The sequence below is a fragment of the Poecile atricapillus genome, chromosome Z (assembly GCF_030490865.1).
Source record: "Poecile atricapillus isolate bPoeAtr1 chromosome Z, bPoeAtr1.hap1, whole genome shotgun sequence".
Taxonomy (NCBI): Eukaryota; Metazoa; Chordata; class Aves; order Passeriformes; family Paridae; genus Poecile; species Poecile atricapillus.
This window is the reverse complement of record NC_081289.1, coordinates 78397797-78541975: the sequence shown is the minus strand read 5'-3', so window position 1 is coordinate 78541975 and position 144179 is coordinate 78397797. Positions and strand designations below refer to the sequence as shown.

The window sequence follows — 144179 nt, the reverse complement described above, 5'->3', positions numbered from 1 at the left end:
AGAACATCTTGCTACCACCAAACTCTTTGTGGTGAGTGCACCTATAATCCTTTGGAGGAGGGATGTTCTAACACAATGGGGAATCCACCTAGAGACGGATTTTTGGTTGGGGCCATTGAGCAGCACAGCACCCTTCAATTAACCTGGAAGACTGATAACCCCATATGAGTGGATCAATGGCCCCTTGCTGAAGAAAAATTGGCTGTGCTCCATTCTCTAGTAGCAGAACAGCCTGAAAAGGTAACAACATAACACCCACCACCAGTTCCTGGAATACCTCCATTTTTATCATCAGAAAGCACAACAACAAGTGGCGGCTTGTACATGACTTCAGGAGTCATGGAGGTCACGGGCGCTCTCCAACCAGGCCTCCCCTCACCAACCATAATTCCTAGGGACTGGCATTTAGCCACCATTGACCTGAAGGACGGTTTTTTTGATATACCATCACATCCAGATGATGCCCCTGGTTTTGCTTTTTCTGTACCAATCATCAATAGACAAGCTCCTCTTTGGAGGTATCACTGGACTGTACTGCCCCAAGGCATGAAAAACTGTCCTACCATCTGTCAGTGGTTTGCTGCCAAAGTGTTAACACTGGTTTGTGAGATTCACCTAGAGGTCGTGATTTACCACTACATGGACGACATTCTCCTTGCTGCTGAAGGCATCATAGCACTGGATGCGGTGTTAAAGACCACCATCGCTGCCCCCATTGGAGGCATTGGAGGAGAAAATCCAGCGGATTGCACACTGGAGGTACTTGGGGTTCCAAATTCCTTCCCAAACCATACAGCTACAGCCCTTGCAGCTTAACAAGAACCCACAGACATTACATGATATGCAAAGACTTCTTGGAACTATCAACTGGGTGGAGGAATTCAGTAGATCCCAGCAAAAAACATCAAACCATGCTTGCAGCCGCTGGACAAGGATCCACCAGAGGGACCCCCAAGTGCACCCGAGAACAAGAACCACCATTTGACAGCTTCTACACCCAGACCGGACAGCTCTGCAGAAGATGATTGATGAGAAGCTTCTGTTCACCTTCCTCAACCTTCCTCATGGTTTCAGAGCATGCTCCTTGCAGGTGGCTGGGTAGTCACACAGCCAAAGCAGAACCTATGGGTAATCTTGACTAAAGCCATAAAACAGGATACCCTATGCCTGTCAGTTGCTAGCCGTGATGACCCCTTTTTCACTTGCCTAGTGGGGTTGCCTATGAATGTGTGGCTGATAACTGAGGATGCCATCTGTAGTATGCAAGCTGATGAGGCAAATGGGAGCACAGCCCTGTCGATACCTGGGACTACTGGACCCAGAAGCTCCTACATGCACCACTCAAACCTCAGGAGCTAGAAATTCTTGGCTCTGTAAGAATGGATTTTTGCATTAAATTTTACTATAGAATGTTGCGGCTGGCCCAGGGGTCAGCCCAACCTCTGGCTGCAGCAGACTTCCCAGATAGGGGTCCCGCAAGGAGCAGCCATCCAGGGCTAAGAGGGTGTCCGGTCCGGTGTTTCCTCATTTGCCTCATGACCGTCACAACAACAGAGACTAAGACCCCAAAGACCCCAAGGGACTTTGTACAGGGGTTCTGACCTGGTTGAGGTGGATGCTGGCCAAGCAATTATTTGCAGGTGTGCTTGCTGTGTTACCATGGTACACTGCCTTCATTCCTGCTGGTGAGCAGGGACTTGTGAAGAGCGGCCTGTTCTGTACCTTGCACTTGCTTCCCAAAGCAATGGGTCTCATCACAATAGCCTATGGATTTCTAACCTACCTCTTGGCCAACTGTCCCTCGCTTTGAAACAGACTATAAAAGTTCACTAAATTACTTTCTTGGAGAGACATCTCCCCATGGAAGAAGACACTGATGCCCCTGTCTCGTCCATTGGTAGCTATACCCCCCCCCCCCCTTCTTTCTCTCTCTATTTTGTCTCTTTATGCCTCTCTCTCTCTCTTGATCTCCCTCTCATCTATCGCATAGCCTATGTTGTTGGCACTAAAATAAAGAGGCATTATTGCTGTTGTGATTTAACTGAAATCCCTTGATGTCCTTTTTGCACTCTGAGATCAAACAAACCTCTCACAACTCCTGCTTGTCTTAGCGGATCATGACAGGGTCCCAGGCAGTTTCCAGCCAGGGGTAACCCATATGAGCTCGGCCTGAGGCTTCAAGCAATCAGCTCTTTTAGATGTGATTCCAGCTCAGCTCAGCTCACTCATGGGTTACCCCAGCTGATGGGTAGACGAGAGACGGGAGGCCGTCTAGCATTCCGCAGAGTCCTTTATTGGCAGGCTTCTGCGACGGGGGTCAGTGACGGCCACATCCACTGAACTGGGCAAAAGCTGGGGTTTTTATAGGGTAGGGGAGAATTGGGAAAAGGACCAATGGTTTAAGATTGGAGTAAAATGACCAATAGTTTACAAGGAGATAACATGGAGTCCCGAAGCAAGAAGGGGTCCACAATTTGGTCACCATGACTAAGTAGTTTTGTTTTATCTTAGGGAACAGACCTCCAAGGCGGAAGCCTTTTGGAGGACTGGCCGTCCTCTATAACTGCCCTCTCTGTGTTTAGTAAAAAGGCTTCTCCAATAGCTCTTTCAAAGCAATGGAGAAGGCACGAGAACATAACTAATACAATAATGATCACAATAAAAATCCACAAAATTCCCTTAACTGAAAATGACACCCATTCTGCTAGTCCCCATTGACCGAGAAAGTCATTGACCCAGTCTGGGTTGTTTTCTACTTTTGAGTCTTTCACTAGTTCCTTCACTTTCTGGATGTTTGTGTGAATGGATTTTGAGCATGAAGAGAGGTTGAAGCAGCACATCCCTTCAAAGTCTTGGCAGCCATGTCCTTGGTAGTAGGAAGTCAATCACAGCTCAATTTTGTAGGGATGCATGTTTTCCTCATCTTTTAAAAGATCACTCAGGACAGTAGATGTCCCGTTAGCCTGTTTGCTAAGTCAACACCCCAGGTAATTTATCACACCAAGGGCTTTAGCTGCAGCTACGCATGAATGGTAAGAATAGGGAGACAGCAGCTCTCTTTGGTTTGTTCCAATTGTACAATTTAGGATCACAATTTTCATCAAATTCAGTGTAGGATCTCTTTTGACATTTTAATTCGCATTCTTGTTTCCAATTATGTACTAAGGTGATATTTGGAGTGAAGGTAGAAAGTTTGTCAAGACTACAGGGACCCCCCTGGAGGCACAAGGGGTTCCCAGCCCATAGTCGGTCACCACAGATAAGAAACATTCTCTGGGGCAACACTTTGGGGTGGAGAGAGGACACAGAGAGTATGCGACAGGTATAATTACACCAGTCTGGGTAATTATAGGCTTTGTTAATTGGTGATGTCTTTTCTGTGTGTGTTTTTTGTCTGGTCAACCTCTGGCCAATGTTGGCTTGGTTGTTTAAAGTAAAATTTGACACAGTATGTTGCTTTGGAGAACCCCAGCAGGTCCAGTTCTTGGGGTTCCTCTGGAGCGTTTGGCAACGTTTTTGTCCACTTGTCCCAAGTATCTACTGGACTGGGCCTCTAGCCTGTGGTGAAGAGGAGCTCTGAATTATAGATGGGTCAGTCATCTGCTGGGAATCCCTACCAGCCATCAAGGGAATCCCCACCAGACACATGGAAAGTGGGTTGTCAATGCTACTCATGGATAGGCACATGTTATCTTGTTTCAGTGTCCTTGCTAAGGTCACCCAAACATTATGGTTAAGCTGTGCGCTAATCCAGCCGAAGGCGTGCAGCACAGCAAAGAGCATCCAGGCAGCAGTGAGGACAGCACCAACGGAGATAATTTTCATCTTTGGACAGGGATGGGGCTTCTGGTAGGGAATATCAGCAAAATTTGTTACCTTTATGGCAGGAGGGGAGGTTTAGGTTTTTCTCCCTCATCCCTTTCCTCCATTCCTTCCCCCACCCCACTTTTTTTTGTTGTTGCTGTTGGTTTTTTGTTTGTTTTGTTGGTTTGGTTTTTTTTGGTTGGCTTTGTTTGGTTTTGGGGTTTTTTTGTGGTTTTGTTGGGTTTTTTTTTGGTTAGCTTGTTTTGGTTTTGGGGTTTTTTTGTCGTTTTGTTGGTTTTTTCTTTGCTTTTTTTGTGTGTTTTTTTTCCTGGGGGGCAGAATAGATATGAGGTTAGGGGGTTTTGGCAAGGGTTGAAGGAGGGAAACAATAGGGTTTTCTAGGGAAAAAGGGGTAACAACATGTAATTTTGGCAGTTTGGGCACATTGCGAAATAGCCTTTGCTTGATCTTTTGAGAGCTTGAACATTCTGATGCGAGCAGGTACATTTTGATGATAAAATGCATGTGACAACTTTGCCTGAGCAAAGATGTCAGGGACGCTAGAATTTTCTATTGACACGACCAATGCATCCGCCTTCTTGTTCCCCTCTGTGATGGCACCTGGCAGGTTGTCCTGGGTTGATTATGATGTTAAATTGTATCCCCATTCGTCCACCTAACCCAGACACAGGTTTTGTATTCCTAAAATTTCATCTAAGAGTAAAAGTGAGTGGAAAAGAAGCACCGAGTCTGTTATCAGAGACTGTACTTGCTCCCCCCTGCCCTGCATTGGGAGTTTTGACTACAGCACAGACAGACAACAAGAGACAGATCACCTTGGCTTTCCAACTAGCCAGAGCAGAGAGGTCTTCCTGGACTGTTTTCTTTCCCTTTTTCTGAAACAAATCGAACCTGCTTTGGACTGGGGACTCGGGGGAGCACCGGGAGCTTGCACCCGTGAACTACTGGGAGCCCAGCCTGGGCAGCAGCATTTTCCAGCGCCAGAGGGACTGATAACAGAGCGAACACCCACAGGAAAGAGACCCTCTGAAGTTTGTCATCTCTTCTGAAGGGCGAGTGGTTTTGTAATTTGATATCATTCATTTTTGTGCTGGGTAGTGCTGTGCCTGTGAAATAAACAGGTTTTTTCCACTTCTCTCAGAGAAATCTCTTCCTGAACTGGTTGGGGGGTGGGAGAAAAGGGCCACATGGGTTTGCTTCCCGGGGGGAGCCCCAATGGAGGTTTTCTCTCAAATTTGCCCTAAACCAGGACAAATACATTCATTGGCGCCCAGCGCATGGCATGAGAGAGTGGAAAAACCCTGTACTGATTGTACTGAAGTGGCAATTACTTTGTATTGGGAAAAGATAAAGCAGTCCCTAGCCATCCAGCCATGCTGCTTGAATTAATAATGTCTTTTGGGGTGCAGGCCTTCATGTGTTTCTGGTCGCTAAGCTTTTTTGAGGTTTTAATACCTTTATGGTCCCTTGGTTTATTTTCTTATCCACAACTAGCCCCGGTGTTGTCCCTAACACATAGCTTTTACAGTAGAGGGGCACGGACTAGAATAGCTATTGGGCTGGGCCTAGTGATTATGATTTACAAGAAGTTTATTCAGGTGCTGGAGTCTGTTCCAAATATAAAGGATTCATGGGTATGGTTATGCACCCAGTTTGTTGGAGGAGGAGCAGGGAATGAGGCTTTTCAACCTTTCCTTTCCTTCTTCTCCTCTGAATCTGTTACATCACTATTGGAGAGTGTTCAGTTCCCCCTGAATGTTAAAAAGAACATCTTCCTGGCATTTAATCTGGTAAGTTTCCTCTATACAGTCTTCAGCCTCTCTAGAATGAGGGCTGAGGTTTCTAGAGGGACTGATGAGACCCCTGAACCAAGCATGTGAAATCCTGCGTGGGGTGGAGAATGGGAGGATATGGGCCAAATCCTGAAGGAATTTTCTGACCCAATAGTTTGGGACTTTCCGCATGAACAAATTCTGAATCCAGCTGAGGTGGGGAAATACCTGAAAGAGAAGTGTCAGAATGAGTCCAAAGGAAAAAAGATCATTGCAGTAAGCTGGGCCCTGGCATATGCTTATCGTACATTGCTGGATACTGTAGGGCAGCAAACGGGAGGAAGGGGACAGGGAGATAAATCAAGAGTTACCCCAGTTACTCAGGCTGCAGCCGACCTCCCAGTTACAAAGCTGGTAGCTAAACCAGACAGCAAGCCTCAACCAACGGCTGTTGCTACTAGCACAAGAAGTGGAAAGTGCACAGACAAAACCGATCGACCAGTGGATGATGATGATGCAGGAGAAGGACCCTCAACGCCTCCTGACGTAAAACCAAGAGTCACAGCAAATGGCACAAGATCAGAAGCTAATATTGAGTCCTTTTCCTTGAAAGATCTTTGTGGCCTGAGAAAGGACTACACTCGACGACCTGATGAATCTCTCATTAGTTGGTTAGTCCGTCTGTGGGATGCCGCAGGTGAGGCTACAGTTCTGGATGGCACTGAAGCGAGGCATCTGGGGTCACATGATCCAGTTATCGACCAGGAGATGATGAGGGGGGCTAACCCTCGCAGTCTCTGGGCACGGGTCCTTGAAAGTGTAGCCCAAAGATATCTGTGTGTAGATGATCTCTACATGCAGCAAACACAGTGGAAAACCATCGAACAAGGGATCCAACGCCTGAGAGAAATGGCAGTGGCAGAGATTGTTTTTTCAGATGACATACCAACTAAGAATCCAGACTCAGTGCCATGTACATCTGTGATGTGGCGAAAATTGGTACGGCTTGGGCCACAAGAATATGCATCTGCTTTAGCAATGATGAAACGGGATGAAAGGGAGGAGACCATGCTGGATATGGCGAAGAAGCTTCGAGCATACGCAGATGCCGTGCATGGCCCCACACATGCAAGAATCGCAGCTGTGGAAACACGTCTGCAGAAATTAGAAGATAAGATTGAGGAGAATCACAAGAAACTTAGAGATGAGATTAAAGAGGACCTTCTCCAAATCTCAGCAATACAGATCAGAGGTCCTGGCACTCAACGCAGGCGTTCCCCAGATCGGGAGAGAAGGTATACCCCACGAGCTGAGCTGTGGTTCTACCTGCGTGATTGCGGAGAAAACATGAGGAGATGGGATGGGAAATCTACTGCAGCTCTGGCACAACGGGTGTGTGAATTGAAGGAGGAGAAGAGTCACAAAGGAAGTTCCACCAAAAGGGAAGCAGCTCCAGTTGCCCGTAGCTGAACTGCCAAGTATGATGATGATGATGACATGTCCAATCCCCTTGAAGGAACATCCAAGACATATAGCAAAGGAAAGAAGGATTACCAGGCTTAGAGGGGCCCTGCCTCTAGCCAGGTAGAGGCTAGGGAAAATCGTGTTTTTTGGACTGTGTGGATTCGTTGGCCTGGCACATCAGAACCACAGAGATATGAGGCCTTGGTTGACACTGGTGCACAGTGCACGCTAATTCCATCAAGACATGTAGGGGCAGAATCTGTTTCTATTGCTGGCATGACAGTGGGATCACAGGATTTTACCTTGGTGGAAACAGACGTGAGCCTGACTGGAAATGAGTGGAAGAAGCACCCCATTGTGACTGGCCCAGAGGCCCCATGCATTTTGGGCATAGACTACCTCTGAAGTGGGTATTTCAAAGACCCAAAAGGATTCAGGTGAGCATTTGGAATAGCAGCTGTGGAGACAGAGGGTGTCCAGCAACTGAACACCTTGCCTGGACTGTCCAAGAATCCATCTACAGTAGGACTCCTGAAGGTGAAAGAACAGCAAGTACCAATTGCCACCTCGACAGTGCACTGCCGACAATATAGAACAACTCGAGATGCTGTGATCCCCATCCACAAGATGATCAGAGAGCTGGAGAGTCAAGGGGTGGTCAGCAAAACCCACTCACCCTTCAACAGCCCCATCTGGCCTGTGCGTAAATCTGAAGGAGAATGGAGACTGACTGTGGACTATCGTGCATTAAATGAAGTGACTCCACCACTGAGCGCTGCCGTGCCAGACATGCTGGAGCTCCAGTACGAGCTGGAGTCCAAAGCAGCGAAGTGGTACGCCACTATCGACATTGCCAATGCATTTTTCTCAATTCCCCTGGCAGCAGAATGCAGGCCTCAGTTTGCCTTCACGTGGAGGGGAGTGCAATACACCTGGAACAGACTGCCCCAGGGGTGGAAGCACAGCCCCACCATCTGCCATGGACTGATCCAGGCTGCCCTGGAAAAGGGTGAGGCTCCAGAACATCTACAGTACATAGATGACATCATTGTGTGGGGGAACACAGCAGCAGAAGTGTTTGAGAAAGGAGAGAAAATCATCCAGATCCTCCTGGAAGCTGGTTTTGCCATCAAGAAGAGCAAAGTTAAAGGAACAGCTCATGAGATTCAGTTCCTGGGGGTAAAGTGACAAGATGGACGGCGTCAGATTCCTACTGATGTCATCAACAAGATCACAGCAATGTCTCCACCAGCTAATAAGAAGGAAACACAAGCTTTCTTAGGTGCCATAGGGTTTTGGAGAATGCACATTCCTGAATACAGTCAGATTGTGAGCCCTCTTTACCTGGTCACTCGGAAGAAGAATAATTTCCACTGGGGCCCTGAACAACAACAAGCCTTTGCTCAGATCAAACAGGAGATTGCTCATGCAGTAGCCCTTGGCCCAGTCAGGACAGGACCAGATGTGAAGAACGTGCTCTACTCTGCAGCCGGGAGCCATGGTCTGTCCTGGAGCCTTTGGCAGAAGGTGTCTGGTGAGACTCGAGGCTGCCTATGAAGGATTTTGGAGTAGAAGCTATAGAGGGTCCGAAGCCCATTACACCCCAACAGAAAAAGAAATTTTAGCAGCCTATGAAGGAGTCCAAGCTGCCTCAGAGGTGATTGGCACTGAAGCACAACTCCTCCTGGCACCCCGACTACCGGTGTTAGGATGGATGTTAAAAGGAAAGGTTTCTTCCACCCATCATGCAACCAGTGCCACATGGAGCAAGTGGATTGCTCTTATCACGCAGTGCGCCCGTATTGGTAAACTGAATTGCCCTGGGATTTTGGAAATAATTACAAATTGGCCTGAAGGTGAAAATTTTGGTCTCACAGACGAACAAGAGGAAGTGACAAGGCCTGAAGAAGCTCCACCATATAACCAGCTGCCAGCAGAAGAAACACACTACGCTCTGTTCACTGATGGTTCCTGTCGCATCGTAGGGATGAACCGGAAGTGGAAAGCAGCCGTATGGAGCCCCACATGACAGGTTGCAAGGGCCACTGAAGGAGAAGGTGGATCAAGCCAACTTGCGGAACTCAAAGCTGTTCAACTAGCCCTGGACATTGCTGAAAGAGAGAAGTGGCCAAAGTTCTACCTCCATACGGATTCATGGATGGTGGCCAATGCTCTGTGGGGATGGTTGGAGAGGTGGAAAGAGGCTAATTGGCAGCGTAGAGGAAAACCAATTTGGGCAGCTAAAGAGTGGAAAGATATTGCTACCAGGGTAGGGAAATTACCAGTGAAAGTTCGCCACATAGATGCCCATGTCCCCAAGAGTAGAGCTAATGAGGAACACCAAAATAATAAGCAGGTAGATCAGGCTGCAAAGATACAAGTGTCAAAAATAGATTTGGATTGGGAACATAAGGGAGAGTTGTTCCTAGCCCGATGGGCTCATGATGCCTCAGGTCATCAGGGCAGAGATGCCACCTGTAAGTGGGCATGAGACCGAGGGGTGGATTTAACCATGGACAGCATTTCTCAGGTTATTCATGACTGTGAGACATGTGCTGTGATCAAGCAGGCCAAGCGGTTGAAGCCCCTCTGGTACGGTGGGCGGTGGTCCAGATACAAGTATGGGGAGGCCTGGCAGATTGACTACATCACACTGCCCCAAACCCGCCAAGGCAAGCACTATGTGCTCACAATGGTAGAAGCCACCACAGGATGGTTGGAAACCTACCCTGTGCCTCATGCCACTGCCCGGAACACCATCCTGGGACTTGAAAAGCAGGTCCTTTGGAGGCATGGCACCCCTGAGAGGATTGAGTCAGACAATGGGACTCATTTCAAGAACAGCCTTATAAACAGCTGGGCTAGGGAACATGGCATTGAGTGGGTGTACCATATCCCCTACCATGCACCTGCTGCTGGAAAAGTGGAGAGGTACAATGGACTGTTAAAAACCACCTTAAAGGCACTGGGTGGGGGATCTTTTAAAAACTGGGAGCAACATCTAGCAAAGGCCACCTGGTTAGTCAACACCAGAGGTTCCACCAACCGAGCAGGTCCTGCCCAGTCTGAGTCTTTGCATGTAGTAGACGGAGACAAAGTCCCAGTGATACATGTCAGAGGTCTGCTAGGGAAGACAGTTTGGGTCAATTCTACCTCGAGCACAGACAAACCCATTTGTGGGGTTGTCTTTGCTCAAGGACCAGGTTGTACATGGTGGATAATGCAGAGAGATGGAACAACACGATGTGTACCTCACACAGGGAGACCTGATCATTGGGTAAAAGGTTACTGCCATTGTCTGTACATTAAACCACGCAGACATGAAATAGAAGGAAATGTGTAAGTGTTGAAGGTATGAGCAAGTGAAAGATGGTGTTTTGAGTGAATAAAATGAGAGAGTGGGGAATCCTGCAGCTCTCCAGCGTAGGGGTCTGGATTCAGTAGCTTAGTGTGGGGCGTGACAGGGTCATGATGGATATATTGCTTGTATTTTTTTGGGTGGAACGGAGGGGAAGTTTCTATGTATGTAGATGTGTGCAGAGTTGGAATGTTAGTTTTGGCAGTAAGTCGACGATATGGGGATAAGGGGTGGAATGTCCTGGGTTGATTATGATGTTAAATTGTATCCCCATTCGTCCACCTAACCCAGACACAGGTTTTGTATTCCTAAAATTTCATCTAAGAGTAAAAGTGAGTGGAAAAGAAGCACCGAGTCTGTTATCAGAGACTGTACTTGCTCCCCCCCGCCCCGCATTGGGAGTTTTGACTACAGCACAGACAGACAACAAGAGACAGATCGCCTTGGCTTTCCAACTAGCTGGAGCAGAGAGGTCTTCCTGGACTGTTTTCTTTCCCTTTTTCTGAAACGAATCGAACCTGCTCTGGACTGGGGACTCGGGGGAGCACCGGGAGCTTGCACCCGTGGACTACCGGGAGCCCAGCCTGGGCAGCAGCATTTTCCAGTGCCAGAGGGACTGATAACAGAGCAAACACCTACAGGAAAGAGACCCTCTGAAGTTTGTCATCTCTTCTGAAGGGCGAGTGGTTTTGTAATTTGATATCATTCATTTTTGTGCTGGGTAGTGCTGTGCCTGTGAAATAAACAGGTTTTTTCCACTTCTCTCAGAGAAATCTCTTCCTGAACTGGTTGGGGGGTGGGAGAAAAGGGCCACGTGGGTTTGCTTCCCGGGGGGAGCCCCACTGGAGGTCTTCTCTCAAATTTGCCCTAAACCAGGACACAGGTCGATGTGTGACCTCACATGCTACAGTAAGGTTGCTTTCTGTGGGATATTAAACAAGTTAATGCAGAGATCAATTGGTCTAATTTTGGATTGGAAATGTCTTTGAGAAAAGCATGTTCTGCCCTCATAGCTATACCAGCAACATAAGCTGAATCTGTGACCAAATTAAAGGGTTCGTCTTTGAATTTCTCAAAGGCTCTGGCAACAGCTGCTAACTCAGCTGTTTGTGGAGATCCCTCCACTATTTGGACATCAGATCCCCATTTTTGAGTCTTGGGGTCCTTCCAGGTCATTACAGACTTGTGGGATGACCCTTAGCCATCTGTAAAAATGGTTAGAGCTTTGAGAGATGTCCTACTTTAGATTAATTTTGGGGTCAGATTAAAGGCCGCATTAAAAAGTTTGTGCTTTTGTATGTGAATGGAAATTTGGCCTTTATAAGTATCCAGGGTGAACTAGGAGGTTTTCATTAGTCTGGCACAAATGTTCTAGGTCTCCAGTAGTCAGTAGCATGTGAACTCACCCTGCAATAGAGTAGAGGCGAGTTTTGGCCTTTTTAATTAGATGTGCCATGATTGCTTGAAAGGTGGTTGTGGAGGAAGCCCAGTCTGACAGGCATCCTCCCTGGAGATGTACCCCCTAAGATTAGACAAAACTGCCTAGTCATGGTGACTAAACTATGGACCCCTTCCTTTCCTCAGGACCCCATGTTATCTCCCTGTTAAGTACTGGTCATCTTATCCCAGTCTCAGAGCATTGGTCCCCTTCCTAATCCTCCCCTTCCCTATAAAAACCCCAGCTTTTGCCCAGTTCAGTGCTTAGATCATCACTGGCCCCCTTTGCTGAAGCCTGCATTAATGACTTTCTGTGGAATGCCATATGATCTTCCCGTTTCTTGTCTGTGTTGGCTGGGGTAACTGCTGAAGGGAGCTGGCTCGGCTGAACAGAGCTGATCACAGAGCAGAAATCACCTTCTAAAAGAGCTGGTCACCTTGAAGCCTTTGCTCGTGCTCCTAAGGGTTATCCCTGGCTGGAGACTGCCTGGAAACCCTGGATGGTGGCTCCATTCCCGGGATGTCTATGTGAGCTGTTGTGGCAGAAGCTGGGGGTCGGACAGGCCCCCAGGCCCCAGCCGCAACAGGTGGCAATTGTTTTTGTAGGTTGATTGTAAAGATCCATTCAAGTATCAACAGAAGGTCTCTGAGTTGAGGGTCCCATTGGAAAACCAACCCATGGAAACGGGGGGCCTTTCCCAGAATGACAAACTGGAAAGGCAGGTTGGACTCAAAGCGATGGACTTGGCGTGAAGACAGGGTTTCTTGGACTTTGGTGATGGTATCTTGGGCTTCTGGTGTGAGAGTGTGTGGAGAGTCCTGGTCTCCACTGCCACGGAGAAGACTGAACAGGGGGACGAGGTCCTCTGTTGTAATTCCTATCAGGGGACGTATCCAGTTGATGGACCCGCACAAACTGTGTCTTCTCAGGGTTTTTGGGTCGTCTCGGATGGTGAGCTGCTGGGGTACAATGGTTCTTTCACGAATTTGGAGTCTGAGATAAGTCCATGGGCTGGTGTACTGCATTTTGTCCTCATGAATCTTGAATCCTGCTTTTTCTGTGGTCTCAATGGTCTTTTTAACCGCTTTGTCCAAATAAGTTTTTTCTGAGGCACACACCGGGATATCATCCATATTGTGGTGGATGGCTGCATCTGGGAATAGCTTCCGGATGGGGAGCTATTCAGGCCTCGAGAGAGATAAAGCCAATGGTATCTTTTGAGTGGAGCCTCTCTGTTAAGAGAGGGAACGGAGAAGGCAAAGCGGGGGGGGCGTCTTGGGGGTGCGGCGGGATGCTGAAGAAACAGTCCTTGATATCTATGGAGGCAAGAGTCCAGTCCTGAGGCAGCATCAGTGGTGAGGGCAGGCCGGGCTGGAGGGGACCCATGTCTTCAGTGAAGACCGTGGAGAAGTCTCCATCTGTCCTTTCCAGGCTTTTTCAGCACGAAGACCAGGGAATTCCAAGGGCTGGTGGTCTTAATGATGCGGCCCTTGGCAAGCTGCTCTTCAACTAGGGCTTCCAGTGCATACAACTTCACCTTCAAGGGGCCACTGCTCGACCCACACTGGTTCCTTGCATTTCCAAGTGAGCTGAGGGGTAGATGGTGGTGCATGCCCCTCAGTGGCCCCAATCAGAAATTCTGGCTGGAAATGCGTAAGGTAGCCCCCCATTGGGATAGAAGGTCCCTACCCCATAGGGTGATGGGGGCCCTTACCACGAATGGCCAGATGGTTGCCAGCTTGCCTTCAGGTCCTTCAATGATGACATTCTGCTCGCTGCGCATAGACACTGTGACTCCACCAATCCCTGAAATAATGTTTGCTACTGGCTGCAGTTCCCAGTTTGCTGGCTACTCTGAGTAGGCGATGATGGTCAGGTCTGCACCAGCATCCAGCATCCCTGGTCGGTAGATCTTCTCCCCCTTATGGAATAGGCCACACTCGATGGTTGGCTTACTTGAGCCTACAGTCTGTGCCCACACGACTGTGGGATTGAGGAGAAGTCATTCCATGCGGTTCGGTGGGACGAGAAAGGCTTGTGCAATTGGGGTTCTTTGTGAAAAATAAAAGGCTAGGTCCGTTCAGCACAGTTGGACAAAGATATCTTGTCTAGGGTACACTGTTTGTACTTCTGGAAAAACAAACATTTACTTTGGACCATGGAAAGTGTCACCTATAATTAGGATGTCCCAGGGACCATCTTTTGGCCCACAGTTTCCTACATGGTAAACACTTTCATCTGTAAAGTCAATGGACAGTGCAGTTACCAGCTGGCGCCGGGTTCCCATCTGTATCGCTCTATGTATTGGATCTTCCTCGTGTGACCTGCTATCTCCCGGGATGATGCACTGTGATGTTTCCCATCTTCCTGGTCCTGGCTGATCGATGTGAATCTCATAGTTGGGACAGAGCCAGGTGGCTTTTGATTTGTTGTCTCCACACAGGGCCTTACCGTGCTATGCTGGAAGTTTCCCGAGCACTTCTGGTACCCCTGTGGTCTCTGGGGCCTTTGGTAGCAAGGGTGGGTGACCTTTCTGGGCAGTCCTTTATAAAGTGTCCAAATTCTCCACAGTTGAAACAGCTGGCATTATCTTTGGAGGCCACCACTGCAAATGTTCCAGAAACCCCTTCAGCGACGCCTTTAGCAACTGCTTGGGCAACTGTGTTTTCCATGGACAAATGGTGTGTACAGCTTTCCACCATTTGTTCAATGTGTGAACACTTTGTGTCCAGGAGTAAAACCCTCAGAATTGTTTTACATTGTTCGTTAGCATCCTTTATAGCTAATTTACTCCAAAGTTCCTTTTGTGCCTCTATACTCTCTATCTGTTTTCCAAAGCATCCTTTAATGTATCCAAAATTTTAAAAAACTCTCATCTACCCCTTGTTTGATATTAGTGAAATACATCTAATTTCAGGGTAGGGTAGGAGTCATCTGGTATAGGAAGTAATGATGGTTTTGATGAAATAGACACGTCTGCAGTGTATCTTCAGGTAAAGTGTTGGCTTGGTCTGAGGGTTTTTGTAGATCACCTTCTCTGGCTAGTTGTTCAACAGTGAAATTTTGCCTACTTGCATCTTTAGAATAATTGTCAGATAATGTTTTTAAAAGTTTTCTCCAATGCCTTTCCCATAGCATATATTCAGCAGGGGAAAGAAGGCATTGAGCAATATTTTTGACATTGTGTGGTACTAGGGTATGCATGGAGAAGATGGCCTCTAAGTAATTTCTAAAAAAGATGTGCTCCCTGCCTGTGTTGTTTTGCTACCTTATGAAGATTTTTAAGCTCTTTGTTAGTAACAGGCTGCCACACTGTTTTGTTTGTGGCCCCACCCCTCCTCTCTTTTTTATAAGTTACTGGGAAGGCTGAAATCTTTTGAGCCAATTCCTAGTCACCTTCCTGGGTGGCTTCCTTCTGTGTAAGAGGCCATCGATCTTCAGGCTCACTCTTGGAATCTGAGGTGCTGCCACTGTCTTCCTCAGAAGAGAATGCAGGGCGTGCATCTGCTGTGCAATGCCTCCTCGAGTGCACTAAGGGTGCCTGGAGCGGGGCAGCGGGGAACCGGGGGCACGCATCCCGGCCGCGGGGCGGTGGTCCCAACACTGCCATCTGTGCAGCAGGCGCAGGTCTCAGGGGTGGGGGGCGTCGGGTTTTCCGGCACTGCGGCGGCAGAAGCTGTGGCTGCGGCGGCAGGAGCCACAGCGGGGGAAAAACCGCGGGAGGGGAGGAAGCTGCGGGGGGCGGGCCGGGGGAGCCATCCGGGAGCCCGGGGGCCGGCGGCGGACCCACGGGCACGGCGGGCAGGCCGGGTGTCCCCCCCACAACCACCCCACAACCACTGTTGTGCAGCAGCCGGGAGTGGCAGGGTGGCTGCCGGTGGAGAGGCTCCGGGAGGTGGGGAGGAACGGACGGGGGTGCTCCATGCAGCAGCACAAGGTAGGCATAGGGGCCGAACATGGTGGGGTGTTGGGGAATGGGCTCTGTGTTTCCCATCCTGAAGGGGTGGAGTGGGGGTGGGGGAGAGGCAGGCAGGGGTGCACTTTTCCCTGTCCTGGGGGAAGGGAGTGGGGCGGCTGGGGCTGGAGTGGCAGGGGAGAGGCGAGGTGGATCCCACACTACCCCCCACCCAGCGGAGGGGCGAGGGCAGCGGCCACGGCAGTGCTGGGCAGGGGCAGGGCAGATCCTGCACTCCCCAGTTCAGTGAGCGGGGTGGGGGTGGTGGCAAACTCGACAGTGCCCGTAGCAGGGAGAGGGATTGGGGCGGGGGGGGAAGCAGAGGGGCTGGCCCCGCAGAGCCTGCCTGGAGCGGGGTGGGCAGGGGCTGGCCTCCGGAGGAAGCGGGAAGACAGAGAGTAGAGGGGCTTCAGGTAGAAATACTGGTATTGCAGGTTTTAGCTCTGAGGCAGTCAGGGTAATTTGCAAATGTATAGGAGGGCAGTGGTAGAACCAGTTCCCCTGATTCTGGCTTCGAGGTACCCTGATTAATATTTGTATAGGAAAGAAGAGATACAGAGGAGCAAGGGAGTTACAGCCGGAGATTTTAAACCGAGATGTTATAAATGCAATGGCAAAATAAGGTCAATAAAAAGCAATTTATTATAAAACAATTTAAGCACCTGCAACGAAAGAGAAAAACCACAATAAATAGATCAGCGCAGCGCTGGGTGGACAGGGGTCTATACCCAAAGGTATAGGTGTTCCCAAATCCACACTGTATGAGCTGCAGTCCGGGGTTCTTATAGGGGTTTTGTGCCCTGAGGCCAAAACTCCGAGCAGTCACTGTTCAACAAAGTGTCTTGATGGTTGGTTGAATGGATTTCCTGCAACCGGCGAACTGAATCAATAGACAGTGGGGCAGAGTCTCCTCATATGTAAAAAGGTCCTGAGTGTTCCTTGATTTCATCCTGGTTTGGGCCATCAGGATGGAGTGGTTGGCTCCGGGGTTGGAGCCGATGAATATCTCGGCTGGGCTTCTTTCTTTGTCTAGTTTGATTGCTCCCCAACTGTAGCTTGCAAGGCAGGGTGTTCAGGTCTGGTGATGAGTATCTCGTCCGGGCTTGTTTCTTTTGTCCAGCCTGATGGCCCATGTCCTGCTTATTCTTTTAGGTTGATGGGCGCTGGCTAGGATCGTTATCCCGGTGCCTGCTAGAATTGTTATCTCTAGAATGGGTGTTTGCGGCTGGACCTAGGGAGGAATCCTTGGCCACACTATATTTTATATTTTCTCATGTTATTATAACTACAGATATATTTATTTAGGTCTTTACAAATTTTTATTCATAACTACATTTATTACAGTCCCCCGCCTAATACTTCATCACATTAAAAATTTGTATTATTTTATCCAATCCTACAGAGGGAGGAGTGTGAGATTAACCACATTCACCTTCCTCCCAGTCTGATAGCGAATTCCCACAATATTCTTGAGACAGGTTATGTTTATTTTTAAAATTCCTTAAGGCCTTAATTGCGTTTCTGTTCTCCTTTTCCTCCTCTAATTTCATCAGCTTAGAGAGAGGAGTGGGTCTCCCTTGTGCTTTCTCTGGATCAATTGGAAGGGTGGCAATCTGCATTCCTTGCACAACAGAGTGAATTAATCTGATGAAGCAAGGAATTAAACAGGGAAGAAAAATGATTCCGGCAATTGAACAGACTATGAAAAATACTAACTTTTTCCACCAAGCCCCTTGCCCAAATATTTGGTCCCACCAGGAGGCTTGTAGGATTGAATTCCATTTTTGAACTGGCACATGCGCTACCTTCTTTATTTCAGCAGCTAATCCTTTTATCGTTTCTCCATAATCGTCTATTTCCATGCAGTACTCGGACTCGTTGTATCTACCACACACCCCTCCCTCCTCGGCTAGGAAGTAATTGAGAGCTAATCTGTTTTGGTATACAAAAGCTCTCATTTGTGAATGTTGTTTTGCTAGGAGTTCTAGGGCTTCTGAAGTGTGGTTTGAGACTACCTCTACTACAGTTTGTAACCTGATAAGTCTGTTGAGGAGATAAATGGAGGTTCTGTAACCCCAACTGCCATCATTTGCCCAAGTAACGGGCCCATAATATTGAATGATTCTTTCGGCAGGCCATTCTTCCTCTTTCCATTTCTGGTTGCCTCCTGCCATTGGTAGTTCCTGTTTTAATTCCCTCCTTTGTCTATTTAGTGTTTCAAAAAGGGGGGCTCCCAATGATTTACTCTCTGTTCTGGGTAGGGTAAAGAAAAACGGCCGAATTATTCCGAGTGTGCAGGATCCTTTCCATTTTTTAGGTAGCTCGCTATAAGCCTTTTTCCCACATATCCAATATATGCCATCAGGAGCTTCCCAACCCCTGTTGAATTTTGCCGGATCATCCCAGTATTCCTTTAGGCCTTCTAGTGCATGGAAGGGATTGGCCCCAGGGCCAGCATAGTCCAATTATTTCTATCCATTTGCAGTTATTATCTCGGGTGCAACTCCAATAACCCGCGGGTGGTTCAGGTTTCCAAATTTTTGTTTTGCTGTCAGAATTCACCGTGAGTGTGTTTATACATGGAGTATAACCTACTAGATCGGTGAATTCTTTCCCTTCTCTGCTAATGCAGAAAGTCCCAATTATTCTTTGATCTATCACCCACCCCTCGGGTCTTCGTGTTGTTTTGGATAATTTTAAGCCCTTCCATTTTAAGAGTTGTTCTGGGGTGAGTCCTTCTCCCTTCCATGGCCACCTTTCGGCTGATTTCAAACCACCACATATCTAGCAATTTGATAGACCTAATTCCCTGGCAATCTCTTGCATTAGGTCTATGAATAGGTTCTGGTTGGGGTTTGGTAACCCCCAATTGCTGTATTGTTTTTCTAGTTGCTCATAATGTTCACTGAGAGAGTTAAGTCTCTCTTGTTCCAGCCTTCTTTTCTGATTTTCTATTTCTTGCCTCTTTAACTCTAAGGTTAACTGTTTTATTTTGCTTTCAGGATCTAACCCATCCTCATCTCTGGAAAAACAGAATACTTGGTCAAATTGTAAACATACCCGGTCATCACCACTTTTTAACAAATTCAAAATTATTGGTTCATTACTAAAGGAGGACTTTTCTTCGTGTTTTAAATTTTTACCTTCCCAATATAATTTTCCTCCTATAGTACACGTTTTCAAGTTTGCTTTATTGTAACATATAGGATTGATTTTGTAATATGCTACAAAGGTGGATTGTCTTTTTCCTCCGATCCAGACGGTTTTATTACATTGACTACAAATTGAAATTGGAGGAATCCCTCCCACTTCTCTCTTGTACCTGAACTGGGTAGTTTTGGTCTTTTGTCTTTTAGAAGTTTGAAACTGCCCGTCCTTAAAACTTGCCCCTGAGCGGAAACACCAGACCTCCCCCTTTAATCTACAGATATTATACTGAGTGCCGTTGGAAAAACACAGCCCCTTTTGCAGTTCTGGAGGACAGTCAATCATTTGTCCAGTTTCTGTGGCAGTCCAACACTGCTCACACTTCCCCAGGGGACTCTCCCCCGGAAGTACCTCGGGACTCGTTCCCTCGGCCAAGCACACGGCTAGGTTCAGGACTGTCAGGATTCCCCACCATTGCATCCCTCTGCCTCGTCCTTCGCCCGTATAGGAACCTACGGCGGGGATTACCATCTTCTCGGCAGCAGGGACTGTCTTCAGGGGCCCTTGTAGTCCTTAAGGCGTACCTTCTCTTGAAAGTAGCCCACCGAGACGATTTAATTGGGTCTGTCCTACACGGTACTTTAATTGTTTTTCGGCACTCGATTTCTAAAGCCTTGGCTTTGGAATCTAACTGGCCTCTTAACCCCTTTTGGAACAATAGGAACCACTCAGGAGAGTCTAGTTCCAAGGACCCCGCCCGGGTGGCAAGTGTTAAGAAACGGCTAGTCTCCTCCTGTTCTTTCTCTAGACACTTTGTGCGCAATCCTTTAGGTTTGTACCCTCCTAAACAGTGGGCTACCCAAATCTGTTTACAATAAGCACACTCAAAGTGGATAAATGGAAAACAATCACAATCAGGATTAATACAACTTATCTGGTCGTCACTTGTCATTTGTGATGATGCCGGAGTTTGATTTTCAGTTCTCCCAGAGGTGTGGTGACTTTCCACTCGGAGGAGTTGTAATCCGTTACTTTTTTCACTCGAGATGAGTGTGTCCAGCCCCTTTCTGCAGTCCGGACAGCTGTATCTGTGGTCAGGAGGACGAGAAACGGTCCTTCCCAGTGAGAGTTGAGGGGGAGTTCCTTCCAAGCTTTGATCAGGACTTTATCCCCAGGCTGTATTTGGTGTATGGCAAATCCCAGTGTTGTGCTTTGGGGAATCAGTCCTCTTTTCCGCAGATCCTGTAAATTTTTGTTTATAGAAATGAGATATGGTTATCTGCACATCCTCCACCTGAGGGTGTGCTACCGGCATTCCATGTTTATATGGCATCCCATACAACATTTCAAAGGGAGACAGACCTGTCTCAGAGTGTGGCATGGTTCTTATATTCAGTAGCGCAAGGGGAAGACACTTAATCCATGACATCTTTGTTTCAATTATAAGTTTAGGTAGTTGAGATTTCAATGTTTGATTCATTCTTTTTACCTGTCCTGAACTCTGAGGATGCCAAGGGGTGTGATATTGCCATCTGATACCTAGGGCTTCTGAAATTTGTTTAATAATTTTTGACGTGAAGTGTGTTCCTTGGTCTGAATCAATGCAATCTACTATCCCATATCTGGGAATGATTTCTTCTAATAAAATTTTCGACACTGTTTGGGCTTTTGCCCTTGCTCTGGGAAAGGCTTCTACCCAATATGTCAATTTATCCACTATCACTAATAAAAATTTGTATCTACTGATTTTTGGTAGTTCGGTGAAATCCACCTGGATTCTTTCAAATGGCCTGTATGAGAGGGGGCAACCTCCCCAAGCCGTTTGATTAAATTTTGATCGGTTTACTTTTTGGCATATCACACATCCTTGTACCTCCTGTTTGGCGAGTTCAAAGATCTCTTTGCACCCGAAAAATTTTAGAAACTGTTCAGCTAATGCCCGAGTTCCCCAATGAGTCTGTTTGTGTAGTCTTCGCAGTATCCCCCTTGCCATCCCTTTTGGAATTAATTCTCTCCCATCAGGCAACCACTATTTTCCCTTTTCAAAGTTTCCTCCTACCTTTTTGAATTCCTCTATCTCCTTTTCTGAAGGGAGCGTGGGGATTTCTGGTGATTCCTCCGGGGTTATTTCAGGAATACTTACGGTTAACAAAGCCGCTCGTTTTGCCTCTTTGTCTGCCAGGTTGTTACCTCGGGTGTGGAACTGCCATCCCGTTTGGTGTCCTTTTACATGGACAACCGATATTTCTTTCGGTTCTCTGACAGCCTGTAGAATTTGTCGAATGATTTCCCCGTGGATTAACTCTTTTCCTTTCGTATTTATCAGACCTCTTTCTTCCCAAATTTTCCCAAAAGTATGTACTACTCCAAAAGCATACCGTGAATCTGTATAGATGGTCCCCCTCTTTTCTTTCAATCCCCGGAGGGCTCTCAGGAGAGCATAAAGCTCGCAAGCTTGTGCAGACCAGCTTGCTTTCAGGGGGCCTGATTCCACAATGTCTCCTGATATGCCATTCACTATAGCATATCCTGACTTTTCCCTTCAACACCTTTCGAGGATCCATCTATAAACCACTTTTCTCCCCCTTCTAACTCCTGATCTTCTAAATCTGGTCTAACTTTAGTTTGCAATTCCACAGTTTCAATGCAATCGTGTAATAGTTTTTCTGTTGGTTCTCCAAACAGGAACTGCGCAGGATTCTGCGCAGTAGTTGTTCTTAATTCTAAACCAGGCGAACTGATTAAGATGGCTTCATATTTCAGAAGCCTCGAATCAGTCAACCACTTTTCCGCTTTTTGTTGTAAGATATTTCTTACATCATGTGGGGTGTAGACTATCAAGGGAGCTCCGAAAGTTACTTTTTTGCTTCCCCTACCAACAAAGCCACTGCCACAATTGCTTGCAAACAAGTAGGCCAACCCTGACTAACCGGGTCTAAAATTTTCGAGAGAAACCCTATGGGCTTCTTCTTTTCTGCCCACTCCTGGGTCAGAACTCCTTGTGCTGCTTGTCCATTCACATCCACGAATAACTGAAATTCTTTATTGGTATCCGGTAAAGTTAGTACGGGGGCAGTTATGAGGGCATCCTTTAATTTCTGAAAATTAAATTCATCTTGCTCAGTCCATTTCAACCTGTCAGTGTTTAATCTTTCATGCAAAAATTTCACTCTGTCACTGAAACCTTCAATCCATTGTCCGCAATATCCCAAGAGCCCTAAAAATTGCCTAATTTGTCTTTTTGTTTTAGGTGCAGGGAGTGCAAGAATCCCTGCTACCCTCTCAGGGTCTAATTTCTTTTTTCCCTGAGATATCAAATGTCCAAGATATTTTATTTCGGGCTCCGTGAATTGCAGTTTGGATTTCGATACTTTCAACCTCTTTTGTCCCAAAAAGTTTAGCAAGGCAATCGTGCTTCTCCTCATGTTTTCTTCAGTTGTTCCAGCTATCAATAGGTCATCAACATACTGCAGGAGCTTTGTCCCGCCCTCAGGAACAAATTGCGTTAGCAACTGTTCCAAAGCCTGCCCAAAAACGTTCGGGGATTCCACAAACCCCTGAGGGAGGACTGTCCACCTTAGTTGTTGTTATCGGTTTGTGTCTGGGTCTTCCCACTGAAAGGCGAAATAATTTCTACTCTTTTCATCCAGAGGGCAAGTCCAAAAAGCATCTTTTAAATCGATTACACTATACCATACATCTTCAGGTGAGAGCCTGTTCAGTGAAGTGTAAGGATTGGCCACCACCGGGAACCTGGTTCGGGTTCTAGCATTTACAGCTCTGAGGTCTTGAACCAATCGGAAACTGCCATCTGTTTTTCTTACAGCCAGGATGGGGGTGTTATGCTGAGACATACAGGGTTCCAGGGTACCCCCTTTAAGGAGGTCGTCAATTACTTGTTTCAATCCCCTTCTCCCTTCCATCGGGATGGGGTATTGTTTGATCCTTATAGGGTCTTCAGGGTCCTCGATTTCTATTTTAATAGGCTTGATATCTAATTTCCCTATTTCCCCTTTTGAGTGCCACACTCTAGGGTTAATTTCTTCTTCGTCTTTGGGAGTCAGTTTGAATATTTTTACTACTAATTCAGAGTTTTTAACAACTATATTAATTCCTAATGCAACAATCATGTCTCTTCCTAATAAATTATAATCTGCTTCTTCTACAAGCAATAAATTTCCTAAACAAATTTTATTTTCCGATTCTATTTCCACATTCTTTATTACAGATACTTTGAAAGGATCCCCCTTGGCTCCAATTACAAAAACCTTTTCCTTGCTTGTCACACACCCCTCTGGCAATTTTTGCAGAGTACTTCTCTCTGCTCCAGTGTCCACTAAAAAGCTTACCTCTTGCCGCTGGGGACCCACTTTTAATTTTATCAAGGGCTCCTTGGATGTTCTTGTCCCCAAATTAAAGAGCCCCAGACATCCCTAATCTTCTTGAAAAATGTTTACATCTTTTATTCTTTGCCTACAATCCCGCTGAATGTGTCCTACTTTCTTACAGTAGTAACATTCGGGGAGCTCTCTCCGCGGGGTAGGGGCTGCCTTGTGAGTGCCTTTCTGTTTTCTAGGTAGTGTTTTAAACTTACCTTGTGTTTGTTCTTGCTTTTGGACTTCTTTGACCGCAGCTACCAAAACCTTAGCTTGCAGTCTCTGTTTCTCATCCTCCCTTCTCATATATACCTTTTGAGCTTCCCTCAGAAGCTCCTGGAGGCTTTTATCTTGCCACCCGTCAATCTTTTCCAATTTCCTCCTAATGTCTTCCCAGGATTTGGCAACAAATTGTGTTTTTAGTAAGACCTCTCCCACGGGAGAGTTCGGGTCAGTTCCAGAGTAGATCTGAAAACTTCGCCGTAACCTCTCTACCCATTCCGTGGGCAATTCCTCCTTCCCTTGACATTCCCCGAACACTTTACTAATGTTCTGACCTCAGGGAACTGCCTCCCTTATTCCCTGAACAATGATGTTTCTTACATCCATCATGTTTCGTCTGCCCTCTTCCGTCTGGGCATTCCAGCTCGGGCTTACGCTAGGCCATTTCTGGTCACCTGGTGTCCCCTGTGGATTGCGTCGGTCCCAGTCCCTGATACCAGCCTGCTTAATCATTTCTCTTTCCTCTTGATTAAATAGCGATCTCAGGATGGCCATAAGATCATCGTATGTATAAATACTACTTCCTAAAAAGTCATCCAGCCTTTCAGCCACTCCAAAAGGATCGTCCAACAATCGCCCCATCTCCTTTTTAAACGCTCGCACATCCCCGGAGTTAAGGGGAACATTCACAAATCCAATCACTCCCGGGGCTGTCGGTACTTCCCTGAGAGGGAACAGCCGGTGCTCACTCTCACTACTTTCTCCCCACTCCTCGCCCCCCATTTTTGCTTTCAACCGGGTTCTACTTGCAGGAGGGGAACTGGGGTTTGTGGGAGTTTTCCCTTTTGTTGATTGTGGGAACTCTGCCGCCACCCGGTTACCGGGAGGGACCCCTTCTGTTAGATGGGAGGGTCCCGGCTGTGGCGGCCGGACTGGCAATTGCGGATAATGTGTTCCCCAGCCTTGTGCCGGAAAATCCTCTAAAGAGGTCGCGGTGGCTGTGGTATCCGCTGGCGGAGGCAAGGGGAGCGCTGCCGGCACGGCTGCCGACGCCGATTCTTCTGCTCGGGATGTGTACATCCCAGTGGGTTGTTCTTGGGAGCCCGAAGGTGCTGACGGCACCACTTGATCTACAGAAGAGGGCTCCGCCAGTCCATGGTATGGGGGTGGTAAATGGTCAAGAGGTTCCCAGGGTTCAGCTCTCGACCCACGTTTCTCTTTTTGTTTTATCGGGAATAACCCTACTCTGGCAGTTAACCAGAGCCTGGCATATTCCTTCTCCTCGGGGTCCGAGGGGACTTTGCTCTCTATGTAGGTGTCTTGGTTCTAGAAGACAGGTGTCTGCTAGGGAGAGCAGGAACCTCCCTTGGGATGAAAGAATGTAGACCCCCTCCCTCCGAATTATTATAATTTTGAAATCAAGGGGCTTTCAGGCAGAGATCTGGGGATAGGAATAACAGTTCTTTACTAGTATAACCGGGTAAACAAACAAACAATAACTACAGCAATAACAAGAAAACAGAACCAGGGGCCCCGGGACAGCTTTCTCGGCTGAGACGGGATGGAGGAGAGGCTTTGTTTTCACAAACCCCTCGGGCAGTCAGTCCCGGTGCTCCTGCAAGGCTCCGAGGAAACAGTCAGCTGGAACAGCAGGGATGAGTTGAGATCCTGGGCTGGTGGATGAGGTGTATCAGCAGCTCCACGGCGATGCCTGGCAGGACAGTGGGTGCGAGGCCACCAACCAAGAGGGGAGAAGGAGAAGCAGCAGCTCCGCGACCCAGCGCACGAACGTCCTTCTTCCCCGAAGCCGAGGAAAAAAGCCAGCCAAAAACTGTCCCCACCCTCCTTTTTCTGCCCCCTTCCCCGCCACCCTGGGCCCGGCTACTCTTTGTCCTTCGTGAGCACCCTTAAGTACCGGTAGTTAGGTTTCCCAGCACATAATGGGTAAAAATTCCCACCTAACCCTCAACAGTAGGAGAGTAATTCGTTACATGTCCATCTCTCAAATGTGCCTAACACCGGCCAAGTGAGGTGATTCCTCAGCTCCTGTCCTCCCCAGACCTCTGCACAATACTGAATCATTTTCGCCTTGGATTTCTTTTTTCTCTGGGGACAATTCTCCCAATATTTTAACATCCATCCCAAGGGACTTTCCGGTGCGATGTCCAGTGATCCCTCCGCCCAATCAGAGAGACTTTTCCCGGTGTTCTTTTTTTGTATCTTACTCTTCTTTTGTCCCATGTTTATTAAAAATGTCTTGCCTTCTCTATGAGTCCTTTTTATTTCTGCGTTATGTCCGTTCCGCTTTTACCCGAGAAATCAGAGTTCGCTAATACTCACCTCTCAGCTAGCTGAGCCGGAGTCTCTTGTATTTAGCACTCCGATCCTCCTCTGGACCTTTACCTAGGTCCGTTGGCTGAAAGGGTTTACCAATTCCCGAGCCCAACAGGACGTGTCCTTCCCCTTTAGCCCCTTGTGATCAGTCCCCCGAGACGCCCTTTCGTCTCAGGTTTTTACAAGTGTGTAAGAGAGAACTTTCTCACAACAAATCGCTTCCTTTGCGGCCGGCCAATTCCCTCACGGGAGGATGGAAACGCAACCTTGAAGTCCGCACTCGCTCCGTGATCAGATCACGTCTCATACATTCGCCCGATCACCTCGCTCAACCAGTAGTACTTACAGCTATTTTCCTACGTGGATGTCTTCGTGCACAACGTTTTATGAGCAAAACAAGCCGCGGCTTCCTGAAGGCTCCTTGCCTTCCCGAGATCTCTTCTCTGGATCAGTTTCTTTTTATTTTGGTTTTTCTCAGCCTAAATTTAGTTCGGATATCAGAACGAGCTACGGGGGCTCACAACTCACCAGGCTGCCGAAATCAGTGGGGGTACCCAACCTGGAAAGTGAGGTTCCCCGCAGTTTTCTCCGAATCCAAGTCACGGCACCAATCTATTATAAATGCAATGGCAAAATAAGGTCAATAAAAAGCAGTTTTTTATAAAACAATTTAAGCACCTGCAACAAAAGAGAAAAACCACAATAAATAGGTCAGCGCAGCGCTGGGTGGACAGGGGTCTATACCCAAAGGTATAGGTGTTCCCAAATCCACACTGTATGAGCTGCAGTCCGGGGTTTTTATAGGGGTTTTGTGCCCTGAGGCCAAAACTCCGAGCAGTCACTGTTCAACCAAGTGTCTTGATGGTTGGTTGAATGGATTTCCTGGAACCGGCGAACTGAATCAATAGACAGTGGGGCAGAGTCTCCTCATATGTAAAAAGGTCCTGAGTGTTCCTTGATTTCATCCTGGTTTGGGCCATCAGGATGGAGTGGTTGGCTCCGGGTTGGAGCCGATGAATATCTCGGCTGGGCTTCTTTCTTTGTCTAGTTTGATTGCTCCCCAACTGTAGCTTGCAAGGCAGGGTGTTCAGGTTCAGAGATGAGTATCTCATCCGGGCTTGTTTCTTTGTCCAGCCTGATGGCCCATGTCCTGCTTATTCTTTTAGGTTGATGGGCGCCGGCTAGGATCGTTATCCCGGTGCCGGCTAGAATTATCTCTAAAATGGATGTTTGTGGCTGGACCTAGGGAGGAATCCTTGGCCACACTATATTTTATATTTTCTCATGTTATTATAACTACAGATATATTTATTTAGGTCTTTACGAATTTTTATTCATAACTACATTTATTACAGAGAAGATTTTTTTTTCTACTAACTTTGCAATAGTATGAAATAAAGGAATAAAATGAGTTACTGAAAAATCTCCGTTAGCTTGAAAGTCATAAAGTTTGGTCCCTCCTCTGTCCCAGAAAGAGCTGAGGCAGATAGAGTCTCCGTTAAAGTCAGGAAAATGTTTAGAAGTCCAGGTGATAAATGATTTCGGGTTTCTTTTAGAAAGATATCCTTTAGAGAGTTTGAGGTTACCAGCAGAAAGGGTATTTAGAACTTGGGAATATAGGTCTCTCTCAGTATGGGATAGCTGAGACTTTCGTAGCTTTAATCCCATACTGGTAGTCCAGGTCCCAGCCCAGCAGAAAAAAAAAACAACAAACCACAAAAAACCAAAACAAACAAAAAACCCAAAAAAACCCAAAAAAACCCTAAGAAAGTGCACAGAAAAAAGCTGGATATTCAACTTATGATCCTTCAGCCGATGAGGGTCAAAAGAAAAGCTGCTGGGTGGTGATCAGGCCAAATCGTTTGGGAGTATGTTGTCCCAGATGTCAAGTGTGGAGGGTGTTCAGACTGCCTTTTGAGATAGTTCTGCTAAAACACAGAGGCTATCCACTGAGGGAATGGTGAGGCGAAGGCGGGACAGTCCCAGAGAACACTGCTCTCTCCCGGGACACCGCTGCTTGCAAGGGTCCAACACAGGATGTTCGGAACACCACTTGTTGTGGCCGGTCCAGGGGTCTGTCCAACCTCTGGCTGCCACAGACTTCCTGGATAAGGGTCCCGCAAGGAGCAGCCATGCAGAGGTCCCAGGCAGTTTCCAGCCAGGGGTAACCCATATGAGCTCGGCCTGAGGCTTCAAGCAATCAGCTCTTTTAGATGTGATTCCAGCTCAGCTCACTCATGGGTTACCCCAACTGATGCATGGAGAAGAGACGGGAGGACATCTAGCATTCCACAGTGTCCTTTATTGGCAGGCTTCTGCGACGGGGGTCAGTGACGGCCACATCCACTGAACTGGGCAAAAGCTGGGGTTTTTATAGGGAAGGGGAGAATTGGGGAAAGGACCAATGGTTTAAGATTAGAGTAAAATGACCAATAGTTTACAAGGAGATAACATGGGGTCCCAAAGCAGGAAGGGGTCCACAGTTTAATCACCATGACTAAGTAGTTTTGTTTTATCTTAGGGAACAGACCTCCAAGGCAGAAGCCATTTGGAGGACTGGCTTCCCTCCACAATAGAACAAGATGGGATGCCAGTAAATCACCTAAAATTATAAGGGATCCAGCAATTATAAGGGACAGGGCAATTGCCAGGCAGGATGTCTCTCCATATCATCCTACCTACAAAAATCAGAGCCAATGGTGTAATTACACCTCCTCCATCGTTTCGTCCAGTAGTCACCCTTACAACTGTCGCAAAGTGTGTTTCTTATTTGCAGAGACAGAGCATGGCCTGGTATCCCTTGCACATCTGAGTTAAGAAAATTAGGAAATTAAGGTTTTAACTAAAATAGGAGCCGCTTATGAGAAAATTCAAAGTAAAAGGAATGAAAAAGAATTTAAGATAGAAGCAATGTAGGACTAAGTGTGCTTAGTTAAAGTCAAGCCTATACAGGTCCTGCTTGCAAGGGGAATACAATGTAACCAGCAATTGCCAAGATGAAATGAATGGTCCAAGGATACAGATATCATTCCTCTTGTCTGAAGTTGCATTTGTAGAAGGAGATGAGGAGGATGGACTACTGTGAAAAAGAAAGTACCGTGTCTACACCTGCAACCCAGGGATCTGAACTGTGTCCAAGAGAAGCAGGAGAGCTGCCAACAGGACACAGTGGAAAAGTTCAAGCTCGAGGAAAAGGAAGATTTCATTAAAAACACCCCAGATCCATTTCAAAAGAAGAACTGAGGAAGCCCAGAGGGGCATGGAGCACATTAACATACGAGATGAGAGCAGGTGGAGTCAGACAATGAACAGGCGTACTGTGTAATCCTATGCACATGTAATACTTTGGGGAATAAATTGAGAATAAGGGGCAGTGGGGGGTGCGCACATCTTTGGGAGATGACTCTCCTCTTAGGGCACCATTTGTTGGAGGCTAATTTTTCAGAAACGGGACGGGACTGCCGGGTGACACGTCATGAACTTTTATTTCAGGCACCAGTCTCACGTACAGATACAGGAGATGGCACAGGCTCACATCTACCACAAGTAGCTCAAGATCTCTTTGTTACAGAATACGTTTTTCAGCCAATAGCATATTGTTAAACCTTACAGACAATTGTTCTATCCAATCTGTAATTTCTCTCTCCTTGCCTCCTTTGGGCTCAGTTCTCTGTGGGTATAACTTTTCCCTAGTCTCTCAGCCTCCTTTGGGCTGAATTCCTCTGGGATCCTCCCTCGTGGGGAGTCTCACTTATCTCAGTCCTTCGAAGAAAACTCCCGAGCTCGTTAGAATCTTGTTTCTCGTGTTTATTAACAGGAAATTCAGTGTTTTTCTAGATCTTATAACTAAGTATCAGAAACAAGGGCACACACTCTGTATTCCAGACTCCAACACAATCGCTAGAAACACACGTGCACCTTATTCAAACAATGCTTGCTTGTTTGCTTTCTACTAACAATACACAATACTCTGTTATGAAGCTTAAAACTTTCTACTATTTTGGTAAGCATATTTTTCTGCAGTCTTAAGGTCTATCTTGGCCAAGCCTAAAAACTCAACTATTGTTTCATGTCCTTGTATGTTGTATTATTGTATCTTCTTTACTTTCAGGCCTTGCAGCTGCAGCTAGCTCTAAGTTCTCTTTTTTTTCTTGAGGCTTATTTTCATGGCTTCTGAAAGTCTTCGTACCTTTATTGTTTCCCACACATTAAGGCTTCAGTTCCTTGATAAAAAGGTGGCACTGCTGACCAATATTCTGCTTTATGTGTCCTCACAACTTATCTGGTGGAAGTCTGACTGTCCAAGAGCAGTTTCCTTACTTGTCAACCAAATATACCAATGTCCAACAGCTACCAGCAAAACTTCACCCAAACAATTAAATATTGGGAATTCCCTAATGCTCTTTTTGGGGGAATTGACTGTAATTCTGACTGCAGCTGTGTCAATTCTCACTGAATCCAGTGCAGCTTAACCATAACAGACGCCAAAAACCTGTGGAAGAGCATCTAAGTCATAAAGAGCACCTGGAGCCAGGGGGGAATTTCCCTGGAATCTCAGGATGACTCACCATAGGTCAAAGGAGTCAAAGCTGCAAGATGGGCACTGCTGAGACACGCCAACAGTCAAGAGTTACCAGCAGCTGGAACGCAAGAGGAGGATCTGTGTGCTTTTCCTGCAGCTGGGTGCTCGCTCCATTCTCTCCCCTGCACTGGATCTGCATCGGTGTGAGCACAACTGGGCACTAAGGGAACTGAGAACCAGCCTGGAAAATAGAACAGTGAGCATGGCCCCCTGCTTCAAGGATACAGCTGCAGAGCAGCCCAGGGTGGAGGGAGCCTCAGAAGTTACAACTTCTTGTGGGAAGGAGAGGGAGCCTTGGTGAGATTCCCTGGAGCCCTGTCCAGCTGCAACTTGGAAACCTCCAGCCAAGAGGACTCTGCCACATCCCTGCAGAGGTTGTTCCATCAAAGGCTTGTTCCTACTGTAAGAATTGCTTTGTTATGTTGACACAAAACCCCTCCCACTGTTACCTATGTTGTTGCTCCTTGTCTTCTCCATGTGGCTCTTTGTGAGCAGAGATGCTCTGTCCCCTTTGTATCTCTGCTCTAAGTACTGGAATCACTTACATGGAACCTCGTGTTCTCCACGGAGAAAAGAGCCAACTGCTCCAGTCTTCCCTCACAGCACAGGTTCTCCATCCCTTTGATCACTTCTGTCCCTCCTGGACCCTCTCCAGCCTGTAAGAGCAGCAGGGAAGAACAAAGGACTACAGGGAGAACCATCATCCAATTCAGAGGAAGCACAAACTTACGCTCAGTGAATGTGACCTTGGCTGTTACTGGAACAGTTCAGGAGGTGTTTGGAGGAAGCAAGAATGGGAATGGAAAATTAATAATAATAACAATAAAAATAATAAAAGGAAACTGAAATGAAAAAGAGAGAGGAAGAAAATTATCCCTAATGATACTTTTTTCCCAGGAGTTTCTGACAGTGGAGCACTGTTACACGTGGCATCAGAGAAACAGGAGCAATTATTTCTGCAAGGAGGACTTCATCTATTGTGCTAACTCTGTCCTCCACTGCTCAGGCTCTGTTCAGGCTCAGAGGCTTGTTTGTAAGTCATCCAGTTTCCTTCTTTCTAAATGGACTGATGGCACAGTGTTTGTTCCCTCAGACAAAGCAGCAGCTTCTTCCTGGCTGACCTGTGTGAGAAGGGAGCTACTCTATAAATCCCTAATGCCAAAGGACCTCCACCGCTCTCTGTAGCTGTATCACAGTATAAGATGCAATTCTGCTGCAGAGTTTGGATGATGGCTCACAAACTAATGATGCGCCTTCATCTGCTTCAATCTGAACATAAATTATATTGGTCTTATAGAAACAATTTAAAGAGAAAAGCAGTTTAAACTGCTTCTGTACTCTCAGTTGTTTTCTTTCCAAAATGTCAGAGACTTTGCTCTTTTTGAAATAAAAGCAAACACAGGAAGGGTTGTCTGATCCCTCTATACACAGAATGTAGACATTTTCCCTAGCTGAGAAGTAAAAAACATTTACTTTTTGTTGGGGAGGATGAAACAGGGAAACCTTATGAATGTGATTGTTTGGCAGAAGATTCTGAAAATATGAAGTCTAGAATCGAAGTAGAAATGAAAGCCTGCTTTGAGTCATAAGATGCTGAGTACTAGTTACTATGTGACCAAAGAACAATAGCCTAGCCAGCTAGAGGAGAATCCCTGATTGATGAAACAATGTCCTTCTGCTGATAGAGAATCCAAAGGTCAAGAAGCAAGGGAAGAATTTGTAAAGCTTTTAGAGTTTAAAATGCAACACTGTATGTTAATATCATGATTCTTATAGGCAGTAGGTAAATTCTTTAGTGGGTGTATCTCGTAGTGATTGGTTACTGGGAATCAGAATATTCACTATAGAAAAGGATATAATGTATTGTAACAAGAACTTCCTTCTCTTAGCCTTTCCCTGCTCTTACCCCTCTCTTAGTTCCTACCCCACTCTTGTTTTCCCTACTCTTACCCTCTTAGCTTTTCCCTCCCTTACCCTCTTGTTTTTCCCTGCTTTCTCCCTCTTGTTTTTCCCTCTTTCCCCCTCTTGTTCACCCCCTCTCTCCTAAGCCTCCCTAGTTCTCCCCGATCTCTCTCATGCTCTCTTGATCCCTCCCTCCCCATCTTTAACCTCTTCTCTCCTGCTCTCCCCGCACTCTCTCCCCTCCCCCTGACCACGTGGACGCCGAGGCTGGTGGCGGACACGGGTCTCCCCTCTCTTTACCCTTATAATAAATTGCTTATACCTGAACAGCTTGACCCAGGAGAAGTCTCTCACCGCGAGCGAGTGTTTTGCACACCAATAACTTTTCTCTTCATAGATTTTTGAGAATGAAATTAAAGTATTAATACGTCATAATTTGGGGGAGAAACTTTGTTGGGAGAACAAAAGGGTCCATGTTTGCTTGAAGGAAAAAAAGTATGACCTACCTAAACATTTCTCACGTTTGCATGTCCTCAGCTTGGGCTCACCTCTTGAAAATACCATTTCAGCTTTTACTGTGTTGGTCACAAGAACCCATGTCACTGTTTTAGGATGGACATTCTTGTTCTGAGCAGGAAGAGAAGGCTCGTTTTTCAAAAAGTAATCATAAACCAAGCAATTAAAATATACCTTCTACAAAACAATATATCCTTTTAAAAATTTTTGTTGATATCTGAGCTAAACAGAAACTACACAATGAAAAGAAGAAGAAAATTCCAATCCTATAGTTTGCATACAATTTGCTAATTGTGTTGTGTAGTTGTTAATAAGTCGATTACAGGAAGACCATAATTTCTACTGGCACCATTAAAATGGCAGAGCACAAATTGTGTGAGACACTTTGGAATCAGGTCATGGATGTCCTCCAGCAAGCACTGAGCTAGGTTTTGAATTCAATGATTCCGTAGTGATTTGTACCAGCTGAGTAGATTACAGTTGTCTTTTGTAATCTAGCTGTGTCTGCAATTTCCATTTTAATTAATTCTGTCTTAGAGTTTCTTTGATATGCCTTTGTGAAAAATTCAGCTGCCAATCAGTATTAATGCAAAGTTATCACTCTCACCACTGGGTTTCTGGGAATCTTGTATAGTTCTGATGTTTAAATATTCTACTGTTTAAATGCCTAATGTTCTAATGTTTAAATATTCACTCCAGACCTTTCAAGAATCTGCTTTCTTGAAAGGAAGAACCAAGAACACTGAACTAAGCAGTACTAACAAGTACTAATAACTGTTTTGGAAAATCTGTTAATGAACACACACATGCTCTGTCTGGGTTTGATGATGACCCTTATCTTATCTTTTGTGAGGCAGAATAACTCCAATTCTTTGCCAATTTCTTGCATCTTTTCAAATGCAAATAATGTGAATATTCTTGGCTTTCATCACAACTGCAGGGTAAGAAGAGAGAGTAGACAACTCTGATCTTTTCAGTCTGATAAAAACATTGAATAGAAAGGCCATATTCAAAATCTATTATTTAGTTACTAACTTTTACCAGAATCCAGAGGTCAGAGACGGTTTAAAATATGTAACCATTGCTACAGCACCAGAGTAACTTCTGCATAGGTGAGGATGGAGAGATCTCTGCATTCAGTGCTGCCAGGACAAGCCAGCAGGATTTTTTAGGGTTTGTATGCAGAACACGAATTGCCCCAAACTGGGCCAAGGCACACTTCCTAGACAAAGTTCAAGAAGCAGCGATTTGCTTTATTCAACGTGCCGGGTGCACGGGGATCACTCCTCCTAGCAGCGCACGCGTAGGTACACAGCAGATTACATTATATGGCTATACTGTATGCATATTCATTGTTTTCCTTAGGAAAGTGTGGCTATGAAAACTATTTCTTAAAACTCATTACTGTCTTTAGCACATGCAAAGCACAGGCTTTCTCCTCTAGGCATGCTCAGTCTCTTGTGAGCTGTTTCAGCGATTCCTCATTGGTTTTAGCAAGCTCTGTCCTTCATTTTTCCAAGTTCTGTTCCTATTTCTTGCCAAGTTTCATTGTGTGTCTCTAGGCACAGTGCTTTTAACCCTTTCAAATACTCACAGGATGATATAAATAAGCCCTACCTGCAGTCCATGTTTCGCAAGTGTTCTCTCCAGCCTCTGTTCCAGGCGTTCCGGTTCTGGGCCCATGCCGAGCTGTTCCCTCATTACTCCTGTCCGGCCACGCCCGGGATTGGGGACGTCCCGGCGACCGGAGCCAACCAGGTTTTGCACGTGTTCTCTCCAGCCTCTGTTCCAGGCGTTCCGGTTCTGGGCCCATGCCGAGCTGTTCCCTCATTACTCCTGTCCGGCCACGCCCGGGATTGGGGACGTCCCGGCGACCGGAGCCAACCAGGTTTTGCACGTGTTCTCTCCAGCCTCTGTTCCAGGCGTTCCGGTTCTGGGCCCGTGCCGAGCGGTTCCCTCGTTATTCCTGTCCGGCCGTGCCTGGGGTTGGGGACGCCCCGGCGGCCGGAGCCACCGGCCGGGTTTTGCACGTGTTCTTTCCAGCCTCTATTCCAGGTTCTGAAGCGTACCGATTCTGGGTTCCATGACGAACTGTTCCCTTTTACCCCTGTCCTATGACGACCGTAGTCGGAGGCTACCCGGCACGACAGCCGGAGTTAAGGGACTTCCAACATGGCGACCGGAGGCTTCCCGAAGCGGCGGCCGGGAAGGAGGACCTCCCGAAATGGCGATTGGGGCTTATGCAAATCAGCTGCCGAAAAACACCACCTCGGACATAAAACCCGATCTATGGAGCATCGGAACACTGAATAAAGAAACTGAGAGCGATGCCCTGTGGCCAGGATCAAGGGACACTACCCACCAACTCCGCTTTCCTTGCTATGACCGGGAAGAGACTCGCTAGAGGCGACACCCCTGGACTTTCGAGCCAAAGGGGACTCCGGATGTACCCGCGAGGATGGAGATCCCGGCTTGGCCTGCATTGCACCCCGTAGGCAGAGCCGCATTCCTCCTCCTCCGAGTCGCTTCAGGGAGCGCTGGCGGTGTGCGCGCGACCCGTCGGGCCCCCACCCAAAGCTGATTCGAATAAAAGCTTTCAAACAGGAAAAGAAGGTCTCCTGGCCCTGTTTTTATCACAGGACAGAAAATCTAGGCCTGGTTTTGTTGCCTAGCATTTTACATTTAGTACATTCAGATAAAAACTAAATCTAATAGAGTTTAAATTATTATAACACAGATTTAATATAATTAAATACAGCTTATTGCAATTTAAACAAATACAACTTTTGTTTGTGAAAGTGAACCCAGGTAGAGGGTGGAAGTAGTTAGGCCTGAGCAGCAGGCCTCAGCCAAAATTGGCTTATAAGATGAACCCTGGGCTTCATGTGACTAATGATATAAATAAGCCCCACCTGCAGTCCATGTTCCACAAATGTTCTCTCCAGTTCTCTCCAGCCTCTGTTCCAGGTGTTCCGGTTCTGGACCCATGCCGAGCTGTTCCCTCTTTACTCCTGTCCGGCTGTGCCCAGGGTCGGGGACGCCCTGGCGGCCAGAGCCACCGGCCGGGTTTTTGCATGTGTTTCCTTCCAGCTTCTGTTCCAGACGTTCCGGTTCTGGGCCCGTGCCGGGCTGTTCCCTTGTTGCTCCTGTCCGGCCGCGCCCGGGGTTGGGGGTGCCCTGGCACGACAACCGAAGTTAAGGGACTTCCAACATGGCGACTGGAGGCTTCCTGAAGCGTCCGGGAAGGAGGACCTCCCGAAATGGCGATTGGGGGTTATGCAAATCAGCTGCCGAAAAACACCACCTTGGACAAAAAACCCAATCTATGGAGCATCGGAACGCTGAATAAAGAAACTGAGAGCGATGCCCTAAGGTCGGGATCAAGGGACACTACCCACCAACTCCGCTTTCCTCGCCATGACCGCAAAGAGACTCGCTAGAGGTGACACCCCTGGACTTTTGAGCCAAAAGGGGACTCTGGGTTTACCCGCGAGGATGGAGATCCCGGCTTGGCCTGCATTGCACCCCGTAGGCAGAGCCGCATTCCTCCTCCTCCGAGTCGCTTCAGGGAGTGCCGGCGGTGTGCGCGCGACCCGTAGGGCCCCCACCCAAAGCTGATTCGAATAAAGGCTTTAAAACAGGAGAAGAAGGTCTCCTGGCCATTTTTATCAACTAACATCATCAGTATTATTTAGCAAAAAATAGATGACCGAGACGCTTATGCCAGCTGTTTACCACCAAACCAGTGCTTCAGAAACTTACACGTAACCTTGTGTAGCTATCTGCAAGAAATACCTCCTTTTAGGACATTTTCCCAACTGACATGAATAGAGGCTTGTTTGTAGGGTATTTTAGGGGAAATCCTTCCAGACAAGGCCTGGGCTCTGGCAAAGGCCTGGCCTCTTCTGGTCAGGAAGTGTGCCATCAGATCCAGGTGTTCCTGTGCTGAAAATGCAATCAAGTCACTTCGACTTGGTGATTTGGGCCTATAAAAGCTGGACCCACTTTCAGGGTGAATTTGGAGGTCTCAACTACAGGTGGATGCACCCTGTAGGATTTTCTTGGTTGCTGGTGAAGGGTTCTCCAGGTCCTCTCTATGAAATGGAGCTCCACAGCAACCATGGATTCTGGATGATGGTAAAGTGTTTAGGCCATTGGTGATGGATCTTTCTCAATCACTATCCTGTCTCTTGTAATGAGTAATAGTAGTCTTATAGTAGTCTCATAGTAATGAGACCACCTTGATTGTTTTTGCTTGTTGCTAAAGCCAAGCATGTAGTTTTACTGAATGCATCATTTTACTTTTCTTTTGCCATAGTATTCCTAGTAAAATATGACCTTTCTTTTCATTGGTGTCTCTGTCCTTTAAGAAACCCAGTCAATTGGCAGAACAAGGGCCTAAGGCCTACTGGGATCAACATTTCTAAGACATGTTGGAGTTTTTCTGAGGAATGGTTTGTGCTGCTCATTTTTTCAACAACTACAATATCCTGTGTCTGTAGAAAAGAGGAACCTAAGCAAGTATCTTGAGTTTCCTGAAAAGGAAAAAACTGTTGGACAGCAAGCAGATTCCCACAGAGCTAGCAGGATAAAAATCCCAGCAAACTGGAGACACCTTGATGAATGGACTAGTGGGATTATGGGTGACATTTGCCTGTGATGGCAATGTTGCCTTTTTCCCAACCTGGAAATGAAACTTGGGATAATTTTAGTAAGGAGGTAATATAAAAGGGGATCCTTATGAAAGCCTTCAGAGGCAGTTATGGAAAGATGTCCACAAAAGCCCATTCTCTCAGGGATGAGGACATATTGATAGGTTTTAGGCAATCAGCATAATTGATAAAAAGCACCAATTATGGAGGACAAGCAGTGATGCAATTCCCCCCCCAGGTCAAGCTCCTCCTCTGGAGTTCCCCCCCCCACCCCCCCCCACCCCCGTCAGCACTGGCTGTACTTTCTCTATGAAGATATATGACTTTCTCCATGAAAATGTATCTCAAAGAGCTGTTCTTGGCCTTGGTTCCCAGGAAGAACCAAGATAGCCCTGGGGCCTTGTACCCCTGGGGCTTGGAGCTCTGGAAGTTTTTTGACTTTCTGCTTAGGGAAAGGCCATGGAAGAATACTGGGAAAACTAATCACTAATACAATAGGCCACAGAGCTACAAGTATATGTGTGAGGAATATAGAAAACACATAAAAGAAAAAAGGTAAAACCCAAATGTCATCAGCAAGATTCTGGGCATGAGCACATAGGTTCAGATGGTCTCAGCCCTATTTCTGTGTATTTCTGGGAACCAGAGGAATCCTGCTTGAGCCTGTGGGGAGATGGCTTTGGGAAGTAAATGTTAATTCCTTTTTTTCTCTTTGGGGCAGCTTCTGCTCCTAACATCAGCCATGCCTCTCTCCAGCCTGATGCCTCTGATTGTTGCAGCAAAACAATTTATGGTAGATAGAAGGTACTGACACTTCCAGGGACATGGCTTTCTCCAGTGCCAGCTATGAGTGGGAGTCTGAAAAAAAACTTATAAATCACAAATCCATTGGAAGATTCCCTTCTTTTTCAATCTGCCATTAAGCTCTACATTCACTTCTGAATTGTCAGTTATTTGTTAAGGATGGGAAGTTCTCTTTTATGATTTTTTCTAATGTGGTTTGGAATTGTATAAAGGTCTCCTTCATTCACAAACTCCAGACCAAACTGCCTTTGGAATATGACCCATTGGGCAGTTTTTGCCCAGCCATGGTACTTCTAGATAAGAAAGCAAGGGTATTTGCAGCCAAAACCCAATAAAGCATGGGACAGCCAAAACATCCTGAGGAGATGCAGGCCTTCAGCCGTTACTAGAAATCAACAGAGTTCTTGCCAAATGATTATGTATCACTAGTGCAATCTCTTTGCCTGGACAAGAGTCTTGCTCAACCAAAAAAGCAGAAAGGGTGCTCCCAAAGGCCCATCACATCATTTTTATTTTGCTCATCTGGCTTAAGTTTGGAACTAAATGTGCGCCTGTAGTTGAGCCAATAAGAGGGGAAAAAAAAAATATTTAAAAAATAAAAATTAAAAAAAAAATGAGGCTCATGGCAGGGCCATGACATTCCACAAGAGGAATCACTGGTGTACATTTCATGGACCCCTCTCAATCCCGTTCAAGTATTGTGGTCCTGCTTTAAAATAGGCAGGCATGAAACAACTTTGAGAGACAGAGACCAAAATGGCTTGTGGATTTTTTTCTAAGAATCAAGAAAACTACACAAAAGGTGTTGTTTTATAACATTTTAAAATATACTACATAAAAATTATTAATTGCCATAAATAATAATTAAGAAAATAAATGTTTTGGTGTACAAGTAATTTAGAAACACAGAAATGTGAAGATATGTATGCACATTTTCTAAAAATATGAAATTACAGACAAAAAACCACAGACACTGAACTACAATACAAAGGTACAATACAAACTGTACTTTAATTAGCTCTTTTTAGATTGCTAGAGTTTTTCCTTCTGAAGAGAAGCTAGGAGCTAGAAGCTTAAGAAAACTGACATGACCAGGACTCCAATAATTAAATTCCCTGATTTCTTCTGGTGCTGGATAAGACATCCTGGCTGAAAGATCTGACTGAAGGCGAAGAACTGGTTCTGCGTGGTCTGAAACGGAAGGATGTGTTGACTGAAGACCCAGTACCAGTTCTGTTCCCTGCCAGACTGGAGGGCGTGTTGACTGAAGACATGGTAAAAGTTCTGTTTCGTGTCATGCGGGAAGATGCATCCATTGATGACCCAGTATCGGTTCTGGTTGGTATCAGGTTGATGAATGTATCCAGTGATGACCCAATGGCTCTTCTGCTGGGTGTCACATTGACTGTGTTGGCTGAAGACACACTGTAAGTTCTGCCGGGTATCACATGGGAGGATATGTCCATTGATGACCCAAAACCTGTTCTGCCTGGTGTCACACTGGAGGGTATGTTGGTTTCAGACATACTGTAAGTTCTGCCGGGTATCACATGGGAGGATATGTCCATTGATGACCCAAAACCTGTTCTGCCTGGTGTCACACTGGAGGGTATGTTGGTTTCAGACATACTGTAAGTTCTGCCGGGTATCACATGGGAGGATATGTCCATTGATGACCCAAAACCTGTTCTGCCTGGTGTCACACTGGAGGGTATGTTGGTTTCAGACATACTGTAAGTTCTGCCGGGTATCACGTGGGAGGATATGTCCATTGATGACCCAAAACCTGTTCTGCCTGGTGTCACACTGGAGGGTATGTTGGTTTCAGACATACTGTAAGTTCTGCCGGGTATCACGTGGGAGGATATGTCCATTGATGACCCAAAACCTGTTCTGCCTGGTGTCACACTGGAGGGTGTGTTGGTTTCAGACATACTGTAAGTTCTGCCGGGTATCACGTGGGAGGATATGTCCATTGATGACCCAAAACCTGTTCTGCCTGGTGTCACACTGGAGGGTATGTTGGTTTCAGACATACTGTAAGTTCTGCCGGGTATCACGTGGGAGGATATGTCCATTGATGACCCAAAACCTGTTCTGCCTGGTGTCACACTGGAGGGTATGTTGGTTTCAGACATACTGTAAGTTCTGTCGGGTATCACATGGGAGGATATGTCCATTGATGACCCAAAACCTGTTCTGCCTGGTGTCACACTGGAGGGTATGTTGGTTTCAGACATACTGTAAGTTCTGCCGGGTATCACATGGGAGGATATGTCCATTGATGACCCAAAACCTGTTCTGCCTGGTGTCACACTGGAGGGTATGTTGGTTTCAGACATACTGTAAGTTCTGCCGGGTATCACGTGGGAGGATATGTCCATTGATGACCCAAAACCTGTTCTGCCTGGTGTCACACTGGAGGGTATGTTGGTTTCAGACATACTGTAAGTTCTGCTGGGTATCACGTGGGAGGATATGTCCATTGATGACCCAAAACCTGTTCTGCCTGGTGTCACACTGGAGGGTATGTTGGTTTCAGACATACTGTAAGTTCTGCCGGGTATCACGTGGGAGGATATGTCCATTGATGACCCAAAACCTGTTCTGCCTGGTGTCACACTGGAGGGTATGTTGGTTTCAGACATACTGTAAGTTCTGCCGGGTATCACGTGGGAGGATATGTCCATTGATGACCCAAAACCTGTTCTGCCTGGTGTCACACTGGAGGGTATGTTGGTTTCAGACATACTGTAAGTTCTGCTGGGTATCACGTGGGAGGATATGTCCATTGATGACCCAAAACCTGTTCTGCCTGGTGTCACACTGGAGGGTATGTTGGTTTCAGACATACTGTAGGTTCTTCCAGTAACCACACTGGAAGGTATGTTGGATGCAGACACAGTGTAGGTTCTGTAAGGTCTCACACCAGCAGTTGTGTTGCTTCCAGACACAGTGTAAGTTCTGCCGTGTATCACATCGGAGGATAGGTCAGTTTCAGGTTGCAGCAGCCAGAAATCTTGGCCATAACTCTGGTCAAGCTGACTTTTTGGTGCACAGCTAAAATGTTGATGTCTAGGCTCTCTCCATTGTGCTGAAATAAGAAAAAGAATGAAAAACAAGAGAGAATCTGCATTTGCTGTTAAATACACAGTATGTCACAAAGGCACGTATGTGAAGTACTTGTAAATGTTTGGATCTTGTCTTAAGTCCTTATTTGAAACACAGGACACCTGATTATAGATATTAATCTTTAATAGACAAAGGACATTAGCAAAAGTATCCTGCCTTAGGTAGGGTTGGAAAATAATAGCTGTTTATTTGAAGTGCTACAAATACTTACCTAAATGTAATTTACCCTCATAATTATGATTGCTAGGATGTGGTTTTTAATCATGTAAACAAACCTATTCTACAATCTCTCTGTCACTGTTATTGGGGAACATTTGCCCTGTAAGCCACAGAAGGGACTGATTTACTTCTGGACATGTTTCACCATCACTTGAAATCAACACTTACTACTCTTCAAGTATTAGTCAGGCATATTGTTACTGGCAACATTTAAAATAACTAATATTCAAATATGTTGCAATAGTCTGACAAGTTAAAAGGTCACATAACAAGAATACTGAGTAAAAAACAATTTTTTCATAGAAAAGGCACTTTCTTTACCAAATAGCATGTGTGGGGTTGAACTACTGTGTTTTTTAACACCTTGTCCGAAGTTATGTAATGTGATTTATAATATAAGTTTCATATTGTTACCATTTTAAGCTGTGTGATTTCTACTATTTGATTCCAACTGTTACTTGCGTAAGGAAAGCCACATGACAAAGTGAGCCTTTGTACTGGGATACCTGCATTCCTTGGCTATGCCATAGTGTTGGCAAGAGATGGCCAGTTGATTAAAATCAGGTAAGAATTGCAAATACTCCAGTATTTGTTGTAAAAAAGTAGTTTCTGGGAGACATCACAGCTTGGTGTGTTCAGCATTATAAACACTTCCAGCTTAATAAATGTTGTCAGTGCACCCTTCTGGTTTTGTCTGTACTGATATCTCCATTCTTTCATGTCTGCAATCATCTCAATAGATGGGAAATTCTCTTTTGTGGCCTATCTATGTTGGTTTTGCATGGGTCTATTTTTGGTGAGGAGGGAAGAAGCCAGCCATGGAAATGATTTTTCTGTGACGACCTGCTAAAAGCTTCCTCTGTGCCCAGCAAAACCAATCACCAGCTGCCTCTTAGAATAGGCACACTGCTAAGCCAATTAAAAAAGCCAGTAATGCCTCTATGATCACTTATTTATGAAAGACAAAACCTTGGGAACTCCCTTGTTCTTCCTTGGAGGGGTGGGTAGATTCTGGGGCCCTCCCATCTTGGGGCTGGCCATGTGGCCAGGACCATGCGGCCAAGATTCGCATTGCTGGGGCAGCACCATGCAGTTGCACCTAACTCAGCATGGCTTGAAATGAACTTTATTTGTTTAGCTGCTTTTAGCCAGCCATGCTGCGAACAGAAAGGCAAAAGGCTGTGGCAGTGGCTTTTTTTTTCCTTTTCAACGCTCTGCATGAAGAGAGGCTCTGAGTGGAGCCAGCATGGCCCATGTGGTGTCCGTGGGAACCACACGATCAGCAGTGACAGGCATGGTGAGCAATTCCCCAATGTGGAGCCTGGACCGGATCAACCTTTCAACTCTGAAGAACAGCTGAAGAACTCTATAAAACTTTTCAGTTGCTAGAACTTGAGAACAAATAATATTAACACTAATTCTCTCCCAAGTCAGAGAAAAGGTGAAGACCTGTGAGGAGAACAACATGGCAACACTAAGCAAAAAGATGGAGGGGGAGGAGGAGGTGCTCTGGGCCTCAGAGCTGAAATTCTCCTGCAGCCGTGGTGAGGACTATAATACAACAGTCTATTTTGCCATGATTCATGAAGTGTGTGGGGGAATGCAGAATTCACTTGCAGCCTTTGAAAAAAAGGTGCACACGCTGGAGCATGTGGATGCCAAGAAGCTGTGATCTGGTGAGAGACGTGAACAGAGAGAGAGAGACAGAGAACCCTTGCTTCCGGAGAGAGACGAAAAAGACCCTTGCTTTTATACTTAGAACAGCTTAAAACAAAACCCCCATGAACAAAATGGCCCAGGAAAAAAGCAGTTGTGGATGGAATGCTGTCCATGGTAGAGACTCACATTGCAGCAGATTTGGGCAGGGCTGCTACTCTTGAAAATTAGAACCATGTTGGAAAAGTTCACAGAGAACTGTCTCCCATGGGAAAGACCCTATGACATAGCAAAAGAGACTCCTCACCCTAAGCAAATTGAAGAAAGGTTTTTAGAAGTGACAAACTGACTAAAAACCGCATGTTTTTGTCTCCCTGTATTGTCAGTGGGAAGGAAAGAAGGGCTGGACGAAGAGAAAAGTGGTTTTAGTTCTCATTATCCTTTTTTAATTCTGTTAATAGATTTTTCTTTATATATTTGAAAGTTTTGAGCCTGTTTTGCCCTTAAAGTGTTTTCCTCCTAATCCTTATCTCACCTCATGAGCTTTTTAATTGTTCTTTCCCCCTCCTCTGCTCAACTGTGGCAGAGGAGAATAGGTAAATTATTTTTTTGTAATTACACTGGCATTTGCCAGTATCAAACCCACGACATGATCAGATTTTACTTTGCTTACTACCACTGTAGGAACGTTCACACATTCAAAGCAAACCATCCAGTATAAACAGTACTAATAAAAAGCTAAAATTATTTGAGGTCCAGGTTTACTGAACTCTGTTCTACACTATATCCAAGAAAAAAATGCAAGGCAGAGGGTAACAAGAAAAAAAACCCAGTCTGATGAACTTCTACAACTTCAAAGAAAGTAAAGTTTAAAAAGCAAGGAAATGCAACGAAGTGAAATGCTTATTGTTGCAAGGAATGGCTATTACAAAATTGTTAATGGTTTAAAACAGAGAGAAAGGAAAACACCTTTGCTTAAAAAAAATAAAGGAAAAAAAAAAGAAAGGAAGAATTTAAAAATAGTAATAAAAGAAGAAAATCAAAAACCTAACACTGACCCACCTGCCAACAACAATACCCAAAACCAAAAAAATCCAAGTAACCAAGCAACCAAACACAATCAAAAATAAAAATATGCAAGCTAATGGGGATGACTAGAAAAAAGAAACTACAAAAATTTAAGTACAAAAAATTACAAAAAAATATTAATCTGTCTTATAACTTTTTGTTCTAAAAAATGTCTCAGAACATTTCTGTTTGCACTAGTTGTATTGCTCCACTATGTTTAGCTGTAAATATTGCTGTATTTGCCTGCAGAGTCTGTGCAGCATGAAAGGAGATGCTGGCTCTGAACCCACATCCAAATGACTCTAATTGCTTGAAAAGCAGACTCACTGTCAGGAGCAGGGCCACGAGGTGTACTGGTTCCTTGGGGTACAAAGTAAGACTGAAAAGATTCTGCTCGGAGAAAGTAAATTTGATTCGGAGGAAATAAATTTTAAAAATCAATGAAATGCACAGAACTGAAATGGTTGTGGTTTCAAGGAAAGGCTATTACAAAAACGCTAATGGTTTGTGTCCTGGGGTGACTTTATGATACTGGTATCCCCAGTTGTCTGGTTTATGTTATATATTAAGTTCTGCACCTTTAAGACTGGCTTTGAGAGCAAGAGAGGGGGAAGAAGAAGCTCGCAGTTTGTGTTAAGGAAAAACATCACTCCCACACATCCCGCTCTTGGACTGTGGTGTCTGCAGCACGGACAGACAGCGGGACAGAGCTTCTCTCTGGTTTTTAGTTAGCTTTAGCTAGCTGAGGCAGAGGAGTTCCCTGGACCTTTGTTTTTTTCTTTCTTTCTTGGATCTGTGCAAGCCTGCTCTGGACTGAACACCCAGCCAAACCCCGGGAGCTCACGCCTGTGGCCCACCGGGGCCTGGGCCTCGGCACTTTCCAGTGCCAGAGGGACTGATAAGAACCTGAGCGAGCTGACCTACACCACATGAAAAGGACTTTTCTTCCTAGATTTGCCATCCCATCAAACAGCAAGAGGTTTTATTATTTAATATTACTCAATTTCTGTTAAATAAACAGCTTTTTCCACTTCTCTCCAAAGAATTTTTTTTCCTTTCCCGGACCAGTTGGTGGGAAGGGGGTATTTCCCTGGGGAAATCCCCATTTGGAGTTTTCCTCCCTAATTTGCCCTAAACTAGGACAGTTTGCAAGAGAAAGAAAGAATCAAAAAGAGAAGGAGAGAGACAAGGAGAGAGAGAGGCAGGGAGGCAGGGCAGGCAGAAAAGCAGGGAGGCAGACAAGAAGGAAGGAAGGCAGGAAGAAAAGAAGGGCGGAAGGGCGGAAGGAAGGGCGGAAGGAAGGAAGGAAGGGCGGAAGGGCGGAAGGAAGGAGGGAGGGAGGGAAGGAGGGAGGGAGGGAGGGAGGGAGGGAGGGAGGGAGGGAGGGAGGGAGGGAGGGAGGGAGGGAGGGAGGGAGGGAGGGAGGGAGGGAGGGAGGGAGGGAGGGAGGGAGGGAGGGAGGGAGGGAGGGAGGGAGGGAGAGAGGGAGGGAAGGAAGGAAGGAAGTGGCGGAAGGAAGGAAGGAAGGAAGTGGCGGAAGGAAGGAAGGAAGTGGCGGAAGGAAGGAAGGAAGGAAGGAAGGAAGGAAGGAAGGAAGGAAGGAAGGAAGGAAGGAAGGAAGGAAGGAAGGAAGGAAGGAAGGAAGGAAGGAAGGAAGGAAGGAAGGAAGGAAGGAAGGAAGGAAGGAAGGAAGGAAGGAAGGAAGGAAGGAAGGAAGGAAGGAAGGAAGGAAGGAAGGAAGGAAGGAAGGAAGGAAGGAAGGAAGGAAGGAAGGAAGGAAGGAAGGAAGGAAGGAAGTGGCGGAAGGAAGGAAGGAAGTGGCGGAAGGAAGGAAGGAAGTGGCGGAAGGAAGTGGCGGAAGGAAGGAAGTGGCGGAAGGAAGTGCGGAAGGAAGGAAGTGCGGAAGTGCGGAAGTGCGGAAGGAAGGAAGGAAGGAAGGAAGGAAGGAAGGAAGGAAGGAAGGAAGGAAGGAAGGAAGGAAGGAAGGAAGGAAGGAAGGAAGGAAGGAAGGAAGGAAGGAAGGAAGGAAGGAAGGAAGGAAGGAAGGAAGGAAGGAAGGAAGGAAGGAAGGAAGGTTAATTAAAAAACTATGAAACAAACGGCCACCCACTGACCTACCACCACTTCCCAAAACTAATTAAATCCCTTCAACCAACCCCAAACTAAAACCAAAAATATTCAAGCAATATGCAGAAATGGAAAATAAATTGCAATAGTAATATTAATCCCCATGTTAACTTTCACCATCTCCTTTCTCTTCTGAAACAAGCCTCAGAACATTTCCGATAGCATTTATTTTTTTGCTCCATTATATTTACAACAGATTGCTGTATTTACCTACAGAATCTGTGGAGCAAGAATGGAGATGCTGGCTCTGAACTCACATCCAAGTGAATCTAATTGCTTGAAAAGCAGACTTACCATCAGGAGCCAGAGTAGGAGCAGGAGTAGCAGGAGCAGGAGGTATAACACTTGTTTGGGGTGAAACACGAGGTTGAAAAATATCTGTTCAGTAAAAGTAAGTTTTAAAAAGCAAGGAAATACAACAAATCTGTGCAGAAGCTACAAAATCTGTGGAGCAAGAAGGGAGATGCTGGCTGTAAACTCACACGTCCAAATGACTCTAATTCCTTGAAAAGCAGACTCACCGTCAGGAGCCCGTGTAGGAGCAGGAGTAGCAGGAGCAGGAGGTGTAACGGTTGCTTGGGGTGAAACACGAGGTTGAAAAATATCTGTTCAGTAAAAGTAAGTTTTAAAAAGCAAGGAAATACAACAAATCTATGCAGAAGCTACAAAATCTGTGGAGCAAGAAGGGAGATGCTGGCTGTAAACTCACACGTCCAAATGACTCTAATTCCTTGAAAAGCAGACTCACCGTCAGGAGCCCGTGTAGGAGCAGGAGTAGCAGGAGCAGGAGGTGTAACGGTTGCTTGGGGTGAAACACGAGGTTGAAAAATATCTGTTCGGTAAAAATAAGTTTTAAAAAGCAAGGAAATGCACCAAATAGACATGGTTATTGTTTGCAAGGATAGGCTGTTACAAAATGTTTATGACTGATAACAGAGAGGAAAAATAAAAAGCACTTGCTTTAAGAAAATATAAATAAAAGAAAGCAACTAAAAGATGTACTAAGCAAAAAAAAAACCCCAAACACCCACCCACTCACCTGAACTGCTCCCCAAAAACCAAATAATGCCAAGAAACCCAGCATCCAAACCAAAACTAAAACAAAAAATACCGCACTAGGAAATAGGGACTAATAGAAAAAAATGGCAAAAATAATTTTAATCTGTGTGTTAGCTTTCAGCATCCCCTTTCTCTTCTGAAAAAAAGTCTCAGAATATTCCTGTTAACACCAGTTTTAGTGCTCTTTTATGTGTACAAGTAAATATTGCTGTATTTGCTTTAGAAGTTGTGCAGCATGAAGGGAGATGCCGTCTAGGAACCCATATCTGAGTGACTATTTTTGCTTGAAAACCAGACCAACCATCAGGAGGAGGAGCAGGAGTAGGAGGTGTAACGGCTGCTTGGGGTGCAACGCTAACCAGAAAAATATCTGTTCAGAGAAAGTAAGTTTACTTCAGAGAAGGAAAACTTTTAAAAGCAAGGAAATGCACAGAACTGAAATGCTTATGTTTGCAAGGAATAATGACTATAGCAACATTAACGGCTTATAACCTAGAGAAAGGAACAAGTCTTTGGAGGAAAAAAAATAAAGAGTATAAAATAGGAAAAAAATTAAAAGCAGTATTAAAAAAGTCAAAAACCAAACACACACCCAATACTGCTGCTCTGCAAAACCAAAAAATCCAAGCAACCACAGAACCAAGCCCAAACAAAAACCAAAAATACCCAGGAAAATAGGGATCAATAGAAAAAAAATTATGGTAGTAATTTTAATCCCTGTATTAACTTTCACTACCCTCTTTCTCTCCTGAAAAATGTCTCAGAATATTTCTGTTAGCATGAGTTTTAATGCTCTGTTATGTTTACAATTAAATATTGCTGTGTTTGCCTACAGACGCTGTGCAGCATGAAGGGAGATGCTGGCTCTGAACCTATATCCAAGTGACTTTAATTGCTTGAAAAGCAGACTCACCATCACTTTCAGGACCACGAGGTGCAGCAGCTCCTTTGGGCACAAAGTGAGGCCGAAAGGATTCTGTTCAGGGAAAGCAAATTTTCTTCAGAGAAAGTAAAATTTCTAAATGCAGAGCTGAAAGGGTTGTGTTTGCAAGGGAAGGCTCTTACAAAAGTGTTAATGACTTATAACAGAAAAGAAAGGAAAAATGGAAGGAAGGAGGGAAGGAGGTAGGGAAGGCAGGAAGTCAAGAAGGAAGGAAGGGAATTAAACATAATAATATAAAAAAAAAAATCAAAACACAAATAGCCACCACTCCCCAAAACCAAAAACATCCAACCAACCAAGCAACCAAATCCAAACTAAAACTAAAATTGAACTATATCCAAGCAACTAGGGACCAATAGGAAAAAAATCTAACAAACCAGTGTCCATTTTAATCCCTGTGTTAGCTTTTACCATCCCCATTCTGTTCTGAAAAAAGTCTCAGAGTGGCTCTGTTAACACTAATTTTATTGCTCCATTAGGTTTACATTAAGTGTTGCGTTTGCCTACAAAATCTGTGAAGCATGAAGGGAGGTGCTGGGTTTAACCCATATCCAAGCGACTCCAATTGCTTGAAAGGCAGACTTACCATCGCTGTCACGAGCATGAGCAGGAGGTGTTTTGGCTAGTTGGCGGCCAATACGATGCCAAAAAGATTCTATGCAGAGAAAGTAATTTTAAAATTAAGAAGTTTTTAAATTTTAAAGAATTAGGAAATTCACAGCACTGAAATGGTTGTGGTTGCAAGGAAAGGCCATTACAAAAATATTATTGGTTTATAACAGAAAGGAAGGAAAAAATCTTTGGTAAAAAGAAACAAACAAAGAAAGAAATTTAAAACAGCACACCCCCCCCCCCCCAAAAAAAAACCCATAAACCAAAAACACACCCAACCAACACCACCACTCTCCCAAAACAAAATATCCAACCAACCAAGCAATCAAACACAAACTAAAAATATCCAAAGAAATATCCAAGGAAATAAGGAGCAATAAAAAAATATGCAGAACAAATTTTTATCTCTATGCTAGCATTCACCATCCCCTTTCTCTTCTGAGAAAAGTCTCACAATGTCTCTGTTAGCACCAGTTATTCTGTTTCATTATGTTTGCAGTTAAGTCTTGTATTTGCCTACAGAAGTGGTGCAGCATGAAGGGAGATGCTGCCTGGGAACCCACATTCAAGTGATTCTAATTGCTTCAAAGACAGACTTACCATCAGGAGCAGGAGTAGGAGCAGGAGCAGGAGGTGTAGTGGCTGCTTCAGGTTCAAAGCGAACCTGTAACGATTCTGTTCAGAGAAAGTAAATTTTAAAAAACAAGGAAATGCACAGAACTGGAATGGTTATGGTTGCAAGGAAAGGCTGTTACAAAATGTTAATGGTTTATAGCAGAAAGCAAGAAGAAAGACTTTGGTAAAAAGAAAAGAAAAGGGAAGGGAAGGTAATTAATGATAATAACATAACAAATCATAAACCAAACACCCATTTACCCACTGCCAACACTCCCCAAAAGAAGAGGGGAGGGGAGGGGAGGAGAGGGGAGGGGAGGGGAGGGGAGGGGAGGGGAGGGGAGGGGAGGGGAGGGGAGGGGAGGGGAGGGGAGGGGAGGGGAGGGGAGGGGAGGGGAGGGGAGGGGAGGGGAGGGGAGGGGAGGGGAGGGTTTTTTTGATAGAAATCAAAAACCAAACCCACCCACCACTACCACTCTCCAAAACCCACAAAATCCAACCAACTAAACAACCAAACCCAAACTAAAACCAAGAAAAACCCAAGGAAATAGAGTCCAATTAAAAAAAAAAAAAAATGTACTTAGTAATTTTAATCCCTGTGGTTGCTTTCAGTGTCACCTTTCTCTTCTGAAAAATGTCTTAGGACATTTCTGTTTGCACTAATTTTATTGCTCTTTTATGTTAGCAATTAGGTTTTGTTGTATTTCCTACAGAAGCTGTGCAGCATGAATGGAGATGCTGGCTCAGAACTCACGTCCAAGTGACTCTAATTGCTTGAAAAGCAAACTTACCTTTAGAAGCAGGAGCAGAAGGCGTAACAGCTGCTTCAGGTTCAAAGTGAACCCCTGAAGATTCTCTTCCTGTTGTTAATGCTTCAACTCTGGCAGATGCCAGTGAGTAGAGCTCCATAAAACTTACGAGCACATTCTTTAAATAACAGTAAAAGGAATCATTAATGCCAGGCAAGCTCCACTTAAATGACAAATAGGAGACATCCAAATTTGTTACAAAAGACAAAATATTTTTTAGCAGAGACATCACATAGTCAATAGTATATAATAGATAGATAGATAGATAGATAGATAGATAGATAGATAGATAGATAGATAGATAGTATATCTAGTGTATAGATATATATATATACACACACATATGTAATATATAATAGTAGGCAGAATTTCAGTCCCAGGACTTAAATATCAGAAAGGTCTAACACTGGATTTTGTATTTATTCCCAAATCTTAAATATTAATGTCATTTAAGAAAAGGACATGACTCCACACTCTAGTTTAGAACATGCTTTAATGAGATGTTTACAAGCATGCAGTACAGCACTGAGTTCTTGATACAATTTTTTCATTTTATTTCAATACAAGACTCAGTGCAGGTTCCATTTCTGTTCACAAAAAATTACAACACAATTTCAGGCTAATGTTCACACTTTCAAAATTAGTCAATTTACTAATCTTCCCAATCCTCAGCAAAAAAACCTAACTTGACTGTAACAGAAGAAACACTATAAACCTACAAAGCTCAAAAAACATACAATCTGATTGCAATATAACTGGAAAAATGTAGCTGTTCCCATGTATGTAGTGGAAGAATGCCCCTATTTCGTTATACTGATTAGATTGATGATAAAGCTAGCAGGACAAGAGAGCACAAATGATTTGGCAGTACTGGAAACTTTATGTTCACCTCAAATATTCTCAACTAACCCTTGAAATTATTGGTCTTTACAATGGTTAATCACATTTTATTTGTTAATTTCTCCCTTCAGATAATATGAAATTGGTCTTTTGAATGTAAACCTGTGGTATAAACAAAAATCAGCTTAGTACCATCAACAGGAATTCACAAAGATTTTTGCCATTTTCCTTTCCTTGGTTTCACACTGCTGCTTTTCACAATAGATGTTAACACAGCTAAAATCAATCCAGTTACTTCGTTGTGGTGTTGAGGAAACATTAGTGGCAAATTAACGTGTATGGCATCTTCTCTCATCAGAAAGAATCTTGAAAATGTCTTGGTCCTGTGGCTCTAGTCCTAAAAGAGGATTCTTGCCAATTATAAGGCCTTTAATTGAAATGTTCTTGTTACAGACTAAGTCATTTCTAGATGATGTGCCTGCAAACAGCTTCACTGCTTTTAATGACAAGTGTCCCTCAAGTGATTCCTAACTGCATGCCTAAGCCAAGATTGCAGGATTGCCCTCAATACAGTTTGGCATAGAGTAAAATCAAAATCCACTAGGTGATCTCTGGCTATAAAAGGCAAATTTTGTAATAAAACCTCAAAAATGTGCTTGGAAAGGAATCAAACAGAAACTAGAGACAAGGGCAGAGGAGAGAGAGGGGGGAAAAGGGGGAAAGAGAGATGGGGAAAGGGAGAAAGAGGAAAAGGGAATGAGAAAAGGGAGTTCACAGTGACACAGACTGTGAGCCATTAGTGCTGTTTTTATATGTCCTGAGTTACCAAGTGTATCTGATGCTGCCAGGTGAACAAGAACTTTACAATTCTGCCCCTCCAGTGAGCTCCCCAGCATGTACTGTACTATGTTAGTCATACCACAAGCACTTTGTGCAAATATGAAATGCAGCTTTTTGCATTTCTGATTCTCTTCCAGAAAGAAAGAAGGAACAGGCTGCCCTGCAGATGCTTCTGCAATCATTGTGGGGTCAAAAATGATTGTGAGTTGGGATGGGAGCTAAAAAAAAAAAAAAAAAAAAGGAAGCATCCAAGCATCCACTAGCAAATTAGAAAAAGAAGGATTTAATATCTGGTGATTGCCACAATTCCCCCTGTGAAAACATGCCACCTGTGGGACCTTTTGTGCAACTCTAAAATGGATCATCACAGTACTGGGGAAACATTTAAAACTCTACCCTTTGGCAGAAAAGTTCATCTGTGCTAATTAAGCTTCATGGGAATCTCAAGGCATTGCATATTACATATTTCCATATTTTAGTGTGGACATATGATAATGCACACATAATTTATGTCTTTATCACATTGAAATGCATGTATGCATGCAAGAGGGTGACAGTGGGAAAATTCCAGCTTAGAATCTGCCTTTCTTGGGTGTTAGTCTTGTGTATGTTAAGGGGAAAAAGAGAGGGGGATAGAAGGATATTAACTTTCAGGTATATATACTTTTGTGCATGTTTGTATTCCCATCAGTTATTTAACACTGTAACTGTAAAATCAAGAGGTGCCATCATCTCCGAAATAGTGTGTGCAAGTGTATACATGGAAATTGTCTTCCAGCTGTTGACTGCAATAGTTTTGAAGCTTTTTGCTTTCCACATGCTCAGAGCAGTCTGTCTGCCTGTTCTATCTCAGATGCAAAAATTGAAAGAAAATAAAAAAAATATTTAAACAGGATTGGTTTTAGACTCTAACCTGGAATGCCGTAGCCTCTGGCCTGCTGCTCATTGCTTCCTCTGAAAGGGTCTCAAGCTTCAGGCTGGGGAGTAGCGCGGCTGCTGCAGCACCTGATGCCACAACCTGATCTCTGATCTAAAAGGAAAAAAAAAAACCAGTATCACTGGTAATTTGCCTTCAGTCCCACCAGCTGGCATGAACTGGGTCTCCTTGAGCTCCGTGAGTGGACTTGCATTGATCGCTGGACCTAACATCCATGAGTAAAGTACAACTGATTGAATTTTCATTGCAAATAAGTCTCTAATTCACACTTCTGGGAGAGGATGCTGCCAAAAAATAAAAAATAAAAGGACCTTGCCTGGGTCTGAAAAGAGAAGAGCCAAGGATATGGCATGTGTGTATTATATTTACATATTACTCTAAAAATACAGCACTTGCTGCATGACATCCACTTCCAAAGTTTGAAAGAAACCATTATGGTGGTGGTGGCACAAAGGAAATGTTCTACCAGCACAGGTTGCTGTAGGAGAAACACACGGTTTAAGTTCTGTCACTTTCCATAAACATTAAAGGAAAGAGACTTGAAAAAGATATCTGAAAATTAAATTAACAACAGTTTTGGTGAATGCAGAAACTAAAATAGAGAAGAGATTTCCATGTTGCTAGGTATTAAAGGTGTAGTAAGGGAAATTGATACTCCAAGGTAATGAAAATACTTCTTTTGCTCTGTGCTGCTCTAGATTGAAAGCAGTTATAAACCCATCTCCTTTTAGAGATGTAGTTGGAAATAGTTGTTTCTCCTAAATAGTTAATATATACAGCTTAGTTAGACCTTCAAATAGTCCTATACCAGGGTACAATTGTACAAGTCAGAGAGAAAACTCGAGATTGTTATTAAATTTAAAATATGCTTAAAAAAAATACCATGGAAGTTTCTCACCACAGATTATTACTTCCTGCCTTTTCCTATTTATGATGTTTCAGAGGTTAAAATAGGAGGCACAAAGCCGTGTGTTTTACAGCCACCGCGTATGTGACCTCATTATTCACTAGAGGGTTAACTCCACAACAATTGCCGATTTTTTGTGTGTTCCATTAGTCTTCACTTGGCAACCAGAAACAGTGCTCAGTGAGGGAAAGAAAGCGAATTTTGTCATAACTTCTACATTTAGAACAAGTTGTTTGTGTGCTGTGGACTTGCATTTTATCTCACTGTGATTTTTTAAGATGGAAGAAGTTGAAGAGGGGAGACTTCAACTCTGAGGAAAGGAAGTTGCTTTGCAACAATTTCTCCCCTGAGAATAAGCAGTTCTAAGGCTTTGGTGTGTTTGGAAACACAAATCAAAGGGAACACTTCAAATTCTTACCGCATTCAGGGTGGCATCAACAGCTTTCATATGATTAATCATCAACTCTTTGTCTCTATTATAAAAGAAAAATAAAACAAAAAACTAAACAAGAACAATGGAGTAACTTTTTAGAACTGAAGCTCTAACAACGTAGAAATTAATCTGCTATTTCATGGCTGTCACGTCTTGTAAAAGAATTGTTGGTAATTCAAACTGTTAGGATTTTCTCTCTTATTCATATCTCCAATGTAAACCCTAAAAATAGTTCATGCGCCCCTGTTTGGTGCATTTCCATACAAAATATGCTTCTGTTGAGGATAAGCAATTAAAATAGATGAAATTACAGGCCTATCAATGAACAACTGTCATGGCTTGGATATAGTCATAAAAGACTCTAGCAGGATGGTATTGTATTTTTGTACTGGAAAACACTGACAGATTCTGTTTGGAACATATAAGCAAAGCAGACGGAATAAAGTGAGGAAAAAACCCTATTTGTTGTGAAGAGCTGCTAGAATAATGAAGGGAAGGGTAGATTTCTTTGTTGCTACTCAGCTACTATATAGAGGGGGGAAAGGCCAGTTTTAAAGCCACATCACATTAAAATAATCTTTTCTGGATATATGTATGGCCATAAGAAATGATCATTACTAAAATGTCCAAAATAGATTAGAGCAGGATGAAAAGGGCAAGCTTTTTAGAACAAATCCTTCTGCAGTTCACACCTGCTTTGATGAAATCATACCAAATAACATTTGTAATTTTAATTAGCTTGTTAAACATTTCATTGACAACTATATGAATTACATTATTTCCCTGGTGCATAAAACCCTTAAAGCTTCTCAGATGATATTCTTCAGAGGTCAAATGATCCCAGGTACAGTGGGAAATTTTAATTAACTAAATTTTTTTTTGAGATCCTAGGCATGGAACAGCAATATTCATAATGCATACTTCATACTGTGATAATATTGGAAAACAAAATCTGCTAAGACTTATTTTTTTTATCTGACCATATGGCTGTAAGAATAGGTTAGTAACAACCTAACTCCTACAAGTCAAGGGGGCTCCTCTGGACTACCAATATTTTCAAGACTAGTGCCTGAGCCTTTCCTTCCACTCCAGGTTATGATGTAAATGGTGTGGGGATTAGGTCTAAATCCAAAACTCCCTGAAATCAGGTGGAAGATCTATCTTGTCCCACAGGAAAAGCTAGGTCCAAAATGGGTTTCAGTCCCTTTGGCAGCTCAGACATGTCCCCTAGCTAATGCTTCTGTACTTACTATAAATTAAGTGTCTATAAAAAGATGGCATGGAAACACAGAGAACACACAATCATTTCTGAACTAAACACAACTTTAAGGATCTGACAAAGAGATGTGGTCAGATTAGTAAAACAGCACAGGTATTTTGTCTGCCAGTTACTTCAGCACCCAGAATTTGGATCACTATTATGTCATAACTGTATAAAATGTGTGACCTAGTATTCTGAACTAACACTTTTGTTTTAAGAAGACTATACCTGAATTTTTTAAAATGAGATAGATGTACTTTTCCCTTCTAGCCTTACAATGGCCAGGTCTAAAACCCTGCCCATAGAATTAGGAATTGAAATTTTTGTTTACTTTAAGTGACATCCCCCAGGCCCAGGGCTCACTTTGCTGCTTGTTGGAGGGCATGTTCTGCCTCCTGGAGAGTCTCATGCAGCCGCTGCTGGTCCTGCTCCATGTCTTTCAGGAGATTCTTCTGGTGATTCAGAACTTGGTCTCTTCTCCTTAGCTCCTCTGTTGCACCATGGAGGCTCTGTCAGCAGTCAGAAAGCAGAGCTGCTCATCAGCCCAAATAAACTACACTTTATGCCATTGGCTACTGACCAATGTGGAAGACAAATTGATTGTGAAGTAGATTTGGACCACTGCATACTGAAGTTTTATGAATTTCCCAGCAAAAGCATTACTGACTCAGAACCCTGCCTCCTGCCCCCCTGTTTTTAGTATATTTTAGTATATTGCTATGTACTGTGTAATGTGTTTTAGAAAACAAAACTATTGTCAGCAAAAAAACCCAAAACAAGCCTCCACTGAAGACTTTTTCTTACATCTTTAAGAATAAAATATCCATAACTTTAAAAAAAAAGCGGCATTGAAGTGTTTTCTCAGTGGCCTAAAAGTCCAGCAGACTGAGCAGTGTCTGTGTATTTACTCCCGTTATTTTATTTACACAAAGACTGCATTATTTGATTTATTTAACAAAAGGTAAAACTCTGGTGACTGTTCCGGAAGAATAATCTTACTGTCAGAGATACCTTCGAGTCTTGGCTTCTATCTGGGTCTGCACATGTGTGCAATTCTAGTCTATTACTTAACTCCTGAATCCGTCGCTGGTGTTCTTGTAAAAGCAATCTTGCCTCATGCTCACGCTGCAAAGCTTTATCCAGTTCGTCATGTATATTGTCTTGGGTGATTATTTTCTGGAAAGAGAAAGAAGCTGTGTCTTACTCTGTAACTATATTCAGAGGTTTCCCTACCTGGCTTCCTGTGTTCCATTTGCAAACATACCAAATTTTAAAACAAACACATGCCTAGGATTAGTATTGAGGTTTTTTTAACATGAAGATAGATCACTGAACAATAAAATGGCAGACCCGTTAATTACTGTGTTTTTTATATAAAGAACATCCATGTAAAGTCTTGACATTCATTATTCTATTCAAATTAACACCCCAGGATGCAAAACCTCAATATTTAGAAGGAAAATTATGCAGATCAATGTTCAAAATTTTAGTGCATAGCTTATTAACCCTTGTAAACACATTTGTGGATTGTTTTTCTCCTCAAAAAATTGTTCCAGAAAGAAGAAGTAGTTCTTTAAGGAAAGTCACCTTCTGCATTCAAACTACAATCTAAAATGTGACTTTTCATTTTACTTTTCAAAGTGTGAATTTTCATCTAACTGTCCCAAAATACTAAGGGAATAAAACCTGTTAAGAACAAAACATAAGATGATTAGATATTTTATTATATTTATTTTTAGATAGAACTAAAAAAAAAAAACAAACAAACCAATCCATTTTACTAGCTAGGAACAGGAAGGACAATGGATCCTTCCATCATGTAGCAGGTATTCTCTGCTTAGAAGTCTTTGGATTGGGACACACTGACAGGTTCTACCAACTAGGCTTCAGGCTGGGGAACCCACAGTGTTTCAGTAAGTCAAGCAGCAACAGCAAAAGACTCAGGGGAATTTTGTGCATTTGTGCTACTGAGAATGTAGGAAAAGGCTTTTTTTCCCTCCTGCCATAAAGTTACTTCTTCAGGGAAACAGGCCCACCAAAATCAGTATCTTATTTATTATAACATTCATCAACATCCATACAGAATATAAACTGCTATATTTATATTTCATGAACATTCTTATTGAATACCCTCATTCCAGCTGACTTTACTCTGTTGAAGTGAAATTTTCTTTTAGGTTACCTAAATCACATCAACATTTCCAACAAATGGAAGAACCTGGATTGCTGAAGACCAAACTGTAACTTATACACGATACCTCCTTCTACAAATCAAAAGGAAACTCCAGTGGTAAAGGGGTATTTCTCAATACATCTGACTTCTAGTTTAGTGACATTTACAAGACAAGTTTTCTGGAAAATTCTGTGAAAAGTAAATCAATTTTATGCTTGTTTTCCAAAAGAACACAAATAAAAAAAATGTGTAGAAAGGAGAATCTCTTTTGAGCAAGAGAGTCTCCAGATCAGATATACTTACATGTTGAAGTGCATTTAATTGCTCTTGAAGTCTGTGGGCTTTTTCAGCATCCTTCTGCATCTCATTGAAAGTCCATTTGAATTCTGCAAGCTGTAGGTGCAGTGAGTGGGACTCTACCTCTGCTGTATGAAGCCTCCGTGATAATTCAAATACTTCTTGCTGCAAGATTGCTATGTTTCTCTATCAGCAAACAAAAACAAGGTGATGGGCTATAAAATCTGCTATTTTAGCAATAAAATAAATCATATTTAATACCCAAGAAAAGGAAGACAAAACTAATTTTTCCTCCATCTCTAAAAGACATACACAAGGGCAAAAGTTTGAACCTGTCACCTACCAAGGGTTACTGCAAATTACAAGGAAGTACTATTTTCACCTAAAGTCTACTATAAAAGATTATGAGAGAAAGAGTTTATCCTTTTATTTTGGTTAAAGGTAAGAAGGTTATCTTTACTGAAAGATAGAATGGTAAACATTAGAAAATAGAAAACATTAATAAAAAGCAACCTTGACATTTACATCAAGCCAAAAGCAAATTTGTTCTTATAAGCTAATACAGTTCTGATAGAACTTGAAAAAAAAAACCTTTTACTTGGATACACTGAACTGCCTCCAAAAATTCTTTGTCTATAAAAGACCTATTCACACCCTAATGTGTGACAAATCAACTTCTGAGTGTCCATATAGTGCTACTTCATTGTCATGGACTCATCACCAACAAAATCAAGGGTGCTATCAAGGGAGCTTCTCTGTTTCTGTAAATCTTCTGTTTCCATGAAGGAGGACTGTAAATCTGCTTACTGTGCTGGGCAGTCTGTCATACAATCCAGCTTCCAGGGCCTGGGCATTTACTCTGTGAAGTCCACAAGCCAGCTTCTGTATCAGGGAGTCCCTCTCCAGGTAAGCTCTGCACCCACAAGGGTTCCCTTGAACTGCCTCCATCAATACACTCAGATTGTCCATCAGTTTTGTAAAGGAGTTCCTGGCTGCACTGATGAGTGAGTGTCCAGAAAGCCAGGAGTTTGGATCTTTAAGAAACAACAACAAAAAGGAAACATCAAGCACGTTATTAGTTCCAGTTTCTTGAAATATGCGGTTCTTCTTCATTTATACAGGAAGGAACCTCTAAATGTTCTGAAACACAGAATATTGTGAATATTGAAACATGGCTCAAACTTTGCTTTTTAAGGATATGAATTCAGTTTATTGGAAACAGCATGATCAAAGAAGAAAGTGCCTAAACCTGAATCTAAACACATTTGATTAAAGGGCAACTTTTATAGTAATTTAGTGTTTAGCCTTTTGGAAAATGCACTGTCTTGTTTTTGTCCTGCTATTTTCCTTTATTCATATAATTTTTCCCCCTTCTAATATCCTTTTTTCTGTGACAAAAATGTGAGGACTCTAAAACTACAGGTTAACAAAGAACCAGGGATGGCAGCAATGCAGAGGAACCAAGGGAGCCTGTTTCAGTTCTCAGTGCAAATAAACTCCACAAACACTCTCCAGCTTTCTGCTTCCATGGCTTTATATACTGAAAGGATAAAATATCCTATCAGCCATTAAAGAAAATGAATCTGTTCCAAAAGTACATAAGATGTGATCATTCAGAGAATGTAGAAGAGGGTTATTATTTTACCCTGCAATAAAGTTAGTCTTTCTGGGAAACAGCCCCACTAAAATTTGTGTTGACTAGCTCAGGATATAACCTCTAGTCAAAGGTATCTATCATAATATTCAGAAATATCTCTTCAGAGCTATGATCCAGACAGTTTAGATAAAATCCTAAAACTGGAAATGATGTGACCACCCTGACTTCTTTAATTTTTTAATAAATTTCTGCTACAACAATAAACTGTTAAAATTACCTGGTTTGCTGAGAATACCCTGCACTTCAGAGAGGGAACTGATTATTGCAGCATAGAGGTTAGAGCTAGTCAACCAATCAAGTGCTTCAATACAGTCAACTCCTTCCTCTTCAAAACCTGTGAAACAGAATTGCAGCTAGCAGGATAACTGAATCACTAGGATATGGCACACTGCTATCTCCAGCTCTTTCAGAAGCTAACCAAAAATAAGCATATAAGCTGCAAATTAATCAGGACAATTTAGACCATATTAATCATGCTTCCAGAACTACTAAAAAATAAAAAAAAGTAGATGAATCTTCTAATTTGAAAAACATTTTTGATACCATTAATCCTTAGAGGGGAAAGCATCCACTGGTCTGGCAACAAAAAGGGACAAGTAGACATAATCTCTAAAGGGAATTTCAAAATCCTATACTAATATTTTATACCTGAATCAGAAAGCAAATTTTTCTAGGTTTTAGTAGGAAATAAATATTAAAAAATATTTAACAAAAGAAGAGGAAATACCTTCTCAAGGGAAAAAAGAAAAGTGATGGTTAATAATTTAGGAACATTGTAAGGTAATTACCACAGAGAAGATGCTGTAGCACCTGATTCTGAAAACCGTAACACAAATATCAAGGATCTCAGCTAGTGTTGAGTTCATGTGTACAATTGCAATTTTACTTGCAATGCTTAACAGGCTAGGCATTTCCTCTTAGAGTGAAATACATTTGTCAAGAAACATAAAAAACATAAATCCATAAATAATATTTTTTAAAATGTCATTAAACGTCTCTTTATGCTCAACAATAATAATATTGCTCTTTGTTATTCCCTAACCATGTAGTTTGATGTAACACTTTAAGAACATTCCACTTACGTGCCCCATGATGCCTGCCTCTGGATTCTCCCACACAAACTTGAATTCCAAGGCTTCCTCTTGAGCCATCTGTCCAGACAAAAAAGGAGCAAGAATTTTGGGCCAGAGTTCTAAGCCTGTTAGAGGCCAGAACTGCAATCACAGCTCTTCGGAACACATAAACCAGGTGTTTGGCTCTTCTCTGCCTCAGCCTTGCTTCGTCTTGATTGTTTTCCACATTCGTAGGGAGAGCATTAAGGAGGGTTCTGATCTCCTGGTTCACTAATTCACGGAGGTTCACCTGGTCCAGGAGAAGGTCTCTTTGGAAAGACATAGCACACTGTCTGCCATAGAGAGGACACAGGGCCCCTGACAGCAGTGCACAGGCTGCCAGCAGAGATGAGCGATCCTTGTAAACATTTGATAATGTATTTTTCACAGAATTGTTTTCATGGGCCAGTTTCTCGCACATTTGTTCAAGGCCATACAGTTTTTGCCTGTTTTTCTGAGCCGTTTCTTCACATTCCTGTGACAGAAACAAACCAAGCAAAAATGGAAGAAATATTAACTAGATGGTTTTTATTGAGACAAGAGCTAAAAGAAAACTGTTAATTTTGCCATTCAAATGATGCATTTAAGGAGCAAAAATTGTTAGTAACGATGTTGATGAAAGTATCTCTTCTAGTAAACAATTGCAGAATCAGATGTGTGAAGCCAAATCAATGGTATGAGGGAAATTTGCATGATCATCAACTGCAAATGGACTCCTGATTTCTGACAACAATCCACCAATACCGTGACACCTCACAGAAGGTCCAACACCACCTGTGTGCCCACAATACAGTTTTATGAGTTGACTTAACAACAGTAATAACATTCTCCAATTTCAGAGAGAACACTGATCTACAAAGCAGAGAGCCAGTGCAAGAGGAAAGAGGTAAGGAAGGCTGGAACATGAAAATAGACAGATTAAATTTTTCAGCATGCAAAGACTTTCAGTCCTGAAATCTGCATCAAATACAGCATTATTCTGATAAAGTAAGTTGCAATAACTCACAAATAACAAGGGACATCTATTTCCTTTATTTACAATGCTTTTAATTGAAACAGGTGTGAAGGAATGTGATGTTAAAGACAGTAAACAGTGGCTGTGGAATAACAGGGAACATTTTGGATTGCAAATAACTCATCTAACAAGCAGTGACAGTTTTACACTTTTAAACCACTTCTCACTGAAAATAGAATCACCTAACACTGTTGAAATCTACCACTGTTCTTAGGGGCAGTACATATATATAATTAAATTAATCCCCAGGTGACATCACATTATTGTTACTCTATACAATCTCTGCAAATGATGATGCTGAAAAAGTAGCTGCTGGCCTCCCTTCCTAATTCTTAAAACAAGCAAATTCGATCTTACAGTTTTACCATTCTCAGGAAAAAAAAAAAAATACTACCAGCTGTAGACCAAATCAGGCTTCTGGACTGGTGCTGTAGACCAAATTCTCTTCAGAATGCTCCAACAAAAAGTTATTTATTTCTTATTGTAAATGATGTCAATATTAACACAGTGATGGGTTGGTTTGTTGTTTGGTGGGTATTTTTTATTTTAAAAATACATTAAAATTCCCAAATGACTTTAAACTGCAAAGGGGCTTAAACTACTGAAATAATCCATTAAATGTTTAAAGAAAAAAAAATTAGAAGTTCACAGCACTGTACCTGTGCTCTTGCATGAACTTCTGCAAGGAGATTTGAGTACTGCTGTTCAAGATACTGCTTTTCTTTCTGCAAGCAATGTGCCTGTGCTTTTAACTGTTCAGACATTTTCTCCAAAGCTTCCTCCTGGTTCTGCTGAAGGTCATTCATAGTGTCAGTCTTGTGCTTGCAAATATATTCTAGGTGAGATATCTGTGTGACAAGCATTTAAGAAGAGATTATTATTTACCTTTTCACTTTATGTTTTAAAGCACAGACTATTTCATACTAAAATCTAAACTGTAATTTCTTCAATATTTTTATTAAAACTAAGTAAAACTCTTTCATGATAAATTAATTACTTGGTTCTCAAAACAAAACTGAAATATATTTTGAAACAAAGTGCTTTATTTGATTTTGGTTTTGCCATCCTTGTACCACCTTGCAGATGTTTGCCAGCCTCTTTGTAGGAAACCTGAGCCGGACACTTCATACATTTTTTTTAAACAATTTATTAAATTTTAGTAAATTAGTAAATTATTCAAGTATTTCCTTTAGAAGTTTGTGATGATACAATTATTGCAAACAGTAATTTAAAAACAGCCTTTAATTTTGTGTGTGTGTGTGTGTTGAAAAGCCAAGACATTCCAGATTATTATTAAGTTTTAAAATCATTTCAGGGAATTCTAGCATAGAGAATGTTTTCCTTCAAAGCAGCTCAGAAGTTTATGATGTGTTTTCAACAAGCATGAAGTGATTTATTCTTGTGGTTTAACACTGCACCTCCTAAACTAAATGGAGGAATGAACCAAGGCAACAATATTCTCCAAATGCACACACCTGCACTTTGTTACTAGAAAATATCAGCCAGATACTTCCCTATAGATCACACAGATCTGTAGAAAAAAAGTTTTGTACAACACAAAAAATTTAAAACCCGAAAAAAGCTGCTAAGTACTTGAGAAGAGCCCTAGAGACCTCACAATCAGTCTCAATAACAATACTTAATTAGAAAGCAAGCAACAATAAGACAGAAGCCCCACAAACACTGACAACAATATTCAACCCCTTCCCTTTCCTCCTACTTTAAAAGAGAAATAAACCAGAACACAAAGTGAAACTCTAAAGATTGACATAGCTTAGTCTCTGGAGCCAGCTGACTTCTTCAAAAAGGGATTTTTTCCTTCCTAAAACCACAAGGATTTCTGGAGAGAAAGGCCATGTAAGCTCACCTGCATTAAAATCACTCAGAAAAGTAAAACTCTTCCTTCACACAAATACTGACATATTTTATAATAGGTATTTCTATGGTGTTTCTGAATAAAAATGCCATAATCCAAAAGTTACAATTAAACAAAAAAAATCCACACTGGCATTCTTTCAAACAAACTCGTAATTTAAAGATGCCATTCCTGGTAAAAGTGTATTTTGTCTCTGGACTGTGGTAAAATAAAGACTTGCTTCATGATGGTAAATGACTACATTCTGTGAATTTTTTCATCAGTAAGACGGATTTATTATCTTTTAATTAGCTCCCTGTGGCTAGTCCTTTCAGAATGCTGTGCACAGAAAGTGGAGCTGAGAGACTTGATGCACACTCCAGTCACATCTAAATGCCCACGGCAATTGAATCAAACTGAGCAGTGGACAAGCCACAGCAAATGGTATTCATTTGTTAACGTCCAAATCCTTGTGGAGGGATGAATATCAGTCCTTCTTAATGAGACTGCAGTGTGAACAAATGTCACTGAACTCAGAAGAGCAGCTGGTGATTCAGGACACTCACCCTCTCATTTGCCTTGTGGAAATTCAAGATCAGGGCTTCAACATTCTCATACAAGAGTACACAAAACTCTGTCCAAGGTAATCCTTCCAGGGGAACGTTTGGCTTTTTGGCAAGCACATGGCTATCTGCCATTCTCTGGTATAAGTTTAGGAGGATGGGCATCTCACTCTGGAACACAAAGAAAAATTAATTGCTGTATTTGGGCAATGTTAAAATCAAAAGACATGTATTACATGTGTAGTAGCAGTGCTGGATGCAGCTGAAAACGAGCCTGCAAAGTTCATTCTCACAGCTTTATAAAATTCCTCAGTTTCAATTACTTGCAGTCCTCATATTGCATAATATAGCAGCAGAGTAAGAAAACATGTCACAAAATTTATCTAATTAGATACAGTATGTAAATAAAGTGTGTGAATAAATCCCAGTCCTGCTGGGGCCACAACCATAACTTGGCACAAATAAAAATTTCCATGCTCTTAATGGATGCAATTCATTCAGCCATGCTAATACTTTCAGGTGCATTCAAACCGTGCCTCAATACCTGCACAGCACACAGAAAATTGTCCAGTTGCCTTGGCAGCACAACCAGCTCTAAATTATTTTAAAAACCTGTTTTTCATGGATTATATATGATTAAATAGCTGGCCAAAAAAAGCCTAAAACTCCAGCAGTCAAATTCCCCAAGCCATGCCTCATTTATGTACAGTGAATTTAATCAGTGGTGTAATAAACTCAATCAGGTTATAAATAAATTTTAGCTACAGCAGCATGCAGTAGAAATCCAATTCCTCATACTTTTAGTACATTCAAGCAACTTAGAAACTTTGATTAAGATAATAGAAAGCTGTATCTCAAATGCCATGAAGACAAAGTATGTAAACCACTGTATCAGTACAGTTAGAAGTCAATATAAGATTATCAGACTGGAGTGGAAAGAACATATTCAGCAGGCATAAAAGTGGTATAAAATATGAAAAAATACTGCATAGGTCAGGAAAGTAGGAAGGGAAAATGAAGGGAACACCCTGACATTTTGACACCATTTTCGCGTGAGTATAGCAAAGACCAACAACAATATAATAAATGTTTTCTGTGCTTAGTTTCTGCTACAGTCTTCTGCTTTTTCATTTTGGGAAGTAAAATCAAAGCTGTTTCAATGGAGTAAGCAGGATCACATACAGGCACTCCTGCTTCCCAAACAAATACAAATACCTTTTGGAAAAATGCAAAGCCATCCAAGGCAATAAATATCTAATCTCATAAGGGAATCACTAATACAACTCATCCAAAAATGAATCTTTTTATTACCTGCTCAGGACAGTCCTCTAGTTTGAAATCCTTTGAGTAAAACAATTAAAACAACCAGCTCTATGAATATGGCAGTGAAAAAATCCTTGGGTTTATTTTATCTTTCAGTAGCATAGCATTAATTCTGAGTATACCGTTAAATACTCTTACATACTGTTTCCATTACCAGAAATCTTCCTCATTAACAGAATTTTGTCATGTATAACATATATTTTACAAAGGAATACAAATAAAATGGAAAACTCTTTCCACAGTAACAACTAGCAAGGACTTAAGATTTCTTGTCATGTATAACATATATTTTACAAAGGAATACAAATAAAATAGAAAACTCTTTCCATAACAACAACTAGCAAGCACTTAAGATTTCTAGTAGAACATTTTGATCTCGTCATTTTGTTTAGTAGTTATAAATAGCAATCATTGCTGTCATAGTTAGGGCAGACAGTTGCTTTTCTCTCTTTGTATTCCTTTTGTGCCTGATGAAATTACTTTTCCGGGCTAACTAGAAAATGTCTTTTAATACATTAATGCTTGCATGGAAGAAGTTATTCTCCCAGAAAGAATAAAGAGGATTCAGATGATTATTTTCTTTTCCTTACCATGGGGCCTTCATGCAGGCTGAAGCTGGTTGCAGCATTCACTAATCTCCCAGAGGTGTCTTCAGTTTCCTTCCTGTCCTCAGCCCCCTCTCTCCACTGGGCATTTGAGGATGAAGGGTATCTTTGTAAACTGGAAAATTTGCACAATAAGATACTTTAACCAAAATTACTTTTGTCAAATGCACTACATTTTTTTAAAGGATATTCAATGAATATGGCAGATACCACATTAGCATATCACATGGCTTCTGAATTTGCTTGCCGTTTTTTGGTGAATGAAGAAATTAATATTCCTTCTAAGAAAGACTTTTCAAGTGGTTACGTTTTCAGTTACCAAGCCTTGTGTCATGAAATTTAATTCATTATTTGGATATGGCCTTGAAATTATATATAACATAATTATATATTATTATATAATTATATATATTACATATATACATCAAGAGAATTCTTCATATTTCAATTAACACAAAAACTCTCTTCAGAGAGACCATGTCACATCTTGCATCATTAACCCTGATTTCACATACAGTTCTTGCTTCTAAGGTTTCTGCATGCCTTACTCTACTCTGGCTTGATTTCTAAAGCAGACTACCCAGAATTTTAATCTGTTCTTGTACTGTGTCAGTCAGGAAAACAGATATGCCAAGAGCCTGGCATGACTAAACAGGCAGCTGATGAGAAAACTACAGGGCCAGACAACAGCACAAAGGAGACAGAAGCAGAGACAGGTGTTGCAGTGCATCTAAAAATCTTGGTATCTCCCAGGGGTAAAACTCACCTCTGGTTTGTGTAATGTTAGTTCCTACCTGAGAACCTTTTCCCTTTCCCCTGTCCCATTGGCTGTGACCTCCCTGCATCCCCTGGTCACCCCTGCCCCCTGGTATAAGAGATAAGACCCTGAGCATTTCGGTCTCTCTCTTGCCCCGGATGGATGACAGACAATGAACCCGGGATTATTCCAGCAAGTTTGAGCCTCCTGTGTCTAGATACTTTGAGTCCGTGTTGTATCCACTCCAGGACCCCCTCCACCGCCTGTGCCCTGAGACGATCGGGGCTCTCACCACAGGGGGTGGGACAGAGGGGTCTCACCGGGGGGGAGGATTGCAACAGACAGGAATCCAAGAATTTAAAAAGATTGCCTGAGTATTTAGGCATGGTGTCAGGTAAGCCAAACGCTTGCTTAAAATCAATATTTGCATAGGATGACAAAGGCTTTTAAAGCTCAAGTTTTAAGTATCTTACTAAAAACATCTCCATAACCATGAATCTTGAATGAGTTGCTCAGGCCGCAAACTTCCTTTCTCGTAGGAAAACCAGTTTCTTTCATTCTCCACTACTCATCGTGTAACTCAACATGAACACCTGTGTATACAGACCCATACAATTCTAGGCTGAAAGAGAGGTCACCCAAGTTCTGTTACCACACACAGAGCAGATTGTGCTGGGCAGGAAACATATCCCAGGTGATTTCCTCTAAGTCTTAAGAGATTCAACTGACTTGCTGAAGTGGAAAACAATGTTTGCAGAATAATATAAGTGTGTTTAGAAAAGCCATCTTTTCTAGACCTGCTGGATGTGTTTTCCTAAGCTCACCCCAACCACTGCTGGAGGCTGGACCCTACCGTAACTATGATTTTCAAAATTTTTGGTTTGGCAAATAATCTGTAACAGGCCAGTTATCACCTGTACCCATGCACAATACTTTGGTTACTGATATGGGCCTGTTATTAATGGACTGCAAGGATCTGACCCTTTGGCTTGGTTTGGCAGATTGCACTAGATTTTCTGCTGACAGAAAATTGCAGGGAATGTAAACTACGAGTTGTACTCAAGCTGTTTACTGCCATTTTATGATGGCTTTAGAAGGAAACTTACTCTTTTTTTCCTCTCTCATGTGCATTTTCTGACTCTCTGAAATCTTTCTGTGCTACTACTGAAAAAGCTTCTCTCCTGCCGCCTGGCTCTTCATTCAAAGCATCTTCAAGTTCTTGAATTCTTAACTACCAAGTCATAAGAAAGCAGTTAAAGGAAGTTAGGAAAGACTACCATGGTCTTTAATGCTGTTCATTGTTCTGTTCTGTTTTTTACAGGTGAATATATTCTATTAATTCTATATGTAATTAGAAAGCACTGAACATATGTAAAAATGTATTAATTCATAGAGTTCAAAACAGTGAGAAATAGATATATTGACCAAAAGCATATTTTGTTGTCCTTTCATGGTGTTTGGATTTTCCTGTTTTCAATTATTTATATTACTGAAGTTTTCCAAGGAATCCTATCTTTTTAAGCAGACTCATGAAAGGGTGGGATTAACAGTAAAAGCTACACTCACACTCAAAAAAAAGCTCATGTGGAGCTTGTTCATGTACATAAACAAGGAAGAAAATCTTACCAGCTCTCACCCATAAAAGAAAAATCTCTAACTTCAGGTAATGTTAGCCTTCCAATTCCTTTGTATGTTATAAAAGCAGAGAGTGAATCATGGAAACTAAATCATCCCTACTTATTTAATCATCACTTCAGAAATCTAAGTGCCTGTACTTAAAGAAGGTCATAAGAAAATAACTGACTGAAGAAGTTTATGTTGGCAATGTTTATTTGTATTCCTCAGAAAACAAGAAAAAAAAGATTAAATTCCTGCTTGTTTTCTCATTTAGTTTTTCAAAAATCCAGTGTGAAGGCTTTGTAGGTCAGTAAAAGATCACTCAGCAATCATCTTACAGGTTTTTCACACTTGTTTTTTAAAAGAAACTAATTTACTGAATGGCCCAAGCCCTGTGTGATACAGTTTAATAACAGAAGAATTTAATATTCAAGTATACATTTATTGAATATATGACATTTTTTCATATATTCAAACTTCTCTAGTAATTGCAGACATAGTAGCTTTGAAACTGAACTGTACTCTGTATAATTACATTTGGAACTGCAGTCTCAGGATGCATTACTATCTCACACCTAGAGAAGCTGGACGTATGCACTGTATCTCCAAAATTATCTAAGCCCATTCCAAAGATAAAGGACTGGGTATTTTAACAGCTTAACTATTGTGAAACATTTCTTTTCCCCTACTGCTTCAATGCTACTTTGAATTCTCAAACATAAGAATGTGACATTTTATTTTAATATTTATTCTATTAATGTGATAGTTGCCTGGAAAAAAGTGAATCATGCTTTTTGAAGAGTTAAGATTTAGCTAAGGGTTAGAAACAATTTATAATGACCAAGATGTAAGTCCAATAAGCAAATGGTAAGTTAATAATTACTAGATGCTTAAGCCAGAGCTAATTTTTATATTGTTTGCTATTATGAGATTGTTTATAGAAGAAAGTGGAGTAAGTGAAGCGTTAGAAGAACAGATTGAAACCAGTGAGAACAGTGGCCATCACCTGGACTCTACACCAATCGATCACCAAGCAGGGGACCTTGGGTCATGCCAAAGAGTAACAGAGACATGATGAAAACCTTCCTGACTTCATCCTTTGGGGACCACTGACCCAATTCAAGACCACTAATCCAAATCAAGAGAACTGCACATGCATGAAGGACAATTAAATAGCCTCATTTTAATAATGAATGGGCATGGGAGGTGCTGAGGTTATGCATATATATTGTATGTGAGATTTTGAGAAATAAATAGAGGGTAGAGAACTTTGTTCAAGGCGGTCACACCTTTTGAGAAAGATCCCCCATGCCACCCACCGGTGAATAAATATACTACTTTCTAATTTTAATTAGTTAGAGGGCCTTTGTCTGTGAACATATTAGTTTTTAACCATGTAAAAGAAGATATTTTTCTATTACATTTTACAATTTTGACACTCATTGCAAAAAATATAGTCAGTGTTTTCACTGAAGCAAGGAAGTCTTAACATTCCTGGAAGATTGTACCTTTATAGGTTCATCTGTGTTACTGTAAACTTCTACCAAGTATTTAATAAAAAGTTTACCTGCATGATTTCTGTTGTGTATTTACATTCCATATGTGCTAGTCTCGCTGCCTCAGCGTTTTCCTCCAGTTTCTTTGTTTTCACTGTAGCTGCCTAAAAGCACATTTTGAAAATATTTAAGTCCAGAAAGATGATAACATCATGCAAAGACAACTTCATTTGTTCAGTTTATCAGGTCTCCATAAACCGACCTGTGGTATCTGAACTACTTGCACTTTGGAACTGTGAAAACTCATATCAATAAATAAATAAAAGAAAAAGTAATGCATATCCAGAGTATTAGAATATTTTCTGTTAAAAAAATTGACATAAGATTATGTTCTTGGTGCATCTTTAATAATCACGGATACCTATCTCCATATAAAGGCCTGGACATGGAATGTAAAATGAAAAACTGCTTTTAACAAAAGCAGTAACCACAGAGCTGTTATAATAGAAATTCACATGCAGTGTTAACTACACTGTTTTCTATTAAAAAAATCTTTTCACTTAGATTGATGAATGATTCGAAAAGGTCAATACACCCCAAAATGACTCCTGCCTTCAAGTGATGCAACAAAGATCAAGAAAAAGACATTAATATTAAACGTCATTTAAGACACTTAAGGTTGCATAGATACAAGTGAAGTCATTGATTTTGCACAGCTAAAGCAAAGTAGCAAGTATGTGAGACTGAACCCTGACTCTAAGCACTTCAGTAGGAAAACATTAACAGAAAAATAAACAAAAAATTTAAAATATGAGCTGTTGGCAATGCATTTAAAGTCTGTGTAACCTCACACATTCACAAAAGAAAACAACTGAGAAACAGAGATTTGTGGAAGTCCTACTAAATAGAAAGTCAGCAACAGCACAGAGCTTACCAAATCTGCTCCACAACATCAGCCAAAAGGCATAAGCTTTGCCTCCTCCCACAAGATTTAACTGCTTAATGTACTTAATTAAAAAATAAACATAACATGCACAAATACTCCCTCTATACCTCTATATTGCTAAGAGCATTTTCCCAGTGACATAAACCTCTTCCCATCTGCTGCTCAAACACCAGTTTTTACCTTTCCTATGAAACGGACGCTCCACATTTTTGTTAATCAAATACAAGGCACTCATAGCCCAACTCAGAGGTTCCACCCCTCAGAAATGAAACTGATTAGTTGTGTCCATGCTTGCTGAGACTTCTAGCATCAGGGAAAGCTTTACCTCCAGTTCCCTGATGAGCCTCTCCTGACGTTTTTCCTTGAAATCCAGATGGTTGGCCTGGAGCCTCAGCATCTTGCTGCAGCCATGGTGCTCTGCCTCTATATCCCTCAACTTCCTGAGCATGTTTTTCAGGACAGCATTCGTTTCCTAAAAATAAATAGGTAAATGAATAAATAAATACATCAAGAGGTACTTTTTCTAAGATAGAGTATTATCTTTACTAAAACAGTAGAGTTCAACAGTAGTAGAGATTTCAACAGAGTAGTGGAGAGCGCATCAGAGAAAGGTTTTAGAATTTTAAAATCTGAGACACCAGCACATGTCAGCAAAAGTGTTTACCCAACAGAAGACATGCTTTTAATTCACCACCAAGAAATCTGTGATGGCCCAAAAATCACTGTGAACATGACCTTCTGTGACAACACTAAAATCAGAGCCAGATCACCACCAGAAATCTTTACCCAAAAGAGTATGGCCCTTCTGATCTCTTCTGTCTCCCAGCTCAGTGGCAATGATAGAAACGGGGTGAATTTGGTGAAATGATGCATGGGGACAAAAGTTCATTTTGTTCTGAATTAAATGGCTAAAACATCAAATTAGATGTTTTTAGAAACTGTTACTCCCACAGACTAAATAGCTTTAATGTCTGCTATTCTGAAAAGGAAAATCTAGAAACTGAATTACTTAAAAAACTTTTGAAATACAAAGTCCTCAACTGAATAAAATGAGCTGGTCCCCACTTCAATTTATGCCTACAGAAACTGAATTAAACTACAGGTTGGGAGAATTATTGACATTACTGGGCTCTGCAGCTCTGTGAAGTCACTGGTACAAAATGCCCATATTCCATATGAATTTGTACTAAATGTAAGCTAATCTTCTAGCTTTGCATGTCCAGCAAGACAGGTTTCTTCCCTTTGGAATGCTAAATAAATAAATAAATAAATTAAAATTAACCATTTCTACAGAAATGTATGCCTTGAAAGACATAGAAATATTTATTTGTTCAGGTTTATCTTCCAGGTATTAACAAAAGTGAACTGGGAAATTTGAAATAAGTAACAGTTTGCTGTGAAATACTACAAAAAATTAAAAACATTTTATACTGGAAATGTAATTAATATTAGCAAACTCAAATTTTCATGATTATATCAAACTATATTAAACAAATTATATGAAACAAGTCAGCATGAGCTGCAGGTTTTCCGAGTTTTGAAGAATTTCTGAACTTTTAGGGTGGCATGACTGTTTAATACTATCCCCATAGCCACCTGCAAATATTTGCTCATGAAAAAAAAAGCTGTATTTTTTGTTGTTGTTTTTTTTGTTGTGTTTTTTTTTTAAACCATGTGTAAATGACACAATCTCTCAAGGGTTCTAAGGGAAAAAAACACGCAGGGATATATTTCCTGCCTAACCAGGAGGTGATGCTATTGCCCTTCCTTATCGAACTCCAACACCTCCTATCCCAGACCAGGATATGCCCAACAGAGCTCACCATGAACCTGTCACAAAGCAAAGAGGGTGGCTTTTCCGGTGTGCCCCAGAGACACATTTCAATACCGACTCCACTCCCATGCCTACCTCAGCACTTTCACAGCCAAGTTCAGAATTAGGCAGCTTTTCCAGCCAGGACTTGCCTACGTGCTCAGAATCCCACTTCTCTGAACGTATTAAGACCACAATTAAATCTCCTTAGCTTTCATTTTACAACTCTGAATAACTAAAGGAGATTTAAACCAGGCATGTAAATACTCAACACAAAAGACTGCAACACATTCAAAGTCATAATTTATAAACCCACATGTTTCTGATGTTTATCTGACAAGTTTAAATTAATTAACCATTCAAGCAACAACTAATGCAGTCAAGTCCAGATTTAACATTTTTTTATTTCCCGGAACTTTATAACTATATATAACATAACTGTAAGGTGATGATGGGCAGGGGAACACCTCCAAAAGCAAAGTGGGAAAACTGAATTTTTCTACTTCTGAAGGTGGTTTAGGGTTTAGCACCTAGTAATTAGTGAACCACATTTTCCTTTCAGAGAGTTTTGAAAATTCTGAAATACTTCTGCATTCAGAGATGTCAGGATTTTGACATCCTACAGCTCGTGCTACCTATTTAATGAGCTTGATGTATTCATGGCAATCTTAGTCTCCTCATGTTCATTACATTTCCTACAATTTTGTAGCTTTAATACATTTACAAACAAAACTCCTTCCTCCACAGCCACTGGCAGAGAACACTGACAGGGAACTGACAGAGAACACAATGTCACAAGCCATCCACTGCTCTTTTGTCCTTTTTTGAGGACAAACATCACTTGACAGAGCATAGCAAACTTTTTCACCTGATCTTTTGATGCAACATTTAACTCCCTGAAGGTAACTTTACAAAGCACTGTACACAACAGAAGGCAATACCCTTCCAGAGCCTCCTCAAACTAAGTCAGCCACTTACTGTTAGCCAGAATTCAGAGTTTACCCTGCTCTACCTGTCCACTTTAAAAAAAAAACAAAACAACTCCATCTAAAAGTAGGCTTCTTCACAGCCTATATCCTGCCCCATCTTTATAAGAATCAGCTTTGAATGAAACCTGACTTGTGTTTCTGCTTGTCTTGAGAAAGACCTCAGGTCCTTTCCACAAACTCCTTTGTTTTTCACTACTACTTGAGTTAGGTGTTTACCACGGCAAACAGCCACAGCACATTCCATCAAAGCCCCAAACCGTCATTACACACAAACTGTAACTTCATAAAGCTGTAATCTTCAGAAGTATTCTGCAGTATTTATCTATTTGGGGAATTTTTTTCCCTTAAATCAGAAAAACCTCAGCCACACACTTCGCACCAAAAAAACTTTCAGCCAACATCTCATGGAAGTTTCCATCTATTAATACATCATACCTGACAAGCCCTTTCTGTTTTCATTTTTTCTTTAATAAGGAATTCCATCTCAGCAAGGTATACTCTGCGGATGTTATCTCTCTCCAGTGCAAATCTTTGTTGTTCCTCTTCCCACTGCCACTGAGCACTTTGAAACATTTTCTCAGCCTCTGCTGCTTTCTGCTGATGTTTGTCATTGAGTACTGTTGTTTACAAAAAAAAGTGAAAGAGTAAAAGATAAATAGCACTGTGAATAAGCATGTTCAGAAAAAAAGGTATAATTAACATAAATTCTTCTGTGTATTGTTATATCGATATCCTAGTGAAACACTTGAACATTAACACTTCCAGTTTCACTACAGAGAAACAATCACATTTTGTGTTTCTGTAGCATGTTTCACACAAGGACATAGAAATGATTTGGTGTTTTTTATCAATTAAAGCTCTTCTCGTTTTGGAAAAGAATAAAAATTAAACTCTTTTAAGGAGGCCTCTATAGCATGGGGAAGTTAATTCCATTTTTCTGCAACATTTGGCTAGCTTATTTCCAAATATCTATGTGATACTTTGTTTCAATTAATTTCAAGCTCAGTTTAAGTACCAGTAAAGACACCTGCTGCATGAAAAAGACTCTAGGACAATGTAAGGCAGGTTGGACTAATGAGAAATGGCTTAGCTTTTCTGGGGAAATTTACTGCTGCTCAAGAGATCTAAATCTTCAGCCCAGGAGCTGCCCCAAGATAGGGAAATACTTCATATACTTCTCTGTGAAAGTTTCAATGCAAAGGAAAAGTTCTTTTCCTATAAGCAGTTTAACTAGAAACTTTGCTTCCTTTTGTAATAAATGTAGTTATGAATAAAAATTCGTAAAGACCTAAATAAATATATCTGTAGTTATAATAACATGAGAAAATATAAAATATAGTGTGGCCAAGGATTCCTCCCTAGGTCCAGCCGCAAACATCCATTTTAGAGATAACAATTCTAGCCGGCACCGGGATAACGATCCTAGCCGGCGCCCATCAACCTAAAAGAATAAGCAGGACACGGACCATCAGGCTGGACAAAAGAAACAAGCCCGGACGAGATACTCATCACCAGACCTGAACACCCCGCCTTGCAAGCTACAGTTGGGGAGCAATCAAACTAGACAAAGAAAGAAGCCCAGCCAAGATATTCATCGGCTCCAACCCCGGAGCGCACCACTCCGTCCTGATGGCCCAAACCAGGATGAAATCAAGGAACACCCAGGACCTTTTTACATATGAGGAGACTCTGCCCCACTGTCTATTGATTCAGTTCGCTGGTTCCAGGAAATCCATTCAACCAACCATCAAGACACTTGGTTGAACAGTGACTGCTCGGAGTTTTAGCCTCAGGGCACAAAACCCCTATAAGAACCCCGGACTGCAGCTCATACAGCATGGATTTGGGAACACCTATACCTTTGGGTATAGACCCCTGTCCACCCAGTGCTGCGCTGATCTATTTATTGTGGTTTTTCTCTTTTGTTGCAGGTGCTTAAATTGTTTTATAATAAATTGCTTTTTATTGACCTTATTTTGCCATTGCATTTATAACACTTTCACAAACTGGCTTTTGGGTCGAAATATTTTGTACTACCTTTTTATGTTACTGACTACAACTAGCTACTGTGGCATTTATGTGATCACCACTTTCTTATAGATTTCTACTTCAAATTCATCCCAGTCTTCTGAAATTTCTTCCTAGCTGGAGAAGGGTGAAACAACCCGAAGATCCATGTTGGGAAAACAGAGTAAATCAGTGGACACGATGATTGGGAAGACCTGTCAGATGTCAGGAAGTCAAGCCTCAAGAAGAACAGCAGAAAAACAGTTTGGAGAACACAGGGCACGAGTGAGGTACCCTGTCCAAGGATATAAATTGGGATGCATCAAAAGCATCACACAAGGTGAGCAAGGCTCCAAATCACCAGGAAAAAGAAGCAGTAAGTTAAAAACTGAAAAAGAAATGTAATAAACTAATCTGTAAATAAAAATTCGTAAAAAGTATAAATAAGATATGTATGTGTTGTAATGATATAAAATCCAAAATGTAAAAAATCCTTCTCCGGGTCTGGCCGGGATTTCCCTCCCAAAGGCAACAGATTGCAACTAACACCCAGATAACGAACATCAGCTCAGAAAATAGACAGGACGAGGGCCATCAGGGAAAAAAAAAGAACTGGCTCGGAGGAGATATCCATCTCCGGACCTGAACAACGCCCTGCAAATCTCTGTTGGGGAACAATCAGGTCGACAAAAGACAAGCCCCGGAAAAGGTAGTCGTCGCCAGACCTAAACACCCCACCTGTCAAACCAATGTTGGAGAAGCAATCAAAAGAAACAAAGGGAAAGGCGCTGCCGAGATATCCATCGACACCGGCTCGGATCACACCACTCTGCCTTGATGACACAAATTAAAATACATACAGAATCTCTTTACATATGAGGAGATCCTGTCCAGACACTTGTTAGCTCTATTTTTCCATGCCAGGAAATCCATTCACCAGACAATCAAGGACACTTGGCGAATGGAGCCTGCTTGGAATTCTAGACTGAGGACATAAAATCTCTATAAAACCCCAGGCCTGAGAACCCTCGAACGTGGATTTGGGAATCCTACACCTCTGGTGTAGACCCTGTCCACCCAGTGCTGCGCTGACCGTTTTATTGTGGTTTTTTCTCGTTGTTTGTTCTTTATTGTTTATTAATAAATTTCTCTTTTTATTTTTATCCTGAATTTGCCTTTGCATTTATAACAGATTGGTGCCATGACTCGGATCGGGAAAAACTGTGGGACAATCTCGTTGTCCAGGTCGGGTACCCCCGCTGATTTTGGCGTCCTGGGGAGCCGAGAACCTCCGCAGTTTGCTCCGACATCCGAACCAAATTTAGGCTGAGGTAAAAACCACAATAAAAAGAGAAACGGATCCAGAGAGCTCGGGAAGGCACAGAGCCTTCGAGAAAGCCGCGGCTTGGTAGCTCATAAAAAGTCGACAGTGCACGAAGACACCCTCGCAGGAAAATTGCTGTAAGTACTGAGAGGTTGAGCGGGTGATTGGGCAAGTGTGTGTGAGACGTGATCCGATCACGGAGCGAGTGCAGACTTCAAGGCCGCGTTTCCATCCTCCCACGAGGGAATTGGCTGGCCACGAAGGAAGTGATTCGGTGTGAGAAAGACTCTCTCTCCACGCTTGTAAAACCTGGGCCTAAAGGGAGTTCCAGGGGACTGATCACAAGGGGCTGAAAGGGGAAGAGGACGTCCAGTTGAGCTCGGGAATTAGTAAACCCTTTCAGTCAACGGACCTAGGAGAAGGTCCAGAGGAAAATCGAAACGCTAACTACAAAAGACCCCGGTGCAGCTAACCGAGAGGTGAGTATTAGCAGACTTTGATTTTTCTGGCAAAAGCGGAACGAACACAACGCAGGACAGGTAAGATTTTTTTGTTTAAATTTGGGGCAGAGAAAAAGTAAACTACAAAAGAAAGGAAATGAGAAGGGCCCTTCCGAGAAAGCGAAGGAATTGCTAGACATCCCACCAGAAAGTCCCTTGGGATGGATGTTGAAATATTGGGAAAATTGTCCCAAGAGGAAAAAGAAATCCAAAGCAAAAATGATCTATTATTGTGCCGAGGTTTGGGGAGGGCAGGAACTGAGAAGCCATCTCACTTGGCCGGTACTAGGAACATTTGAAAGGTGGACGTGCAATGAATTACTCTCTTATGTGGAGAGTAAGGTTTCCTTGGACCCTGAGGAGAAAGAATATGCCAGGCTCTGGTTAACTGCCAGAGTAGGGTTATTTCCAATGAAACTAAAAGGTGGATCAAAGACAGAAACCTGGGAACCCCTTGATCATTTACCCCCTCCATACCACGGGCCGGCAGAGCCTTCTGCGGTGGATCAAGTGGTGCCGTCAGCACCCGCGGGTTCTCCAGGGCAACCGGTTGAAACACACACATCGCGAACAAGGGAGTCGGCACCAGCAGTGGTTCCGGCAACCCTCCCTTTGTCCCCGCCTGTGGAAACCCCAGCTGCCACAACCTCTCCAGAGTCTATGGTGGTGCAAGGCTGGGGATCACCCTATCCACAATTGCCCGTCCGGCCGCCACAGCCAGGACCCTCAAACTTAATAGAGGGGGTCCCTCTCGGTAACCTGGCGGCAGCAGACTTCCCACAAATAATAAAAGAACAAACCCCCACAAACCCCAGTTCCCCTCCTGCGAGTAGGACTCGTTTAAAAGCAAAGTTGATGAGTGAGGAGTGAGAGGAGAATGAGAATGGACACCGAATGTTTCCTCTCAGGGAAATGCCAACTGCCCCTGGAGTAATTGGGTTCATGAATGTACCCCTTAACTCAGGGGATGTGCGAGCGTTTAAGAAAGAGATGGGGCGATTGCTAGATGATCCGTTTGGGGTGGCTGAAAGATTGGATGATTTTTTGGGTAGTAATATTTATACATATGAAGATCTCATGGCCATCCTAAGATCACTGTTTAGTCAAGAGGAAAGAGAGATGATTAAACAGGCTGGTATCAGAGACTGGGAACGGCGCAACCCGCAGGGGACGCCAGGCGATCAAAAGTGGCCTAGTGTGAGCCCGAGTTGGAATGCCCAGACGAAGGAAGGTAGGAGGAGCACGATTGATCTAAGAAATATAATCGTGCAAGGAATAAGGGAGGCAGTACCCCGAGGACAGAATATTAGTAAGGTATTTGGGGAATGCCAGGGAAAGGAGGAATCACTCACCGAATGGTTAGAGAGATTGCGACGAAGTCTGCAGATTTACTCTGGGACTGACCCTAGCTCTCCGGTGGGGGAAGTCCTGCTCACAACCCAATTTGTGGCAAAGTCATGGGAAGATATCAGAAGGAAATTAGAAAAGATCGATGGGTGGCAGGAGAAAGGTCTCCAAGAGCTTCTGAGGGAAGCTCAAAAGATTTACATGAGGAGAGAGGATGAAAAGCAGAAACTCCAGGCCAAAATATTAGTGGCCGCAGTAAAAGAAGTACAAAAACAAGATCAGACACAGAGCAAGTTTAAAACAGTACCGAAAAAGCAACAAGGGTCTCAAAAGGGCGGTCCCGCCCCACGAAAAGATCCTCCGGAGTGTTTCTACTGTAAAAAGGTAGGACACATCCAACGGGACTGTCGACAAAAAATAAAGGATGAAAAAGTATTTCAAGAAGATTAGGGGGGTCTTGGGCTCTTTCAGATGGGGACGGTAACAGCAAAGGAGCCCTTGATAAAATTGAAGGTGGGTCCCCATTGTCAGGAAATAAAATTCCTGGTTGATACGGGAGCTGAAAGAAGCACCCTGCAGAAATTACCTATGGGATGTGTGGCAAGTAAGGAAAAGGTGGTTGTAATTGGTGCTAAGGGAGATCCCTTCAAGGTCTCTGTAATAAAAGATGTGGAGATTGAATCGCAAAATAAAGTATGCTTAGGAAATTTGTTATTAGTAGAAGAAGCTGATTACAATTTATTAGGAAGAGATATGATTATTGCATTAGGTATAAATATTGTTGTAAGAAATTCCGAATTGATAATAAAGATATTCCATTTAACTCCAAAAGATGAAAGGGAAATCGATCCCCGAGTGTGGCATTCAAAAGGGGAGGTGGGGAAGTTAAATATTACTCCCATCAAAATTGAAATAGAGAACCCGGAAGATCCGATAAGGATCAAACAATATCCCATCCTGATAGAAGGGAGAAGGGGTTTGAAATTAGTAATCGATGACCTTCTCAGAGGGGGTACCCTCGAACCCTGCATGTCCCAACACAGCACCCCCATCCTGGCAGTAAAGAAAGCGGATGGGAGCTTCCGACTGGTTCAGGATCTCAGAGCAGTAAATGCTAGAACCCGAACCAGGTTTCCGGTGGTGGCAAATCCTTATACTTTACTAAACAGACTCTCACCCGAGGATGTATGGTATAGTGTAATTGATTTAAAAGACGCTTTCTGGACCTGCCCTTTGGATGAAAAAAGTAGGAATTTCTTCGCCTTCCAGTGGGAAGATCCGGACACCAACAGAAAGCAACAGCTAAGGTGGACCGTCCTCCCGCAGGGATTTGTAGAATCTCCGAACCTGTTTGGACAGGCTCTGGAGCAACTACTCACCCAATTCATTCCAGAGGAGGGGACAAAATTACTACAATATGTAGATGATTTTTTAATTGCCGGAGCAACGGAAGAAAAGGTGAAAAAGAGCACGATTTCTTTGTTGAATTTTTTGGGACAGAAAGGATTGAAGGTATCAAAATCCAAACTGCAATTCACAGAGCCTGAGGTAAAATATCTTGGACATTGGACATCTCAGGGAAAAAAGAAATTAGATCCTGAGAGAGTGGCGGGAATTCTCACGCTCCCTGCCCCAAAAACAAAAAGACAAATTAGACAATTTTTAGGGCTCCTGGGATATTGCAGACAGTGGATTGAAGGATTTAGTGAGAACGTAAAATTTCTGTATGAAAGATTAAACACCAATAGATTGAAATGGACAGTACAGGATGAAATTAAATTTCAAGAATTAAAGAATGCCCTCATAACTGCCCCAGTACTAACCTTGCCAGACACTAATAAAGAGTTTCAGCTGTTTGTAGACGTGAGTGGACAAACAGCGCAAGGAGTTCTGACCCAGGAATGGGCAGAAAAGAAAAAACCCATAGGATTTTTTTCAAAAATTCTAGATCCAGTCAGTCGAGGCTGGCCTACTTGCTTGCAAGCAATTGTGGCAGTGGCTCTGTTGGTCGGGGAAGCGAAAAAGGTAACCTTTGGAGCTCCTTTGATAGTATTCACCCCACATGATGTAAGGAATATCTTACAACAGAAAGCAGAGAAATGGTTAACTGATTCGAGGCTCCTGAAATATGAAGTCATGTTAATCAGCTCACCAGGCCTGGAACTAAGAACAACTACTGCACAGAACCCGGCGCAGTTTTTGTTTGGAGAACCAACAGGTAAGCTACTTCATAATTGCATCGAGACAGTAGAACTGCAAACCAAGGTTAGGCCTGACTTGGAGGATCAGGAATTGGAAGGAGGAGAAAAATGGTTCATTGATGGCTCCTCAAAAATGGTTGAAGGAAAACGAAGATCAGGATATGCCATCATAAATGGCATGACAGGACAAACTATAGTATCGGGTCCCCTAAAAGCAAGTTGGTCTGCACAGGCTTGTGAGCTATTTGCTCTCCTAAGAGCTCTTCAGGGCTTGAAAGGAAAAAGGGGAACCATTTACACTGATTCTAGGTATGCATTTGGAGTGGTGCATACTTTTGGAAAAATATGGGAAGAAAGGGGTTTGATTAACACAAAAGGAAAAGATTTAATACATGGAGAAATAATCAGGCAAATTTTAGAAGCAGTCAGAGAGCCACAGGAGATATCGGTTGTTCATGTAAAAGGACACCAAACTGGGTGGCAATTCCACACGAGGGGGAACAATTTGGCGGACAAAGAAGCAAAACGAGCGGCTTTGTTAACGGTAAGTATTCCTGAGATAGTCCCAAGGGAACCACCAGAAGTTTCCTTGCTCCCTTCGGAAAAGGAGCTGGAAGAATTCAAAAAGGTAGGAGGCTACTTCAAAGAGGGTAAATGGTGGTTACCAGACGGGAGGGAGCTAGTCCCAAAGGGAATAGCAAAAGGAATACTCAGAAGGTTGCACGAACAGACGCATTTTTGGAACCAGGGCATTGGCTGAACAATTTTTGAAATTCTTTGGGTGCAAAGGAATCTTTGAGCTCGCAAAACAAGAGGTACAGGGGTGTGTGATATGCCAAAAAGTAAATCGATCAAATTTTAAGCAATCAAATTGGGGAGGTCGGCCCCTCTCGTACCGGCCATTTGAAAGAATCCAAGTTGATTTCACAGAATTACCAAAAATTGGTAGAAATAAATTTTTGCTGGTAATAGTAGATAAGTTGACACATTGGGTAGAAGCTTTTCCCAGAGCAAAGGCTACAGCCCAAACAGTGTCTAAAATTCTACTAGAAGAAATAATTCCCAGATATGGGATAGTGGATCATATTGACTCAGATCAAGGCACTCATTTTACTTCAAAAATTATTAAACAATTATCAGAAGCATTAGGAATAAGATGGCAATATCACACCCCCTGGCATCCTCAGAGTTCGGGGCAAGTAGAAAGAATGAATCAGACATTAAAATTGCAGCTGTCCAAACTTATAATTGAAACAAAAATGTCTTGGATCAAATGTCTCCCCTTGGCATTGTTGAATATCAGAACCATGCCACATTCCGAAACAGGCTTGTCCCCCTTTGAAATGCTATATGGAATGCCATATAAGCATGGAATGCTGGTAGCACATCCTCAAGTGGAGGATGTGCAACTTCAACCATACCTCATTTCTATAAATAAAAATTTACAGGAACTGAGGAGAAGAGGATTGATTCCTCAAAGCACAATGCTGGGATTTCCCATTCATCAGATTCGACCAGGAGATAAAGTTCTAATCAAGGTGTGGAAGGAGCTTCCCCTGAGCCCTCACTGGGAAGGCCCATTTCTCGTCCTCTTAACTACAGATACCGCGGTTCGAACTGCCGAGAAGGGCTGGACACACTCTTCTCGAGCAAAGAAAGTTTCAAACTACAATTCCTACGAGTGGAAAGTTACTACCCCTCCGGGAGAATTGAAAATCAAGCTTCGGCGACACCACAAATGAGTGAAGAACGGATAAGTTGTACCAATTTTGATTGTTACTGCTTTCCTTTTGTACACTTTAAGTGCGCTTATTGTAAGCAAATTTGGGTGGCTCACTGTTTAAGAGGGTATAAACCAAGGGGTTTGTGCACTAAGTGTTTAGAAAAAGAATTAGATCAGACCAACCGATTCCTAATACTTGCTACCCGGGCGGGCCGGCTGGAACTCGACTCTCCTGAGTGGTTCCTGTTTTTCCGAAAGGGATTGAGAGGTCAACTTGACTGCAAGGCGGAACCTCTAGTAATTGAGTGCCACCGAACAATAAAAGTACCGTGCAGGATTGACACGATCAAAGCATCTCGGTGGGCGATCTTTAAGAGAAGGTTTGCCATCAGGACTTCAAGGGCCCCTGAAGACAGTCCCTGCTGCCGAGAAGATGGCTTTCCCCGCCGTATGTTCATATATGGGCGAAGGGCAAGGCAGAGGGATGCAGTGGTGGGGAATCCTGATGATCCTGAACCTAGCCATGTGCTTGGCCGAGGGAATGAACCCCGAGGCGCCTCCAGGAGTGAGTCTCCCGGGGAAGTGTGAGCAGTGCCGAACTGCCACAGAAACCGAGCGATTGATCATTTGTCCTCCAGAATTGCACGCAGGGGTATGCTGGTCAAATGATACCCAATTTGATTTGTGCAAATTAAAGGGGAAGATTTGGTGCTCCAACCCAGGGGCAAGTATTATGGAAAAGCAATTTCGGACCTTGGGAAAACAAAAGATTCAAACAACTCACTTCCAAAACAAAAGGGAGGTAAGGGGAGTTTCCCCAATTTCGGTCTGTGGACAGTGTAACAAAACTGTCTGGATTGGGGGGAAGAGGCAATCAACTTTCATAGCTTATTACCAAGTCAACCCTCTTTGCTACAATAAAGCAAACTTAAAACCTTGTACGATGGGTGGAAAAATGTATTGGGAAGGGAAAAATTTAAAACATGAAACAAAAACGTCATTCAATAATGAGCCTATAATTTTGGATTTGCTAAAAAGTGATGATGATCGAGTGTGTTTGCAGTTTGACCAAGTATTCTGTTTTTCAAAAGATAATGAAGGGTTAGATCTGGAAAATAAAATAAAACAACTAACCCTGGAGTTAAAGAGACGAGAAATGGAAAACACAAGAAAGAGGTTAGAACAAGAAAGGCTAAACTCTCTCAGTGAACAATATGAACAATTAGAAAAACAATACAACAGCTGGAATTTACCCAGCCCCAACCAAAATCTATTTATAGACTTAATGCAGGAAATTGCCACCGAATTAGGTTTATCTAACTGTTGGATATGCGGTGGCTTGAAATCGGCCGAAAGATGGCCATGGAAGGGAGAGGGATTAACCCCGGAACAATTGCTAAAATGGACAGGACTGAAATTATCCAAAACGACACGGAGACCTGAGGGATGGGTAATTGATAAAAGAATAATTGGAACGTTTTGCATTAGCTGGGAGGGAAAAGAATTTACCGATTTAGTAGGGTACACCCTGTGTGTAAACACTCTCACGGTAAATTCAGATAAGAAAACGAAGGTCTGGCAACCAGAACCACCCGAGGGTTATTGGAGCCACTCTCGGGAAAATAACTGTGAATGGGTAGACATAATTGGACTCTGTTGGAATAAAAATCATGGGGCCAATCCCTTCCATACATTTATAGGCCTGAGGGAATATTGGGAGGACCCGGCAAAATCAAACAAAGGTTGGAGGCACCGGACGGGATTTACTGGGTATGCGGAAAGAAAGCATACAGTGAATTGCCAAAGAAATGGAAAGGATCCTGCACACTTGGGATAATTCGGCCTTTTTTCTTTACATTGCCTAAAGACGAAAGTAAGTCTTTAGGTGCTCCCCTCTTTGAAACGTTAGCCCGGCAAAAGAGGGAATTGAAACGAGAACTACCGATGGCTGGAGGTAACCAAAAGTGGAAAGAGGAGGAGTGGCCTGCCGAAAGGATCATTCAATGTTATGGGCCCGCTACCTGGGCAAATGACGGCAGCTGGGGTTACCGGACCCCCATTTATCTCCTCAATCGGCTTATTAGGTTGCAGGCTGTAGTAGAAGTAGTCTCGAATCACACTTCAGAAGCCCTAGAACTCCTAGCGAAACAACATTCACAGATGAGAGCTTTTGTATATCAAAATAGATTAGCTCTCGACTATTTGCTAGCTGAGGAGGGAGGAGTGTGCGGTAGATATAATGAGTCCGAGTGTTGCATGGAGATTGATGACTACGGAGAAACTATAAAGGGACTAGCAGCTGAAATAAAAAAGGTGGCACATGTGCCAGTCCAAAAGTGGAATTCCATTTTGCAAGCCTCCTGGTGGGATCAAATTTTTGGACAGGGGGCTTGGTGGAAAAAGCAAGTTTTCTTTATAGGATGTTCGATTGCCGGTGTTATCTTCCTGCCTTGTCTGATTCCTTGCTTGATCAGATTGATACATTCTGTGGTACAAGGAATGCAAATTGCCACCCTCCCAATAGACCCGGAGAAAGCACAAGGGAAAACAACCCTTCTTTCTAAACTAATGAAGTTAGAAGAAGAGAAAGAAAGTAAAAATGCAATTAAAGCCTTGGAGGAGTTTGAAAGTAAACACATGTTATCTCAAAAAAACAATGAGGATACACTAACAAACTGGGAAGAAAATGAAATTGAGTAAGGGGAATACCAGTATTCCTCTTCCAGTAACGATTGATTAAAATACGAATTTTTAATGGGATGAATTATTAGGCGGGGGACTGTAATAAATTAATCTGTAAATAAAAATTCGTAAAAAGTATAAATAAGATATGTATGTGTTGTAATGATATAAAATCCAAAATGTAAAAAAATCCTTCTCCGGGTCTGGCTGGGATTTCCCTCCCAAAGGCAACAGATTGCAGCCAACACCCAGATAACGAACATCAGCTCAGAAAATAGACAGGACGAGGGCCATCAGGAAAAAAAAAGAACTGGCTCGGAGGAGATATCCATCTCCGGACCTGAACAACGCCCTGCAAATCTCTGTTGGGGAACAATCAGGTCGACAAAAAGACAAGCCCCGAGAAGGTAGTCGTCGCCAGACCTAAACACCCCACCTGTCAAACCGATGTTGGAGAAGCAATCAAAAGAAACAAAGGGAAAGACGCTGCCGAGATATCCATCGGCACCGGCCCGGATCACACCACTCTGCCTTGATGACACAAATTGAAATACATACAGAATCTCTTTACATATGAGGAGATCCTGTCCAGACACTTGTTAGCTCTATTTTTCCATGCCAGGAAATCCATTCACCAGACAATCAAGGACACTTGGCGAATGGAGCCTGCTTGGAATTCTAGACTGAGGACATAAAATCTCTATAAAACCCCAGGCCTGAGAACCCTCGAACGTGGATTTGGGAATCCTACACCTCCGGTGTAGACCCTGTCCACCCAGCGCTGCGCTGACCGTTTTATTGTGGTTTTTTCTCGTTGTTTGTTCTTTATTGTTTATTAATAAATTTCTCTTTTTATTTTTAGCCTGAATTTGCCTTTGCATTTATAACAGAAACAAGAAGCAACAGCTGGACTATTTGGCTTCTTTGATATTTGTCACAACAAAAACAAAAACAGAAAAAACAAAACAAAACAAAACAAAAAAAACATACCAAAAAAAAAAAAAAAAAGAAGAAAAAAAAAAGAAAAATCCCAAAAAAAGAAAATAACTCAATCAAACAAAAAACAGTTTGAGAAATTTAAACCAGCCATAAGATTTCTATAATTTGTGTATTCTCCAAATGAAAGGGCAGATTTCTTATTATCTTTAAAAAACAATCTGGCAGTATAAGTGCACCTGCAAGTTTCAGAGTCTCCTTTCATCCTTGTAAGGTTACAAACTCCAGGAGTGCTCCAGTCTTTTCAGTGAACACCAAAGGCCCACTAATACATCTCCTGTACTACATTTAAAGAGTATTATATTTACTTAGGTAACAAAAAAAATAATCTCCCCAGATTTTAAGTGTGTGAATTCCCTCTCTGTTTGAGAAGGATTAAGAATATTTGAGTTTCTGAGTGCAAAACTAGTAGGGGAAAAAATGTCTAGGTAAAATCCTTCCTTTCCATATACTGCTGTCATAACATGTTATTTGTATAAAAAGAAAACTAAAGATGACATGAAAAGGTCAGATATGAACAATAAAAAACTAGAAATATTTGAAAATATGAAAGAAAAAAACAGTACAATGAGAACTCCTGGAGGAAAAAAAAAAGTGCTTTTGGAAAGAAAGTAAACAAATAAACAGGACTAGATTTTTTTTCCCCACTGAAATGTTAAAGAAAGAACTGCTGGTCATAGTGATAAGCAGGATGTGGAGAGGGACATCTTAATTATAATTCTGCACACACTGAGGGAAGGAATAACAGAAGGTAAGGAGTGTGAGAAAAAAAAGGATCAATAGATTTAGCAGGTTATATTTAATTCATATGAGACAGCAAGGGTTTTGTAAAGTCTTATGAGTTTACAAAAGCAAATGAGTAAGACATGGGAAAATAAGAGACCTCTTATAAGTATATATATATAATATATACTTATATATAAATAAGTAACAGGAAAATTTTGTCCAATCTCTGCTTGTTTTAATTATTTGGGGCTGATGTAGCCTCTGGTCCATGATTTTTTTTTTTTATATTTACCTTGCAGTTCCAAAAGTTTGGCTTTTGCATCACATAGCTCGTCCTCTGCAGAATACATCTGTATATGAGCCTCTTTTCTAGCAAATGACATTTCACTCTCCAGATGTCGGCGAAGAGCCTCTCCTCTCTCAAGTTCCAACCTTAATTTTATTATCTCTTTCTCATAGCGAGACAACTAGAAAATAAATATTTTGAAAATTGCATTCACAGCTGCCATTTTATCCCTGAATTATGTCTGAAATTGAAATACAGTCTAGAAACTGCACATTTTAAATACCATTTTTCTTAATGCAAACTGATTCTGCTCCTAAATAAATTTCATGTACTTTAAACATACCCCTCTGCTTTTTCCAAACATACTCTGCCTTAAGAAAATAAAAGTGATAAATATATTCCACAGGCAGTTTTCTGGTAACTGTAATTAACAACTATAAGAACAGTTGTGTTCTTATAGAACTAGACTACTGAACACCTAGTAACTCACTACGTAAACACAAACATCAGTCCAATCATGTTTAGCAGTCAAGCAGAATGCTATTAAACACAACAAACAAAACAAAGAAAACGCTTCAAAAAGGCTTCTTATCCAGTGGAAGAAAGATAGTCTAGTCACTGCTGTCAAAAACTGGATCCAGGAAACTACATTAAAGCCATTTGAACACAAGAAGGTGGAAAGTAAAGCATACATTTCTTCAGAACATCTACAAATCAGCAGCATGCTTATCAACAGGAGCTTCATTCATGGGAAATAATTTAACCCCATTACAAAGGTTTGCCCCAATGCTCTTGCGGCAAACTATTACCTAAATGAAGTAGCAGTGGGAAAATACTTCATTACAATTTTCTTTAGTTTGAACTTTTATTACTGTTCCAAGTAACAATTCTGCTCTCAGCAGTTTGTTAGGGGCAGCTGGTGCGGGTGCTCATTCATCTGTTGTTGATTAAATACAGCCATTAAACCAAGTTTGTTTCTCCATATCTATTGATTTAGAGATTCCTGCTTCTTACACAGTGACTTGCTCTTGTGCTCCCATTGCTCCATCAATGGTGGGGCAATTGTGTAAAATGGATCCCTGGAATTACTGCAATTAAAACACTCAAACAAACCATGTCCTACATTGAGAATTCCAAAGCTGGGGGTGCAAAATATTCTTCTGCATGACTTTGCTCTTGTGTAGTGCTCAAGTTTCTTACACACACCTTCAAGTATTAGCAATGACACTAAAAGAGATATCAGTTCCTACGGACAGTCATGAGAGGTCTGTATAGTGCTACTTCTTTGTTATTTTCCAACAAGTGACTGTGATTTTGATTCACCTGGTGAGACGATTATTTCAAGGAGACAAATTGCATTTAAGGAAACAAATTACACTTATTCCATGGGTAAAATAAAGCAAGCAAACAAACAAACAAGCAAAAAGAGTCCTTACATCTTGATTGCGTTGATTGGTTAATTCCAAATTTTTTTTCTCAAGCTTATGGAGTTTCCTTCTCAAATCTTCAACAGTGTCCATTTCTGATGGATTTCTATCCTGAGGTAACTGGAATTCTTGTATATCATTATCTGAGCTGAAATATGTGTTTTCAAAAAAACAAAAAAAAAAGAAAAAGAGTGTTCCTTTGAAGTTTTAATGTTTCTTTACTTCAATTACCCAATCATGGGCCCAGAATTTTAAACATTGACATAAGTAAAATAACTTTGCGCAGTTTTCATCTTACTACTGCTCTTTGAAGAAAGAATTCTATAGAATTGCTTACTGTGCAAGATTTGAGAGATGTGACAGCAGGAGCTTAAAAGATCGATGCACTTTGGATTAACAAAATTGATTTAAATGTAACAAGTTAATTCTTATTTTTCAGTATCTTTATTTTTGATAAAGAACTTCCATCATATTTGGTAATTAACTTCCAGGAGTCTTAAAAATATCATTCCAATCATTAAAGTTAAAATAATTGACAAGCTTTTTGTTTCCACAGTGAGTCCCCTTTTTTAACATGAGTTAGCATCTCAAAACCATCTCTGTCATTAAACAAACACACAGATGTGTGAAAAAACTCTTCTACACACTTTGTCTTCAGAGATACATACATTCAAACTACAGACATGCAACTGATCACAAGCACAACACAAAGGTTTAGTCCTCCAAACTACCTTGTTTTATCTTCATTTCTACTACTATTTCAGTTAAAATCTACTTTGCAATTAGCAGAATCAGCCCTTGAGCACCACAAGCAATAATAGAGTCAAAACCAAGTTTCTATATATCAAGTGAAAAATTTATACATAGAATATACAAATTTATATATATTTATATACACACATAAATAAGTATTATACATATATATATGTGTATATATATATGCACATATAAATATGTATATAAAATATGTATTTATTAACTGGTTAAATAATTTGAAGTGAAATTATTATAGCTTTAAACTGGACAACTTTTAAGTTATTTCAGTACTTGAAAATCAGTGTTCACATTATTTGACATATGTTGGTTTTCACATTATGTTAATGTATGTAAGACAGCAACAATTTCTTTCTCCACACAAAAGTGCAAGAGTTTATGGGAAATAAATGTGAAATACACCAGTAAAAGAAACATGATTAAATTAGGCACTAGATTGGTATAATATAATACAGAAATGTAAATACTAAAATACCGTACCTTTGTCTAAATGAAGTATTTTTTACAGATATTACCCTGTACTGGAATTTAATTAATAGATCTTTCTAAATAAAAAGTCACCACTTTACCACAAGATTTGTGTATAGAAACAATTAACATTTTTCATGACCGAAAATTTACCTGAGGAGATCTTTTCTCACATACTTTTTCGACTGGCAAAAAAGTCATAAATACCATCAATGAGGTGATTGGTAACTTAGACTAAATCTTGCCTTTTAAGACATTACCACTATTAAAGGATGAAATTGCAGGCTTTTTAGCTGCAGACAATAAACATTTTATAACTGTACTTAGTATATTCCCATTTAAAAAGAAGACAGACTTCATCTGTGAAATCAGAATAGCTGTATGTCCATCAGAAATTGTTCCACAAGGTACTGTGTTCTGAACACATTTTATATGTTTAATAAATGCAGAAGATAAGAATCATTAAACCTACATTCACTGCAAGAAAGCCCATTATTTGTTTTCAGTACTTACTACCAGAGCCATACCCAGAGCAACCAGCATGACTCAAAGAGCAAGACACCAGCAACAATTAAAATCACTTTATTTAATGCAACTCAGGTGCTGCAACAAAAAGGTTTGGAAATAACTAGAACCTGAAGAGCCAGAGCATCTGTAAGCTGAATAAAATGTTGTTTGTGGACATCATGTAATAGGTTTGAGAGACCCTTTTTTCTCCTTTTCTGGGGAAAATACAGAAGAAATAAACACAAGTAAATTTATTCAGAGATGATGAATGAAGTATCTGTCTCAGCTCAGGATAGCTAAAAAGCCAGAGAGCACCAAGGGGGAAAAATAACCCAAACTGAAAACTGGGGAAGACTTGGTCCAAGAAAAAAGGGTTATGGAAAAGGTAACCATTTATTTGGTCTGTAGGCAGCAGGGGAGTCATTTGGCTTCTTTAAACCTGGTGAGATTTAATGTTATTTTCATGGAGAACACATGGAATGAAATCAAGAGAAAAACTACTTTTAGTAAAAACCTTTAAGGCTTTAATTAAATTACATGAGTTTGTTTAGCAATCAGAGTTAAAGAACTCTGTTTCTTTCAGCTCTTCTATTAAATACCCACTAACAAAAAATCATAATGGAAACACACATTAAAAGTTACTCAGAAGAGAAACTAACTATGCAATTAACTATTCTGCTTAACTGAATTGCGGGGTGGGGGGATGGGGGGAGGAATAAAGAAAACCACAAAACCATACCATGCACAAATTATATGGCACCACAAACATTAGCAAATTAGAGATGCTATGGAAATGAAAAATGTGTATTAGAGTATTGAAACAGAGAGAACGTAATATTAAATACTGGCAAGAAAGCATAGACAGCTTTTTGAAATAGCGTTTAATGCACAGCTTCTGAATTCACAATGCAATTGGTGGAAACTTAAATATATACATATATATCAGAAAAACACAATTTTTTTCTTAGAATAGAATCAAAAACACCCAAACCAACAAAAACAAACAAAGAAAAATAAACACCCAGTCAGGTGAACTGTGAACTATTACTATGTTAACCAGTTCATTTTGGCTGTCTACTTAAACATTTCAAATCAAATAGAAGCTAGCCTTAAGAATTTTTTTTCTATGATACTTTGTTTAATTGTCACAGCATGGCCAGCAAATGCAGTACTTTATGAAAGCTTCCTATTACCACTTGTAGGAGATGTTTCCTTCCATCTTCATGTAACAACTAGAAGTGCTACAACCATAAACCTCTCAGAAGGCTCAATCAAAGACAAAACACAAAATCCCTGGAAAGTTTTAAAGCATGCACAAATTGCAAAATATAACAAAATTCAGAGAATGTTTTCTACTTGCATTTTCATGTATTACTAGTTCATCAACCCTTGTTTTTGAGCTAAAAGATGTTTATTACCAACTGCAGATTTTATTTACAACAGCATTTTTAGCAGGATTTTAAGAATTTTCAAGAAACCATATGCACAAGTGAAATAGCTCTTGAGTTCTACATCGCAGAAGGTATTCTGTAGCTCAAAGCCTAAATTCTCAGTGTTCACTTCCCAAGTGGAAGTGATGGTTGCAGTCATCACTGACCATTGCAGAAAAACAGCTTTTCACTAGCTTCAATTCCACAGTTGGCAGAAAATGCAGAGTAATTTTGCAATAGAGAGAAATGTTCTTTCACTTACTACCTAGCAGTGTAATTTTGCTAAACTTCTGCAGTTGAAGGAGCAGACTGCAGTCTGATTTTCTAACCAAAGTTCGTATTTGTGGAATTTTGCTGTTCCTATATAACTGGTATTTTTGTACAGACTAAAGAGAGACAAATAGTGCCAAAGATCAAACTTATAACTGAGACATAAAAGTTGAAGAATTTAAGATTTGAGAGAAGCTGAGGCCTTAATTAAAAATAAGCCTTGCTAAATCTAATTAAAATAGATGAGCCTAGTTAAAATTAAAGGTAGATAGGCTTTGCTAAAATCAGAGGTTAATCATTGGCTAATAACTTATCGTCTGTCAACTTTATGCTTGTTCAGCTGGGCTTATAATGAGAGACAAGGAATCTGGTAAGGAACTTCAAAAACATAAGACAATTGCAAATCAGAAACTCATTGAAGACATGAAACTAGAAGCCTAGCCAAGGGTCCATTTGTCACTTTGCATTGAAAAGGTAGAAAGCTCAGGATGAAGAAGAGATATATTCCTTCCTCCCTCCCATTTGTGACCCCTCCTCATAATAGGACCACCAACCCATTTAAAGGAACAAACTATGCATGCTTAATTGCTTTTTCCTAATTAGCATAAGAAGTGGAGAATGAGTGGCAACTGGGTTATGAATATGCATTTGTATTCAATATTTCTGTAAATAAAAAGTCTGTATTCACCTGTATTCGAGGCCGTGTGTATTAAGAGGAGACCCAGCACTGGCCCAGCATTGGCCCAGAGCTGTTAATAAACATACCGCTATGTAACCCCAAAATGGTTAAAGAGTCTTTGTCTGTCTCAGTTGGATATAGATCGTATTCATATTTTGTTAAATCATAACTTATTAAGTTATAAAATACAGGGGTCATGGTAAGACTTAAAGCCAACCTCTACCACCTCAGTAAATGTAGAAAACCCTCTTGTGCTTCCTGGGCAGTGTTCCTACATGCTGGCAGAAACTACCTCCTGATGACTCTATGACAGCTTGCATGTACCACACTATGTCTGGTTCTTCCTCAGCCTGAAATGCATCATTTCAGGCATCTAGAAAATAAATAAGCCACAAAAGCAGGAATTAAACTGCTAGACTTAAAAATCCAGAACTGGACCTCACCGATTAGCTTCCCTGGAAGAGATGTTGTCTGAAGAGGGTGAAGTCATGGTGGCTAAAATGCAGTTTTTAAGTCTATAAACTGTGGAGAATTAAGAACATAGTTAACCATATATACTTTTATTTGATGAGCTTCAAAGAATAGTCTCTTCTATATCATAAAACCATTAAAGCCACATGCAGAGACATGCTTTACTTTATTTGTCAACCTACTAAAATATTTGTTAACCACTCATGATCAGTTACACAGCAGTGTTACTACCATGTCATGTGAGCAATTACCACAACTGCATTTTGACATCAGCTTCAGAAAACAGCATTGTACTGCTACTCCTCTAAGCCTGAATATTGTAGACAAGCAAATATATATAGCAGAATATCCACTGACAAGAGTTTTCAGAAAACCAATAAAAAAATATTACGTTTGCACAGATTGAGCTACATTCTCCTAAGCAGATTACAAAGTCTGCTTCTCTTCAAAACAACTCTAAGGGAGATAAATGAAGGTACTTTGATTTTTTAAGTAAATCACATATCCACGGCTACCTCTCTAACAGAATACTTGCTATGTTAAAGGGTTCTAAGTCTTTCACAAATTGCAAAGAATTTTTGCATTAAGATGTAGCCCTGAGAACTAATAAATTAGCTTTTCATAACACCATTCTTTTCATTATTGCAATTCATACCAAAATCTCATAATGAACAGGAAAAAAAAAAAGTAGTTTCATGACACAAACTGTTTTCTCTCACATCCACATCATTCTGAAGTTTTAAAACTTATTTAAATTACTCTGAAGTCACATAGAGGAAAAGAAAAAACTAAATCTGAAAAGCATCACCTAGGAATGCTAAAGATTTTAAATATGCAATATTCCTCTGTTAAAATACATATCAATAGCTTACTAGCACACAAAGGGAAAAATTCAAAAGCATACTATTTCACTTAGGAAAAAAAAAAATCCAGTGCCATGGGGCAGCTTGTTGGGAGCTCTATAAGTAAACAAAACAGCAGAGAAAGTTTTTGTTTGGGGAATCATGTTTGATTAAAAACTTGTGTCAGTTTCTTCTTGCAAACTTCTGAATATAGGCTGAATACTTCGGAATAGGCCACTGATTTAGAATAGATACAAGGAAGAAGTTCTCCTCAGTGAGGGTGGTGAGGCCCTGGCACAGGCTGCCCAGAGTAGCTGTTACATCCCTGGAAGTGTTCAAGATCAGGCTGGACAGGTCTTGGAGCAGCAACCTGGGATAGTGGCAGGTGCCCCTGCCCATGGCAGGGGGTGCTACAAGACGACATTTGAAGGTCCTATGACATTTGAAGGTAATAGAGACCACTCAAGAATAAATCTAACTGTGATCTTAAGAATAAATCTAACTGTGACCTTAAGGCGCACTAACTTAAAACGGGCAAATCCTGGAGCAAGTAACAACTCTGCAGTGAAACTACAGAAACTCACCAGACAGTCTGCCACCGATGCTAGGAGCTGTCCCGATGGTACTCCTCCTCCAGCATGACGAGCTGGGATGGACTGTCAGATGGCAGTGGCTCCTGGCACCGCAGGAGTTTGAGTCCTGGGACGAATGCAGAGCCCAAGGCAGGCATGCAGGAATTTCTCCGTTGCCATGGACGCACACAGTGATGCCACAATGCCCCAAACCCAGTGTGGAGCTCTGCCAGGGCTCCCGCCGCTCTCTTTGGCCTCCCAGACATGTTTTAAGACTTAAGGTCTCCTGACAGTAAAATATAAATGCAGGAAATTAAAAGGACTGACTGACACAAAAGCCAGACTGGGATGTGTGTGTCCTCAGGGCAGTGCACTCTTTGCCCAAGTTATAGAGAGGAACAAGCAGCTGGAAAGTTTTGAATGTCTGTGGACAGAATTCAAAGTCTCTGGACTGCAGGAGCATATTTACCTCAATGAGGAGGGAGTTAGGGTTAGGGAAAGGTTCTTGTGAAACCTCGCAACCCGAGAGATTTAGAGCCCCAGGTGCGAGCATGTATGTCAACTCAATAAAATCCACCCTGCAGAATCATGGAAAAGCACTTTCTCCTTCTCTAAGCACTCCTGTACTTTGTGTAGCTCTGGTTTTAAAGTTCCTGTTAAATTCTCTCTGTCTGCGCAATTAGCATGTAGATGGTTTAACTCTTTGTTGGCACAAACCATGGTATCCTGAGCTTCTTTCAGGTTTTGTCTTACAGCATAGGATATCCATCAGGATATCCATCAGGATACCTGGGATATATCCTTCAAGACTGAAGGTTTTAATTGCAAGAGATAAAAACTCCATAACATTTCACACTCCTTGGGATAAATCTCAAAACTTCATTTCTCATTTGTGACATGATCTCTGTAAATGGCTTTCAGCTGTGATTTTGCTAATCCTATGTTTTGTTGTTATTTTAAATATATTGTGACAAATGAAATAAGGGGAGATGGATGGCGTGTTGGGCGTTGGGTTTTTTCATTATTATTTCCAAGAGATTTTAATGCACGAAGTTGTGATTTTAAAACGGAATAATAGAGAGTACGATAACAAACTAACTCCATGGACAAATCACAGAAAAGTGAGGTTTAAGGCTGGATATCTGAAATAAAGATTGAGTTATAAAATGCAGACTTTCTCACCGTTGTCTTCTCTTTCCTTTTGTGAAGTTGTCAGGTCCCATCCATGGCCAGATGCTCTCTATGTGTTTTCTTTCAGAGTTTCATGTAAGACTTGGCTTTTATCTGCCTCTTCACTGGAGTGCAATTCTAGTTTTTTGTTTGACGCCTGTAGCTGTTGCTTCTGTTCATTCAAAAGTGATTGTGCCTGATGCTTCCAATATAATGCATTACTTAATCCTCCTACACTGTCAAAGCTCTCATGGGTGATGAACTTTTGCTGAGGCATATTTAATTGCTCTTGCAGGCTCTGGACTTTGTCATCTTCTTTCTTTCATCTCACTGAAATTCCATTTGAATTCTGCAAGTTGTAGGTATGGTGAGTGGTGTTCCATCTGTGCTGCATGAAGCCTTTCTGTAAATTCATATATTGGCTTCTGCAAGGATGCTTTTTTTACGTAGTGTACAGACTGTCACACAATCCACACTCCAGATGAGGAGCCTTTCTCCAGATCAGTGGTACACTTGCTGTGGACTAGTGGAACTGTCTTCGTTATTACATTCAGATTGTCCATAATTTCAGAAAACGAGTTTCTGGCTGCATGTCCTAGAAGACAGGTGTCTGCTAGGGAAACCAGGAGCCTCCCTTGGGATGAAAGAATGTAGACCCCCTCCCTCCAAATTATTATAAATTTGAAATCAAGGGGCCTTTAGGCAGAGATCTGGGGATAGGAATAACAGTCCTTTACTAGTATAACCAGGCAAACAAACAACAATAACTACAGCATTAGCAAGAAAACAGAACCAGGGACCCTGTGACAGCTTTCTCGGCTGAGATGGGATGGAGGAGAGGCTTTGTTTCACAAACCCCCTCGGGCGGGCAGTCCCGGTGCTCCTGCAGGGCTCCGAGGAAACAGTCAGCTGGGACAGCAGGGACGAGCTGAGATCCTGGGCTGGTGGATGAGGTGTATCAGCAGCTCCACGGCAGTGGCTGCCACTGCGACACATCCCGGCAGGACAGGGGGTGTGAGGCCAACCAACAAAGAGGGAAGGAGGAGAAGAAGCAGCAGCTCCATCTGGGTGATGGCGAAATTCCCTTCTCTCTCCCACAGCAGCTCCACGACCCAGAAAAATGAATGTCTTTTCCCGAAGCCAAAGAAAGCCAGCCACAAACTGTCCCCACCCTCCTTTCCTGCCCCCTTCCCCCCCCCCGGGCCCGGCCACTCTTTGTCCTTTGTCAAGCACCCATTAAGTACCCACAGTTAGGTTGTCTCCACAACTAATGGGTAAAAATTCCATGGGCAGGCCAGAACAACAAAACAAAACAAAAAAAGAACACCTAACCCTCAACACCAACTAAATTATTTTCCTTTGTGACCCAATGACCCAACACCTGTGTGCTGCACTACGGTATTTTCTATCCAATCACTTACTACTACCCAAAAACCCCTAGGAGAAGAACATGAAGAAGAAAGAAGAAGAACAAGAGACAACACCCTAAATCCTCCATCTTGTCTCCTGTTCTCTAAACTACTTTTTCACCCAGTGATTTAAGAAACTTTCTAATCTATACACTTACACTTTTCCTATCTAACTTTAACATTTGTTTTCATGTATCACCATGAAAACATGCTCATGAATTTCATATTATATTAAATTCAGTGTTTCTTTGAATCCTAGAACTAAATATTAGAAACAAGGGCACACACTCTGATTCTCAGACTCCAACAATTTTGAAATGAAGAACAGCTGCCTGTACCTCCACGACAAGCTGTCACATATTCAGAGCCACATATCTGAATTGTACAAGCAGTAAATGGAGCCCTGTGTTATAAATTTGTATTGTGATATTGGCTTTCGCAGATGAATCTTATATGTTAAATACTTTTTAGCTATGTGTGTACTTTTTTTCTTACTAACAAGTCTTAAGCTTAAAAGAATTTCCTAGGTACAAGGCAAGGAAACCCCAGAGGGCAAGGACAGTGGGGCCCAAGCTGTTATCAGGAGAACAATAGAGCCCAAACTGTTATCAGCGAAAGATATGAAGCCCAGATACCCTCAGAGGAAGGATGACAGGGGCCAGACTGTTATCAACAATGACCATTTGCAAGAGAAAGGAAACCAAACTCCAAAATAATGCTCATCAGCAAGAATAATGATGACCAGCAAAAATAGTGCTGACCAGCAGAAAATTAAGTTGTGCAAAAGCATGATCTGAGAAGGCAGAACCAGGGAGGAGACATGCTTTGAATATGCATTAACCCTTCACAGCAGGGGGGGATAAAAAGAGTGTTCCTGAGATACCAGGTGTGTTCCTGGCAACTCACCAGGGCACCCGGCCGTTTTAACCCTTTGCTTTATTTCTTTTGTCTCCTAATTGTCTTTTTATTTATATTAAATTCTTTTTATAATTTATTAAGTGAATCTTGTTTTTAAGAACTTTGGGGGCTCTGTCTGGGATAAGTACCTCACCTCTAGGACCACCGGAGATCCAGAATGGGGAAACAGGCGCGCCCCTGCTGAGTTCAGCAGACCCCGCTCCGTTTCTCCTAGTGTGGACCAAGCGGCTGCAGGTCAAAACCCCGAGGACAAGAAGGAGAGGGATAAAGCAAAGGAAAGGGGAAAAGGCTCCCTAAACCACGGTATTTTTGCTCCATAATTCTTGTGCACGAAGACCCAAAGAAGAAAACGGATTGTAAGTAATCTTTGGGGGAGCGGGAAGCGGGGGTTTCAAGATACCCCTGGGGTTACTGGGACTGGGTCTCAGGGGAGGGGTTAGCCCCTCGGGAAAGGGAGCCGAAGGTTTTCCTGGCACAATCCACTGGGAAAACAAAGTAAAATGTAGATTCTCTAAGACTTTGTCAAATTGAGAATTAAATCCAAGAAATTTAGATTTAAAACTGCCAAATTGAGGAATAATCCAAGAAACTTGAGATATTTGACATATTACAGTGCCCATGGGTGGATATTAACAAGTAACTGGGAAATAAAGAGCACCTTATTGTCTTGCTGTGACTGGGTGGAGTTGAATGAACAGATGTGAGAATGCGTAAATAGGTGTGATTGTTGCGTTAAAGTTTGGGGGTTTTTTTTGGAGTTGTGTTGCTAAAGAGGAAAGGTTTTCTGTGCTGTGCTGGAGTAAGAGTGAACACGAGTCGATGTTTCCACAGGGACTGGATCACGGTGGGGACACATGGAGTGATTCGCTTCCTCCCTGCGAGCTCCTGTCTTGGAGCCCCAGGGTGGCAAACCAGAACTGGGGCTTGTAACCCAGGGGCCACGGGGGTGCTGTATCAAATCGCTTCTCAGCAGGATAGCAGCTCTGGTCTCAGAGCAGAGCCAAGGTTATCTTTAGTGGTGATCTTCCCGCCTTTCCCCCCCCGGGCAACAAGAGCTGCTTGTGGGGGGGGGTCGCTTTGGTGAGCTGGTATGTGATTCAGCGTTTGGAGTTGTTTGTTTTTTGGTTTTTTGGGGTTTTTTTTTAGAAGTCTTTTTTTGCCCCACTGTGGCGGCGGTGAAATGTTTTTCTGGGAGATCGTGCTCCCAGAGCTATTCCCCGTCGAGCTATTGAGACGGAGTGGCGGGTCAGCCTCAGGAGTGCAGGGGAACTCCTGGAGCTCTGGCCAGCGGTGAGTCGGGCCGAACCCTGATAAGATCCGGGCACGGAGGGTGCCCTGAGGGGATGAGCTCAGCTTGTCCCTTTTGAGTAAGGCAAGAGCAAAGGCCGTCTAGGTCTTGGTGCCCCTGGATTGTTTAAACTTATTTTGGAGCTCTCAAGCTGCAGAGCTGTGTTTAGGTTGTTCTAGTGGCTGCAGGCAGGCTGGATTGAACCACAGATGCTGGTTCGGGTTCCCTGCTCCAGGCACAGGGGGATCGGAGGAGCTCTCAGTGACTCCTGGAACCTCCTGAAGCTGTGAAACAGGCCGGGAACATGCCAAATGGTGGGAGAGCTGAGTGAGTCCCTCTGGGACCCAGGTTTTCTAGGCTGGGGTCTTATGAGACCTCGGGCACATTAAGTTCTGTGATTCTGGGAGTAAAAACTGGTGTCAAACTGTCTCAGAGAGCTTTTTCTTAGCCAGATGTGTGAGTGAGATATGGAGCAGTACTGGCGTATGGTATCAGCTCCAAACCAAGGGAGCTGCAAGTTGCAAGCCTTTGTTTTACCGGGTTCTGAGAGAATTCCGTGTGTGATTGTGCGGTGGGCTTCTGCAGCAGTAAGCTGTGTCGGTGCTTAAAATTTGAAATTTCAGGAAAAACAGAGAAGTTTGGAGGGGGGCTTAGAAGAATTCCAAGAAACGCATCCTGGGAGAAAGTAGAAAAAGAAGTAAGCTCTGTTTGTTTTTTTTCTTGAGTGACTACAATATTTATTTTGTAGAGAAACAAACCAATTTCTTAGTATGCCTTCCAATTTCTTTACTTGAGTGAATATCGCAGAATTTTGTGGTTGATTTTAATTTTAAAGGCAAGTTACAGTAATTTGCATAGTACTCACTCCTTGAGGTGGAAACTTACCAGTTTGTCATTAAGTGTTAGAGCTGTTAACCCTAATGTTGTTTGTGTCCCGTGCTGATGGGCACAGCCCATGGTTCTTAACAGCAGAACCTGGTGCCAGCCTAAAAGCAAAATCCTGTAGGTTGTTGTAAATCTTTTTACTGCTGCTGAAAATTATTTTGTCTCTCTTTTCACAATATGAAATGCTGATCATCTCTCTGATGATTTCTAAAGAGTTCTTGTGATGGTGTGTTTAGTTGAAGATCAGGCTCAGAACTGCCATGATTTCTTGTTCTTTTGAATTTGCCAAGAGAGTGCACATGTCTCTAGGAGTTCTTGTGTTGTTTTGTAGCTGTGCTTATTACAGAAGCAGAAGTAGACCCAGTTAAAAGATTAGAATTAAGATTGTTGGTGTTTTGAATTGAGAAGAGAGTTGTAAAGACTCTAAACTTAGTCTATTTTAATAAATACATGTGTTAATTTAAAAATGAGTCTCATTTTGTGAAAGAGTTTGAAAACAATTGTAAGACTGGTTCTTGCTATAGATGGTTCATAGTATATAAGCTGCAAGTACTGTTGAAACATAAAGGTTTTGTCAGAAACTTGTCAATGTATCTAAAAGCCTGTAAAAATAAAAGACCTGATCATATCTTGTCATGAGAAAAGTTACACTAGAGATTATTCACATTAAGCAGCTGTGTGAGAATAGACTCCTTTGTACTTGTAGAAGAAAATTTAGAGAAGAATGATGTCTGTGTCTTCATTTCTAGCTTGACTGAAGATCTGTTCAAGGGAGTGGAAATAGTAACTGCAGGTTTGTTTTAGTAAGTAAAGGTAGCTGGCTAGCTGACTGGTCTCTGTGTCTAGTGCCTTTGATGGCTTTGGGGAGGGTCCCCAAAAGGAGGTGTTGGAATCTGTAGTTGATTCTGAAGCAGAGTAATTTGTGTAGTAGAGATTCTGGAGGGATGTGGTGTAAAGAGTGGCAAGATGATAGTGGCAGAGAGAGAGAGAACTCTGCGATCCCTTTCATTAGAGTTGTAAAGATTTTTAGAAAGAGAGCGAAAAGTGTCTTATTGGCTCCAAAGAGTGAACACTGGCTTGTGGAGAGAAAAACTTCCAAGTGCGATTAGAGGTGAGAATTGTGCTCGAAATAAGAGATGTTAGGAGCATCTGGAGCGCTGGGTTTAGGTGTTGTTTTATTGCTTTTATGTAAAGCGGCTGTAGCAGGACCCGGTCCCTGTGAGTGGCGAACAGCGGGGCCCGGAGTGGTGGTTCCCGGTCCTCTCCCACCCGATGTGAAGGGTGCAGAGCGCGGTTCGTGAGGGGCGCTGCTGGAGCAGGACCCGCCGTGTCTGTCCTGAGGTCTCGAGGGGTGCGGGGTTGCCGGCAGCGCTCGCCGGCCCGGCAGCGGTGCTGGGTGAGGATTGCTGCTGAGGAGTGAGCTGGCCCAGCAGAGGAGCCCCAGACCAGAGCACTGTGGACTCCAGGCTCTGCCCCTCAGCTGTGGTGGGAGCTGAGTGTTTGAACATGCCAGTCCTGTGTGTGAAGGGATGGCGCAGCGGAGAGAGGGGACACGGGCTTTGCCCCAGGGTCAGCACACAAGTGACAGCCTATGGGCCCCTCCCTGCAGAGCGAGCTGCTGAATAGAGCCTGCTCGGCCCAGAGCTGCGGCAGCAGAGGGGGAGAGAAATGGCCTGAAAAACTGCTGTGAATGAGAAAGAAGAAACGGAACAAAAGCCGAGAAACAAACTGGTGTGATAGGACCAAAGCAAAACCAGTCTTGCTTGTTAGGTTCTGAAAACCTCATCAAGGTGTTTAATTTCTTGAAATAAGATCTCTTTTTTTTTTTCTCTTATTTTTTTTCCCTTCCTTTCTTTTACTCTTGTTAAAAAGAAGAGGTTTGTTCTAAGAAACTGATAAAAAAAAAAGTTTGTGAAGCTAAACAAGTAAATATTAACCAAATAATAAAAAGGTAATAAATGTAATTTATTTGAAGTTAAGACTAACCTAGCCTTTCTTGTTTAACTAATTTGAACACGCAGAAAGAGATTTGCTCCTAAGTTTAATGTTAAATTTCGTTTTAACCCAAGAATTTTGAAGAATACTGATGGAAAATTTTGATGTGATGTTTTCACTCTCCCTGTGTTATTAGGAAATCGTTTTCAGGTACTACTGATAATTAAGGCAGAGAAGCTGCAATCTGGACCAAAGAGTGAAGTTGGATTCACACCAATAAGATCAAAAGACCTGAGGACTGGACTGTAACACCCAAACCCAGTGATAGCAAATGTACTCTTGAGCAGAGACCGGCGATAATGAACTGAAACAATCCAAATGATCCAAGGAATGAGCTAAGAATCACGTCTAACTGAGAAGTAAGACCAAGCCTGTATCAGTAGTTTCAAGTCTTGCCTGGACAAGTTCTGGGACACTTTCAATATCCACCTTGGTGGGGGGAAAACTCCCACTCCAAACAGGAGGACTGGGGCTGTTTTGGTCGGGAAATCCTCGTATATTTTGCCTGTGATTTGTATAAAAGAGGGGGGGAGAACCACAACTTCCATCAGTACCACATCATATACCTTGTCTAAATCATCCCAATACGAGACATGCTATCTTTTTAAATTAAATTTAAATACAAGTGTTTAAATTAGAGAATAATAGGTATTGTGGTTCACAAAGTTAAGCCTCTCATTGCAGGAAGTGTTAGGTACCAAATCTATTAAAAATAACTTAAATGATAACTTTTTTTACAGATGGGAAATTACTAGTGCGTGTTGAGTGGGAAATACCTGAGGAACTGTGGGAAATACCTGAGGAACTGTGGGAAACTGCTGTTAAAAGGTGTCAAAAGAAATTTGCTTGGAAATTACAAAAGAGGAAGTGACAAGGAAATAGGGGGCAAGACCAGACTGACCACTACAACTCGCCACTGAGAAGAATATAAACACCTGCTGTGAGCTGCAACCTCATAGGCAGGATTGGTGGGGGTGTAAGCCATACTGGACCCCTATTATTCCTTCTTCTGTCACTTATCCTTTTCCCTTTTGGGATACCAGCAAAGCCATGTTACAAATGCTATTGAAAGCTTTACATGGAAAGACACCGGGGTTTCTTTCTTATTACCCACACCAGTATCAATAATCACTGCTATAACCCATCCAAATTAAGTACCTGTATGCATAAAAGGGAAAATATTAGACCACAGAAAATCTAGGAACAAGTAGTAACAGATTAGAAAACAACTGCCCAAAAGGAGAAAAAGATGGATTTGCTTCACAGTTGTTGCCAGGAGAAATAACCAAGATTTGGTAAGAGAGCAAATGGTAAGTGAAAAGATAAAGCCAACACAGCAACCTAGACCTGTATTAACCTCATATCAGGACCTGTAAGCAAAGCTCAAACAGCAATTAAATGGAGAAATTTCTTCATGAAGTGAGAAATACTCCTGGTAAAAAGTATAAAGTTAGTAATAAAACTTGTACATAGTAAGTTCCAGAGAAACCAACTCTGTATTAGACCCAAAAGAAAGTAAAAGAAAAATTGTGTACATGGTAATAGAACCAGATTCTCCCAGTGTAATAGTACAGGGAAAAATCCTTACTCTGGAATCCCAGAAATAGCCAAATTTTGGGGAAATATAAATCAACAGAAAAATGACTATAAGAAAGCACCAGATGTCTTATTTTGGGATATGTGAGAAAAGGGCATACCCAAAGCTCCCTTCGCAATGGAAGGGGAATTGTACTCTGGGAATGATTCAACCAGGATTTTTCCTTTTGTCAGGACAAGACAAATCAATTGGGGGTGTTGGTTTTTGAGGTCCTAAAAAGAAATAAAAGAGAATGGTTTTGAGCACCTCAAAAATGGGGAGATGAGAAATGGCCCCTGAACGCATATTGGAAACATTCTTGGGCACAAGATGGAAGTTGGGGATATCGAACCCCAATTTTTTCATTATGAAACTCCAAGCTGTTGTAGAAATCATAACCAATAAAACAGCTGGGGCTATGGAACTAATAGCCATTCAGAGATGAAAAGCCAGATCTGCAATATATCAGAGTAAGCTGGCTTTAGACTATTTATTGGCTAAAAGAAGGGGTGTTCTGTGAGAAAATTAATACATAAGATTGTTGTTTTCAATGACAATAAAAAAATGCCATTCTAGATATCGCCAATGGTACCAGAAAAATGGCCCATGCGCCAGTCCAAAAATGAAAATCAGTAATGACCACTAATTGGTGGGATAATGTACTGGGGATAAAGTAGTAGAAGAAGCTAAGTTTCTTCCCCTTGTAGCAGTGCTACAGCTGGTTTAATATTTCTTCTTTGTTTAATCCCCTGTTTAAATTGGCTGATCACCAGTATATTTTAGGGCATAGCAAATGCCTACAGACTTGAAATTGGCTACATCTGGAATGGCAAAAACAAAAAATCATGGTATTAAGAAAACAAAATAATGTGAAAGATCTGTTGGAAGAAGCTAAATTGATTTGTGAAAAAAATGAACGAGTGCTAGAAGCTAGAAAAGAAGAATTATTCCTCAAGCCAAATGATTTATAAAAAAAGAAGAGGAGGGGTTTGTTATAAATTTGTATTGTGATATTGGCTTTCGCAGATGAATCTTATATGTTAAATACTTTTTAGCTATGTATGTACTTTTTTCTTACTAACAAGTCTTAAGCTTAAAAGAATTTCCTAGGTACAAGGCAAGGAAACCCCAGAGGGCAAGGACAGTGGGGCCCAAGCTGTTATCAGGAGAACAATAGAGACCAAACTGTTATCAGCGAAAGATATGAAGCCCAGATACCCTCAGAGGAAGGATGACGAGGGCCAGACTGTTATCAACAATGACCATTTGCAAGAGAAAGGAAACCAAACTCCAAAATAATGCTCATCAGCAAGAATAATGATGACCAGCAAAAATAGTGCTGACCAGCAGAAAATTAAGTTGTGCAAAAGCATGATCTGAGAAGGCAGAACCAGGGAGGAGACATGCTTTGAATATGCAATAACCCCTCACAGCAGGGGGGGATAAAAAGAGTGTTCCTGAGATACCAGGTGTGTTCCTGGCAACTCACCAGGGCACCCGGCCGTTTTAACCCTTTGCTTTATTTCTTTTGTCTCCTAATTGTCTTTTTATTTATATTAAATTCTTTTTATAATTTATTAAGTGAATCTCGTTTTTAAGACCTGGCACCAGGCATCTGCTTCAGCCTGAAATATCTATGAACTCTGGATATTTATTTGTTACAGAAGATTAGGTTTTTAGGATTTTTGAAGTTAGTATTGAACAGTAGGTTGTGTTAGCACTGAGCAGTAGATTACTTCCTAAAAAGGTAGGATTAGTTCAAAGAAGTTTACTAAGTTTAAGAAGTTCGAAGATGATAGTATTGAACTTTAACAATAAAGAAATCTCACTTTTGACAACTCCTCTCATTGTTACTTGTATCACATTGGAGTGGCTTTCTTCTGGACAATTATTTTCTTCAAGACATAGGTTTGTCCACTGAAATAAATTTCTCAGGAGAGGGTTGAAGCCCAGTACCTCTGCTATGAAATTGCCCACATTTTAAGAAAATATTACAGCAAATGGAAATTCTTTATGATACACATAGGAGTGTTTTCCAACCTTTCTTGTTTTACACACTCTTTGCCTTAAGTGGTCGAAAGCATAGGAGTTTGGACAACCCCCTCCCTGAATCACCTTGTTTTGGGGGTTACAGAGGGATGCATATGGGCTGCTCTAAGCTGTCGGCTGAAGCAGCTCCCAGGACTGCTTGGAGATCATGGCTTCACTTTATCAATGACCCAAGGAATATCCAGATCTTTTGCAAGTGTTCTATAAAACACTTTAGAGAAGTGTTGGAGGCAAGGCTCTTCAATGGGTTTTAAAGAGAAATTGGGTTAAAATATCCCTATGGAAACTGTGTCTGTTTTGTAGTTTTTTCAAAAATAATCTGTCACAACCTGTCTTTCCAGAGAGACTCAGATGTTGATTCCTGCACAGACCTAAGGAGACTTTGAAGTCTAGTCCTTTTCCTAAGTTTCCTGCTGTTAGTTTATTCAGCTGACAGGGAAGAGGTGTGGCTAGCAATACCATAACCTTTTTTGGGGAAGGATATGAAATTTACTGAGAGAGGATAATATTTGGGATCATTAAAAGGGGCTGTGAATGCCTCTTTCTCTCTTGAAGAGTATTTTACAAATTCCTCATGTTGAAGCAGGGTCTAGCGCACGGAAAATATCAGGTTGTAACAGAAAGATAGTCACCCCCCTCCTCCACAGTGTATGGTAAGGCCTTCTGCAATTAGCCAATAGCACCTAGCTGTGATGAAAGCAGATGGGAGTAACACAGCGACCCTAGGTTATAAAAGGTCAAATTCTCCAGCAATAAACGCCATTTCTGCCATTCATCACATTGATGTCTGTGTGCAGAAGGACCGAGTGGCCTGGGTATTGGTCACCGTGCTGGCTCCTGAACCAGGGTGTCTGCCTTGCTTAAAAGACAACATTTGGTGCCAAAACCCGGGAAAATTCAAAAAGCGGGATTCAAACCCAGAAAGCGAGGGTTGCCTGGAACACAGCAGCAGCGGTCAGGACAGCTGGACCAGTCCTGGTGAGGGAGACATCCCTGCATCCTGAAGGAAGATGAAAGCCCTGATAAAGGTCAGATTGCAATTAAATTGTAAACCTAGTTCTTTTACTCTTGCTATTGCAAGGCTTTTGTATATTGGGGTCATAAATCAGCTAGTAAAGTTTATCCACCCTAAGGTGTGGGACAGATGTACAAAAATCCTTGCCGAAAAGATCTGGAGGGTGGCAAAAAACTGTCTGTTGGCCACTCCGAAATTTGGGGTCAGAGCGGCCACTCAGGCTTCACAGCCTCCAGACAAGAGCGGCTGAGCCAAAAGGGGCCCAAGAAGGCGACACATCCCCTCAATCCCCAAATCCTTATCTTCTCTCAGAGAAACAACAGAGAGCAAGAGATTTTTGGAGAAAGTTAACAGAAGAAGCCAGAGGTGTTGCAGACAAAGTCAGGGGGGAAGTATCCCCCCAGGGGCTTAAAAATGGCACTGAGCAAAAAGACATAAAGCGGGAAAGAAATATCCTTAGTGAAAACAAAGAACAAACACTGGCATTGAGAGATGAACATAGTCAGGAGGTTGGAAAAGATAAGGAACGTGAAGAAGAAAGATGTGGGGAAAGTGTACGGAGGGAGAAAGATAGGAATGTAAAAGAATGGGAGGGAGAGAGAGGGAGCAGAGGGAGGAACAGAGGGTGGAGTGAAGGGCGGAGTGAAGGGCGGAGTGAAGGGTGAAGTGAAAGGTGGAGTGAAAGGCGGAGTGGAGGGTGGACTGAAGGGCGGGGAGAGCCAGGAGGGAGGGAATGGCCCGCCCACAGGGGTTGTAGGTGGGGCCGGAGCCAAACAAAACGGCACGGGAAATAGGAAGTAGCTAGCCAGTTGAGCTCTGACTCCAATCGAGATACTAGCGACGAATGGTCAGAGGCCGAGTCCTCAGAAGAGGAAACAATAAAGATAAACAAGAATATCCCCCTCCACATTAAAAAATAACTGAGAGAGGATACTGCTCTCACGGACTGGGGACAGAAAAAATCTGCATATGCCAGCTGGGTCCCTTCAGCTGCGCTAGCGTTCACAGTCCAGGTGACAGAGGGGAGACAGAGAGTTTACTCAGCGATAAATCCTAAAGAAGTTAAAACGATTGTTAAAGCAGTTTCAGAAAAAGGGCTTAATTCTGCCATGGTCACCTCCCTTATCGATGGTCTTTTTGGAGGTGACGACCTGCTCCCTTTTGATATAAAACACACTTGCGGATTGTTTTTCGATGGGGCAGGGATGATGGTTTTTAAACAAGATTGGGAAGACAACTGTGCCAGATACCTAGCACAAATAACTGGGGCAGACCATCCGCTGCAAGGCTCCAGCCTGCAGTAGCTGATAAGCACAGACGAGACAATGATTACCCTATGCCTATCAGCTTATAACTTCAGTGTTTCTAACGATTTTTCTGTGCAAGTTGTGATTGTTCCCAGGGTCCTGTACCACCTGGATGAAGAGTTGAGCCTGCAAGCGGAGAGACTCGCCCGACTTCAGAAAAGAGAACTGATGACAAGTGTAACCATAGCAATGCTGCTTAGCCTAGGAGCAACTGGTGCTGCCACAGATGTCTCTGCCATTGTGACCCAACAACAGAGACTGTCTCAGCTACAAATGACAATTGATGAAGACCTGCAGATAATTGAAAAACTGTGTGTTTTAAATAAGCTTGTGTCTTTTGTTAAGAGCCGACTAGATAGAGTCAACATTCTGTTTATAGAAAAGCAACAGATGCTCTAAAAATACACTTAGTCACCGCATGTGCCTTATGCCTACTAATGAAATCTATTTATAAGTATCTATTTTATAAGTTTTTAGCCTTTTAGTTAAGTATAGTGTATCCTATATTTTATTCAAGTTTATAATATCTACTTTTAAAACTTTTTATAATATAGATAAGTTAGACAAAGTGTTTAGAGATAGATATATAGAAAATAACATTAGAACTTTTTAAGACTAATACACCTTATATTCTAGCAAATTAGTTATGCATAGAGAGGGGGGAATATGTTGAAGCAGGGTCTAGCGCATGGAAGATATCGGGTTGTAACAGAAAGATAGTCACCCCCCTCCTCCACAGTGTATGGTAAGGCCTCCTGCAATTAGCCAATAGCACCTAGCTGTGATGAAAGCAGATGGGAGTAACACAGTGACCCTAGGTTATAAAAGGTCAAATTCTCCAGCCATTTAAAATAATAAACACCATTTCTGCCATCCATCACATTGATGTCTTGTGTGCAGAAGGCCTGGGTATTGGTCACCATGCTGGCTCCTGAACCAGGGTGTCTGCCTTGCTTAAAAGACAACATCCTCAATTGTCCCCATGCCAATGATGTTAAGCCCCCTGTATTTGAGACATCTTGGGGTGTTTTTTGATTGAACACCTGATCCATTGTTGCCTTTCTGTTCTTCATCAAGTGAAGTTCAAGAAAATGTCACCTTTTTAAACCCTGAGACTTGGGTCTTTTTTGTTTAGGACAGGGGCTGCTCCCACAGCTCTGCAGTGCAGCAAACCAAGGAATGGTGATGTGGGAAGCACGGGGTGAATTCTGCTGGGGTGTCTTCCCTTGGCCTGGTGACTGCTGCTGGTGGACGGAGCGTGCAAGAGTGCTGCTGTCGAGAGTGTGGGCTGAGACAGAGGTTTTACACGAAAATCCTTATTCTGGGTCACATTTCACTCTTTCTCTAGACTGCCTTTAGAATGTGTAATACTTACACATACTTATTAGACCTGTGTGTTTCTGGCTGTCATTTCTGTCCACATCCATAAAAAACCAAATGAGAAATAAAAACCACTCTACTCCAAACAGGGAAAAAAAAATTTGCAACAGCCTTAAATAGAAAAAGATCTTCTGAATCTTACAATTACAGACAAAGACACCAATTCAGTAAATGATAGTTGCTGGAAAGCTGCTTTATAGACCTGTTAAAAGTGATTGTGTGAGCTCAGAAGGCTTGGTGTAGCTTGGATCTAACTCTGCAAGTTTATAGCTGGAGAACAAAGTAGGAGCATCCCTGAAGACCAGAAGGCTGCTGAAAACTGCTGGGAGTGGGGCAGGGCAGTGTCCTTGGCAGAGGAATGTGATGGAGGGTTGGCACCCTGCTGGCTTTCCCAGAAGCCTGTCACTACTCCTCTGTCCCATGCTCTGGTGCAAAACAGATTTGGGCATCCCAGTTTATAGTGCTTGTGAAGCTGCACCTGTGCATGGGGTGGTCCCCACCTGCTGCAGGCGAGAAGATTTTGGTGAAGGAATGAGCAGAACTCATCAGGTTAATGAATAAAGAGATGCCCCAGTCTTTTGAAAGTCTTTGTATATGAACAAGTATCCTTGGACTTCAAAAGGATGGACCTGTCCTGGCCCAGCTTGATTTCTCTTATTAACTGAGCATGGCTGATCATATAAAATAATGTAGTTAGTTGTTGACTGTGCATTTAGAGCCTATAGCCAGCCCCCAAATCTTTCTCTTTTTGAGCAAAGAATAGTGAGAATTGAATGTCTTCAGCTTGGAGTTCCCAGGTAACGTGGAAAACCTTTTGGGTTAAAAACCTTAAAACACAGTCTTCACCCTGACAGCCACAAAAGGCAGAATCAGGGCTGGCTTTCCTCTGACTAAGTCTGCCGCCCTGACACACAAAGGACTTGGCCAGCAGCTTGCACAAGATGAAGATTGATAGAGTGATATTCTTGTAGGGCTCATTCATTGTTTTCAGTTATCCTTGAAGGAGAGGCTGGGAGCAGCAGAACTGTGAAAAGGGATGATGTCAGTACTGGAGATTCGTGGGATTTTTCCCCACCACTTGACATAAACCTCCCCTTCCTTTCCAAACGTGAAAGCCATATATACAGGCTAAGAATGGCTTTAAGATTTCATGAGATACATATTACAAAATAGCCATTTTCTTAATAATAACACTAAATGCAAAATACATGCAGTAAAAACATTCTGTGAGTACATCACTTGGCTGGAAAGCCAGAAGTACAGACCTGGAGAGGAGGAATAACTGCAAACCTTTTAAAAATAAAACTTTAGCAGAATTCACCCTTCTACCCCAAACCACCCTCAGTACTTGGGTGAAGTGTTGCTGCCTTAGGTGTTTGACTTCCCTGTCTTCAGCCTGAGGCTTCTGGAGCAGACCTGGATTGGCTGCTATCTGTGTCTTCGTACTGACACTACTTTTTGCAGTGTTTTCTAAGAGACACTGTGGCCTTACAAGGACAGCAAATACTGTGTTACTTGCTCTCCAGCAGCAGAGCTTCCCCTAATACCACTGCAGTGAAATGGGCACAAACCATCCCTGGTAACCCTCGATGGCTACCATGCCACAACCCTGGAAACAAGACACCATCTACAGCAAAGTTAGTGCCAGTCCTCTGCATGAAATCTAATTATCCACCCATCCATCCCTTCCCACAGTAAATTTCTTGCAGTTCTGCATTTGCCACAAGACGGCAAAAACTTCACTAGACATGCTTTTAGGAAAAAGATGAGCAGACTCCCACAGGTTTACAGTAGTGTCAGGTAGGATGGGATAAGAGTCTTAATGGCATCCTTGTTGCCTCTTGTTTTCAGAACCACTGGAAAAGTCTGAGAGGGCTGTAGGGGGGCTATATGTCCTTACCTATAAAAAGGTACCCCTAGAGGGCCTGGATGGGGAACTCAACAATGCTCTGGACCCTTGGCTAGATCAATACTGGATCCAACACTGGTGATCCTCTCCTATGGGATCTCTTCTTCCTTTTTCTCTTTCTTCCCGCTTTCTTCAATGCCTCATAAAGCAAACCCTTCCTCCCAAATTCTCCCCAAACACACTCTGACTTTTGGGACACTGCCTGCAGTTTCCAGCACTGCTCAGTGCTGCTGTTGTGGTTCAGTGGGTGCTCAGTTGAGGAGCTGAGTGTCCAAGGTGAGGCTAGGGATGTGACCAACCGGGTCTAGTGGAAGGTGTCTCTTCCCATGGCAGGAGTGTTGGGACAAGAGGATCTTTATGTCCCTTGCAACCGAAGCCATGGCTCTACCCAAACCAGTATGGTTCTATGACTGTAATAAGCTACAAAAAGTATCTCCAGTGTAACACTCAAGTATGCTAATACATATCCATAAGTATAGGCATTATACATATATTACATATGAGACAGATTAGAGGTTTTTTTTTTTAATTTTATATCAAAATTTTACATATTCAGTCTAAAAAATGCATAGTTTAGTCAAGGTACACTAGAAGAAAAACATACAAGTGTTTCATGACATGCCTAATAAAATAGTTATTCTTTTTTGTAACTTCTATTTTTTTCTAACTTTCTTTTTTCTTTTCTAACTTTCTAACTTTCTAACTTTTCTAACTTTTTTCTAACTTTTCATTTTCTAGTTCCTGGGGTTTTTTTTCAAATCAAACACACCATGACCTAAAGACAATAACAAAACTTTTCTGCCCATTATGTGGAAAACCTTACTAGTGCAGAAAGCTTTTTTTTTTTAGTCTCTGTAAAGCTTAGTGCTAGGGACAAGAACACACATATATAGGACAACAAGAATTAGGGGTGTAAGCTGTTATTCAAAAAATTATTTTCTAGAAGTTAATTTTGAGAGTTAGCTCTAGTGAAAGACTCAGGAGTTGCATCTCTACTTAAACTTAAGCCTAAAGATATAATTTCAAATGCTATAGGTTCTGCCCAGGGGCATACAAATTCACCACTGACCTCTTTCTTTGATCCCAATGCTGCCAGTGCCAGGGCAGTTTGGGAAGTGTTGGAACAGTGGAAGCATTCCAGAAACATTTCATTTTTTCAAAACCACTTACTTAAATAAGTTTTTATCTTTCAAATTGGTTCCTGATTTTTACTTTCTACCGCAGTATCGGGTTGGGGGTTTATATCATAGCAGTTCTTACTTTATGCCATACACACTTGTGAACACCTAACTCCTGACTATCTGTGCTGGATACATCACATCCTCCACTAAAGCCAGCTAAGAATAGAAACTCACAAAGCATCATTATCTACTTTCGGACATGTTCCTAAATGCTAAAAGTACCAGGTTTAAAAATAATTTTAGATACATACATTTCTACATAAAATCATCTTAGAGAATGAAAATAAGAATTTCTAGCAAGATTTCTTTCTAAGAATTAAAATTTATCAGATCATCTATGTCTGCAAGTACAGCACATCTGCATCTGATAGAGGCAGCATTATGGGGATACCCAGTAAAATGGAAATGTGGTTTATTGTCTGAATAGTAGTAAGCATTAATCTCTGAATAAATAATAAACATCTCTATACTGCCTGACTTCTTTGTATAAAACCTGTACCTATCACTGTCTCAATGCATACTAGCAAAGTATTTCTCTGGTTTCAATATAAACCATTTTTATTTCCATTAAGCCTATTTTTAAATATCTATAAAACAGTTAAAGAAAATTTAAACCAGTATTTATTTATGTGTTATATATACACAAATCATTGGCAATAGACTAACTCCTAGTAAAGAAACTAGGAAAGCTTCTAAAATATTAAAGATGCAGGACTAGATGAAGCTTAGACTGACATGCTTTTGTGTCACTTTTGCACAGGATGTCAGTGTGAAGTATTTAATCCCCACTTTTGGTAATTGAGCTGGCTTCTGGTAGAAACATCCAAGGATGCTATCAAATGTCTAGACAAGCTGTAGTTTAGCTGTATGTACAAATTTTTCTATGACTTCAAGCTTCCAAAAGCTTAGTTTTATTCATATCTATCCAGTAATTTAATTTTTGCTTAAATTTTTGATAACTATATAATGCTAAGAACTACTCTTTTCACATGTAAGTTCCATCACTATTACTTTCCTACAATTTTTTTTTGTTTAATAATTTCAGTTTTCTTTCATGATCTTGAAAAAGCAATGTAATGATCTATAATTTAGACTCCCTATATGCAAGACATAGGTAATTCATCTTTTAAGGAACTTCAGGATCTGCAGATGCAAATTTTTTTTTTTTTAAATCAATCATTCTTGTATAAAACTAACCTTCAAATTTTGAGTCTCCAGCAGCCAGGTCAGTCATAAACTCTTTCTTTGTGTGTCTGTGTGTATACAAAATTAGGGAAGGAAACATCCTCTCAAGCTTTGCACCGTATCACCAGAAAAAAAAAAAAACTCTATGACTCTAGAATGGAATTTGAAAAGAACAATTTACCTATAAAACTATATTGACAAATATAACAATTTTTATACCTTATTTAAAAAAAAAAAAATCTCCAGCAGTTTTTCTTTCTGTCTTCTCACAAGTGCAGTTTCCAGGTACATTTGATGTGGCAGAAATGCCACAGTCTCAGGCTACGTACCAAATTACAAAGGCAGATGAAAAAGCAGAATTGGAAGTACAAGAATGATAATGAGGAATTTAGTTCCTTCATTAGATTTTGCTTCTAGAAGAGCACCTATGCTCAGGTAAAGGCTGGGTTCATTTTAGCATTAGCACATACTGTGTACACACAAGTCAGCAGCATGACAAGTTATTTCGGTCAAGAAAATGCTAAACAGCATCTGCATGGATCATGCCAGTCATAATATTCTGGGATTTTCTCTTGTATCTTAGAAAGGATCCACAGCTAGGTTAATCTCATGTGGCATAAGTTATGAAAACATGATGGTAACTAAGATTGAACTGAGTCCCCGCTGGGGAGGTTTGAGCTCAAAGCTCCAGCACAAACGTCAATATCCCAGGCAGCACTAGCAAATCTGTGAGGGTCATCTCTTCTGTGACCAGCACATCTAAGATTTTTGTTGCCAGGTATTGTGGAGACCTATCATTACAAGACACACTTTTCCCAAAAAAGTCACTTCTGCTAGTGAAGTTTTTTGCTCAAACCCCATAAAAAGCTGTTGACCGCTCTGCCTTTCTTCCCTGTCCATCAGACATGCTCTATTTCCCTCTCTTTATTCCTCATGGGGAAAAATACAATATGACCACACCAACAAAGGTGTTCTGGAGGTTGTTAAAACAGGCTTTTTTCTCCTACTTATTGGCAGGAAAAATCATGTCATTCTTTAGATATTTGGGAGGCACTAAAGAATGTAGTGATGCATTCCTCTGGAATGAAAAGATCTATTCATAGGGTTGTAACAGAACTACAGGCTTTCTCTGAGGTAATAAATTAACAATAACTACAATGTTTCTTAAGCCTACCCTTTATATTGTGAACTAACAAATGCTGCAGAAAATCTTTGCATCCTGAAGTATATGAAGAACTTATGACCTGGCTTCTCAGCTTCTCTGCTGTACTGGTACTGTACTCCTATGCTCCTATTACACACAGATTTACAAAACCAGTCTGTTCTCAACAGATGCAGTTTAGCAGCCAAAAATAACCATGAAAAACAATAAAATAAACAAAAAGGAAATTAGAAGGGAGAACAGATGCCAGTCATGATGGCACTGTCCTGTAATACATATAACCGCCGTGAATATGAAGTCCTTGTGCTTAAAAGAAATCTTCAACATACATTTCTCAATGCTTCAAGGTAAAAATTAGATAAATTTGTTTGCAAAACAAAGAATGTCTGTAATTTACAGAGGAGGTCAGCATCAGGTTTCACTCTTGACATGGTTTTTATATTCTATATAATCCCCAATCTGAAATTTTGCAGTTCAAATGCACTTTGTGTGTATTCAGTCTCTTTACATTACTGTGCAGTGGCATTTCTGAGAGTGGATATAGTTCCTGTAATCAGCAAGCTGCTTCAGGTACAAGTTTGAAGGCCATCGGTGCATCTCTACAAAATCGCGCTCTTCCACTAGAAAAAGAAATAAATTAAATTTATTAAATGTAAGAAATAAATTAAATGTAATATATAGAGCACAAGTGCACAGGCTTAAAAATTCTTTAAAATAGATTTTAAAACATTAAAGATATAAATACACCTACAAAAGTAAAGATGAATGCTGCCTGTTTTGCATTGAGCTCTGCTAAGGCACAGATGTAAGAGTTACCACACAATGTTTCCTTGTTATTAAGTTAGTAATAAACCAGTTGTTTTGAAAAAATGAATACAATACTCTAAGGAGAGCAGAGAGATATCCTTAAAGATGAGCATACTTTATCCCTAGAGCATAACCACATGTGGTATGCAAGGATTTTTCTATGCTGCAGAAATACAAAGCAGGGTACATCAATTCCTGTGCCAGTAGTTTGTCTCAAGATCAGTACAGAAAGCAAGGTGAGGAGTGCAGCTAAGAATTCAGGAAGATGTTAATCTCCTATTGCATGTGGTTTTTATCACTGACAAAGTTACAGAAGAGTCTTTTACCTATATTGTTCAGATTAATCCCTTCTGCTTTTGCAGAAAGATGCATTTTCAACCCCCTAAGCCCAGATCTTCCACAGTCAGCTTGCAGCCATTTCTCCTGATTCCTTGAGACCAAGGCACAGGAGAGAGGCCCACAGCCTGGGGAGCCTGAGGGCAGGCAAACTGCACTCAACTGGACACAAGGCAGGGCTTCATTCTTCAGGGGAATATCCTGCTCATCAAATCTGATTTCCTCCATGGCAAGGTAACCCTTGTAGGTAATCCCTAGTTGATCAAGGGAAGCCAGTTGAAGTAATGGTTTTCGATGTCAGTAAAGTTTTTGACACTGTTTTTCACAGGATCCTTGTGGACAAAATGTCCAGCCCACAGGTGGATAAACACATCATGTGAACAGTGAGCAACTGTCTCACAGGTCAGGCACAGAGCTACAGTGACTGGGGTGACATCAGATTGGTGACCTGCCACTAGCAGGGTTCCAAAGGCCTCCACCCTTGGCCCTGTGCTCTTCAGATCTTCAGAAATTACCTGGATGGAGGACTGAAAAGGACACTGAACAAGTTTGCAGATGCTACAAATCTGGGACAAGTAGTTGACTTCCTCAAAGGCAAGGAGACGCTGCAGAGAGGCCTCCATGCATTATAAAGTCAGAAAGGGAAAATACTGGACTCTGCACCTGGGATGGGGAAACCCTGGATGTATTGACAGACTGATGAATGAGATGATGGAGAGCAGTGCCCTGGGAAGGGGTCTGGGGGTCCTGGTCAAGGGCAAATTGAACATGAGTCAGCAGTGTCCTGGCAGCCAGGAAGGACATCCCTGTTGTGGGGGCACCAGGCCCAGCATCACCAACCAGGCAAGGAAGGGGATTGTCCTGTTCTGCACTGGGATGGCCCTGCCTTAAGTCCCAGGGCAGATTTGGGCACCACATCATAAGAATGATATTAAACTATTAGAAAGTGTCCTAAGGAAGACAGTAAAGGGCCTTGAGTGGAAGCTGTGTGAGGAGCGTCTGAGGGCACTTGATCTGCTCAGCCTGGAGGAGACTGAGGGGAGACCTCAGAGGGGTCTGCAACTTCCTTGTGAGGGGAAGAGGCACAGATGGGAAAAGGAGGGGCAGACACTGATCTTTTCTTGGTGTGACCAGTGACAGGATAAACGGGTAAGGACTGAAGTTGTGTTGGGGAGGTTTAGGCTGGATTAGAAAAAGGTTCTTTCCCCAGTGTATGTTTGGGCACTGGAACAACCTCCCCAGGGCAGTGGTCTCAGCACCAGCCTGACAGAGTTTATGAAAATTTTGGACAATACTCTTATGGTGCGACTCTTGGGCATGGTGCTGTGCAGGGCCAGGAGCTGCACTCAGCAATTCCTTGTGTGTTCTTCCAACTCAGCTGATTCTGTGATTCTGTGAAGGTCTCAGGTCTTGGAAAGCCCTTGGAGAGCCACTGCCTGTTGCTGTGTTGCTGTCCTGAACCTCGAGGTGAAGAGGTGTCATAGGTCAAAGAGACGTATCCAAGTCAGAGATGCACCCCTCATCAGGGTGAAGGAAAATCACATGGGCAATGAACAAAACTTTCCTAGTTACGCCACCAGCAGCAAATACAAATGCTTGGAAAAAATAAATATCATGACCCTGGAAGAGGTTGGATTTATTTACTTGAATGGGCCATAGTTTTTTCATTTTATGATATCTGCTGGAGTGTACTGTAAGAATACTATTTTCTTCAAGGAAAACCCTAGGACTTTAAGAAGAAGTATCAAAAATTACCCATTACCTTGATTTAAATTATCAAAATAAAATTAAGGGGTTGGCATACAATGACCAAACTCGTTCCAGCAAATTTAGTTATGGGTGGCAACCTGTCCATCCCAATAGGAACCAAAAGAATGGTGATGCAGTGCTGGCTATGTCATGTTGTGTGCTGATTCCACAGGAGGGTGGTAAAACATTCTGATGGAATAGCCTAAAGAAACACTAATTATTTTCTCATGCAAAAATGGTATTATCCAGAACATCATTTTTCATCTCAGCAAAACAGAAAACCATTTTTCTCTTCAAAATGAATAGAAAAATACCTGATAGTTCTTGAAATTCAGGCTTTTGACTGAATATGAGGTAGTTAGTGGCAATAAAATGAAGAAGCCAAGTTGAAAGGCAATCAGAATTGTGAAACTGTGGGAAGAAAGAAAAGAAGAAAAAACTACTTAATGCTATCATGTCTAAAATATAACCACATCTTATATGTCAAAATATTTTAGGTTTCCACTGTTAAGCAGTTTATTAAATGAAGTTTTGACTGTGGAAGATAATACAGGAAAAGTCATTTAATGGAAAGACCCTCTCCCAGAGGTAGAAAAAACCCCTGAGGAATCATGAATCTTGGAAATTTTGTCATCTACACAGAGAAAGAGCTTCACAGAAATGGAGGGAAGGAATGTGGCGTGTTGGTTTTATTGTCCCCTCTTTCTGCAGAAAATCCTATTTGAGTAAGCCAATATCCTGCAATCTAGTTTTTGTTTTACTCTTCTGTTTTCCAACCATGTTGTTATTGTCTCTCTTTTTTTCAGCATCTAATGTTTTCTCTGCATGCTTTTTATGCATTCCTGTCTATATTTTGTCCAGTTGGAACTTCTTTATCACCTGCATACCACATAATTTTCTTTTTTGACTAAAAGTGGAACAAATACATCTTTACTTGCCTAAAACACATCTTTTCTGGAGGAAGCTGTAGTTAAGCTGAATTACTGCAGTCTATCCATGAGAAAGGAAATTCCACAGATGAGGGTGTGACTAGAGGGTCTGGAGCCCAGATCTTATGGGGAGCGGCTGAAGGAGGTGGGGCTTTTTATCCTGGAAAAAAAAAAAAGAGGGTCTGGGGGACCTTATCATTCTCTACAGCTCCCTGAAAGGAGATTGTGGGCAGGTGGGGGTTGGTCTCTGCTCCCAGATAAAAAGTGACAGGACAAGAGGAAATAGCCTCAGGTTGTGCCAAGGAGATTTAGGTTGAATAGTAGTAAAAATTTCTTTGTGGCAAAGGTTGTCAAACTCTGGAGCAGGCTTCCTGGGGTACAATGGTAGAGTCAATGCTATAATTCTGTGACTGCACATTTGGCAGTTAAAGCTGAAGGATTTCTTCTGGTCAGCCTTGTGTCACCGGTTATCCCTAATAAACAGGTTTTATACCAACATGTTTCCTTGGGAACACGAATTGCTGTAAAGATTTTTAAAATCTTAAAAAGCAAACAACTTATTAAAGTCAACATGTATGTTCTCATTTAGTATATAGAATAAGTACCTTAGCTTTTTTGAGCAAGCTAACAATACTGAGGCTTGTGGAAGCCAGTTCCCTGCTAGGCATGCTCTGAAGCTGCGTGATGATGTAAAGTTCACAAATATGCCGAAGTCTCATTACTTGGTACATCTCTGCACAGATCAGTAGAGACATTGCTTGGAGAATACTGGCTGAAAAACAAGAAGACACAAGTTACATGTATTTTACTTTCTTGACAAGATGATCAAAGCTACTTTTCACCAAGTTGTCTTTTAAATACCTAAGAACAAACACAAAATCAGACTGCTGTGATCACCTTTTCATTATTATAATTTTTTGTTTGCTGTATTATCTTATTTTTCCAGAAAAGCTATTCAAATTAGAAGAAAAAGGTGTTTAGAACTTTTTGGTAGATGGGTGTAAAGAATTGCTGTCAATATTGAAGATCTTCTTGAAGATAATGAGTCAAGTGATGCTGATCTATTTAGAGTAAGTGATAATTAATAAGTGGATTTAGCTAGGTTCTCTTTCAGAAAAGTACTTTTATGATCTAATATAGCCAGAAGTCCAAAAACAAAAAAAAAAGAGTCACCTTCTTTTCTAAAATATAGCATGGTGACATTTTTAAACTGATAAACAAGGAAAAGTTAAGTGGAGTGAAAAAAGAAACATGGAATATCTAACAATAAGGTAGAAGAATTATTTCAAAAGAAAACAAAAGCAAAAATACATATGACAACATCATTTATTCATCATATCAAGGAAAAATTAGCTGTGCTTAAATCATGTTTTAGATTTAGTATGCAGATTTTCTTCTCATAAAAAAATGTGGAGACATAAAGAATATTTTATATTTTAATTTAAAGAATATTTTAGCTCAATTTTTCTTGCCAAACACTCCTGTTGACATATTTTTTCTGGGTTTACACACACATAAGATAACCATGTGTATAAATAAGGTATTCCTGCATTTTAACCTTTTTTATAATAAACTCAGCTATATGGGTGTTCAAGAAATGACAACTTTTGAATAAAACACAGAATCCAGATTAGAAAGCAGTATTACTGTAATGTAAAAAGAAAATTTCAAATATTATAATGGATCAGAAATTAAATTGCAACTTCTTTGAGTCTTGTCTTCTTTGTAAGCACAAAGCAAATACGTAATTTTATTAGAAATATTGCTTCTATTTTACTTGTATAGGATGAATTTCTTTTTTTGTTGCACAATACAAAAAAATCCTCTTTCTCAAGACACTGCACATTCAAGTATTAGCATTTTTCAATTAAATAGATGCTGCTACATTGCACCCTATCAGTGGCCTGCTGTGGAAAAATGAATCACAGATATAGAACTGTATTTTACAGTTTCCTTACCTGGGCAGCAGGAGTCGGTGTAAAGGTACTCTAGGAAGGACAGGAAAGTGTCTTTGGAAACCCCGTACACTGGAACCAGAATGCTATTTGCTTCTAGATAATTCCCATTAAACATAGCTGCCATAACCTCACAACGGGCCACCAGAACTGCCCTGTGGGCTGGTACAGTTGCATCTGCAGGATGCAAGATAAAAATAAATATACAATGACTTTATATAACACAGAAAGATCTTAATTTTAAAGCTCATTTCTTCTTAGGAGGTGTTTACTCCACTGAACATGGTTTACGTTTTGACAATGGTTTAAGTGTTGACAATAACTAACACAGTCACTGCATACCAGTTAAGATTAATAATAAAATAAAGCAAAATCAAGAAACAAAGAATTAATTAAACCAAAATGAAATAGACTAAACCAACAGAGAATAGACAGAATCAATCTGTTCACACTAACTGAACCTCCAGCCCACTGCATAAATATGCAGTACTATGAATTGTTATGCAAATGGTTAATGATTGGACTTGATGATCTTAGGCGTCTTTTCCAATCTGAATGATTCTATGAAGAGTCATTTACATTCACCAATAACCCTACTGGTAATTAATATTTGGAACAGAACAACCACACAAAGCAGAGAAAGGCAAATTTTTCCAGATGAAATTCTATTAAGTCCAGAAACTAAACATAAATTTAACTAGATGAAATATTGTGCCTAAGTGAATTTCCTGAATGGTTGTCTTATGAAAAAAACACTGATGATTTCTTCCAGAAATTTATTAATTTTCTATTATATACAAGTGAATCCTTTGCTTTATTCTAGCATTTGGAAGACCTGGAGAGGCCAACAGCTCAGAGTGGTAGAGGCCTTTCAGGATGCAGGGTCCAGCTGGACTGAGCAGTCCAGTTCTGTGTGCAAGGAAATGCCAAGCAAAGTCCAGTCAGGACAGCAACCAAACCCAAAATGAGCATTTAGAGTTGCATGTAAATATTTTAATCAAAATTATAATGAACAGATCAACTGACATGCAAGATAAATATACTGTATATACTCACAAGGAAGTTACTGTTTTAATTACAACATTGGCACCTGAGTAATTCTTTGAAGCCTTCTGGCATTTTTGTCTTTTGTTCTATTCCTACCCCTTGTACTTCTACCTTCAAAATGTCTAAGCTGCATGCCATATATCCTGTATGTACTTGTGAATGGACATTTATCTACTAATTAAGAAGTTCAGTTACGTTCTGTATCTTTACACAGAGATGGGTAAATGGGCTCCTATTTTTCATGGCTCTTGTATTTCTATAAGCTAGAAAGCTCAAAGCAATGCTAAGTATCCAAGGAATTGCTCAAAAGCTTAAAAATTTGTTTGTCTGGTTAAGATTAGGGCCTTCAATTTCTCTTAGTAGTTATTTATTTTTGATACAGTTATTCTGACTGATGAATTAGAGAAAAAGGTTTGAAAGATATATCAATTATTAGGAAAAACAGTTCACGTTTTATTAGTGGATAAGCATGCTTTTTAAAAATACTTGTCAACCCATTCAGAGATTTGGGTTTTATTTCTGTAGAATATAGTGTTCTGATTTCGTCAGATTCCAACAAAGATTCTCTCAGCAGTGGGACACTGAGGTAAATCGTACATGTCATCAAACTCAAAATCAGTATTTCCCTATCTTTTTCAAAGATATTTTTGTGGAGTTTTTTTCTGTGTATTAAACAGAACATGTAGAGTCTGCTTGTCCTTCTGCGTTTATGTTTGAGGAGTTAATGCTTTATGTTTGTCCCTGAGATTTACATCTGAAAAGAATTAAACAGCTGTCTAATTCTAGAAGGCCTTTTCAGCATGAAGGCTGAGTATGGACAAACTTAGCTTTTAAAAACCATCTCGTTCTTATTCTTACAACAGCATGCAACACATTTCTCTCACTGCATCTTTTATTGCAAGGATGAACACATTTAATTTCTGAACAAAAAACTGAATCCTGACACTGCAGCACATGAGGCAGTAAAATGTGGTAGGTGTCAGTGGCACCAGATCTGCAGGTCGCCAAACCCTGGTGGCAAGGACAGCGAAGACAGTCCCTGTCAGCTTCTGGGGAACAAGACAGGTGCTTCCACAGCCAGCACCTGCCTGAGAGGGACAAGAGGATGTTGGCCAGGAGTCAATAACCACTATCTTTCATCTTTTCACTGAGGGCAACAAGCACAGAGATGAAGCCCATGCCTCTCCAAAGTATGATGTTGGGCAAATGCCTTAAGTATGCACTAGTACTTGTGCAGCTGGGAAAAGGAGTGAGTTTAAAATACAGTAAAATACAATGTAATAAAACAAAGTAAAACAAAATGAAAGAATGCAAAATAAAATGGAGTAAAACAAAATAGAATAAAATAGAATAAAAAATAATGTCAATCAGGGAGGCACAGTGGGCTATGACAGGGAGAGGCAATTCCTATAGGTGCAGCCCAGACAAACCATGCTGGGAGTGGACACTGCTACATAGCATCCACAGGGACAAGCTTTCCCTGTTTTCCACAGTGGCAGCAAAGCACTCATATTTTCCTAGTTTTGATGACATGGAACATGGCCACCTCTATGTCCCACATTCCTGAAGAAGGGAAAATGGATAAAGGCTGGAGGCCAAGGGAGCAGAGGTACAGTACCTTGTATTTTGAAGATTACATCAGCCAGCACAGGTGTGTTAAAGAACAGCCTGAGAGAAGTATTATAGAGCAGTTTTATCTGGTGAGATTTGCAGTCCTTTACAGTGTTTAGCTGAAAAACAAATTGGTAATAAAGCACTCTCATGTGCAACTGCCCACAGAACTAAATATTATGGGACACCTTTTATATAGGAAAATAAACAACAGCTTCTTGTGCATGCATTCATCTGCAATCATCTTTTGTCTTCTAATTTCCTATTCCCTACAGTGCAGCAGCTCTGAGGGGATCTCTTGTCCCACATAGTCACACCTTAGCTCTCTCCTTGGTATTCTTGACCTTCCATGAAATTCCCCCATCCAGCGCTGACAGGCAGGTTGCGCTTCATCAGTTTTCTATAGTCCAAACTTTTTCATAAATTCCCTGTCCAGACCCAATGCTGCAGCAAAATGAGGTTTGAGGGTTCTGGGGGGAGCAGGGGTGGCACATCCATCCATCCCCCACTGCGATGCCGTGTACAGAGGCAAGGCAGCTGAAAGTTCTGTGTTTCTTTATACTGCCCTGGAAGTGCTTCCATAGAGGTAGGGGGAGCTCACAGACTGAAGCACAGTTTCTTCTTACAATAATTTTGTAGTGTCAAGACCCTCCAAAACCCAGTACTCCCAGTTAGTTTTCAGTTTTGGTTTTCTTACCTTAAAAATGTTGTCTAAAGCTGCCAAAAGGAACAACATCAAAATCATGTTGCTAGATTGTGATAAGTGAAATTCAGATTAGGTTGAATTTATGGTTAAAATCTTAAATTTATAAATTGTTTAGTTTCCCTATGATAAATATCACTTCTTTTTTTTGGCCTCCAAAGAAAAATTCTTAAATGGGAAATAAGAGTACCCTGAAGGCACAAAAAAAGAATAAAAGAAATGTCAACAGCCCAGGCTCACTATCTTAGAAGTCTTCAGGCTCTCCAAGGCCAAATGTAGCTGTGGGTAAGCCAGAGCAGTCAAAAGCTGAAAACAGCTAAGTAACTTAGTGATCTCTATATTGTATTGTTCAAAGAGAATCTGAGAGGTTTTCCCGTCTAAATCAACATAATTCTATGTTAGAACTAATTCTACATTGTGATTTTTTATTAACTTAATAATATGATATACATTACATTTTTTATTTGGTGTTTTACTTAATTAAATATATTGAGTTACAGACAGCTTTCCACATCACAACATTTCTAGGAGAAATCCAACCCTCTGGATCTACTGCAGAAGCCCTACTTTTGCCTTATGTTCAGGAACAAATCTTTCCTGGGCAGCCTCTATTACATGGGAATTAGCAACCCATAATCATATTGCCAGACAATGTTCAAAGCTGTGAATATGAGTAATCCTTTTAGAATACCTGCTTATGTGATTTTTACCAATTACATTAATTCTGCATGTTGCATCCGATCTCTGTGTACATGTCTACAAACCAAAAACATGAAAAAGTACAGGCTGTGTAAGCCAAAGTGACTTTAAAAGAAAGGCTGACAAGAAAATTTTGCCTACAAAGCAATTTCTCAGAAACTTAAGTAATTAATGGTGAGCCAAGTGAGATAGATGTACCTTCCCTGGAGTTTTCAGGATGCATTTAACTTTCTCAAGCACATGTTCTGTTTTATCTGGATCTTTCAACTTCTTTTTTATGTCCTCTTCTAATTGTTCCCACTGGAAAGCACCTATCACAAAACCAGGGGAGATGGATTATAAATCAGCAAGGCACAGGCCTCAGCATGCAGAGGAAAGATGACATCAACATGAAACACATCCTGCAGAAATGGTAGGGAGTTTGTACATAAATCAGCCAGATCTTTGCTTTTAAGAAGGGCAAGATGCAATTTTTGCACATTAAATTTTCATGGTAGTTTTTATGGTGCAACCAAGTACCGACAGACTAGAGCATCTCACTTACTTTCACACTCAATCTATGAATTCCTCCCTGTTCAGTCACTACACATTACAGACAGAGATTTAGGAAAAAAAGAAATCCTTAATGTTTCAACATTTGTGGAAAATGTTTAGCTTATCCCCATGCTGCTGGCTGCATTGTTCAGTAGGTGTCTGAACTACAAAAACTTCATGCACAGTTACATTCTCATACAGTCCTCATAGCTAAAACCAGCACAAAATTTGCAATAGAATTCCTGTTATTCTTGTTTTCTCAGTAAAATTCTGTTGTTCTTTGTTTTGCACCCATGACATTCACTGACGTGTCTCAATAGTTTTCTTAGAAAAAATAAGAGAGTAAATACAAGACAGTTTATCTTCATGCACTTTGCTGCAGTCTCAGAGGCACCACAGGGCTCTGTGGTAACTTTCAGTTCTAACTCAGGACAAGAAGGAGACAAAAATAGATCAAGCTCAGTGACAAGCCCAACTCAACACAGCTCCTGAGATTCTCTGCTGTTGAGAGGCTGAATCAGCACCTATAGCACACAGCATCCTCAGCTCAATTAGCTCCCATCTATATCACACTGGCTAAGCATTTATAACCTCATGGGCATTGTGTCACAGTCCTGAAAAGCTGAAAACTTATAATTTGTTCTCTTCTCAGACTGTACCTCCAGCACCTTCATGAGACAATGGTCACCTCTCAGAGGCACCAGAAGGCACAATGTGTTTTGCAATGACCCTCAGGCTGGGACCCTCAGCTAGGACCTAAGCAAAGCTCTGCCTGCAACTACAGAGTTTCACAGCTCCTTGGCTGACATAAAGGAAAGTGAAAAAGGAAAATTAGTGCACACAAGGCAGTAGACACAAGCTGTAGATGGTAACAGATGAAGATGTTTACAAAGACTGCAAGAAAGGAGGCTCAGGGGTGAATTTGCCTCTCTCTTCAACTGCCAAGAAAGTTGTAACCAGATTGGAAACAGTCTCTTCTCCCAGGCAATAAATGACAGAACAAGAGGAAACAGCCTCAAGTTGCACCAGGGGAGGTTTAGATTCAGTATCAGAAAAATTTCTTTGCCTAAAGGGTTGTCAAGCACTGGAACAAAAGTGCCCAAGGCAGTGGTGGGATCACCATCCCTGGAGGCACTTCAAAGATATGGTACTTGGGGACACAGTTTAAGTGATGGGCTTGGCAGTGATGGGTTAGTGCTTGAATTTGATAATCTTAAAAGTATTTTTCAACCCAAATTATTAAATTATTATATGAATTTTAAATACTGAATTTTTCCATCACCTGCTGAAAATCCAGTTTTAATGCCCTATTCTTGTCTCCAATAAATAAGAAAAAAAAAAATCCATTCAGTGATTTTTTTCAGTGAAAAACTTCTTCATCTGCTCTTTATGTTTGTCCCTATTTTGGAAAGAACTGCCTTTGATGTACAAACTCCAACTTAAAGCTGAAAGATTCTCTGACAGGTTGAAAAATATTTTATAAAGAACAAACAGGAATTGGCTACTTCCACAAAAAGACCCCAAATCTTTCTGTTGAGAATTCCTAAGCAACATCTGAAAAGTTAAAAAAGTATTGGTGCCATTTTAATAGCTGGCATTAGATAGTTGGTGTCAGCTGAGGTACAGTCTGTACCAACTGGTAGCAAAACTCATGCAACACCTCAGAGATCTCCACACTCCACTTATCACTGTTTTCTCTTCAGCTGCACTGTTGTAATGCAGTTAGGAAAAATGGTATGACCCAAAAAATGTACCCCCGTGTTGTAGTTTAAGGCCTTGCGATGCGGAAGAACTCGGGATGTAAAGGAAAGCTAGTAACCCACCCCTCTCTGTTAGGATAGCAAGGCCTCTTGCAATTAGCCAATAGCACCTAGGTGTGACGTATGTAGATGGGAGTAACACAGTGAACCTAGGCTGTAAAATGTTACGTTTCCCTGCAATAAATCGCCATATTTGCCATCCATCACATTGATGCAGTGAAATGTGGACCGAGCGGCTGGGATAGCCGCCGTGCTGGAGTTGATCAGGGTGCTTGTCTTGCTTAAAAACCCAGCATCCCCGAAAATGCAGAATTGTAAGTTTCTTTCCCTTATCTTGTTCTCCCCGGTTCCCCTTATTGGTTGTGTAAATTCCCCCACCCCTTTCCCCCCTGTCTTCAAAAAGGAGTGCTTATCGATACCTCTTCCTCTTTCCCTCCTGCAACTTCACCCCGAAGGATCCCAAGAAATAAAGCTCTAACTGCCATCTCAGCAAGGGAAAGAGCTCATTTTTAGGTTCTTCTTTGACAAGTTAATTCTATCTCCCCTATCTCCCTGGCTGCTGCGGGGTGGACAGTAGTGGCAGAGAGGCAGGGGACATTAGAAATTATAGCACTGCACCATACTCAGAATAAAATTACTAGAGTTTTCTTAAGTAACTCTGCACTCTTGCCCTTGTGTTTAGAACATGCAACCATTTACGATATTTTAAAAACCTAGGATCTGAAACTTACTCAAACTCCAAATCTTTTGGGGGAAAATTTTGAATGTTATTAATGTTAGCCTATGGACTAGTTTAATTTAGGTCCGTTAAGTCTGGAATGAAAACTAATTTAGTTTTTGCTAAATACAGATGATGACCTTTTTTCACTGTGCATAGTAATCACAAGGGATAAAATAGGTGTGGAAAGATGGTGACACATCATCTCGCAACAGCAAAGCCACATTCCTTAGGGTGATGCACATATTCCTTCATCAGACAATAGGAAATGAGCAGCCAGATCTGATATGAATTGAATGAGATACCAGCAGGTACCTGAATAAATGAAGTGGAGGAAATCTGGGAGACAAGAGCAGAAGAGAGAATCCTTCACCACCACCCTGACTGGTGGAACACAGGGTGGGACACCATGGGGATACGAGGGTAAGGGATCCCCCTCCTCCACCGCAAAGAGACTCTGTGCCAGCTGCACAAGGGAGGCATCATGTGCATCAGATGGGCTCTTCACCCCAAACAGCAGCATGAAAAGGTGGCTGACAGAGCAGAGGATGATCTTGTGAGCCTCCACTGCTATGCTGAGGTCCTCAGGGTAGAAGGCCACGTCTACACACTGGCAGCAGCAGAGCAGGTTGTGCAGGTCTGCGTTGTAGTGTGAGGCTTCACCCTTCAGGATCGGCATCTTTTCTGCAAAACAAGTCAGGTTGTAACTTAGGCAAGTGCTAACCACAGGGCAACTGACTTTATCAGGTCAGTTTAATTTTTAGAAGAGGTATTCAATAAGAACATTTCTTACATACTGTTTGAATATCTTGAGTAAAATACTCTAAAAATGGAAATACTTAGTACAGTAAGTTACGAAATTCTTAGTTTAATAGTGTCTGTCCTTTCATGAACCCTCTATAGAAAGTTACACTATAAAAAGACTTTGACTATGTATTCCAAATCTAAGAGGTCTGAGCAAATTCTTAGAACATAAAGAAGAGTGTTCTAAAAAGAGGAAGAAGAGACAACTACAGATTTAGAGGTAACTACTTCTCAGTAATTTTTTCACTGAACAAATACATCAGATGCTCAGAAATCACATAAAGGTGTGTACTTCTCTCTCTTGCTTTATCTGCAGAAAACAAAAACATTACTTGATGATACTGTAGAATAACAATTCATGCTCTAACAACTTTCTTTTTTAATCTCTCTGTTAAGATTTTATGTAAAGCTTTTTTCATGTTTTCATTATTTCATCAGTCCACCAGAAAATCACTCCTATTAGTTAAATCTAAAATAAACTAGAAATGCATTGCAGTGTTATTTATTGCCATACAATTCTCCCTAAGTAAATTTAACCGTTGCTAAATGACGATGCAACATAACCAGAAGAGCTGACAATAGATAGCACAGCTCACAGTAAAAATTGTTAGTAAAAATGTAGCAAAAAAATATTAATTGTGCAAAGAAAATGACACACATAAGGAATTATACTAGTGACCAGATATCAATGAGCACCTGGCTGTTCAAGCTGAGGTGGTTGGACTCGATGGCACTTCTGCATCTTTTTCCTTTTCTTCATTTTTTCGGATGACTTCTGATTCAAACTTTGGATCATAAAATATTCCAGCTAAGACAAGAAACATATTTTTTAAAAAACCTTTGTTATTTAATAACAACCTAGGCATCAAATTAAGGGGTATGAAAGGTTCTGTATGCAGGACTAAAGCTACTGACATTATTACCAGTCATCCAAGAGAGTCCCAAAACTCTTTTATGAGAAGCTCCCATATTTAGATAGAACTAGCACAATTTAAAAGACTATTTATTCAAATGATTGTGGTTAATTCTTGTGTATTTAATCTTCCTAGAATTGACAGACATAAGGATATTCAATTTACCAACCTCTTTAGATGCTAATGGGATCTTGGGGTCTCATTCAGCAAGATAAAAGGACAAGAATACAAGTGGAAAACTTACTGCAGTGTGTCAGATAGCTTCCCTAAATCTTCCTGCTTAATACCAGAGCAACCTTGGTACTGCTAATTCAGATTGTATCATAGAACCCTAGAATAGTTTGGTTTGGAAAGTACCTTGGCCATTGAATTCCAATCCCCCTGCCATGGGCAGGGATACTTTCAACTAGACCAGGTGCTCCAAGCCCCATCCAACCCAGCCGAGAACACTACCAAGGATGGGGCACTCACAGCTTGCCTGACCATTCTGTTCCAGTGTCTTACGACCCTCACAGTGAAGAATTTCTTTCTAATATCTAACTTGAATCTTGCATCGGTGGCAACTTGACACTTGGGTGGAAGGGCCCATAGTGTGCCTTCTCTGGCTCTCTGAAGCCTTCACATCAGTCTTCACTCATCTCCTGCATGTTTCACCCTGCTTCCAAAACAGCAGATACTTGCTCACCACTCCTCCAAAATATTTCTGTACGTAGAAGTCATTAAGAGTGTGCAGTTCAAGGTAAGTAGCTCCAAGTTCCTTAGCAAGCTGAACTCCTTCAGAGGTTGTGACACAGCTCCTCCTGTCTGAAGTGCATAGGGGACAGGTGCAAGGCACTCCTGGGGTAAAAAGTGAAGTAAAAACACATTTTGACCAAATAATGCAGAATTCTTAGATTCCAAAATAGTTTTAAAGATGCCTTACTTAGAGGAGAACAAAGAGGGAAATAAACACATAGCAATTTTATAGTAAGAAATCTGTAATTACAGAAGTAACCCAACTTCTAATTAATCAATTCAAAATACTAGTCACTCTACAAACCTCTGCATTTGTTACATTAGCATTACTTTATTGGTTTTGTTAAGGTGGAAAAGTCCATCCAGACTTCTGGATGCCAGATTTGCTTTGGCTCAATATCTTTGCTTGCCCAGGTTCTAGCCTGCAGGTGTTATCATTTATGAATGTCACCCTTAAACCTGTTGAACTAATGTGGCCAGTCCATACAGGAAGCATACACAGTAATGAAAGAAGAAAATTTCTACTCCAAACCAACCTTTGATAGGTTGTACTTACTGCAGGATCTGATTCTCTTACATGTATTTTACATATATTTTTTTTAAAAAATAGGTACTTTAAGATGATGCCATTTAAATGTTTAAAATCTTTTAGCCACACTGGGTTAGTTTTGCTTAATAACAGTAAGAACCTGCCAGCCATGGATGTGCTTTTAAATGTTCTGTGCATGCTGCATGTTAATGTCCTCTGCCTAGACCTATGGATAATATAACTAAACAGCTTTTCTGGGTTTTTTTAATAATTTGTTTTGGCAGCAACATCTAGCACTACAGAGGATTAAGATCATAGTAATCTGTATAAGCAAACTGCTGTGCTCACAAATACCACCTAGAAACAAAAAGGTCTCTGCCTCAGCAAGCTAAAAACTAACAGCGTATGTGTGAACCACAGTTTGCTCTGATAGGTCTCAGGCTGAACCCAGAGGTCTAGCCTGATGTCTCCCATAGCCACATTATCTAGGGAGGAAGACAGAAAAAAAATAAGTGGAAAAGAGAAAAAAACCAAAACACTAGAGGAGTCACTCATTTTGGTGATATCCTTTTCTTAAATACAAAGTGTAAGAAAATGCTTGGGAAAGACAAATTACCAAGACCATGCCTTTAGAATGGGAGATTTATTACTCCTGTATAAGTCACAGCATAAAAGCTTTTGGTCATGATCAGTGAATTACTAAATGAAAGAAAATAAATATTCAACTGTTATGGAGGTCTTTAACTGTCCTTTATCAGTCACTGAGCTAAGAGATTTATAAGTAGAACCTTGGCAACACTGAACATTCTATCCATAGAGGATATACTTCATATAGATTAATATTTCCATGTACATTACAAAATAAATGTTTACATCTACACCCATCATGTCTCTTACTCATTAAAAGGAGGAATGCTCAGAAACACTTGTTACAGTTAAGTGTCATGAAGTGAAAGACAAGTCAGGGTTGTGTTTTTCATTCATTGTCTTAGGAAAAAAGTCCCAGAGAATTTCAAGTCTTTTCCCACCCACTCTACAGTGTTTTCAGACTGTTCAACATAATTGTAATCTCATACACTAGAGATACTTTATACCCAAATATATGTTGCTTAATCCAAATTACTGGATTTAATCCCCGTGTATGATGACAAGAAGAGTCATTGCAGAGGTCAAAGAAGGATAAATTGCCTTTCATCACTGGGGTTAATTAAAACAATCTTCTTGCCAGTACATCAGTCTAGTGAGCCCAAATACATGTGCATATTATTGTCATCCTGACAGACTAATTGTTTCTGTTCGCAGTGTGGAAAAACATCCAGCTTCTACTGAAATCACACTATACCAAACTTCCACATGAGATTTTATCTGTCGTTACAGGAGGCTGGTTACATACCGTTTTTTCTTGCACCAATAGCAGAAATTATTACTGGAACTGAGCAGTGACTTAGTGCTTTTTTTACCGTCGGCACATAGTTGTCCTTTAGTTCTTGAAATGAAGTCTTGTCATTGACAGAGTATTTAATCACAATAATATCAGCTCCTCCAATGAGCCTGCAGGAAGTGTACCAGTCACTGTCAAATATATCCTAAAAAAAAAAAAAAAAAAAACTAATCAAGAATTTACTGTCTATAAAGAAAAAGATGAAATATTCTATATTCTTACTGCAGAACTTTACATAAGTGTTTCTGTTTGCTTAGATCTTATTTGAAAACATGCAACAATGAGCAGACTTCCTGCTTTGTAATTTCCTTGTTTGGAGAGCAAGTTGTTTGTTGTAATAAATCATAAATGTTTTCCATGAACTCAGGTATTCTTCCAGAAGAATTAAAAATAGGTTTTATCAGGATTTCTTTTTAGGAAGAAACTTTGCTGATTTAATTACTTAACTTTAAAATAGTTTCCTTTAGAAAATAAAAGAACCTTCAGTGGTAGAGGTTTTCAGCAATTCATACAAAAACATTATTAATCACACTATTTTAGGGAAATGGTTACACAAAACTGTCCTATGTATCTATGAACTTTTAAATACAAACTTAATAATTCAGTGTGATTTTTATCTGCCTCACCAGAGCTTCCACATAGCTTTACCAGGTGTTAATGTCTTCAGGATAAGGACTTAAATCGCATAGATAAACCTTCTATTTCAACTTCACATTCAAATTTTCATTGCTCTGTGCTGAGGACTTAACCTTTAAAATTGTTTGATATGCTGTTAATTTACAGCTGTGCTGTATCCACATGCAGTATACAGTTATTACTTGTGTATTTTTCATTGAACTGTAATTCTGCACAATTTCTGTTTTGCCTGGAGGTATCTCATAAATACCAGGGGAAGCCTTGGATTTGAATGTATGCTGAATTGAAAATTTGAGAAAAGTCTGGAACTGGTCCAGAGAACTGAAAAAAAGCTCTGATAACCCTAACTACTATCACCTCTGTCCTGGTTTAGGGCAAATTTGGGAGAGAACCAACAAATGGGGTCCCTCCAGAAAGCAAATTCTAGTGGCCCCTCTCCCAACTGGTTCAAGAAAAATATTTCCTTGGAGAAAAGTGGAAAAACCCATTTATTTAACAAAAACTGAATAATATTAAACAACAAAACCTCTCTGTTTGATGAGATGGCAAATCCAGAAAAGTTCTTTTCATGTGGTGTAGCTCAGCTCACTCATTCTCTTATCAGTCCCTCCGGCGCCGGAAAGTGCCAAGGCCCAGGCCCCGGTGGGCCACAGGCGTGAGCTCCAGGGATTTGTCTGGGTTTTCAGTCCAGAGCAGGTTTGAACAGATCCAAGAAAAAGGGAAAAAAACAGCCCAGGGAACTTCTCTGCCTCAGCTAGCTAAAAACTAACAGCAAAGGAGAGCTCTGTCCCGCTGTCTCTACATGCTGCAGACAACGCAGTCCAAGAGTAGGATGTGGGGGAGTGAGGGCTCTTTCTGAACACAAACTGCAGCTTCTTCTTCCCCCTCTTCACTCTCAGAGCCAGTCTTAGAGGTGCAGAACTTAATGTGTAACATAAACAAGGTGACTGCGGATATAGGCATCATAAAGTCACCCCAGGACAACCGCTTAGAACAGAGACTTTTTTAGCCCTTTATGTACTTAAAAGGAGCTTATAAGAAAGATAGGAACAAACTTTTTGGCAGGGCCTGTTGTGATACGACAAGGGACAATGGTTTTAAATAAAAGAGGGTAGATTTAGGCTGGACATAAGGCAGACATTTTTTTACACAGAGAACGGCGAGGCCCTGGCACAGTTTGCCCTAAGAAGCTGTGGGTGACCCATCCCTGGAAGTGTTTAGGGCCAAGTTGGATGAGGCTCTGACCAATCTGGTCTAGTGGAAGGTGTTTCTGCCATAGCAGGAAAGAAATAACAATTCTCAAGCGCATGTTTGAGCAACCCCCCCATGACAGGGGAGTTGGAATGAGATGATCTCCAAGGTTCCTTCCAATCCAAATCATTCAGGGGTTCTGTGATTCTATGGCAGCCCTGCACAGCATGATGCAAAACTAGAAGAACTTGGGATCTTGAGGGAATAAAAGGGAAATCAGCAGCAATGAAATAAAGACAATGTGAAAACAGGAATAAATGAGCACAGCAGAAGTGACAAACAGGCAGAACTCAAAGTTTGGGCTGCAAGGGATGAACGTGAGTTTGGAAGAGCAAGTCTCAGAAATAATATCACAAATGGGAGTCAAGTACATAAAAAATTAGTAATATCATCAAGTGGTGTGGTTGCATTGTAAACATAACTATTTTTGATCACTTCAAAAGGGTTATTGTTTGAAATCTGGTGAGGTAGCTGCAATGCTCTTAACTACAAGAAGTAGCATGACCTTGATGGAAATCAAAATCAGCAAGTATTTGCCTAAACTGTCAGTACACATCATTCCCAATACAGGCCTTGACCTTACAAAGAAATAAGTCAGGAAATAAATTATAGTCGGTATTCCCATTGATCTCTGTAATAGAAGTTTTTGTTCTGCAATAAAGTAAACCACAATTAACAATTTATCAGGAATAGCTCTTACGTGATTAACCATGTTGAGAAAAAGAGGAGGTCAAATGTACTGTTCTTGACATTTGTTTTTTTTTTGAAACAACTCACTTAGAGGCTATTCTAATCCCAAACTAAGGACAGTCTCAATTAGCACTTAATACAATCCTTTAGGGCCAATTAATAATATAACATTCACATCTGAATGCACATTTAGCACATCTAGCAGTAAGACTACCAGCTGCAGTGCTTCGAAACAGCCATCTAGATGGACATTTGGAGAACTTGATCACACAAGCAGGCAAAAATTGAGAATTTTCAAGGGACAGCTTTTGTACACTTTAGTTGATGAAGATCTCAGTGGAGAATTATTAATAGAGGTATATTTAACACAACAAAAGTATAAAGGAAAAATACAATACAACCCCAAAAATAACATGGAATATTTATCTGTTCTGTTCTGTTCTGTTCTGTTCTGTTCTGTTCTGTTCTGTTCTGTTCTGTTCTGTTGGCAGACAGCACATCTGCTCCTTTGCAATTTCTGCCCAGCTGACTGTCTTCAAGATCAGCCCAGAATTGCACCTGCCCATCTCTACAAGACTGGAGACAATGGTGGTAACATAAGCAAAGTGTAGAGCACAGGTGCACAGCTTTAAGCATGAACAATACAAAATACTTACAGAAAATTCTTATGGAATTTAATAGTGTATTTGTATATTAATTTTGTGATATGTTTGTATATTGTTTTTCACTCACTCCAGTGTACAACAGAGATAAATCTCATGTGCCAGGAAAATCCTCCAGAAGTGTCTCCGACAATGGGTTATTTCCACAAGACATCCCTGAGGCAGCATCTAGAGCCTCTTTCAGTATTGCTTTTAGAGAACCTTTCATGCAAAAATGTCAGAGGTAATTTCTTCAGATGATGAACAGCAATTCAGATTCAGGAATAACTTTAATTTCAGGTTCCATCTATGAAATTTTTGAACAGCTACTCCTCATCATACTTCCTGCTCCATTTCACAAATCAATGGTTGGCAAAGGGAAGAAGTATCTGTACAGCTAAGGTTATTTTAACATGACCTTATTAATTATATTTCTGATGATGTGCAGCTCAGGACATCTTCATTCTTTCCTTGTATGCCTTCATTCTAAGTGTCTTGTAACATATTCTTGCCATTAGTAAATTATACTTCTCAATATTCAATATTGAAAATAAAGCTTTCAGAGGCACTGAAGATATGATTTTCCTAGAAAATCACATGATCCCTCAAGACAACAATACTTGCTTTGTTAAAAATTGTTTATGAACGCCTTTCTCAATGACAGTGAAATTCTTCACACAAATGCTCTTGCAATGCCCATGCTCGTTCTGGAAGTTGCTCATAAGTGTCCCCATGTCCAACCAGCCCAGCCCTGGATCTGAGGCAGCAATGCCAGCCACTCTTTGTGGGGAAGAGGGTGCCGGGACATCCTGTAGGAATGTTGCCCTGGGATTTCCCCAAAATCCGAGAGCGCTGCATTTGGAATATTGGAGAGTTATCCCTCTCTATGATCCATTTGCAGACCTGGTCTCCGCTACCAAAACCTTCTTCAAGCTGATGTTCCCCACACCACATACCAGAGCCTTCCCTGCTTTTTTTTTTCAAGATTCCTCTTCAATTTCTTATCAGGTCTGCAGCAAATTTCATGGGTGTACTCTGCATAATTTACTAGTCCCCTGAATTTACTCAGGTAAGTAATCTGCAGTATAGATGGAAGGATCTCCTTCAGAAATCCCCCTAAACATCCCCCCACAAAACAAAGAAAGGTCATATTGGCCTGTGTCATCTTCTCAGAAATTAATTTAATAGTATTTTTTACCAGGATATAATAGTAACATATTTACAACATTTATTGTTGTAGATTTCCACTTCAGGCATTCCAGCTTAAAAATGAGAACGGATGACGTAATGAAAAATGAAGTTACAAGCCGTCATTTTTTACTGAAACAGCAATATGTCTAGATTTCTAAAAATAGTAAATAAAATCTAAAAGTGCTGCAGATTCCTTTACCTTTAGACATGATAAGAGCTGGCCAGCCTTGGCAGCACAAGAGCACAAAAATTCTGATAAAGAGGAAAAAGCCAGAGAACTACACTATGGATGATACTGTTTGCATAAGAAAGCTTGAGGGACTACTCCTGTTTGTGCAGTAAATAACTAAGAAAAAATACAAAAAGACTCAGGGAATGAAATTATTGTAAAGGAGAATTAGAAAAAAAAAATAATAGAGCAGATTCTCAAAATTGTAATCAATATATTTAAGTTACAGTTAATATATTTGTGTACTCGTGAGCCCCATGGAGGTCTGTAACTCTGTGCAAGGCTCTGAGCAGACACAGCGGAGCATTCATGCCTCTGCAAATATCTAATCCTGCACAAGACAATCTCCAAAACCCAGCTGCTCTATTTTCCCCTTTTGTAACATTTTTTTTACTTGATGATATGAGTAATTCTCTACAAACTGAGCAGTTCTTATAAAAAAGGTGAGAGCAAAAAAATGTTGGGGTTTTGTTTCCCATGGGGAAAAGTAAACCCAAACAAACAAACAAAAGCCACAAAAAACCCCAATCAACCAAAACAAGGTGGTTCTTAGTAAAAGAATTTTAAAAAGGCAGCAAGACCCCACAGGCCCAGACAGAAACACTCTCACATCCTTAGGGTATTGCTCCAAGTAAGAGAGGGGAGAACAAGAGTTACTTCAAGTACGGAACACTTACAAAGGACTTTTTATTACTTTTTATTTTGCCTTTTATTTTGCCATTTATTGTCCAGCACTGTAATTAAATGAATCAAAACATGAATTACAGCTTCTGTGCTATGCTTAATTCTGTACTTGAGGAAGATCCACTTGCCATTAGATATTAAAAATTCTGCCTGTATTTTTTCTGCAGGAGCATGAAAAAATTCTGAGTGAAGTGGAATTGCAAAATACATGCAAGTCAATAAAATGGCATCTCAGTCAAAATGTCAAATCCAACACAGAGTTTAATTAAAGCAGTCTTTTCCAAACCAAATCTTAAAATTCATCTTGCAAATTACTCTTTATGAGTTACTAGCTCCACACAGAATTTTACCCCTCCAAATTAGAAAAACTGACACATTCTTATTCAATATGCCTTATTATAGAGCAGCTTAAGGATGCATTAGAAACTGATCAGCTATAAAAATCACAATATTCAGCAGAGGTGTTAGCACATGTGTGTTTTCCCTAATTCTTTATGCATTCTCTTATCCTAGGTTTGCATTTTTTGAGAAAATATTTAGAAGCCACATGATTTATAAGGATGTGGGTGCACTGTGCATCTGTCCCCTGCATACAGCACACAGCTCTGCCCAAGCAGTGCCACACACAGCAAGCCACAGTGGTACACCCAGACAGTGGCACACAAATAGCAACCTGTCCTTGGAAACTCTGACATTTTTCCCCCAGATTTTGAAAAGTGTAGTGTTCCACTACTGTCTCTACAGCCTTCTGATTTTGCATTAATTATATGGGACCCAAAGCCAGCATTTCCATCCTGCACCCTGCAACTGCCAGGGGAAGGAGAGCTCCTCACAACATGCAAGTTTCCACATTGGCAAACATGAATTCATTTTTGTTGACCTGCTGACCCTCCTGTAGACTCAAAAGGCTGAGCAGTGTCCTGGGCTGACAGACAGGTGCAGCAGCAGACTGAAACTCAGGAAAATTAAACTGCACAATCTGCCATGCAAAAGGATCCCTCCACTCACTGTGGAGCTCTGTTTATTCAACACTGCCTTTGCAATCTGATTGCCATGGAAGACAAAGAGCAGCTGGGCACCCTTGAGTTTTGAGACTCACAATTATCAGTGTATTCAGTTGCCATGCTCATGTTCAGGACTGTCTTGCCTTAATCATATGGGTTTAATCTAGATGAGGTACAAATCACAGGTAAAACACAAATGCCTTGTGCTCAGATGGTAGAGGCTGAAATACTGCAAGGCTCACCATACCATAACCTCTGTGTGGTAACGTGAGACAGGGATCCTTTTCCATGCAGAATATAACTTGAGGCAACATCTGTCAACATTTTGAATTGTTCTGTGCTGTTTCCACAGGCTAGCAGAGGCACAGCCATAAATGAGCCACTGTGACATATTAAACCTCAACCACCCAGACTGTGGAAAATAGTCCTGTCCTGCCTTACCCTAGCAAGGACACTGTTTTATGCAAGACAAATAACCTCCTGCAGAGTCCAGTCCTGCTATCTGTAATGTCTTCTATGAAGAAAAAAATGCTAATTTGTCTTCAACATTCTTAGTAATGTATCTCCTGCTTCCTTTAACTGATGGAGGGAAAAAAACTTGAGGCTTCAGAAATGCAATGGCTCAGACTAGCTTTTGAATGGCAGAAATTATAAGGTCTCCAGAATTGAACAACTTTGTTTTGCAGAAGGCTAAATACAATTAAAGCATTAAAGCAACATAAAACCACATCAAATCTGTCTCCAATTCATGTCCTTCATTCCCCTTCTCCAGCTACCCTCACTAGCCTTCCCACCTCTCCTACCATCCTCCATCCCTCTGAAACAGCCTTTGGAGTCCCACAGACTTCATTTATATTCAGGAGATTTTACTCTTTGCTGCATTTATGTGACTCCAGTAAGCTGCACGTGCAGGTCACATGCAGCTTCACAGACTAGAAACAGGATTCCCCAGTCCATCTGAACTGTCTGTAAGCGCAACTGGCAAAAAGAAATAAAGAACAGAAGGACGGCTAAACTGGATTGTTTAGTTTTAAGATTGTCATCTTCTGGTCACTTACTTCATGGAATTGTTTTGGTTCCTGCAGATTCTCCAAAAAGTTTCCCTTACAGGAGTACAAAAATCACCAAAAATAATAGAATTATGGAGCTGAAACTGATTATTGTTTTAATTTCTAAAAGCTAGTAAGTTGAGGGTTCTTTTTAAAACTAGTAAGTAGACATTCATGTTTTAATTTAGATTATCAGTATCATTTCTTACATAATCATTGATCTGCTCACACTCAAAATTAAGTTTTCTCACTTACTAACAAAAGTGCTGACAACTTGCAACAGTGCCAAAATTTTTGTTATTTACCATCAGATAAAGGTAATAATGTTAAGATGTGATTTTTCTTTCTAGGAGGAGTAAAAATACATTGTATTTTGCAAGTTATCAGATCTTTTAATCTGTCATTTTTCACAGCTGGAAAACTTACTGCCTTTTTTTTTTTTTACAGAAAAATGAAATTTCATTTTATTGCTGACACATATTTGGTGAGCGAGCTTATGATACAGTGTCACAAAGAAGGCATTCTTGTTTACTTCTGGATTATCTTTCACAAAATTTCCACTAAGCAACGCAGTTGAAAAAAACATCTTCTTACAGGGGAGGCCAGCAGGGGCTCGTTTATAAGAACCTTTTTGTAGCACCTTTGAGACTTCCCAGCATTTGCCTGGTTACATTTTGTATGTTTTTACTATATGCAAAAATAGAACTACTAATAAAATCCCACAACAATGAAAACCTTTTAAAATTAGGATATGTTTTCATTTTACTAGAACAGCTCCCACTGTTAAGTGCAGTTAAAAAGACTGAGATGGATCTCTTACCCAGAGAGCACAGTCGTATACCACCAGTCTGACATTTCCAAATACGCAAGCTTGATACTCAGCAAAAACTGGGTTCCCAACTTGACTGGCAGAGAAGCTGCTGTCGATCTGAGAAATGAGAGGACTTCTCCCGAGATAGCTCCAGATCAGGCTGGGCTGCTGACTGTCCTCAGAAAAAACATCTCTTTCATTGCCAAAAGCTACAATATTAACTGACCTAAAACAAAAATAATAAAGATGAAGTTGTGTTAACAAAAATGAAGGGCGTGAATAAGGGGTAAGAAAATAAAATCCCCTTAAATCAAAATTAAAATATTAATCTTTCTGAATCCTCTTCCCTCCCTAGATTTTAACACCCTCCTGTAATCAACAGCAGAACACATACATGATCTCAAATCCAATAGCAGGGTAGGAGCTAAGCGGAAAATAAACCTCGAAAGCTTGCTTGCATTGTAAATCCCCAGCGGATTTGGCTTGTTATTCCACGCTCAGCCTCGCTGCGGTGACCTCGGGGACTCTTGCCGCATTCCTTTGGCTGTGGCCAGGCTGGATAACTTCGTGTTGGCTGTTCCGGACGATGGACTGCAGCTGCACGCCAGAGTTGCTGCAGCAGCAGAATCAGCCGCAGTCGCAATAACAGCAGCAGAGGCAGCGGCAGCGGCAGCGGCAGGATCAGTATTTGCAGCAGCAGCAGCGGGATCGGCAGCAGCAGGATGAGTATCTGCAACAGCAGGATGAGGAGCAGCAGCCAGCAGGACGAGCAGCAATGGCAGCAGCCCGGCGTTGCTCCCCCGCTGTCGGTGAAGGCCAAGCAGCATCCGGCCGGGCGGTCACGGCAATCGCATCCTGACGTCAGAGAGCACCGCGGACGCGATGGGCAGAGCGAGGGGACGTTCCGAGAGCAGCCAGGTGAGCAGGGGCAGGAAAAGGCACTGCAGCACAGCCGTGTCCTACCCGGCACGGCTTCTCCTGCCGCCCCGCAGAAACAGGACCAACATTCCCACGATAGGGGGCGGTGCCACCACTTGGCTGCTAGAGGGGGGAAACCTGTGACTGCCACTGCCAAAGGAGAGAGCAGTGTAAACATCCTCGTTTAAAGAATTTAATTTTTAAAAATTACTATTTAAATAATAGCTACCTTTTCAATATTAGGCTGATAATTTCTTAAATGCCATGTAGGCTTTTTAGCTTTCATGTCATGTTTAAAGCACAATTTTCCAAAAGGATACTCTCGCATTACGTTAACATAAACACAAATCACATAATAGTTTAGGTTGCAAGGGACCCGTGAACATCACCTAGTCCAACCTCCAATGCAGGGTCACCTACAGAAGTTACACAGGAAATATACCAAATCCATTCTAAAAATACCATTTGCTGACACATACCACTGTATACACTAAAATTAAAAAAACAAAACAAAAAAAACCCAAAAAAAAACAGAATAAAAATATTTTAGACATACTAGATGATACACAATACTCTGTCATGTAAACACATGCTGCTGTTAATCCCATGGGCAAGAATTCATTTAAAACAGGACTTGATACAATTATCAACAGAATAAGGAATGGAGCTTTGCTTGCAACAATCCATAGTTTGTGAAAAGTACTATTCCACTATTTGCAAACGTAGGAGATGCCATTTGATGTCACTACTGAAGTTTGATACCCATACAGTGCTGAGTGGCAAGACCATTTAATAAAACCTAAGTACTATTACCTGATAATGAATGCTAATAATTATTTTTATTTTTATTATAAATTCTACAGGGACTACTGAAAAAGGAAAAACCCAAAGAACAAAACAACAGATAATTTACCAACCTGTTTGTTTTCACACATTTTATCCCATTCTAGCTTCTGCTTTTCAATCTAGTTTTTCTCTAGAAAACAAAAAGACAAATTAGAAGTGGAGGTTGTCATTTTGTTTTCTCCTGCAAAAAAAATTTGTGAGAATACATGTTTCAGGTAAGCTTTAAAAAGTATCACAGGAAGCCATTGGTTTTTCTCCAGATGATCCTCTGACTGTGATGTATCACCCTCCACATCCGAAGCCTCAGTGATTTCTAAACACTGGGTATATGATGTTGTGAGTCAACAGAGCACTCAAAAATTTGCAACCATGACATGCAGTTTTTATTCATGCAGTTTTTAAAGGAATTCTTTGGAATTCTTAAATTTCCACTTGTAGCAACCTACCCACTGAAAATGAGGAAACCTGTGGGAGAAAAGTTCTTTACATCACTGAGGAGCCTGACTTGGTATAGCTAAATGCATAAATAGCTAAAAACATAAATAAATGTGCACATGCACATACAGACACAAATATGAATACACAGATTTATATAAGCATATGTTTAAAATACATGCATGCATATTATAAATATGACACACTTACACATGCAGATATGAACACACATATAGATGTAACACCAAGAAAAACCAGACAAATAAATAAGGCAGTAATAAGGCAGGAATGATCAATTTACCCAAACTCTAATTAATATAGCTTATTCATTGCTGCAGACCTAGTCTTGCCCAGGGGTGCCAAGGGTAGGAGTACCAACTGAGATGGAGGGTGACAGAAAACACTCATTTTCCTTTCACTTCTTCCTTCAACCACCTGAGAAACTACTTAGGACTGATGGAAGTATCAGTTTTGGCAAAGTGTGCAGATGGTGGATGGAAGGTTCATCTTAGCTGATGAAAAGCACTTAAAGCTTACATACTAAAATACACTGAACTGTTTTAGTAACTCTTTTTCAGCAGTCAGAAAACTGAAAACAATATTTTGAAAGCAAGCATTAAAATTAGATGAGAATGCCATCTGTTCTCATGTCAAAGTAGGTCCATAACCCCGTTTTTACTTGCATTGCTCAGGGATTGTGCAATGCATTTCAAATAAACAAACAAACGAAACAGGAAAGGAAAGTAGTTCACTTTGGCAGGATAATACATACTACAAATAGGGAAGTTGTTTGGCACCCCTACTATAGATGCATTCTGCAAGTTAAATTGGCATTGCAA

General features: G+C 41.4%; 2 protein-coding genes across 2 annotated transcripts; both read right to left on the bottom strand.

The window, feature by feature from the left end:
* Positions 1–36327: 36327 nt before the first annotated feature.
* LOC131572611 (coiled-coil domain-containing protein 171-like) lies at positions 36328–93860 on the bottom strand. The gene is given in 26 exon segments (XM_058825858.1): positions 36328–36521; positions 46844–46927; positions 47071–47154; positions 47298–47381; positions 48522–48584; positions 49138–49206; positions 49764–49838; positions 50570–50705; positions 53181–53297; positions 54530–54584; positions 56169–56340; positions 56831–56981; positions 58282–58461; positions 59083–59309; positions 60150–60266; positions 61015–61519; positions 62719–62907; positions 64481–64648; positions 66391–66520; positions 68269–68393; positions 70347–70439; positions 71547–71693; positions 74459–74640; positions 87822–87996; positions 89252–89390; positions 93814–93860. Coding segments are annotated over 26 exon segments (3708 nt in total).
* A 20914-nt stretch (positions 93861–114774) lies between these two features.
* On the bottom strand, positions 114775–141650 carry RHOBTB3 (Rho related BTB domain containing 3). Its single transcript, XM_058865049.1, has 12 exons — positions 141536–141650; positions 141151–141367; positions 132908–133100; positions 130936–131087; positions 130033–130144; positions 128848–129216; positions 125719–125831; positions 124126–124237; positions 121464–121637; positions 120111–120277; positions 118891–118987; positions 114775–116304 (listed from the first exon to the last, which is right to left on the bottom strand). Coding segments are annotated over exons 1-12 (1824 nt in total). The 5' UTR covers positions 141538–141650; the 3' UTR covers positions 114775–116188.
* Positions 141651–144179: the final 2529 nt, after the last annotated feature.

Bases quoted from the DNA above. Each gene is read 5' to 3' on its own strand.
- RHOBTB3 (XM_058865049.1), bottom strand. The intron at 131,088-132,907 runs GTATGTAACCAG...TTTTTACCCCAG, and splicing joins TATTGGTGCAAGAAAAAACG to GAGTGCCTTGCACCTGTCCC. The intron at 118,988-120,110 runs GTACTTATTCTA...TTCTTCCCACAG, and splicing joins GCTTGCTCAAAAAAGCTAAG to TTTCACAATTCTGATTGCCT.